Genomic DNA, 144,179 nt, shown 5'->3' on the forward strand with positions numbered 1-144,179 from the left:
GAATTTTCACCCAATTTACCTTCAGTATTTATCTCTATTTTCTGACCAAAAAATGTCTCCTCTCAAAAATGTTTCCAGAAGTCATGTTGCGCCAAGGAATAGTGCTAAATGTGTTGTTGGGGCAGAGTTTTCCCCTCAAGTTACTGCCTGAGTCTAACTCTATTCTCTTAGCTCAAAATGCACAGACAATCATGCATTTTGTGTTAACAAATAGCGCTAAATGCAGCAGCTCACACGTGGTAAGTGAGCTCAAGCGGACGCTTGTGGTCACTAAATGTGCTTTCGCATTAGGATTGTTTCCCCCCAAATTACTCGCAATTACGCAGCTGGTTAACATTGCGTTAGTTTGGGTAATTTTGCATCAAAGAGTAACTCAGAATTAATAAAAAACCTCTGATTACACCAGCATATTTAAATTTGCGCCTGGGCTTACTGAAGATATGGGTATGAGGGTCCACTATTTATACCTGGTCCCTTATCTGAAGCGGGATAAGTGTCTACAATCCTCCCCCTGCAGAGGTATCTCAAATTTCCTTCATCCTTGCCCTAGCCCCACTTCGTCTGGGGACTCAAAAGTCTACTGAGAAGTCCTTTGTGAGTGTCCTGGGCAGAGACTTTGTGATGTGCAAGTGAGGAAGGTGACAGCTCAGCCCCCTGTCAAGATAGCGATGGCTCATCCTGCCAACACCTAGTCTCCCTTTGTCTCACTCTCTGGGAACAATACACAAAAGATCAACTCCCAACTACACCTAGAGATGTGACCCAGGATACAGGCCACAGGCACCAAACAGTAGGGGCAAGAAAATGTACCCGTATTCCCCAGCTGCGTGAGTCATGTCACCTGCTTTGAATACGTCCCCGGCCCGCCTCACGTATGAGTGGCCCACGACCCATACCACTTTCTCCTCAGCTGGTGATCTCTGACCGCTGGTCCCCAGGAGCCGGGTCGACTGCAAATTCCGCCCCGCATAACATGCTCGCGGAACTGTAAATCAAACAGAAGACAAGAAGCGTGAGTGCATGTAACTTGACTTTACAACATGTGCAACCGCACATACCTTTTAAAACAATTCGAGGACCATCGTCCCAACAGTTTCACCTCTTCGGCACTCCGACCCCTGGCTGTAGCCTCAGTAGCAGCCCCTATCCTGAAGGAGTGGGTCCCAAAATCGCCCGGGTCTAAGCCCGCCGCTGCGATTGCCATTGTCAGCACCCTCTGAAACTGAAACCTCGTCAGTGGGGTGGCATCAAGGTGTCTCAGCAGACTCCCACCCCACGTATCAGCCCTCAGCGCCAGGTATTCCTCAATGCACTTTACCGGGCACATGGGTGACCCTTGTAGGCGCTGGACCACAAAACTGTCTCCCATAGCTGTTTGGTCAGTCTTTGATTTAGCTATTGTAACTACCACCGAATCACCCCTAATCAGGACGTGATTCCTACACAGACCTCCCTCCACATCGTTCTTATTCTTTGCTACCAGTTCACTGACCCGCATAGCCCCGTGGAATGCTAGTGCAAATGCGGCCCGGAACAGAACTGCCTCGAATTGGGAGGAACATGTCGAGGGTAGTATCGCCATGAGCAGGGACAACCTCTCTAACCCAATCGGGTGCCTCTCGTCTACTCTACGACCCTCTAGGCGCTGCCAGCCCCGAAGAGCTTTCTTTACCAAAACAGAAGATGTCGGGTCCCTGACACCATGCACTTGCGCCATGAATGAAATGGCCGCCCGGTGCCTATTGGCCGTTGCTACTGATCGGCCCTCCCTATGTAATGCTACCAGAAACCTCAGGAAGCAATCCTCCTGACCCCATGTCTGACCCCCTGCCGGACCCAAAAATGCACAATAGGAACGAAACGCTCCTTCGTACGCTTTCCTTGTCCTGGGGGCTAAGCTTGCTGCCACGAGGTCTTGTAATACGGGGCACCGAGTAGCCAGAGTACTTCGGGGAATGGTGCCGCCGCTAGGTCCGCAGTCGGTAGATAACCCCTGAACGCCTGCATATGTGAACGAGAGAGTGCATCAGCCACATGATTCAGTACCCCCAGAACATGCTTTGCCCTGAATTGTACATTTAGTCTCATGCAAATTAGTACAATTTCTTTCAGCAATCGCAATATCCACCTGCAGCGTGCTGCCTGATTATTTATACATTCAACAACAGTCATATTGTCTGACCAAAATACCACTGAGCGATCTCTGAACTCGTCCGGCCATGCCCTCAGAGCCACCAATATAGGGAATAGCTCGAGGAAACCAATGTTCCCTGTGAGACCGCTGGTGTGCCACCATGTCGGCCATGTTTGCGCCGACCATCGATTGCCGAAAATGGCGCCAAACCCCACGCTCCCCGCTGAGTCAGTCCACATACCTAGCTCGTCCGAAGACGCTGGCGGCTTGATCCACACTACTCGACCGTTAAAGTCCGCCAGAAATGCTAACCAAATACGCATGTCCTGGCGAACCTCTGCCGACAGTCTCGTGCGGTGGTGTCCTTCTTTGAGACTGACCATAGCCTGTGCAATAGAGCGTGAAAAGGGGCGGGCCATTGGTATCACCCTCAGGGCAAAGTTAAGCTGGCCCACTGCCTGCTGTAACTGATGCAGGGTCACTTTGTCCTTACTAAGGCACAGTTCCGAGGCAGCCCTAAATTTCTCTACCTTTTCCACCGGCAAACGGAAACATCCCTCCACAGAATCGAGCTCAATTCCCAGAAACTCGAGTGAAGTAGATGGTCCCACCATCTTACCTGGTGCCAATGGCACCCCAAATTGCCTCATAAGAATACAAAAGTCCTGTAGAGCCTGCGCACATGTTGTGTCGCCGGCCGCCCCCAAAAACAGAAAATCATCTAAGTAATGCATAACATGGCTATGCCCAGTGGCCTCAGTGAACGCCCATTCCAAAAAACAGCTGAATTTCTCGAAATAGGCGCAAGATATGGAGCAACCCATTGGCATGCACCTATCCATGTAGTAACGTCCCTGAAACACAAAGCCTAACAGACGGTGGTCCTGTGGGTGTACCGGGAGCAACCGGAACGCCGACTCGATATCTGATTTCGCCATCAGCCCTCCGGGCCCCAGGCGATTCAACATGGTGACGGCATCATCGAAGGATGCGTACCGCACCGAACAAACTCCCGGGTCAATCGCTTCGTTCACCGAGAGACCCTTCGGTGCCGATAAGTTATGGATCATCCTAAACTCCCCCGGGTCCTTCTTGGGGACTACTCACAACGGGGAACAGACAAAATTTGCCACTGGAGGGTGCTGGTATGGGCCCGCCACCCGGCCTAGTAAAACTTCTTTCCCAATTTTCCTCTCTACCACCGCCGGATTCTGCCGGGCCGATAATTGGTTTCTACAAAGTGATTCCCCTCGAAAATCCCCCGCCGGAATGCGGAAACCGTATAAGAATCCGTTCCTCAGCACTCCAGCGGAGACATGATCAGGGTATTCGTTTAGCCAGGGGGTTATTGCCATGATATCAACGGGGGTAGGTAATGGCACACAATGACCCTCCTCAGTCTTGTTTGGACCCCCCCTTTCCTCCCGATCCACCATTTTTGGCTCTGCACGAAATTTCCAGGTGCGAGGAATTCCCACAACCCGCACATGCATGTCTGAACTTACATGCCCCTTGTGGTCTGGAGCAGTTGCCTCTATTAAAGGTCCAACAGACCCCCCGCTTTCCCCCATTCCCCCCGGGCCTTGGTTGGTGATCGCCACCGGAGCCTGCTCGAAAGGGCACCACGGGCTGTTGGCGGGACACCCCCGACCCGTTCCCGCCAGACGAGGACGCCCTCGGCGCGCCCGGCAGGAGCTGCTTCTGCCAAGAGATCGAGTCGCGACAATCCCACGTCAGAGATGAATCGTACTCCTTGGCCTTACGAAACTTCATGTCGTAACCCATCCATTCATTACCCTCATACGTCTCGTAAAAATCCATTATTCGTGCCTGATAGCAAGATAATTCTGACAAAACTTCAGGCTTACGCTCCCCAATAATGGCAGTAAACATTGCAAAGGCCTTGGCCCAATTTGTAATCGTCTCATCCACTCTGAAACCGGCCATCTTGGCTCGCCACACACTCAGGTGCAAAAAATCCTTCTGCGTTTTCGCATACTCCATCTCTTGATGGTCAGTTAACAAAGAGAACATATTAACATACTTATCAGCCCAAATTAACTCTTTCGTGGCCAATGGGATATGTTGAACCACTTTCTCCCGCCTTGATGGCAATGAGCCCCCCCCGCCATTGGCAATGCCTGCTTACCCGGCAAGGTTGATGTTCCCGCCGTTTTTTCCACTCCAGTCACCGGTCCTTCCGAGGTTACCTGTGGGGGAGAAGAGGGAGATTCGCCTTTGCGGCATCTCGCGACTGCCGCAACTGCTGTATTAGTAACCTGGCCTCTTCGGCCGTGTCTCCAGGCGCCGTAGCACCCCCTATTTTCTTGCCGAGCCATGCAGCCAACTGGGCGGCCAATTCAGGCGGCATGTCCTCCTCGCTAGCGGGCGTAATCACAACCGGTATCGGTTGACCCGTGTCTGGGAGTATAGGGGCCTCGATCGGAACGGGGCTCGCCGGGGGCACCTCTGGAACCAGAACCTCCCCCCTTGGGGCTCTATTCCTGGCCCGCTTCCCCTACCCTCCGGAGCAACACCCGGCAATGCTGGGCCTATCACCTTTTTTGGTTTACCCGGTGTTGGACAGGCCACATGAAGGGCCACTCTCCCCCGGTCCAACCAGGCCCGAGCCCGGTCACACAAGCTCCACGCACCACCATTGCACGTCCTCCGTCCCCTCAGGGCCCCCTGCCCTCGAGCATGTCGACCTCGTGGGTCCGATCCACTGCCGGCCCACGCGCCCATCCTGGGGCGCCATCTTGGACACTCCACCACGAGGCGGCCTGGCCCCCGATCGACCTCAACCCTGGGCCTGGCCCGGCCTCAGACATCCCGGCACCACCATCCACCCAGGAGGTGAGCGGGCTACTTGGCAAGTCAATGGGAGAAAGAGGTGTCGATGGCTCTCCCCCGCCAAGTGCCGCTCGCCCATCGCCTCTCCGGGCGCTGGCTCCACCCCCCTGCTGGGTGTCTGGACTCCCTCATCCCGGACCTCCCGACCTCCCAGTGCGAGGGTCCGGACATCAAAGCACACCAGCCCTATAACTGGGGCAGCTCCAGAGCAGGAAGGCAGTTGTATCTTGGAGTCGAGAGACGCAAAGAGGAACTCATCCTTGACGGACTACTGGCGCTGCCGTAGCTCTGTCTTGTGCACCATCGTCCTGCCTGTTGGCGCTGCCGTAACCTTCGCAACCTTCCTATCATCATCGTCGTCGGGACCTGCTGGCGTGGCCGCGGACCGTTTGTAACCGTCATCTTCACCGGGACCTGCTGGCTCCGCCGCGGACCGTCGTTTCCTTCGTCCATCTCGGGACCTGCCTGGCTCCGCCGCGGCCCGATCATCTAGAACGCCGAGCTCGAGGATTGAGAGCTATTTCCACCTTTTGGTAACAAGACTGTCCCGCTACCCTTTTCCCAAACCAGAGACCAGAATCGAGGGGACCCCTGAGTCCAGACCTCCTTGTATCATTTCATCGTAACTTAAGAGAATTGCCTATAAAGTCTCGTTGAACTTTAACCTTGTGTGGTGTCCGTCTGTGGGGGGGGAAGTTACTTGTCTGTACGATCGCTGGAGACGGCTCTCCTCGGAGACCTCTCCCCTTATTCTCGGCCGACCCTCCCGGTCCGTCTAACATTGGTGGCCAGCGGCGCGATCCGAATCACCGCATAAACGTACAGAGAGTAGCTCACCCCACGACGAAATCACAATGACAACCAAAGAAAGCGGATCAACCGAGAAGTTCCAGATGGAGAAATTGGATGAGTACAGCCATCGTGAACTAAAACAATTCTGCATCGAACTAGGTATCGCTACCACCGGACTAAGTACAAAAGACGATTTTAAGCATGCCCTAGAATCTTGGGCAGAAACCGGGGCTGCCGGAACCCCCGATCAAAGCACCGCAGCAAAAACCACCACGGCCCCTGAAGAGCGAAGAACGGGTCTCTCGCAAGACGAGATCCAGGAAAGAGAAAAAACCCGACTACACGAGCTGGAAATGGCCCGACTCAAAATGGACGTTGAACTTAAGTTGGCCGAACAAAAAATCAACTTAGAGCACCTGCGTCTCCGAGAAGAAAGAGAGGAGAAACAGAGACAAAGGGAGCTCGAGGAAAAGAAACTGGCGTACGAACACGAGCGGAACCTAGCTGAAATCAACCTACGTAAGCAGAACAAAGGAGTAGGAGTGCCCGAGCAACCCCACACCCCAGGGGCAACAGAGAAAAAGGTACACATCCCCAAGGATGTCGTTCGAGAATACTTCCGAGAGGACGACATCCAGCAATGGTTTAAGGCCTATGAAATCGCTATGACTGCACACCGGATCGATAGAAGCGATTGGGGAGCCGGTCTATGGGGGAGATTCCTCAATGAGGGCCGCGATGCCCTGCTACAGCTCCCGGACCACCAGATGACCTCCTATGACCATATGAAAGCTGCACTCCTCACCCGCTATGGCCTCACACCCGAGATGTACCGTCAGAGGTTCCGAGACTGCACCCGCATCCCGGGTACAACTTGGGTGGACTATGTAAACTACTTTAGCCGAGCCTTCGAGGGCTGGATCAAAGGAAGCAACGTCACAACCTACGAACAACTGTTTAATCTTATGGTATGGGAGCATCTGTCGAACAATTGCTTCATTGAACTCCGCCAGCACCTCCTCGACAGCAAGTTAACGGATCCCCGGCAGCTCGCAGCCGAAGCTGACCGGTGGGAGATCACCAGAGTGGGCCGGAATGGGTCCTACGAACAGAACCGGAACAACAATGGTCAGCACCGTCCCCGAGGAGGAGGAGGGGGCCAAGGACGCGGAAGAGACAACGCCCCGGTCGCCCCCGCTACCAGCACCACCCCCCCGGCCAACCGGGGCAGCACCCCGGCGCGACCGGGTTACCGAGCCAATGTTACGTGCCATCGATGCCAACGAGTCGGCCACTATGCGAACGACCCAAGCTGCCCCCAGTACCAGAGCCCAAGACCCCGCCAAGTAGCCGCTGCTGCTCTAGGGGAGGAACAGATCACAGAGGAACAAGAGGAATATGAACAAGAGCATCAAGAATGGGAGCCAGCCGCCATGGCTCTAGCATGCTTAGGGGGGAAAGACATGGTCCCGCGGGTCCCCCTACCCGCTAACACCCAGAAATACAGCCAATGGGTGAGCATCAATGGACGCCGGGCCGAAGCCCTTCGTGACACCGGGGCCAGTGTAAGAGCCGTCCGCTGTCACCTGGTGACCCCAGAACAATATCTACCGAACATTCTCTGCCCTGTACGTTCAGCCGACAACTCAGAAAGTCTGTGTCGGATGGCCTGCGTCCCCTTCGAATGGGGAGGGGTCTCCGGCATGTTGAAAGTAACGGTCCGAGACGATGCCCCCGTGGACTGCCTCCTGGGGAATGACCTTGAAAGCTCTCCTTGGGCAGCCGTAGAACGAAGAGAACACCTGGGGATGTTAGGCGTCCCCGACTGGGCGTGCGTCACCACCCGGTCCATGGCCGCCCGTGCCAACCACCGCCCAGAAGAACCCGAATGGCCGGCGCCACCGCCTCCGGTCGCCCCAGCCGAAACCACCGACCGTGACGTCCCCCCCGAACCAGCTCAACCTTCCGACCTCGCTAACCTCGACCAGTGGCCTCAAGAGGGGGGGCCCACGCAAGAACAATTTCGCCAAGAACAGAAGACCTGTCCCTCCCTTGAGGGACTCCGCCAGCAAGCGCTCGCCCAAAGCGCAGGGGATACCTCTGGAACTCACTGGGTCTACTGGGACAATGATCTACTGTACAGTGAGCAAAGAATCGCAGAGCTGGGGGCCAGCCGAGTGCTAGTGGTGCCCCTCCGTTTTAGAGACTTTCTGCTAAACCTGGCCCACGATGTCCCCCTGGCAGGACACCTGGGACAAGATAAAACCTACAGTCGCCTAGTGACCCACTTCTTCTGGCCCAAAATGAGGAACGATGTACACCAGCATTGCCGATCTTGCCCCACGTGCCAAGCCAGTGGAAAGAGCGGCCGCAAACTAAAGGCCCCCCTTCAACCTTTTCCCGTGGTCACCACCCCGTTCGAGAGGGTCGGGATAGACATCGTGGGGCCCCTGGACCCGTGCACAAAACAAGGCCATCGATTCATCTTGGTGCTAGTGGACCACGCCACCCGCTACCCTGAGGCTGTTCCCCTGCGGACGGTGACAGCCCCGGTAGTCGGCCGGGCTCTGATGGGGATCTTCTCCCGTGTGGGCTTCCCCCGAGAAGTCGTCAGCGACAGAGGCACGAACTTTATTTCTAAGTATATGAAATCCCTCTGGCAACAGTGCGGGGTTACCTACCGATTCACGACCCCCTATCACCCTCAAGGGAACGGACTCGTTGAGCGGTTCAACCGCACGCTAAAAGGGATGATCGGGGGGTTGGAAGAGCCTCTCCGTCGCCAGTGGGATGTGCTGCTGCCGTGCCTCCTCTTCGCCTATCGGGAGGTCCCCCAGAAATCCCTGGGCTTCAGCCCGTTTGAACTGCTATATGGACACCCAGTGCGGGGGCCGCTCAGCCTAGTCAAAGGAGGCTGGGAGATGCCTCCGCTAAAGAACCCTCCAGATGTCTTCCGGTACCTCCTAACCCTCCGCAACCAGACCCGGCGGTTCAGGGAGCTGGCAAAAGCTAACCTAGAGGCCAGTCAAGAGGACATGAAAAAGTGGTATGACCGGAATGCTTCATCCATTGAATTTGAGCCTGGCCAACAGGTATGGGTGATGTCCCCCACCGAGCCATGCGCCCTGCAAGACAAATGGACGGGGCCCTTCAAAGTAGTCGAGCGCAAGGGCCCTGCCACCTATCTCATCGACATGGAATCTTCCCGGAACCCCCTCCGGGTCCTCCACGCTAACAGACTGAAGCCCCACTTTGTGCGTACAGAACTCAGCCTCCTGATGGCCACAGACAATGGGGCTGAAGAAGACTCCGAGCCCCTCCCTGACCTCCTACGGACTCGGGAGCAAGACGGCTCCGTGGATGGGGTCCGACTCTCGGAGGCCCTCACCAGAGAGCAACGCCAGGAGTGTCGAGCCCTCCTGTCACAGTTCGCCAGCCTGTTCTCCCTCACCCCAGGTGTCACTTCCTGGTGTGTGCACGATGTGGACACGGGGGACAGCCCCCCTATCCGCCACCGGGCCTACCGCGTGCCAGATCGGGTACGGGCCTGCATCCAGGAAGAAGTAGCCAAGATGCTCACGCTCGGGGTCATCGAGCCCTCAGACAGCCCCTGGGCCAGCCCTGTAGTACTGGTCCCCAAAGCAGCTGCCCCCGGCACCACACCAGAGCTCCGGTTCTGCGTCGACTACCGGGGCTTGAATGCGGTCACCAGAACAGACGCACATCCCATCCCCCGGGCAGATGAACTAATCGACCGCATGGGAGCTGCCCGCTATCTCAGTATCTTCGACCTGACGGCAGGCTACTGGCAAATCGGCCTCACACCCCGGGCACAAGAACGTTCTGCCTTTTCCACCCCCGTTGGCCATTACCAATTCACAGTCATGCCCTTCGGCATGAAAAATGCTCCAGCAACATTCCAACGGCTCGTCAATCAAGTCCTGGCGGGGCTCGAAGGATTCAGCGCCGCCTACCTAGACGACATAGCTGTATACAGCCACCATTGGTCCGAGCACCTCCACCACCTCCGAGCAGTGCTGCAAGCCCTTCAGCGAGCTGGCCTCACGATCAAGGCCAGCAAGTGTCAAATTGGGCAAGGGTCTGTAACCTACCTCGGACACCAGGTGGGAAGCGGCCTGGTGGCCCCTCTGCAGCTAAAGATTGCCGCCATCCAGTCCTGGCAGCCCCCCATCACCCAGACCGAGGTACGAGCCTTCCTGGGCCTCACGGGCTATTACCGAAGGTTCGTGAAAGACTATGGTACTATAGTGGGGCCCCTCACAGAACTCACGTCAAAGAATCAGCCCAAGAAAGTCAACTGGACCCCAGAGTGTCAAGCTGCATTTGAACAACTGAAAGCCGCCATGTGTTCAGCCCCTGTGCTCCAGGCCCCCGACTACAGCCGGGAATTCGTCGTCCAGACGGATGCCTCCGACCATGGCATTGGGGCGGTCCTGTCTCAAGTGAACACCGAAGGCCTTGATCAACCGGTGGTCTTCATCAGCCGGCGACTCCTACCACGGGAACAACGCTGGAGCACCATAGAGAGGGAGGCCTTCGCTGTGGTATGGGCCCTCAAGAAGCTCCGGCCCTACCTTTTTGGCACACACTTCCGGGTGCAGACCGACCACCGACCCCTGCAGTGGCTGATGCAGATGCGGGGGGAAAACCCAAAGTTACTACGCTGGTCCATCTCCCTACAAGGTATGGACTTCACAGTTGAACACCGGCCTGGGCCAGATCACGCCAACGCGGATGGCCTGTCCCGGTTCTTCCGCCTCGACGAGGAGAGTCCCCAAGAGGATGGGTAACTCTCCCCGCCTTCAGCTGGGGGGGACGCATGTTGGACAGGCCACATGAAGGGCCACTCTCCCCCGGTCCAACCAGGCCCGAGCCCGGTCACACAAGCTCCACGCACCACCATTGCACGTCCTCCGTCCCCTCAGGGCCCCCTGCCCTCGAGCATGTCGACCTCGTGGGTCCGATCCACTGCCGGCCCACGCGCCCATCCTGGGGCGCCATCTTGGACACTCCACCACGAGGCCGCCTGGCCCCCGATCGACCTCAACCCTGGGCCTGGCCCGGCCTCAGACACCCCGGCACCACCATCCACCCAGGAGGTGAGCGGGCTACTTGGCAAGTCAATGGGAGAAAGAGGTGTCGATGGCTCTCCCCCGCCAAGTGCCGCTCGCCCATCGCCTCCCCGGGCGCTGGCTCCACCCCCCTGCTGGGTGTCTGGACTCCCTCATCCCGGACCTCCCGACCTCCCAGTGCGAGGGTCCGGACATCAAAGCACACCAGCCCTATAACTGGGGCAGCTCCAGAGCAGGAAGGCAGTTGTATCTTGGAGTCGAGAGACGCAAAGAGGAACTCATCCTTGACGGACTATTGGCGCTGCCGTAGCTCTGTCTTGTGCACCATCGTCCTGCCTGTTGGCGCTGCCGTAACCTTCGCAACCTTCCTATCATCATCGTCGTCGGGACCTGCTGGCGTGGCCGCGGACCGTTTGTAACCGTCATCTTCACCGGGACCTGCTGGCTCCGCCGCGGACCGTCGTTTCCTTCGTCCATCTCGGGACCTGCCTGGCTCCGCCGCGGCCCGATCATCTAGAACGCCGAGCTCGAGGATTGAGAGCTATTTCCACCTTTTGGTAACAAGACTGTCCTGCTACCCTTTTCCCAAACCAGAGACCAGAATCGAGGGGACCCCTGAGTCCAGACCTCCTTGTATCATTTCATCGTAACTTAAGAGAATTGCCTATAAAGTCTCGTTGAACTTTAACCTTGTGTGGTGTCCGTCTGTGGGGGGGGAAGTTACTTGTCTGTACGATCGCTGGAGACGGCTCTCCCCGGAGACCTCTCCCCTTATTCTCGGCCGACCCTCCCAGTCCGTCTAACACCCGGATTGGTCATCGCAGCCATCTGCTTCTTCATGGTCGCCATATCGCGTCCAACGGTTCGTTCCATCTTTGTCAGTCTACCAACCAACATCCGGAGCATTTGTTCAGTCTCGGACTTCTTTCCTGCCTTTTTGCCTGGCATTCCTTCCAAGTAAAATAATAACAACAACGAGAGAGAGAGGGAGGGAAAGGACACTCTCGGTCCCCCATGAAGTAGTAATAACCAACAAAAGAGTGCCCACAGAAGGGTACAGGTGTCGAGCACAGAGACAGGGAAAGTTAGAATCTACCTTCGTAGGAATTTCCCAGGGATTCTTTTTAAGCCCTCACTCACCACCCTGGGTGGTGACATGCTTCATCATTGGGCCCACCGGGGCAAACCGAATGTCTCCCCGGTGTGCTGCAACGCCAGGTTACTGCGGAGCGGGGTTTATTTGTGACAAAATGTGAAAAAAGTGGAAGATGTTAAAAAATACCGGCAGCACGTACCAAACAAAAAACTTTATTCCGTGGTTGGCTGGGTATTAGTTAAAAGGTATGTGATGGGAAATCTACCAACTATTGTGTTGGGTGTTTTCCCCTTAAGGTTTACAATGGGGTCAACATGTTTCTGCCCTTTAAGTGTACATGTGTTACTGGGCATTCGTCAGGACCATGTAAGTGTGTACCTCGGCGGTATAGACACGCTAAGGCCTACCCTGACCAGAGGACGTGAAAGTAAAAACACTGACTATGTGTCAAAAAAGAGGGTGCAAAAAGAACAAACCAAAAAAGAGGGTTCGAGCTAAAGTGAGCGAACCTGTGGTCTGTGAAAGATTGACAAACACACATGAAAAGACAATACGTAAAGGTTACTAAGTGGACTGGAGCGTCTTTTTGCTACAACTGTAAATGCGGCTCTGTGCTTGGACTAAGGATGTTAAGCGTGCCCACAGTGAATTTTGTTAGTTGGTATGTTACCGTCTGGAATAGTGGAGGCCAGGTTTGTAACAGGGCATACAGCTAATCAGCACAAAGAACGGTCGCAACACATGCAGACGTACCATTCGTGCTAAGACGATCAATGCGCCCAGAAAATTGGGCTAGTGGTTATGTTGGACCCTAGTGGTTCAACCAGTGTCTACAGATTAAAAAAGATAAAAAATGGTAAAAAGGCAAATTTCTCACTTGTGTGTTAAAAGATCCACACCTCATGGGTCTCGGGAGGGGGGTGGTGGCGACGATGGCACACCCTACAGGAGTGAAAAGGACACGTTATTTTAAGCGATCTGTTCTAAGGATACTTAGCTTAATGTTAGGCAAAGCCTGGTGGTATAAGCAAGGATTCTTACGCCCGCAACGCCAAACACCCGCTTGGCACCTAGCGCTCTCCTCGAACCGGACCCCGTGGATGGGTGTTCGGTAAGTGAATGGCGTAGAAATACTCTCTCCTAGGTAAAGCGCGCGAAATTGGGCGTAGCTACTCGGGGAGGTGGGTGTGCCTAAGGGTGGGGGGTGCCCAATCAACAAGCCGTCCGAGAGCGAGTCTTGGAGTGCAAGCCCTCGTGTTGCTATGGTGACCATGTGGACGTGTGTCAGAAGGCCTGGTAGTTAGAACGTCAGACCACAGACATTAGTGTTGACATGGTTGGTTCGAATGTCTAACACGGGTCAGGTGTGGGTGAGCTCTGAGCACCAATTACCTTATGGAAAAGGTATATTGATGATATACTTTTAATCTGGAAAGGTGATGAAGATATCCTAAAAACTTTCCTGACCTGGATAAACACAAGAGACCCTTATCTGAAGTTTACAACAACTACAGCAAAGAGCTAGTGGTATTCCTTGATGTCAACATTTCTGTGAGTGGGACCACCTTGAAAACCACTACCCACTACAAACCAACGGCTAAAAACAATCTCCTCGACTTTTCCAGTTTTCATCCAAGACCGTTGAGAGAAAATCTGCCGTATGGACAATATCTCCGTATACGGAGAAACTGCACGGACATCAAAGACTACAAATCTCAGGCCTCCGACTTGACAAAAAAACTACAAAAACGGGGCTATCCAAAAAAGATCCTGGATAAAGGTAATAAACGTGCCAGGAACCAACCACGAGAGGCCCTGCTGGAGGATAACGCCAGAGCTCAGACTGAAATACCCTTAACGTGCGTAACAACATACAGCACCATCTCAGACGCGATGAAGAAATCGGTCAACAAACACTGGAGAATCATAAACAGCAACAAAAGAAACTGGGAAAAACCATTGTTCTCTTTTAAGAAAGGCACGAGCCTTAAAGACTCTCTGGTGCATACACGCCCCAAGGTCGATACCTCCACCTCCGGTCCAAGATCCATCACTGAGGCGTGGGGTCTGCCACCCGTGACAGGGCACTTCCCATGTGCCAATTGCAGTGTCTGCCATCTCACCACGCACACCAAGGAACTGTCCCTCGAACCGGGGAAAACATGGACTCAGAAGAACCATACAAATTGTAACTCGACTAACGTCGTTTATATGATAACATGTCCTTGTTCCAAAAAATACATCGGGATGACAACACGCAAAATCAGACAAAGAATCTGCGAGCATCGCAGTAACATCAGGTGTCATAAATCTGTGACCAAAATGAGCGAACATTTTTTGCGGCAACACCATACGCCCAATGACCTCAGATGGACAATAATTGAGCAAGTAACCACGGAGAGAAATACAACTAACATTCTCTTCGAGAAAGAACAACGATGGGTCTATAGGTTGGGCACCCACATTAATGGGTTAAACGATCAGATCCCATGGTCATCTGTTCTGAAAAAATAAGCTGTCTTGGTTCAAAACGTATGTACACATGGACCGTTCTGATGCTAGCAGCTCGGCCTCTCCATGTCCGTGAGTTTCTTCCCTTTCTCCCCCTTTTTTTCCCCCGTTTCCGTGTGCTCAGAGCTCACCCACACCTGACCCGTGTTAGACATTCGAACCAACCATGTCAACACTAATGTCTGTGGTCTGACGTTCTAACTACCAGGCCTTCTGACACACGTCCACATGGTCACCATAGCAACACGAGGGCTTGCACTCCAAGACTCGCTCTCGGACGGCTTGTTGATTGGGCACCCCCCACCCTTAGGCACACCCACCTCCCCGAGTAGCTACGCCCAATTTCGCGCGCTTTACCTAGGAGAGAGTATTTCTACGCCATTCACTTACCGAACACCCATCCACGGGGTCCGGTTCGAGGAGAGCGCTAGGTGCCAAGCGGGTGTTTGGCGTTGCGGGCGTAAGAATCCTTGCTTATACCACCAGGCTTTGCCTAACATTAAGCTAAGTATCCTTAGAACAGATCGCTTAAAATAACGTGTCCTTTTCACTCCTGTAGGGTGTGCCATCGTCGCCACCACCCCCCTCCCGAGACCCATGAGGTGTGGATCTTTTAACACACAAGTGAGAAATTTGCCTTTTTACCATTTTTTATCTTTTTTAATCTGTAGACACTGGTTGAACCACTAGGGTCCAACATAACCACTAGCCCAATTTTCTGGGCGCATTGATCGTCTTAGCACGAATGGTACGTCTGCATGTGTTGCGACCGTTCTTTGTGCTGATTAGCTGTATGCCCTGTTACAAACCTGGCCTCCACTATTCCAGACGGTAACATACCAACTAACAAAATTCACTGTGGGCACGCTTAACATCCTTAGTCCAAGCACAGAGCCGCATTTACAGTTGTAGCAAAAAGACGCTCCAGTCCACTTAGTAACCTTTACGTATTGTCTTTTCATGTGTGTTTGTCAATCTTTCACAGACCACAGGTTCGCTCACTTTAGCTCGAACCCTCTTTTTTGGTTTGTTCTTTTTGCACCCTCTTTTTTGACACATAGTCAGTGTTTTTACTTTCACGTCCTCTGGTCAGGGTAGGCCTTAGCGTGTCTATACCGCCGAGGTACACACTTTCATGGTCCTGACGAATGCCCAGTAACACATGTACACTTAAAGGGCAGAAACATGTTGACCCCATTGTAAACCTTAAGGGGAAAACACCCAACACAATAGTTGGTAGATTTCCCATCACATACCTTTTAACTAATACCCAGCCAACCACGGAATAAAGTTTTTTGTTTGGTACGTGCTGCCGGTATTTTTTAACATCTTCCACTTTTTTCACATTTTGTCACAAATAAACCCCGCTCCGCAGTAACCTGGCGTTGCAGCACACCGGGGAGACATTCGGTTTGCCCCGGTGGGCCCAATGATGAAGCATGTCACCACCCAGGGTGGTGAGTGAGGGCTTAAAAAGAATCCCTGGGAAATTCCTACGAAGGTAGATTCTAACTTTCCCTGTCTCTGTGCTCGACACCTGTACCCTTCTGTGGGCACTCTTTTGTTGGTTATTATTCCTTCCAAGTAGTCACTCAAGACAATCCGAAACGGTCCCCGGTCTCTGTAGCCTCGAAGACGCTGAAAGATAAACACAAGAATTATAAAATTCTCAAAATTGCTCCTTGTTCCGTCGAGGGCTCACGTGCAACGAGTGGGTGCAGCTTCCAAGCACAGGAACAAGAGGATGCTTCTTCGGATTCCCGCTCTCTTTATTCTTCTCCGGGAGGGCGTGTACCCTCCGCCGGTACGCCTACTGGGCGTGGCCATCGGTGTAGGTGTCTAGGACAACCCCTCTTGGGCGGGAAAAAGGCGCGCCCGACTACGCCGCTGTGGGCATACCAGTTGTGACACGCCCCCGCCCAAAATGGTTTCCCGGGAGGATCTGGGCCCCCAACCATACGTTCGGGGGGACCGAGTGGTCGCCCCTTTCCAAAAGATCAACTCCCAACTACACCTAGAGATGTGACCCAGGATACAGGCCACAGGCACCAAATAGTAGGGGCAAGAAAATGCCAACTTTCTAAAAGTGGCATTTTCAGACTAGTGACTTAAATTTGACTTTACTAATAAAGAAGCTTTTAAATTACAAATCTTTAGACACAAGACTCGTCCTGCTCTCAATATAAGAGTTTTTCATTACAAGAACATGTCAAAAAAAGTACATGGCCAATTTTAGGGCACGCAAGAGAGCCCTCTTGAACGGGTTTCGAAATAGGCTTGCAAATTCCACACGCTCGTACGTGTGATTTTCTTTTTGTGGCCGACTATTGGCCTTTCACTGCTTGCTGTTTTGTAAGGTAGACACCAATAGGGCAGAGGTGGGTGCATAGTTCCGCCCCTGGCCTATTGGTGTCTATTACTCGCATTTCCGCGCGGCACCACTCACGAGCTTCTTTCGCAATCAGGCTGGATTTTTTGCCTGAGAGCTCCGAGTCGACTTGTTTTTTTTTTGGTTGTGCCGCTCTGGCCATCTGTTGCCTCCTCGCTAGCACCCCCTCCCATCATTGCTGCCCTCACTCACTCTCCCCAGGGCCATCTCCATCTCCCATGTTTCACATGCATTGCGCCCGCCCCTTTTTTAGCCCGGTTCTGGTAGATCTCACCTACCGGCTCTGTCCTCATTAGATCAGTGCTGGATTCGGCATGCTCCCCCTCAGCCTTTTGCTGGATTGACTGTGCTGTTCAGCGCTGGTTAACAGAGAGCACGTGGAATTGGTAAATTGAGCAGGAGTTGTTTGCAAGTTTTTTTCATGTGGGCCTTTCACTCTTATTTCCTATTAAACCTCCCCTCCTTTTCCATGCCCTGTTCCATTCTTTAGCTCCCGCTCCTCCTTCAGCATGGCTTGCGCAATAAGCCTAGACTTCAACTTAAAATGTTCATCGTCGAACGTTTCCTGCTGTTGAGGCAATTACTATAAATAGAATGACCCCTGCGTATACTTTATTATTTTTCATTAAAACCTCAGTCTAGGCACTGGCGCATCTTCTTTTGGGAAAGTCGATCCTGTACTATTATGGCTGGTCGGGACACTCTGCTTGCATTTAATTTAAAGAGCCTGCCACCATTTTCCTACTTGGTTCAATGTGCTGTACTGTACTCTGCTGACCGGCATCGCTTCATCTTCTCAAACACGAGGCGCTATACAAGCACTTCCATCCTCCTTGTCCTCTCGAAGCCCGTGGACGGTGGACCCCACGCTCTCACTCACTAGTGCCAAATCTTTGCCCCTGTCCCCCAACCCCACCTTCTGTCCTTTCTGAGCTCTCCGATCACAAGTTTGGCAAACTCACCACCGCACGCCTTCGGCACCAGCACAAGAAAAGAGAAATGAAACTTCCAGATCTTCCAGAACACATACCACTGGCAGCGGAATACCACACTATTTACACACCAACATCTTCAGGCAGCACACTGGACCATCAGCAGCAGGCAAAGTGACTTTAATAGTGGAAAGACGGGAGGAGGAGCTACGCTAGCGACCAAGATGGCCGCATAAGCTCCCGGCTCCACCGACCTCCGCCAGCAGCTCGTATATCCTGCAGGTTATCCTGATTTCACACCGGACTCCCGTATATATGAGGAGTGACTGACTCTGAAGGTGCAATCCCGAACTTTTCATCATACCGGGTGACAGAGATACGCCGTGTTTCATTCTCGGCCTACCCTGGAGCTGAAGCCGGGGCCTCGATTTCCAACCCATCCGGGCTGGAATTGAACAACATCAGCTGTGAACCTTGGGCTTTGTCCGGTCTCCCGAACGGAGATATAATCTTCCTGTTTTTAACGGCGATTTCGTATCCTGCCTGCAACACACAAGCTACGGCGTGACACATCGTTTGCTGCGGCCCCGTATCCGACGCCCAGAGACACAGTAAGCTTGTCGGAGGGGTGCGGACGGGAGCCCTGATCAGCGGCGAAGGAGTAACAGCGTGAAGTGAGTGCGCCCGTTGTTGGTGTCCGCTCCAGATTTGCCTGCTACCCCGGAGAAGCCGGCCTCCAGAGTTTGCATCCTGATCTGTTGCCTGCGAGAGGAGATGGAGGGGACAAAAGACACGCCACCGCTGCATGCCGTAATGGCGGCCATTAGAGCGCTCCACTCACAGATCATCGTCAACTACCAGGCATTGTCGGTAACAATGGACGATCTTTGCCGGAGACCGGACAGCGGCTTTTTGCCATCATCGCAGCCAGCGGTGCCACCAACGGAACATCGTATATCCACCTTCAAGGTCCCTGTGCAGAAGCCGGATCCCTTTGGCGCTGCGGATTCCTATAAGACAGATCACGCGCCCGTGAACATTGTCAGCGTCCCCTGCTTGAGCCCTATCTCGCCGAATATCACTATGGACAACCTTGACTGCCTTAACAAGATCACCTGTGACTATTGGAGAGTTGTATCATCCTTCCACGCTTTTCCTCGCTTGCTTTGTGTAGATCGTGAACTCTTATCCTTTACTTGGCTTGTTCATACTGACTTGAACTTTCATGAAAGCTTTACCTCTCTCATTGTTGCTGTGGCCTGGGTTATAAGTGCTCCAGTGAACATTCGTACTGGCCAGGGTTAACTTGTGGGGCCTTTCAGGATGCGGGACAATAATTTAATCTGCTGCTGGGATTGTGAGCTGTGAACTGCGGGAATCGGGTGGTATGTTTGGTACTTCCCCGGATTGATTGTGTATTTCGCTGCATTTTATTTTGAACTTGTTTCCGGGGGGTCGCATCTGGTGGGGGATTGGGGAGTCCGGGAGTGTGTTTTTTGTTTCTCCTCCTCCGCTGCTTTCTTCTTTTAGGGACGTTTCTGGGCGACAGGCACGCTGCTAGTGGGATAGGCCGTAGCCATTGCAGGGGTGCAGGGTGGTGGGGGGGTTTGTTATTTTGCCTTTGTTTTGTTCTATGGCCCCTTTTTTCTTCTCTCTCTCTCTCTTTCGGGTATTCCTCTGGGCGACAGGCACGCTGCTAGTGGGGTAGGCCGTAGCCATTGCAGGGGTGCAGGGTGGGGGGTGTGTGGGGGGTTTGTTATTTTGCCTTTGTTGTGTTCTATGGCCCCTTTTCTTTTTCTCGCAGGGTCCGGTAGCGATAACTTTCGGTTTCATCCTGAAGTATATGAGTGGGCGGGGTCTGGGGTGGGTGGCTGTGATGATAGATAGGTAGCTTTGTTCTTTACCCTTAGTGAACTTACTTGCGCTTGCATTTTTACTGTTGGTCTATTTTGATCCACGACTACCTTTTAACACCTACCCGCATTTTTATACCTCCGAGTGTGTAGCTCCGGATATCCTGTATCTTCTTCTTTATCTCGTTTTTGGGGGGGGGGGGGGGTTAAATATAAAATGAAACCTTATGCATATCCTTGATTCAAAATGTTTTCAATACATCGTCTATCCTTTACCGCTGCCGGACCCATGGGTTGTCGGCTGAAGAGCTGTGTTAATGGCATTACTGATCCGTGTTGCATACATGTGGTACCGGCCCCTGTCGTTGAAGGGCTACTTTTGTATCTTGTGTTGAACGATATAATAAAGGTTTTCCAAAAAATAAATAAATAAATAAATAGTGGAAAGACGCTGGCTCCATGGAATAATGCATTCACATCTGAGCCCGATTACTACCAGTTTAATCTACACGAATCCCATCAGCTCTTCACACACCCCCTTCCGTCAAAAAATTATCATTGAACTATTATCCCCCCCAAGATACTCCGTGCCCAGACACCCATTGAGTGCATGCGTCACAAATACAGTTGCAAAAAGAACAATTGATGGACATAATGCAGAACAATGTCATACATTCATCCCAGTACAGAGATCTGGGCCTTTATTCCTCGTTTTTAGGCCTCGACTATTATATCCCGCAGGGATAAATAGGCAAGTATATAGTAGGCAAAACAAAATCTCTACCAACTGCAGATTACGTCCAGTTCATGTGATGCACTTGTGTGAGATACGCGCGTGCACGTGAAACCCATCAGCCGCGTATCAGACTTCAACGGAATGCGCTCCCAAGCTGCTCCCCAGCCCCCCCGCCATCAGACTTCAAAGGAAAGCCTCCCGCTCCCCCGCCCCCCCCACAGCAATGCCGACAATGTTTACAGTAGCCTTGCTCCTCAAATGCTGTTGCTGTGTTGCCATCTCTCTAGGGGAACTCGGCTTGAAAACCCTCGACTTGCTAGCTGCAATGCTACATCCGCTATGCTTTGCCTCTAGACACTCACTCACCCTCACTCACCCTCACACCCTCACCCCCTCTACCCTCTTAACCCTTTCACCTTTACTCACCCTCACCCCTCACACCCCATACACCCTTACCCTCACACACCCTCACCCTCACACCCCCTCAACCTCACCCCCTCACCCTCACACACCTCCTCACCCTCCACCCTCACACCCCCACAACTTCATACCCTCACCCTCACCCTCTCACCCCACTGACAACCCTCTCATCCTCACAACCCTCTCACCCTCACACACCCGCTCACCCTTACACACTCCCCCACCCTCGCACACCCCCTCACCCTCACCCACCCACTCACCCTCATCACACACCCTTTCACCTCAAACTCCCTCTCACTCTCACCCTCACACTCACCTCACCCATCCGCACCCACCCTCTCACCCTCACTCACCCTCACCCCCCTCACCCTCTTAACACTCTCAACCCTCTCACCCTCACTCACCCTCACCCCTCACACCCCCACATTCCCTCACCCTCACACCCCCTCACACACCTCCTCACCCTCCACCCTCACACCCCCACCCCCTCACAACCCTCACCCTCACCCCCTCACAACCCTCTCACCCGCACAACCCTCTCACCCCCTCTCTCTCACAAACCCCCTCACCCTCACACACACCCTCAGCCTCACACACTCCCCCACCCTCGCACACCCCTTCACCTTCACCCACCCTCTCACCCTCACACACCCTTTCACCCTCACACATCCTCTCACCCTCACCCTCACACACCCTCACCCTCTCACCCTCATACACCTTCACCCTCTCACCCTCACACACCCTCACTCACCTTCTCACCCTCACACACCCTCTCACCCACCCTTTCACCCTCACACACCCTCTCACCCCCACACTCTCAACCTTACACACCCTCACTCACCCTCACACACCCTCACTCACCCTCACACACCCTCTCACCCTCACACACCCTCTCACCCTCACACACCCTCTCACCCTCACACCCTCTCACCCTAACACCCTCTCACCCTCACACCCCCTCACGCTCACACCGCTGCATGCCTCACACTGCTGCATGCCTTACACTGCTGCATTACTCATACTACTGCATGCCTCACACTGCTGCACGCCTCACACTGCTGCACACTCCTGCATTACACACACTGCTGCATGCTGCACACTGCTGCACGCCACACACGTCTGCACGCCTCACACTGCACCACACCTCACACTGCTGCACCCTGCACACTGATGCATGCTGCACACTACCGCAAGACTCACACTGCTGCCCGCCTCACACTGCTGCACGCCTCACACTGCTGCACGCCTCACACTGCTGCACGCTGCACACTGCTGCATTACTCACACTGCTGCATGCCAGACACTGCTGCAAGCCAGACACTGATGCACGCCACACACTGCTGCACGCCTCACACTGCTGCATGCGTCACACTGCTGCATGCCACACACTGCAGTATGCCTCACACTGCTGCATGCCTAACACTGCTGCACGCTGCACACTGCTGCACACTGCACACTGCTGCATTACTCACGCTGCTGCACGCCTCACACTGCCGCACGCCACACACTGCCGCACACCGCACACTGCTGCATGTCTCACACCGCTGCACGCCTCACACTACTGCCCACCTCACACTGCTGCCCGCCTCACACTGCTGCTCGCCTCACACTGCTTCCCACCTCACACTGCTGCACACCTCACACTGCTGCACGCCTTACACTGCTGCACGCCTCACTCTGCTGCACACTCCTGCATTACTCACACTGCTGCATGCTGCACACTGCTGCACGCCACACACTGCTGCATGCCTCACAGTGCTGCACGCCGCACACTGCTGCATGTCGCACACTGCTGCATGCTGCACACTACCGCATGACTCACACTGCTGCACACCTGACACTGCTGCACGCCTCACACTGCTGCATGCCTCCCACTGCTGCACGCCTCCCACTGCTGCATTACTCACACTGCTGCACGCCTCACACTGCTTCACGCCTCACACTGCTGCACGCTGCACACTGCTGCATTACTCACACTGCTGCACGCCTCACACTGCTGCATGCCTCACACTGCTGCATGCCTCACACTGCTGCACACTGCATACTGCTGCATTACTCACACTGCTGCAGGCTACACACTGCCGCACGCCTCACACTGCTGCACGGCTCACACTGCTGCACGGCTCACACTGCTGCATGCCTCACACTGCTTCATACCTCACACTGCTGCACACTGCTGCATTACTCACACTGCTGCACGCAACACACTGCTGCATGACACACAATGCTGCACGCCACACACTGCTGCACGCCATACACTGTTGCAGGCCTCACACTGCTGCATGCCACACACTGGTGCAGCACCGCACACTGCTGCACACCTCACAATGCTGCACGCCTCACACTGCTGCACACCTCACACTGCTGCACGCTGTACACTGCTGCATGACACAATGCTGCACACCTCACACTGCTGCACACCACACACTGCTGCAAGCCTCACACTGCTGCATGCCTCACACTGCTGCACACTTTTGCATTACTCACAGTGCCTTTCTGCACACTGCTGCATGCCACATACTGCTGCACGCCACACACTGCTGCTTGCCACACACTGCTGTACGCCACACACTGCTGCACGCCTCACACTGCTGCACACCTCACACTGTTGCACGCCTCACATTGATGCATGCCTCACACTGCTGCAAGCTGCACACTGCTGCATGCCTCACAATGCTGCAGGCCTCACACTGCTGCATACCTCACACTGCTGCACACTGCTGCATTACTCACACTGCTGCACGCCACACACTGCTGCACGTCTCACACTGCTGCACGCCTCACACTGCTGCACACCTTACACTGCTGCACGCCACACACTGCTGCATGCCACACACTGCTGCACACCTCACACTGCTGCATGCCTCACACTGCTGCATGCCTCACACTGCTGCACGCCACACACTGAATGCCACACACTGCTGCACGCCACACACTGCTGCACGCCTCACACTGCTGCATTACTCACACTGCTGCATTACTCACACTGCTGCATTACTCACACTGCTGCATGCCTCACACTGCTGGACGCCTCGCACTTCTGCATGCCTCACACTGCTGCATGCCTCACACTGCTGCATGCTGCACACTGCTGCACGGCACACTGCTGCATGCCTCTCACTGCTGCACGCCACACACTGCTGCACGCTACACACTGCTGCACGCCTCACACTGCTTCATGAGTCACACTGCTGCACGCCGCACACTGCTGCACGCCGCACACTGCTGCATGCTGCACACTGCTGCACGCCTCACACTGTTGCACGCCTCACACTGCTGCACGCCTCACACTGCTTCACGCCTCACACTGCTGCACGCTGCACACTGCTGCATTACTCACACTGCTGCACGCAACACACTGCTGCACGCCACACACTGCTGCACGCCACACACTGCTGCACGCCACACACTGCTGCAGGCCTCACACTGCTGCACGCCTCATACTGCTGCACGCCTCACACTGCTGCACACCACACACTGCTGCAAGCCTCACACTGCTGCACGCCTCACACTGCTGCATGCCTCACATTGCTGCACGCCTCACACTGCTGCATGCCTCACACTGCTGCACGCCTCACACTGCTGCATGCCTCACACTGCTGCACACCTCACACTGATGCATTACTCATACTGCTGCATGCCACACACTGCTGCACGCCTCACACTGCTGCATGCCTCACACTGCTGCCCACCACACACTGCTGCACGCCACACACTGCTGCACGCCACACACTGCTGCATGCCTCACACTGCTGCACGCCTCAAACTGCTGCATTACTCATACTGCTGCACGCCACACACTGCTGCACGCCTCACACTGCTGCATGCCTTACACTGCTGCATGCCACACACTGCTGCACGCCACACACTGCTGCATGCCTCACACTGCTGCACACCTCACACTGCTTCATGCCTCACACTGCTACACACCACACAACACCACCACATCACTCACGGGCACCACCACATCACTCAGGGACACCACCACATCACTCTGGGACACCACCACATCACTCTGGGACACCACCACATCACTCTGGGACACCACCACATCACTCTGGGACACCACCACATCACTCTAATACACCACCACATCACTCATCCCAACCACATCATCACTAAGCACCACAACAGCATCACTCAGCACCACAACAGCACTATCCTTTCTTGCTACCAACAAGCATTGCCATAGCCAATAGGACTCGTTTTGTTCATGTTGTACAGCATGAACAGCAGAGGAAACACGCATTTGCAATGCAATAGGTCTCACATTTGCAAGAGATGGAGCTATTAGCATTGTAAATGGCAATGCCTTTTATTCATTTGTTTTTAAAACCTGCAATCGGTGCATAAACACGCACTTTGAACGTATAGTCCTTGCTTACGATGAGCAAGGCTGTCAGTAAAAGAGACTGCCAGCCTTGCTTCTTATAAGCATGGACTATAAGTACAAAGTGTTTGTTTACTCACCGATGCAAATGAATAAAAGGCATTGTCATAGACAATGCCAATAGCTCAAACTTTAATAATGCGAGACCTATTGCATTGTAGATGCTTGTTTAAATATACTGCATCCTAGCCTATGGGCTGTTTAGAGCCTGCCCTAGGGGTGATGTGTATGAGCTAGCATTGGAAATGCAATAGGTCTCTCATGTGTGAGAGTTAGAGCTATTGGCATTCTAAATGCTTTTTACTCATGTGTTATAGGGTATAGTGGATATATGTGGTATGTAGTGGGATTATGTGGTATTGTATTAGGTGGAATTATGTGGATAGTAATTATGTGAGATTTAGCGTATTGGAATTGTGTGCTGGTGAATTGAGTGTTGTGAAATTGTGTTGTGTTGGGTGTCAGTAAATACCAAGTTAAAATGAAGGAAGGGCACCCTCTGATAACAGATTATCTCGCTCTTTAAATATTCAGCAAACGTGACGAGATTAGATGATTTACAGCCCTGCTTACTGAAATGGGGCTTAGAGCCTAGGAGCCAGTGAAAACACAAGAGCTTCTGAGGACAGGCCTTACAGAAATTAAAAAGGAGTTTCTGAAATGGACATAAGATGGGAGGTGTTGAGGGGTACTAGAACTTGGTCACTGCTCTTGGGGACAGCTAAACCCAGTAAGAGGCTTGACAAATGCATGCCATGGACAAATGGTAGAAAGAATATGAGAGCAATGATGGAGCCAGCAAATGGGAAGCCTATGGGCTAGCTGAAGCCAACAAAGTAAATACAGAATGCTTTAAAGAGGTAGTGCAAGTGCTGTCTAGCCGAGACATAAAAAAAGGCAAATAACCCAAAAGCCTCTCTAATACTAAATTATGAGCGCTTATGGCATGGCACACCCTGTAATAGGGGTTATTTTTTTAGTTCAGAAGGCTATTGCGAAATGGCCTTAAAAACACTTCGGGCCACATGTATCAGCATTAGGAATAGCGATCACATAATTGTGAATTTCTGCAAATCATAATTAGATAATCACTATGAAACTTCAAGAGTTTCATTTAGCAATTCCTAGGGGGTCACAAATTGACTCATTTCATGAATATTAATGAGGTAGGTCGCAATTTGTGACCCCCTAGGAATTGCTCAAATCAAGGGGATGGTGGCCTGCTGGACCACCATGTCCATGATAGCTGTTAAATAAAACAATCTTTTTTTTCATTGTTTTATTGGAGCCCGTTTTCCTGAAAAGAAAACCGGTTGCATTTAAAAAAGAAAAATTTAAAGTTTTCTTTTCATTTTTTAGGAACAGACTGTGGTCCGTGAGACCACCGCCTGCTCTAAAAAAACATTTTCGCGACTATTCTCCAAGTGGAATGGGTCACTTGGGGACCCCTTTTTATTTGCGAATGGTTTACCACCAACTTGAAGTAGGTGGTAAAATGCACATGTTTTGTGACTGCATTCAATTGTGACGGGTCACAAAACATTCATACATATTGTAACAATTTGATATTTGGAAGAGACGCCCTAAACAGGCCCCTTCCAAATACTGAATCGCAAATCCCATTTTCCGATTTGGTAACCGTTAGCCGAATGACAAAATAGGGTTTCATGCATGGGAAAAGCCTTTTTTGTATTACGAATGCAAAATTGCTTAATACATGTGGCCCTTAATTACATAGTGTCTACAAAAACACTAATCTAACCTTGGATAAATTAACTGGTGCCCATGTAAAACGCTGCAATGCCCTTGTGGCGACTTAGCACTATATAAAACAAACAAAAAAAATGCCTCTAACCCCAAAACTAGTGAGTAACAGCTACTGAAGGGAACAGTAATTTCAGAGCGCAAACTGTTCTTCCAATTACAAGTTTCACTGTCAGCAATGGAGGTGCTGCGCTGGGGCTGTGCTGAATGATGCTGTGGTGGTGCTGAGGGATGTTGAGTCGGTGCTGAGTGATGCTAAGGTGGTGGTGGGTTGGCGCTCAGTTGCTGTGGAGGTGGTGGTGCGCTGGTGGTGTAGCACTGATTCTGAGGTGGTGCTGTGCTGATGCAGTGCTGTGGTGAATCTCAGCACTGCATCAGCATAGTCAATACAAAGATACTTTATTCGGTTTTACATATGTTAAAAACCATAAAAGCAACATTACAGCAAGGACATTAAAAAGTCTATAGAAGTTACGCCTGAAGTATTTTTAAGTATTACTTTGTCTTTAACAACTATTTTTGACATCTATTTATATCTCCACTCAGGCCAGTATCATCCGTGATTAGTTTCTATTGTTCTCTCGGCTCAGGAGGATCCTCAAGGCATTTCGCATTTCTAGCTTTTAAACACAGGTATGCAATGTTTGCAAACCTCTTTTCCTATGGGCTACCATCTGGAGGGGAGTAAGGGTAGGTTGTTGTAGTACTTTATTCGATAGCAAAGTATCATAAAAGTAAATACATCATAAATTGAATTAAAATACGATTACATGATAAAAAGAATAACAAATTGTTAAAAATGTTCAAATGTAAATTTTGTTTAAAAAGGGAATTTTTACTAAAAATTCCAGATTAATAAAAAAGGACAGGAGCCCAAATGAGTAAGTCACAGCAAGAAAAAAGTGCTAGGAGGTAAAGTGCTAATTCAAACAATATATTAGGATTTAAACATCTACCCAGTACTCAATCGCACCAGCTTGGATCGTATTTGCCATGCACTCCCCAGAAATTTTGCAACCCCTGCAATTATCAACATGGAGGAAGTGTCCGTTGTAAAAATGCGAAGGGCCACTAAGCACTGCTGTGTCCCCAGTTCTCTGCATACTGGACTTAACCATCTTTTCCTTTCCCCCTTGTATGCCCTACAGGCAAACAGGAAGTGCCCAAGCGTTTCAGTGGGATTAGGGCACCCCGGACATGCCATTTGGTGATGTTTGAAGTTTTTCCACCTGCTGGTAAAGATATTCAGGGGCAAGGTGCCATACCTCATTTTAAGGAACAGCGATCTGTCTCTTGGTGAGGTGATAAAGTCAAGGAATGCCTCCAGCCTCGGGCTAGGCTTATATAATAAAAATTGATCAGTTAGAGCACCCCACTTTGGGTTTGACAAGTCCCTTTCTTGGATCCTCTCCCAGTACAACTTTTTAACAATGTCTTTCGATGGGGGCTGCTGAGATAGCCATTGTTCTTTGAGTCCCATGTTAAACACCAAGTCCCTTAAATTTTTCAGCCACGGAATTACCCCCAAACCATTCAACTCAATAAGTTCATCAAGGACTGCAGCATAGTGGCTGAGATCCGGCGTCCTTCTTAGGCGGACCCAAAATAATAAAGGTCGGAGACCGACAATGTCTTTAATTGAGTGACGTCCTAAGTCATAGAGTAGCGGTTTAATGGGGGTGGAGACCGGGAGGCCCACTAGCTCTCTCATAAATGTATGCTCAGCTGTAGCTAAATTAAACTCTTTCAGACCCCCAGAGTTCGGAGCCATAAGTTGCCGCAGACAGCGCCTTGCCCTCATACACTGCTAGGACAGGGCTAATAGGTTTGCTGGATGTCAAACGGTGGTCTCTAGCAATTGCACCTGTCACCCTTTTAAAGTTAAGCAGCATCTTGGCAATATGTGCATCCCAGTTCATCTTACAATTTATTCTGACCCCAAGGTAATCAAATGCATTAACCTCCTCCAATAAGGTACCCTCCAATGCAATATGAATTTTCTTCAATTTTTTGTTTCTAGACAAGACCATCAATTTGGTTTTGGTGGTGTTAATTGAGAGGCCGCGATCTTTACAAAAGGCACTAAACCTGTCTAGAAGTTTCTGAAGACCAGAGGGGGTTTTAAACATGAGGAGAGTGTCATCAGCAAAGAGGAGGGTAGGTGTTTTTTCCCCAGCCAGGGTGGGGGCATCCGCTGGGTCCTCCCTCAAATGGTCTGCCACCCCATTTATAAAGAGGGAGAACAACGTCGGAGCCATCACACACCCTTGGCGGACCCCCCTCTGCACAGGTATTTTCGCTGTCAGCTGACCTTCGTTCCCCCATCTGATTCTTGCATATGTACCATCATGCAATCTTTTGATTAGTTCCAAGAGGTAACATGGGATGCCCATTTCGTGCAGTACCTGCCACAATTTGACCCGGGGGACCAAGTCAAATGCGGTCTTGAGGTCAATGAAGGCCAGGTATAAAGACCCTTTACCAATAGAAACAGTCTTCCAATAGGTCGCTATGAATCTAAATACTTGGCCCATTGTACCTATTTTTTGTCTAAAACCCGCTTGTAAATGTGTTAAAATGTCCCCCTCTTCAAGCCAAATCCCCAGGGTTTTTCAACCACATTCTCATTTCACTTGTTCTTTATTTGTGTTAGACTTGCAATCTTCATTTATTTTTCTGAGTATGTGTCCCACGTTATCTTTATCTGTGTGCACTTGTTCTCAATTTTAATTCTATTGTCATTACTTATTATCGCTATTTTGTACCCTCTGTGCTATTTGACCATTGTCTTCTTAAGTATATGCAATTGAATATGTTTATATTTTGTATATGTACTTATATGCTTATGGAACTGTCATTTAGATTTAAAAACACATTTTTGTTTACTTTTGTTAGGTCCATTTCAGACAGGTCCCATTCTCAATTTTTTTTTCTAAAGGTTCATATGCGCCCTGAAGAAGGTGATACCCAGAGAAGGGGTGGTCTTACCGAAACGCCAGTTGCGCTGCAATAAATTCTGGTCTTGGATTATTTTGTCCCCACTGTAGTAGAATTATTAATCTATACATGTTATATACATCTATCCATGTTGTTTTCTCCTTATCTCTGAATGCATACTGCAAAATAAGCCCCTAGAATTTTGTGAGCTCAGTGATTAAGATCTTTGTGGGGCGAACACGTTTTATATCCATGTCATTCTGGAACTTGAATTTTTAAGCATGTTTCTATATATGTGGTATAAGTGAGAATGATAGAGGATGAATTTGTATGTATGTTGTGAGTGTAGTATGTGAAATGGAATCTGTTTTTCGATATGATTTGTCTATGATATGATATTTAATTGTTATTTGTTAATTTGTTTATAATGGAAAAATATAAGAAAAAAATATATTAAAATAAAATGTTGTCTAGTGTTTGAAGACTTTGGTCGATTGAACCCAGCCAGAGTGGTAAATTAATTGTTGACGTACAGCCACTCTCACAAATCTCTCAAAATAAGTAGGTAGATTGTTTTGCTTGAATATTTAATGCACCATTTCACTACAGAATAATGGCACAAGTAGTGTGGCTGTAGATGTTTATTTATGAGTTAAGACTTACTTTTTTGTTTGATTAATTTTAAGCAAAATTAAAAAAAATGATATACATGCAAATGAGGAATATATAATATACACGTTGCAAGTATTTATGACAAACTAAAACAGGATCACTGTGGAGGCAGGAAGTTTGTAGATTTATATAGTGCGGCTTATCAACAGTGAGAGTGTCCAGGCGCTCTCCGTGGGCACAGGGAGATTAAGCAATTTGCCCAGAATCACAGGATGTTGCGCTGACGCCAAGACTCGAACCGAGATCCCCAGCTCCCGATTCAGCAGCTCTGGCCACTACACCACGTCCTCTCTTTTGAGATAACTAGATAAAATCATTTTACAGGGGGGGGTGGGAGGGTAGGTGGTCAAAGACGTGGATACTACATTGTATCCAGGGTATTCCCATTAATAACAGTAATAGGAAAATGTTTGATATGCAGAAGTACTTGCCATTTCTCACAGGAAAAAAAAGATAACTAATGAATCAATTTAATAACTAAACAGTAATGATAAAAGGCGCAGTACCGGATCGGGATCCTCCTGTAGAACGTAGGTGGTAGATAAAGTCCTGGAGGCCCATTTTTATATTATATGCTGTGCTTTGTAACATTACTTTCTAGTGTTCTGTGTGGATGACAAGGGCCAGCCACAGAGGCACCTCGTACCCAGGTATACACACTTTGTTGGTGTGAACTCATAGTCAAGTGCACCAAGATTAGGGTGATATTTAGAACCAAAAACCAGGACGATCATAGATTTAGTAACAAGACATAATTTTGGCACCTACCATGCCAGTTTGAAGTATCACAAAGTAACCACTCAGACAAAGGGTTGTGCAGCCCTAACCTTCAAATCTATTAAAAAAGGCCAAATAAAATAAAACAAAAAAAATAATTTATTAGGTGTCTTGTTCCAGTTCAAATGTTAAGACTAGCCAACATTCAGACTGGTTTTCTTTGCATTCTGGGACTCGAAGTCCAGTATTTAAATGTTACAAAAGACTACAAGTACAAGAAAGCCAATCAAAACAAGCATTTACAAGGGGATAAACAACTTATTTTCTTATTTTTTCACCTTTGTAACAATGGCGGCACGCCGTGCAGTGTGCTGCCATTACTACAAAAGTCAATAAATAAATAAAAAAGTAAAAAAACAAAAGTTGTTTGCCCGCTGTATTACTTTTCCATTTGCAAAGCCAATAGCTCTGCATTTAACTAATGCGAGACCTATTGCATTGCAAATGCTTGTTTTAAATGGGCCAAAGGCAATAACAACAAAAACAAACCACTTCAGAGGAGCAAGACCACACAAACATCATCAGATGTAAAATAACAACAGTCAAATGAGGATAATATCAGAAGAGTTCTCAAGCTCACAGAGAATGGTAATGTCCCTCAGAATACCTACCGGAGCCACCGAAAGCAGCTCACTGGAAACGAAAAGGGCAGAAACACCAAGGAGCCATGATTAATTTCAGCAGGCTAGAGGAGAGCAGGGATGAAGCTGCCACATATCTCATCCTGCCTATCAGTCACCACTCCTTCCATGGCCCCATGCGCGCAGGCCCTTGTGCCTTGTCTGCCTCTGACTGAAATAGCAGCTCTACCAAAACAAGGCAAGAAACAAAAAGAATGGAGGTGCTGTTAATTAAATAAATATAAGTGCGCGGCAAGCGCTGCTTGGTACTGTTTGTGAGGTGGGAGGGGTTTTCTTTGCAGGTAAGGTAAGAACAATCATAAGGGTATTGTTAATAAATAGATAAAGGCGCATGAGTAGCATTGCTGGATGCTCTGTTGGAAGTGGGAGGGGTGTGCTTTGAGGCAAGGCATAAAAAAAGCACACCTGCGCCATATTAAATAAATACATATAGGCCATGGCTGTATTAAATAAATAAATAAAGGCCACGGCGATTGCTGCTCATTGCTGTTTGTGAGGTGGGAGAGGTTCTTTGTAGGCAAGCCAAGAAAAAAGTAAATCATATGGCCATTGTTAATAAATTAAAAAAAGATAGATAAGAGCAAGATTTACAGCTCCGTTCACAACAGAGCTCTGTAAACCACAAGCACTGCTCCAAAGTGCTCCAGCTCAGAGAAGAAAATAGTGCTCACAAACTGAGTAACAATACATGTAACAAGGGCAGTCCTTGAAACAGCATGTTTTGCAAAGACAGCACAAGCACTGTCTAGACGAGACCTAAAAATACAGGACTAGATAAGCTTCAGTTGGTGGAGAGATGCATGTGGTAATGAGGAGTTCTACGAGCAGGCGGGTTATCCAATGAATGTTATTTACCCCTCATTGAAACTTGAAGTGACCTATGAGAGGAGGCAACAGAGAAGGTGCCTCTTTAAAGAAGAGAACTTCTATCTTTGGTGTGAGGAAAGGGTTGATGAAAATGCAAGCTACCAGCTTTAGGGCCAAGAGTGATTGGATGCCCAGATTAAGGGTTGGGGTAGTGCTCTCTGGGTATCTTGGTGCCCTGCTTACACTTTTCTGAAGAATACCTCTAATTGGATGCACGATGTGATAAAAAAAGGTGCGGACCACTCCAGAGTCGGGTATGCTTCCCTCATTTGGTTTTGTATCTACAGAGAACACGCCGCGTTTTGACCGGAACGTAAGCATGTAATACAGTCATGTAAGCACTTACCCACTCTCTCACTCTGTCGAAAACTGGGACATGTATTTACTGAGTCAAAAAGTGCCAGGATGCGGGGCGTGGCTTCGCTGGCGAAGATGGCAGTCGCGGCTTAATCGCACTCCGACCAGCCTGATAATATCCTGAACATTTCTCCTGCCTAGAGATACTGGTTTTGTTGAGCCCTGCGCAGGGGAACCCTAGAGCATCTCAGCCGCTCTCCGACGAGTGCGGGGGAGCTGCAGGAGGCGCGGAGGTGCCGGCCGGAGAGCTGCGTGCGGAAGCAGCCTAGCGGAGTGACGACCCGGGTGGAGCCGGGGGCTCCCGTGATCAGCACGTCCAGATAAGAGGCCTGGAGGACGGCGCGGCAGGTTGGAGTGCCGTGGGAGGATCGGAGCCCGGATTCCTGCTTTGGCATTGGACCCCCCCCCCCGGGATTGCAACGCTGAGAGAAGCTGGGGCAGGGCGGCCGGCGGGGGAAGGAGGTGAGCACCGGACAGTAGGAGGCGAAGGGGAGACGGCGGCCACATTGTGGAGCTCTGGGGCGGCTGTGGGCGGCCTACCAGACCCCGGGGCTTTGGCGGGGGCACCGTGGGCACCTGCATAACTTTCCTCACAGCATTCTTGCTTGCCCCTGTGGATATCCTGTGCCCGGCGGCCGGGCCGGGCCGTGGCGGTTGTGGTGGGGGAGGGGTGGTTCTCCGAGGCCCTTGTTTGCGCTGACGCCCGCTCTGGGATACCGGAAGTCCGGGGGCCGCATAGTGACAGTGGTGCATACTGCCCCGAACAAGTCGGCCAGAGGAGCCTTTGAAGCAGTTGAGGATGACGTGGCGCGGCCCCAGGTGGAGGTACTCTTGGGCATAACCTGGACAGCGACTTTGGCGGTTTGCCGCGGTCAGTGGTGGCTGTTGGTGGTCGGATCAGGCCATAGCTGGGAAGCCCTCTGTGGTGGGACAAGGGTGAACAGCCGGCCATCTTGTGTGGCCTTGTGGTGGTCACAACCTGCTGAGTGGCCTGGGGAGGCGACGATTGTCTTGGAGTCACGATTCCTGGATACCAGGCTGTTTTTCACGATCTGCCCCCGGAGTGGCCGCCCTTGACTGCTTAGGAGAAGCACCTGATCTGCCACCCTGAAACGTGATAAGGGCAGAGGGGGCCACACCAAGCAGGGCACCATTGACAAATTCACTGGGGCAGGTGCTGCGGCTGGGGCTGCGGGGACCCAGGGCCAGGTACCGGACAAGGCGCCATTCTTGGCGGCCATTGCCCGGTCCAGAGATATGCTTGACGCCAAGATCGGGGCAGTGGGCTCGGATGTCATGCTTCTGAGGCAGGACCAGTGGAACGCTGTGGAGCGTATCACGTCGACCGAGACCCGCATATCGGAGGTGGAGGACGACATCACAACCTTAAAGAAAAAAGTGGCGGCCATGGAGAAGGTCCAGAAAGGTCTGGCGATGCAGGCTGAGGATGCTGAAGGGCAGGCACGGCGAAACAACCTTCGCTTCGTGGGATTTCTGGAGGGCTGTGAGGGAGATAGCGTGGAGCGATATCTGACGCGGTGGCTGGAGGGCTGGCTCCCCCCAGATGTCCTCTTACGCTGCTTCGTGGTGGAGCGGGCCCATAGGGTCCTAATGCAGAAACCTCCGCAGAGGACCCCTCCGTGGCCAATCATTGCCAAGTTCCTAAATTATATGGACCGTGACACTACCCTGAAGCAGGCCAGAGTTAAGGACTCCCTCACCTGTGATAACGCACGCATCCTCATATTCCCGGACTACACGCTTCAGGTGCAGCAGCAGCGACAACCCTTCCTGGTGGCTAAAGCTCGCCTCCGGAGCCTTAAGCTCCAGTACGCACTGCTGTTTCCGGCCCGCCTGAGAGCAATTTACCAATCCTGCACACATTTTTTTGACTCTCCGGAGGAAGTCTTTAAATGAACTGACGAGACTGTGCGGGTGCCAGGCAGGGAATCGGACTCATCGTCGAGTGAAGCGGAGGGGTAATAGGAGATCAAGGTCCAGGCGTCGTTCGCTGTCCATCGCCTCCCTCTGACAGAGGGATTGGACACCTGAGAGACAGGCCTCAGCAGACTTATCCGGGGATCTGGCGGGGGCTGAGAATCTGGAGACTGTGGTTTGATTTCCAGTTAGGCACAATGTTTTGGGTTGGACACCTGGTCACGCAGTGTTGGGCAGGACGGGGTGAGGCCCGAGGGCTATGGGTGGCCAGTTGGGGCTCCATTAGAAGGTATGGCTCATGTCCCCCGGTTGGGGACTAGGTTCCTAGCCGACCGCGACAGACACATGTTCATGAGGTATGGTGTGGGGGGGTTGTTGGTGTTGTTGGAGGGGGGGGTTTGTTTTACTTGTTTGAGTGCGCGTCCAGGTTGGTAGCTTACAGCTCATCACACGCACTGGGGAACACATACACAGGACACAAAAGTATAAGTCAATTGGAATGTCTGGCACACAAAAGGGAAGGCAGTTAGTCCCTGGTTCCCTGCGCATAGTTAGCTGGAATGTTCGCGGGGCACTGGACAAGGTAAAGCGAGGGGCTGTTCTTCACTATGCCAAACGAGCTAGGGCCGACTTGCTCCTGTTACAAGAAACACACTTGCTGGGCACTAAAGCCCTGTGTCTACAGCAGTATGGATACCACCATGTATTTCATTCAGGCTTCACATGGGGCTCACGGGTGTGGCGATATCAATCCATTGCAGGGTCCCCTATGCACATGAGAGAATTTGGTCAGACACGCAGGGAAGGTATGTCTTTGTACAGGGTAAAATTGGGAATGATACTTTGACACTGGGCAGCAAGTATGCTCCACCTCCGCTACAGTGGTCCTTAGTGGAACGACTTCTAGGTATGTGGGTGGATATGCCAGATACACTTTCTGTTGTGGAGGGAGACTGGAATGATGTGATGGAGCTGGGTCGGGATAGATGGAGGAGTGGGAATGCCGCCGGGGTGGGTTGACCCCCCACCAAATTACACTCCCTGGTGACGGGGCTAGATTCCGAGGTTAGATTACATATTTGTCCCCAAGGGGCTTGTACACAGTGTGTTGTCAGCTGATATTATGACCAGAGGCCTGTCGGACCACTCGCTTGTTGCCCTTACATTCCAAATTGGCTCAGAAGGAGGACTACAGGGAACACTTGACCAAGGAAATAGATAATTATCTGGTGGCGAATGTGGGATTGGTCGAATCTCCATTGGTGCTTTGGGAGGCATTGAAACCTATGCTGCGGTGATTAGATATCTCATGGTGTGTGGCGGCGCGGCAAGAGCGACAGCGGGAACTGGTGCATCGAGAGGCGGAAGTGGAGGCACTGGAACTTAGGGGTAGAGAGGCAGACGGCGGCCCGGCCAGACGGCAACTTGTGTTGGCCCAGCAACAATATGCAGCCCTACTGATGGATGAGGCCTGTCAGGCTTGGCTGGCAACGCGTATTAGGGTTTATCAATGGGGGGGTAAATCAAGCAAGATGCTCCACCGCCTCTGTCAGGGCACCCTGCACGCCCAGCCCCTGACGCGTGTTTGTGATCCTCTGGGAGCGCCAATTCTCGAGCCTTCAGCTATTGTAGAAAGCTGTGCGGCATATTAAGAGGCTCTGTACGTGCCAAAAGAATGTCTTGCACCGGCGGTCATTACGAAATTTATAGATGACCTTCCCCCTGGACCAACTTGATAGGCCCCTGTCGGACAACGAGTTGGGCACGGCCTTGGGGGAGTTGAATCCTGGGAAGGCTCCAGGCCCTAACGGCTTTCCCAGTTAGTTTTTAAAAATGTTTTTTGTACAGCTGGCCCCAAATTTTAGGCTGGTGGTGGAGGAGGCGCTGGAGCGCGGCTTGCTTCTCCCAGGATGGAGATACGCAGAGGTGGTGGTATTCCTCAAGCCGGGTAGACCTCTGGAGCAGAACACGTTGTACCGCCCGATCTCACTCCTGAATGTAGAGGCAAAGGTTTTGGCCAAGACATTGGCAAATAGGGTCAAGCTGCACCTCACCGCGCTGGTTCACCCGGACCAGACCGGGTTTATGCCTCAGAGGGCGACTCGTCATAATATTTGGTGCGCACATGTCATGTCATGTCATGTCAAATGTTTTTATAGAGCACAGCTTATCACCGTGAGGTCTCAAGGCTCTTGCAGCAGAAAAACAGTTGACGACGTCGGGATCCTTCTCCTGAGACAGCGGAAGTTATTTGGGGAAATGCCACGTTTTGAGACATTTACGAAAGAGTTTGTGTTCAGTGATGGATAGAAGATGGGGAGGCAGTTTATCCCAAAGCAAAGGGGCAATATAGGAAAAAGAGCGATGGCCGTAACAGGAAGTACGGACACGTGGCTGGATCAAAAATTAATTGTTACTTGACCTTAACCGCATGTGTGCTAGCGGGTTTTGCCGCTGGGCGCTGAAAATTCAAAAAACCTGCGTTACGTGACAAAGCCAGCTCGTCATGCGCGCAGCGCAGGTAACGCCCATGACGAGCTGGCTTTGTCACCAGCATCGAAGGGGTTAAAGGTCTTTTAGGTACGTACCAATTGAGTTTCTTTAGGAGGTATTTAGGGCCGGTATTATGAAGGATATTGTGTGTCATACTCAAAATCTTAAAATGACTTCTCTGACGAACGGGAAAGCCAGTGGAGTTTTTTCAGACAGGAGGCAGAAGGTGCTCTGGGGGGAAGATTCAGGATCAGTCTGGCTGCCACATTCTGAAGGGTCTGCAGCTTAGAGAGCAGGTCCACGTTGAGTGCTGCAAAAAGGACATTGCCATAATCAAGATGGCTAATGACCAAGCCCTGCACCAGAGGTTTCCTGGCTTCAGTGGAGAGCCACTTAAAGATCTTCCGGAGATTGCGCATGATCCCATTACAGACGCCTATTACCTGGTTAACATAATTTTTCATGGACAAGGCACGATCTATTGTTATTCCCAGGTTACGTACTGCTAATTTTGGGGAGGGACATGTTTCCAATTCCAGAGGCCACCAATCATGTGACCAGAATTCCTCTCTATTGCCGAACAGGATTATATCAGTTTTACTACCATTCCATTGGAGTTTGTTATTACTCATCCAGTTGCTTATATCAGTCATGCAGTTTTTAAAACGGGAACAGGTACCAGAATAGTCAGTACCACATGTGATAAGCAATTGGGTGTCGTCAGCATATGATACGGTTTCAAAGCCATATTTTTTGATAATATTAGCCAACGGGGTTAGATACAAATTGAACAGCAAGGGACTTAGGACTGATGTTTGGGGTACCCCCACAGTGACTGGACGACTACTAGAAACCAGAGTGTCCACTTGAACAGTGGTAAAGCGGTCAGTGAGATAGTTTTCAAGTCAGTCGAGGGCCTTTCCTCTGATACCTATCTCCCACAATCGATGTTTCAAAATGTTGTGGGAAATGGTATCAAATGTTGCGGAACGGTCCAAAAGGATGAGAATTGCTGATTCACCTCTATCCAACGCAAGCCTGATACTATCTACAATCTCGATGACCGCTGTTTCTGTAGCATGAGCGGCACGGAATCCGGATTGTGAAGGATCCAGTATCCCGTGTGACTCTATAAAGGCTGTAAGCCGCTTATTAACTAAATATTCCAATACTTTCCCAAAATAGGGTAGTAAGGAAAAAAGCCAGTAATGGACCGGTCGGGTAGGGTCATTTGAGTTTTTTAAGATAAGCTTAACTTGCGCATGCTTCCATTTGGTCGGTACAATGGCTTACTCTAGTGAGGTGTTGAAAATGTTCATAAGAGAGTTAGCCAGTAGTGGCGTAAATTTGGTGCAGAGGCGGGGAGGGAAAGGGTCCATAGGGGAGCCTGATTTTATTTTGTTTAGGCCCTCGAGTACTTCAGTGACAGTTATAGGGTCAAATTCGATTAAGCAGGGAATATCCTTAAGATCAGCCGGAAGAGGTTTCACCAGTAAGTTATTATTTTGGTGGTGTTGACATGGGTCAGTGTTCGGGAAGGAGGAATAAATTGATTTAATTTTATTGTTAAAGAAATCAGACATAGATTCAACCCATTCTTGACTGGGGACGAAAAGAGACTGTTCGGCCCGGGTCGAAGTGAATTCTTTTAATATTTTATATAGTTCTTTACTTGAATTGTTATATATATTATATTCGCAAAGTTAGATGGGTCTTTTTGGCCGTTTTGATATTTTTTACATAAAGTGAATGCAGTAATTTATCATTCTTTTGGTCCTCCTCCTTTTTAGTTTTTCGCCATTGACGTTCGGCTGCTCGACTAGATTGCTAATCAATTTTTAGAGCAGAGGTGAACCATGGAGATGCAGTGGTTTTCACATTAACGTTCGTTTTAGGAATAACCTCATCCAGGGTTTGTAGGATAGAGGTTTCTAAGTTAATTACCATTTGTTCCACTGAAATCACCTGATCTGTTGGAGGTTTAAAATGGGTTAGAAAAACTTCTGAAGTCAGTTTGCGCCATGGTCGTATGAGTACTCTTTTTATTGCTTTCTAATTTGACCAAGGCCTGTCTAGGGAGACTGAACTTTAAAAGATAATGGTCTGTCCATATCATGGGGAGCGGAGTCTCATTGCTCACTTTAGATGAATTAGTGAAGATTAGATATAATGTATGACCAGCTCAATGCGTCGGGCCAATTACCCTTTGGGTCAAACCTAAGGTTTCCATTGTTCCAATTAAATCGCTTGTTTCGGGGTCAAACAGAAGTTTGGCATGATAGTTGAAATCCCTCAGCAAAATAAAATCTTCAGTTGCTAATACATGAGAAACTATTACTTCTAAAAGATGGTTGACAAATTTGGCTTTCGGACCAGGGGGTCTGTAAACTAAGGCACCTCGTCATGTTTCAGTACTGGAAGTTTTGATATTACCAATCATGATTTCAGCAATTGAGTTGCAGAAAGATTCCAGCAACTTAATCTCTATGGGGGCTTTGGCCACAATTGCTATGCCTCCGCCTCTGCTCACTTCTCTGTCCAGCCTAATTAAATAGTACTCTGGGGGGAAAGCGGTTGCTATGTCCAATGAGGTCTGACAATGGAACCAAGTCTCGGTGAAGAAACAATTGTCAGATTTTTCGGCATCTAAAAAACTCCATAACTCAGTCAAGAGCGTGTTTGGGTATGGATCGTGTATTAAGATTTACCGCACTGAATGGTTTGTCATTCTCCTTCCTTTCAACGGCCAGTGTATTGATAGTCTCCAGCTTAGAGGCAGTGATCAAGTTGTCATTAGAGGAGGTTACATGGGGGTGTTTTAAGGACTCATTCTGGGGAATCATAAGACGGTGGTCAGAGGACTGAATCATCTGAGCAGTCATCCCCATGTAAGGTGTCTTTGAGGTGTTCAAAGATTTTAGTTTATCACTGGTGTAACACAGCATTGTTATGAAGGACAACTTACCCTAATATTTTTAGAAAATTTGTGCAGGGGTCCGGGAGGTAGGAGGCGTCCAGGTGCGGACTGGCGCAGATGGGCTTGCCTTTGGCACGCCACTGGCGCGCCACTGCGCGCGTCCGCGCTGAGGGGAGATTTAAATGGGGAAGGAGGCGGCTCATATCTAATGACGCTGGCCAATCGGATGGTCGATTGATTTCAACTGGCTTCCGGTCCCTCCACTCAACCGGCACAGGCCGTGACGGACCGGGGACCAGCACCAGAACGATGAGCAATGTGCGAAATGCAAGTAAACACAGTCACAGTTAAAAACTAGAAAAGCGGGGGGCGTGGCCAAGCAGCATGGCCGACAGGACGTGAGCTCCTTCAGCTCGGGCCGGCCCAGCTTACTAATCCTGATTTAAAGCAGATCCTGGTGTGGTCGGACCGAAAATACTGTGGTTCCGGAGACTTGTTCGCCTGGGGTTCCCTCCGATATCGAGGGTTGGAGCAACGGACAGCAGCAGGCCGGGAGAGGTGGCCGGCCTGCGGATGGCCGGCGCTGAATCTACGTGAGGCAGGTGCTGCAGCCTATTCGCGGCCTGCCGCCCGAGGCTCTCTGCGGCCGCAACGTCAGACTGCGGGGGAGTGGAGGAAGAGCCCGCGACCATCCGGATCCTGGGGTGCCAGGCAATCGGACAGTGGGGCTGCAGCGGTGCCCTGCGAGGGTGCAGAGGGTCTCCCTGAAGCGCCGGGACCCATCGGAGTCCGCCGCTTGGAGAAGCCGCGGCGGGAGTGACGCCCACTGGGGGGACCCAGGGGGGCCCCGCCTTTGCAGGCGGCAGACGTGCGGACAGCCGCCGACCAGCGATCCCGGTACTGGGCCCTGGGTCTGGCCTGGACTGGCCGGCAGCTGTGGGGGTCCCTACTGCCATCGGGGGCCTCCCGCAACTTTAGGGCTCCTGTGTTCGCCGGAGGGGGCGGTCGGTGATCCCGACCGGTGATCACGACCCGGCCGCCTGAGGACTGAGGGTGAGCTGCGTGGGACCGGAGGGACACCATCTGCCATCGGGGACCCGCCAGCATAGCTGCATCGCGCCAGAGGCGGAGTGCGGAGGAGCGGAGGGGGGGAGTGATCCAGGACCGGGGCCTCCATCGGCCCGGTCCTTTTGGTGAGCCTGCTGCATTTGAGGGCTCTCCGTCATCGATGGGCCCTAGGAGTTTGTCTGGCCCTGTGGGGGGTGCCGGCTGAGCCTGGGGTGCTGGCCGGAGCAGGAGGGATGGAGCTGCTGAAATCCTGTGCCTCTGCATGTCGGGCCTGGTGAGCGGCGGCAGGGTAGCATTGGATATCACCTGAGCTCAGGAACCCAGGAAACATCGGATTGAGACGGCGGACCTGCCCATAACATCTTGTGGGCGCCTCCGCGACTGGGGATGAGGTGAAACTGTCGCGGCGACCCCTCGCTGTGGAACCGGTTAGTTGACGGGGTCCCGGGCTGTCCCCTGGCCGCACCATTGCTCCGATTGGATAGCGGGAGGTCCGTGGTACCTACCGGACTATGCCTGGACGCGTGCAATTGTCCTGGACGACTGACATCAGGGCGGAGCCTCTCCCTGGGACGGACACTATGCAGCTGGCATAGCAGTGAGTGGGGCCTAGAACTGTACGTGTCCCTGGCGGCGCACATCCTGGGAGACTGCTGGGGACCCTCTGCAACCCCGGGCATTGTCGTGAGGCACCTTGTTTGGTCGGACGTCTGGGGGGGATCCCCATAGACTCTGACAATGCGTAAGGACAAGATGGCCCGAGCCACACAGCCAAACACCATCACGCAGTACACCACTCAGCGGCTCCCTTCGCAACGCATCACGCGTCAATCCGGTCAGGATAAGGAGGGGAGCGTCCCCGGAGGGTCCGGCGAGCCCTCCCGGGCAGAGCTACTGAAGGTGATACAGGGGTCCCACACCGCCTTGGAAAGACAGATCAAGACGGTATCCATAGATGTGAATCTCCTGAGAGCAGATCTCCACAGAGTTCTTGGCATTCCAGAACGCGCGGAGATGGAGAATTCTGAGCGCTTCCTGGAACGCTGGATCTACTCCACGCTTTGTCCTACCGGACTGTCCGATATATTTGTGATCGAACGCGCCCATAGAGCGCTGGTCCCGCCGCTGAGGCCTGGCGCTCCACCACGGGCCCTCATCGCCAAGATCCTAAACTATCGCGACAGGGACTGTATCCTGAGGGCGGCGAGGGAAGCGGCGAATCTCACCTTCGAAAATTCCATGGTGTCCGTCTACCCGGACTACAACCGCCAAGTCCAGGAAAATCCTTCCTAGCGGTCAAGCAGAAGCTCCGAGAACTGCACCTCCAATATATGCTCCTCTACCCCGCAAAACTTAAGGTCATATCCCAGGGCAAGGCACACTTTTTTGATGGTCCTGAAGAGGTATGGGAGTGGCTAGAGATCAGGGGCAACGCCCTCCTGCCTGGGGAACGAGGTAGATCCAGTGCGTTGGGGACTCATCCTGCGAGGAACCGTAGACCCAGAAGCCGGCGGTCGACTGACGATGCTGAACACGAGGAGAGGCGAAGAGTCACGGTGGGGGATGATGGAGCCCTCCGCTTGAAATCCTCAGAGCCCGGGGATCTTCCGGGAGCACGAGCGGATCGGCCTCAGGACGAGGTGCTGGTTCCGGACACCTTGCCGCCCCCTGTGGATGCTCTCCTGCCTAACGTTGACACGATCCCTGAGACGGTGGGGGAATCATCGGCCACTGCTGAGACCCGGCCCTGAGGGACATACTGCTGTCCGTTAGCTGGATCCTTTGGGTCGCATCCTGTAGGGGACAATGAGGGGCCTTATTTGGACACGTTTGACCTTGTAAGGGGGTGGGCCCTTGGGAGGGGCGGATGCTCTGGCAGACGCATGTGTTGCACCCCTAAGAGTCTGAGTCTCACAAGACTGTTACATTTTCTGGTAGTGCTGGGAGCTGAATGGGGGGGGAGGGGTTTCCGTTCTTTAATTGTTGGGGTGGTTTGGTACATTTGTGTACATGGGGTTGCTGTGTACGTCCTGGCACCAGCAGGGGAAGGGCATATCAGCATGTTTGGTTGTTGCAGGAATATTGCTCATGGGAGGGGGGTGGTTGGGGTTTTGGGAGGAAATGTTGGGGGGAATTGTTGCAAGCACCAGATGTATCACAGTTCGAGCACGGGGTTGGCGGGTCATAGGAAGTAGAGCTGCAGCCCTGGGTGGGCCATGCCATCGGCCATGGGATATAAGTTCTTAAGTTGGATTTGAGGGGGCTGGGCACATGCGTCAAGAGGCATAGGGTCCTGTCCTTCCTCCGTAGGCACGGGGTTTCCATTGCATGCCTGCAGGAGACCCACCTTGATGATGAGGGTGCCCAAAAGTTAGGAAAATAGTGGAGGGGCCAGATGTTTCACTCTTCCTTTTCTACAAACGCCAAGGGGGTCTTGATATGGGTGGCACCCGGAGACCCATTTGCCATCCAGTACGTGGAGGCGGATATAAACGGCAGGTACCTGCTCCTGCGGTTGAAGCTAGATAGTGGAGAAGTGTGGCTCAATGCTTAGAGCAGCAGACCTCGATGCAGAACGCTGGCCAGGGACCAGGGTTCGATTCCCGCCTCGGCGGGTTTCGGGCTTAAATTCCTCTGACTGGATATTCTCGCCTCAGTGCCGATTCTAAGCATGGGTCCCACGCTGCAACTCTGGGCAATAGCTTGCTTAGTCTCCACAAAGGCCCCCTGTTACACAAGGGATGCCTGGTTTCACCATGGGATGCCCAGGAGTGGACACCCCACAAGGAAAAGCCAGGAGGGGTTCCCTTGTGGTAGGAGTACAAGCGCCGGGATGCCTCCGGGTCACTGTTCGCGCTATACAAATACGCCACATTTACATTTACATTTACATGGGAGAAATCTTTCAATATAGAACTCATATGCACCCAATGTAGACGACCCTGAGTTCTTTCTGACCCTGCAGGAGGTCCTTATTCCGGACTTGGAGGCCCCCCTGCTTTGGCTAGGGGACTTTAATTGTGTCCTGGACCCTGTGCTAGATAGGCTCCCGCCCGCGCAGACACAAAGCCTCGTATGACAGCGCGGCTCCGGGAGGTAATGGCGAATTTAGGAGCTAGTGATGTGTGGCGCCTAAGACACCCGACCCAGAAACTGTACACATGTTTTTCCCCCACTCATAACACACATAGCCGATTGGACAGGGTTTTGGCTGCGAACATGGATGCATCTATTTCTTTAGCGATTACACATCAGGCCCGTTTCCTGTCCGACCACTCCCCAGTGGCATGCGTTTTGAGTTGGGAGAGACAGCCCTGCCGCCCTCAGACTTGGAGGATGCCGGTAGATCTCTTACAGGACCAAGTGGGGAGGGAGCATGTGGAGACCGCCCTTATCAACTATCTAGATCTGAATTGGGAGGGGGGAGACCTCACCTACTCTACCAGGTGGGACGCCCTGAAGGCGGTGATACGGGGCAAGTGTATGGGCCTCACCTATGGGGTCCGGAAGCAGCTTCTCCGAGACCTACAGGAGGCAGAGGATAATCTGTTGCCCCAGCAAACGTTGCCGGACCCTGATGAACTGCATCAGGAGACGGAACAGGCAGCCCGGTCTTGTGTGCATGACATCTTAGACCGTCTAGACAAATATACCCTTGGCCAATACAGGCAACGTCTCCACAGAGAAGGTGACAAATCAGGCCGATTGTTGGCCTGGATCCTTAGGCGTGAATTCACCCCGGAGAGGATTGTGTCCCTACGGGGACCTACGGGAAGACTGGTACACTCAGAGGTGGCCATTATCTGAGTCCTCCAATCCCACCTGCAAGCAGTGTATGCTGCGGACCCCACGGTCATCGAGACCTCGTACCTCCCTTATCTGCAGGGGTTGTCCCTCCAGACCCTTCCGAGGGCAGCTTTGGAAGAATTGGATGAAACATTGACACTGAGCGAGGTGCGAGCAGCGATGGCCTGCCTCCTGAGGGCTAAATCCCCGGGGAGTGATGGCTTCCCCCCTGAATTCTATCAGGCATTTGGGGATACCCTTGCCTGTCTCCTCCTACAGGTGTATCTTTAGGCCTTCGAATTTGAAACCCTTCCGCCAATATGAACCAGGGCGAAATGTGTATGATCCTGAAGCCGGGGGGAGATAAGTGTGATCCTGCGGCGTACCGCCCCATAACCATGATAAACACGGACGCGAAAATTTTGACCAAACTTTTAGCGGCCCGGCTGGCGCCACATATGGCCCACCTGGTGCACCCGGACCAATGTGGTTTTATCCCGGAGCGCAACACTGCCATGAACTTACGGCGGTTGAATCACATTCTACATGAGGTACGCGATAGGGAGGAGCAGATGGTCATAGTGTCGATCGATCTAGCTAAAGCATTCGACACTGTTGACTGGGGGTACCAGCTGGAGGTCCTCCATGTGATGGGGATGGGCCCCAACTTCTGTTGTTGGGTCCGCATACTGTATAGGGCCCCCCGTGCCAGGGTGAGACTGGGTGCAGCACGATCGGAGAAATGGCAGTTGGGACGGGGTACGTGGCAGTGGTGCCCCCTCTTGTCGCTCCTCTTTGCCCTGGCAATAGAGCTATTCGAGTCCGAACGGAAATGGCGCAGTGGAGTATTCTAGTAGCTGACACTTGTAACGTGGTGTCCTTATATGCGGACGATGCCCTCTTTTATTTAATGGCCCGCGGGAATCGATGCCCATTCTGCTGCAGCACCTGGACTGCTTCGGGTCTGAAAATCAATTGTGGTAAGTCCCTGATCTTCCCTCTGGCGGGTTACGTCTCTGGGCCGCTAATGAACCTGCCGAGCCTTGGGCTGCGCTGGGAACGGGAGGCATTCCGGTATCTCGGAATTCAGGTGGCCCCGACAGATGCACAGTTGTTAGCCCGGAACGTCGATAGGATTCTTATGTCCCTACAACAGTCGGTGTCCTTTTGGAACACCCTGCCGCTCTCCTTATGGGATGGCTAGCCGGTGCGAAGATGGTAATGCTACCCCGGACGCTTTACGTCCTCCAGAACTCGTTATGACCTCTCCCCCGCGAGTATTTCGCACACTTAATACGCTGCTCACGTCTCTACTTTGGGCGGGACGGCGTAGCAGGGTTGCCCTTCACACCATTGTCCGAAGCTGGGAGGAGGGTGGTCTGGAGGCGCTGAGGTTTGATTTGTTCTACTACGCGGCACAATAGTTGGGAGATGCAACTTCTGGCCGGTAGAGCAGACGGGCAGACGTTACAGGTCGCATTAATGCAGGGACGGGGAGCAGATGTGGCCCTGCCGTATGTGGTATGTCACACGGCAGGTATCTGGCAGCGGTTCGTGGAGAAGATACTGCGACGAGTCCCCTTCCATAGGCCTCTATAGTCGCCATGGAGGAGCACATGTCCTTTCAGGACTGGTGGGCGGGAGGCTGTGAGACCTTGGCTGACCTTTACCCCAGTGACTCCTTCGTGTCCTTTGAAGAGGCGGAGGAGGCCTTTGGACTGGGAGGGGGGCAATATCTACACTACCGGGGCCTCCAAGAGGTGGTGAAAGCGGCCTGGTCCCAGAAGCGCCCCCGATCTCCCATACCCTGAACATCATTCTTTCCTGTGGTAGAGGGCGTAGATTGAATTCTTTGCTGTATTCAGCCATGCGACAGGATTCAACTCCGCCGGTCCAGCCTTCATGGGGGGCCTGGGAGACAGATCTTGGAGCCGTTTTAGACCAGGGGCAGTGCAAGCGTATAGGGAGCCTCACACGTAAGCTATCATGCAATGCACGGTTCAAGCTCACACACTTTAATTTTATGCACCACACCTATCTGACTCCGCTTTCTTTGAAGTGTATTTCAGGGGATAGGGGGGACACCTGCCCCAGATGTGGTGTGAAGGGGGCGGGGTTCCTACACCTGGCTTGGGACTGCACATTAGTCAGGAACTTCTGGACGGCGGTGGTGGTACATATATACGTAATAAGCTTTGGTCCCTAAGCCTAAGAAAATGAACCTTTCTTATAAACTACTTCAGCTAATGTTGGTCCTGGCGAGACGTAGGGTAGCGATTACCTGGATGGGGCGGAGGGCTCCTGAGGTGCCGGTATGGCTTAGAGACGTCAAGGAGTGGTCCCTGGCAGAGGAGACCCATATGCAGCGTATGCGCAGGGACGAGAGGCTGCAGGACGACCTACTTGCCTTGTGGGTCATGTGTACTACGGGACTGTCCCTCAGTGATTCGGATTGGACAAGTGATGAATTATTCACGCCGGAGAGATCGGGGTCTGATGGAGAGGGAGAGGGGGAGAGGGACTGCTAGGTCTGGGTATTGTGTAGTGCTCGGCTGCTTCCTCATATTGACATGTTGAACTGTAATACCCGTACCCTTTTGTGCCATAATGAGGTCATCAAACTGTGTGCAAGTCTAATATATTGATGCCAAATACAGGGGGGAATGTTTCTATACACGTTGTATAACCAAAAAATAAAGTTAAAAAAAAGCCGAGAAAACCAATAGTTTAAAAAAACACACTGACTCTAAAAATTCTTAAGTCAGTTCAGTACAATTCTATTCGGTACCCCAAGCACTAGCGCTGCAGTTTTAAAAGACAATTGTGTTGCCGAGATTTGCTGCGCTTGTCCGCGCTGAGGGGGGATTTAAATGTGGAAGGAGGCGGGTCAGCTCTAATAACGCTGGCCAATCGGATGGTCGATTGACTTCAACTGGCTTCCTGGCACATGTTGCTGTATCGGCCAGTGGGTTGCTTGGGGTGCCAGCAGCGTTACTGCTAGCCAACATGGATAGAGCCTTCGATTCCCTGAGCTGGGTGTACTTGTTTGCTCTGTTGAAGAAACTTAATCTCACCCCATGCTTTCTGGCCTATTTGGAGCTGCTCTACACTGATCTAACGGCTTCGGTGCGGGTGGAAGGGGCGATTTCTCGCTCGTTCTCCATCCGGCAGGGCACGCGCCAGGGCTGCCCTCTCTCCCCTTCTCTTTTTGCATTAGCCATGGAGCCGCTGGCAGCCTCGGTGCGCATTGATGCCCAACTTCGGGGGTTTGAGTGGGCGCCGGGCATCACGGACAAAATAGTTCTTTACGCAGATGATGTCTTGTTCTTTCTTACTGAGCTGGGCAGGTCGAGGCCGCAGCTGTTGCGTATCCTACAGATCTTCGAAGAGACCTCTGGAATGTACATGAATCTATGCAAGCCCACGCTGTGGGTTCTGAGGGGTGCATTGAGGGTGGCAGAATTGGCCTCATACCTTCAACTGGCGAGGGGGGCAGAAGTATTTGGGGGTTTTTTTGTCAGACGTACCGGCAGTGTCCAGGGAACGCAATCTGGTCCCAGTGTGGGATCGAACGCGGGAAGACCTTAAGGTGTGGTCCCGCATGCCCTTGACTATATACGGTAGGTCGGCCATCTTCAAGATGGTGGCGCTTCTCTGTCTCCTATATCAGACACAGAATCATCCCTTTCAGATTTCACCTTGATGGTTCCGGCAGGTGAACTCAACACTGGGAGGGTTCTTGTGGGAAGGGGCGCGGTAAGTGTGGCCCTACATAGCTGTTTTTTATCTACCTGCACCGGTGGTCTTGCTACCTCGGATGTTCTCTCCTATTACCAAGCTGCACATTTGTTGGTCCTCAATGAGTGGTGGTACGGGGATGGGGGGACCCAGCCTACGTGGTTGAACGGCAGCTTATGGGCACCAACTCTCTGCACATGCTATTATATTTGGCACTGCTTCGGAAGCTTCTGCCCCCGGCCACACGAGTGGTGTTCAATATCTGGAGGCAGGTTCAGGGCAGGATGGGGTGGTGGAATGTCTTGACCCAGGAGACTCCTCTTTGGGGCAACGGGCGTTAGCCCCAGTTGGCGGCCCTACAGGGCTTCCGGGGATGGGACTCTATAGATATTTCGGTCCTGGGGGACGTTATGACAGACCTGACACTTAAATCGTTCCAGGAGTTGCAGGACGAATATGGGATGCCACGTTCCCAGTTCTTCCGCTACTTGCAGTTCCAACATGCTCTGGCACCCAGTCTGGTGGGTCTGGAGTCTTTCCCCGATTTTAGCTCCATAGAAGCGAAGGTCTTTATGGGGGAACTACTGGACCGCAAGTTATCTCGCATATACCAGACATTGGTAATTCACTGCTACACGAATCTGCAGAGGCTAAAGACAGCATGGGAGGAGGATGTAGGTGAACTGGAGGAGGAGGACTGGTGCAGAGGCTTTAGCAAGCCCGCAGGGGCGGCAATAGCCATGCGCCTGCGGTTGATACAATTCAAATATCTGCACATAGTGTATTTCACCAGAGTACGGTTGTGGAGGGCAGGAATGATCGGATCACCCGAGTGTTTCCGCTGTCGGCGGGAGGAGGGTGCACTTTTGCATACAGTCTGGAGTTGCCCTTCACTGTCGCGCTTCTGGAGGGGGGTGTTCTCCCGCTTGTCTGAGGTATTGGGCTGGGAGCTTCCCTACACGCCGCACCTGGCCCTGCTACATGTTCTAGAGGGAGTTGGGGGCAAAAGGTATAAGCGTCACCTCCTGTTACTAGGTCTCATGATGGCAAAGAGGGATATTGCCAGGGTTTGGAAGGCGCCCAGGGCCCCGTCACTGGCTGCCTGGAGAAACAGGATTGATTTTTGTATGGGGCTCGAGCAGCCGGTCTTCATTTCTAGGGTGCCCCCGCAAGCACTATAGAATTTGGAAAAGGTGGGCAGACTACCGGGGACTATATTTAGATCCGTTGTCGGAGGGGGATGTTCACTTGCCGGATTGATGGGTGTGTGGACTCCGGACTGTGTTGGGTGGCTGATGGGCTTGTTGTATTGCTCCTGAGGTATTCTACTTTTCTCTGGTGACGTGAGCGCAATCGGGCGGGGGGGTTAGGGAGGGGGGTTTGTTCTAATGTGGTTCATTCATTTTCAGAAATGTCAATGTCACTCTTTTTTGCATAATTGATGTGTGCAGTAGTCTCCGGGATGCGGAGCTATGCAGTTTATGTGAACCATGACAAATAAAACCTGTTTAAAAAAAAAAAAAATCTCAGGATGCCATTACAAAAAAAAGTGAGTCAGTGCCTACTAACGCAACCCTTCTATACAACTGGGCATCACATTATCGTCCACCCAGTCAAAACAGGAGCATTCAGGGCTGTTAGGGAGCAATGACAATAACAGCCTAGAAGAGCAAAAGGAGGAGTGCCAGGGCCCAAGGAAGGAGCAGGATGGAACAGAGCGAGTCAGGAGCTTCCAAGAAAGGCATAATGGCAGCCTCCATGGGTGGCGAGGATGCTATATTCAGAATGCACAGCGGTCTGAGAGGCCACCCCCGCGACTAGGGGAGGGGGGCCTTTAGTGGGCATTCCGTGCCCGCCTCTGTAGGTAAGTTTCGGTTCTGGGGTTGGACGTCATGGGGAGGGTCTCGGTAATGCGAGACGCTTGGTGGGCGTCCGAGGACCCTCCTCCCAAGGCGATAAGGAGAGCAGCACCCCGGGAAGTAGCCCTCTTTCGTCTCTCGCCTGGGTAACAAGAAGGCCAGCCGAAGCGGTCTAGTGGACTGACATTATCTGACATACAGTCAACCTGTCCCAATTTTAAGACAATCGCAAACTGCAGTTCCCGACATGCATTTTCGCTTTTATACTTGTAAGCCGGGACTCAAAACATCCCATCATGCAAAGTGCTGGAGACTAAAATGTGAGGGATGGCATTAGGTGTTTGTGAGGTTCAACTTGGAGGGCGTGTGCCAGCGAGAGGGGAGACATGTGCTTAAAGTGTCATTTAGCTTGAGGACGATGTTTTTACGTAGACCTCCATCTAAAGGAAACAACACAAGCATAACATGACTCAACTAAGGTAAAGATTAGGTAAAACATAAGCCGTAATCAAAACAAACTTATCAGAGCAACTACAGAACACAGTCGACGACTTGTGACACCCAAAAAAACAAGTGAAGCGAAACGTACATACATACCAACTAAACCATGCACAGAAACACATGCATTGAACAAGCACAGAAAGGCACACGCACAGAACCATAGCTTTGCTAGAAGAGATAATCACCACACACAGGCACACTAACAAGCAAACAGATAAGCATGTGCACACAACAAATACACACATGCTTGCATACACTACTCAGAGAGAGCCACACATAACAATCAGCACATGTATGTAGACACAGACATGCTTGCTTAGGTATACACGCCCACTGATAGAAAGAACAGATACACACATCAAAAATACCCCACACGGGGGGCGTGGCTAATCGCCTACGGGAATGGCCGCTCGGTAGCTCTGCTCCGAAGCACCACTCCCAAACTATCAGCATAAGTCAGTGTCTCCCGGCCGGATCCTCCCCTGAGGGACTCCCAGTGGTGGCCCCATGCTGTATTGAGCATTAATGACCTCTGGCAGTTCGGATCATCTCTGTCCACCATACCACACGCCTTGTAGTTGTTCCCAAACCAGGAGTCACAATTCATTCCTTTTTCTATGGATATTCTCAACCCCGCTTTATACCTGAAGCTAAAATAGAGGGATTTTATAAAATAATAATAATCACTTGCATTGTTTGTAAAGGCTAGAAGGACCTTTGAAATTAACCTTCAATTCTAAATAGCATGTGGGAAAGGAAGCCTTCAGAGAGCAATGAAGGGAGGGTAAGTAGGGTTCACACACAGCTCTTAAAGTGATCAAGGTTGAAAGGGTGATTTAAATTATTTTTTTACAATGATGCCCACAGCAACTCACTGATGCCCTGCTACACTGGGGCATTTGTCAACTGACCTGGCCCTACTACACACACACATTTCTTTGAAGTTCATAATAGAGTAGAAAATATGTTACATTTGAGCAGTAATTAATATGCAAAACAATGAGTGAGGGTACCTCCGGTTCAGAGGGTCAGGCTAGGGACCGATTCATAGAATTCCCTCCCAGTGCACCTGAGAGTCAAACCAGTGGAAAATACTTTTCATAGAGGACGTAAAACATGTCTGTTTAAGTCAGCTGAAACAGTCTAGTAGTGTGATTCCCCTTTTTTCCCTCCTTTTCTGGTCAGGATAGGTCTCAGATGGGGATACCGTTTGGTTTTAACAATGAGCTTTATAAAATGCTTTATTATTGCACTGTGGAATAATAGGAAATATCTATCAACCTAACCCTTACACAGCGTGTTGGAGGTAGACCATTTACACATTTCTTGTAAGCACTGTGAGTAATTAAAGAGAAGTCAGATTGGGAAGACGCTCATCTTGGAAGAAGGGGGATATTTCCACCACAGGAATCATGCTCTATGAGGTGGAAGGAGGATCAATAGATATGTTTCAGCCTTTGGTAAACAAGACATTAGTGCTAAGAGAATAGGTGGGTGAATTAGTATATACTAGCTTTTTTGAAATTGCATTGCCAGTCTTAGACTTTGAACGAGTCAGTGAGATGTCTGATATGGTGTCATAGTAGCCTGTACACAAATTGTTATAGTTGCATCAATAATTTCCTACTTTCATTTTAATGTCTGACGCAGCATTCAGAAGGATCAACTTGGAGGAAAGCAAGGAGTTACTATACTATGCCACCAAAAGAAATTCCACCCCAGCCAGTTTCCTGATTGACAAACACAGTGAGGAGGCATTAATGGCGACCTACAATCAGAAAAAGAATAGTTTCATTCAAAGTGAAAGAACGCAAGTGGCAGAATGGCAGAAATTCATTGTGCAGCTGAAGGGGAAACCCTGGAGGGAAATCATTGATAGACAGACAGACTTTTTATGCGTTTATGGTCGAGGTAGACCATCCAGGGAGGAGGCTCTCTAGGTATTCTTTCCTTGGGCTAGCATCCAAGACACAGATGTATAACATATGTAGTGGGGCAATGTCCAGTGTGACTCATGAGATGCTGATGACTTAGTCCACCTCTAGTTACAATGATGTGGGTAAAAAAGGATAGAAAAAGTTAAATGTGCTTCTTATCGTTCAAGTAGCCAAGAAGAAATAAAGAATATTCTCCTTGCCTTCCAATTAATTGCAGTGACATATCAGGTAGCTTCTTAATGGTCTTTTGCAGGCTTACTGATGGAGGAGGTGCATACACTCCAAGGTGATCATCGATAGTTGGACGCACTATGGAGTTGTTGTGAAGGCGCACTGGCAACTTCCATGACAAACCAGGTGGGGGTATAATAAATAAAACTCAATCAAAACATAATCTCTTAGCGTGCATGTTCCGTTCTTTGTACATGAGTTAGAGTTCCTTTTGGCAAAGTTGTCCCACAAATTATTTAACTTCTTTTGACACAATTGTTATACAGTTAAACAATCAGTTGAACCGTGTTTAACCTGTTCTCGGAATGCTTTGCAAAAGTTCTTTTTGGGGTTTTCAAATCCATTCCATCTAAAATTGAAATTGATATCTTCAGTTGGCTTTTCAGGTAAGCCAATAAATAAATAGTTTATTTGTGATTTCCATGAAACATACATTCTAAAACCATTTCTAAACAAACATTTAGCATATGTATAAAAAAAATCAGTACATTTTTTTATTTTGGTCCAGACCTCAACTGAGATCAACAAATACAATACAGAATTAAAATTATTATTAATAATCTTAAAATGATTAAGATGAAAAACTTGCCTTTAAAATACACTATAAGATGGTACAGTAGCAATATTCTATCACCTACCCATACAACATTCAATAACGATAAGATAAGATAAAATCTTCTGATTTTTACATAGAACAGCTTCAGAAAGCTTTTTAAAATCTTAAACAAGTTATGGCAAACAAATTCATTAACATGAGAGTTGCACAATGTAATTAGACATTAGGTTTTAAATTCTATTTGTTCTGAAAACACTTTAGAATGCTTCAATTGAATGCAATGTTCTTTATTGGATTCATAACTGATTCTAGGGGCCAGGGGCCAGATGTAGGTGGCCATTTACCGACCGGTAAACGGATGATGTAGGTGCCTTATTTTACCGATTCGGTAAATTTACCAAATCGGTAAATTTACAGAATCAGTAAAATCTTTGAGATGTAGGTGGGACTCTTCTGAGTCCCACAGGCCTTACCGAATCGGTATTTTACCACCCAATCCTATTGGGTGGTAAAATACCGAATACAGGTGTGCATGCACATCTGTGCATGCACACCTGTGCAATGTGACACACTGACATGCCCTTAGGGCAAGTCTGTGTGCCACATGGCACACAAGTCTGGAATTGGGGTGCCAGTCAAAGTGACACCCCCTGCACCCTTGCAACAATCGGAATTTACTGAATCGGAAAATACCGATTCAGTATTCCACATTGATTCCTATGGGCTTCAAGGCCTATAGGAATCAATGGGGGATACCGATTCGGTATTTACAGAATCAGTAAATACCGAATCTTAACTTATTTTTATTTATTTATTTATTTATTTAGAGAATTTGTAAAGCGGGAACTGACACCTTGCAGGCTTCCTGGCGCTGGAAAAATACTCTGTTAACGGTAGACCGGAAGAACAGTCAGGCTGGCAGTTTATTCTGAATTACCTACATTTCCCCCTCTCTAATTTACCACTTCTTAAATACCGAATCGGTATGATTCGGTATTTAAGAAGTGGTAAATTAGAATTACCTACATCGGGCCCCAGATGTTTTAAAAACAATTTCAAGTGTGCTGGGGACCACTCCTGTAAAAGTGCAACCGTGCATTGAGAAACCTCAAAGGCTTTTACCATATTCCTATTAAAAGTATACCCAGACGCTTCCTCTCTAAAAGGCTCCAATTTTAACAGATGTCTTAAGGTGTCTGGCGCTGCATGTAATAAATTGTACGCCCACATATTAATATTTGGAATTACTCTGGCTGAGATTCCCGTTACCAATAGCTCAAGACGTAGGGCTTGAACTGGTACCGACTGTGACACTTTAACAATTTTTGGAGTATAGGCCCTTCCTTTGCCTTTCTAGATTGCCATGTTTTAATTTGTGTGTATTTCATGGCATATGATAAAATCAGAGGGATTTTCACGCCATAAACCTCAAACATTGCTGTAAAGTGTCTATTTCCCGTGGAGAGGTACAGTCTCTGGAAAGCCCCAACGTGAGATTCTGCCTTCCGACTCAGGTGTTGGAGGTGGACTGTAGCTTGTAGATTAGAAGTAAAAATACAACCCAAATAAACATACTCTCTTACTGTCTCTATCAGTTTGCCTCCTAAAGACCAAATATAAGGTAAAAGGGGAGTGCTTTAGTTTTAGTAATATTTGGCACCAGAAAATTTTCACTTGCATAAAGATTTAATTAATTCAGGGTTCTTTGCAGGCCTATCGGGTCTGATCGAGTATAACAATATCATCGGCATACGTCAAATATATCAACTTGAGCTAATTTAGGAGAGTAATATTTAATTTGAGAAAGACACGCCGAGAGATCGCTAATGTAGATGGATAATAATAGGGAAGCTAATAAGCATCCTTGTTTCAGCCATTTCCGCGAAGGGATAGGTTTGGTTAGGCCTTTTTCTCCCCCCATTTGGACTGTGCACCATGTTGATGTGTTAATAGGAGATTCATATTGTTAGGAGATCTTTGGGAATCCCCATATTAGCCAATTTTCTCCATAGTGTCAATCTATCTACACTATCGAACGCCGTTGAAAAATCAATAAAAGCACAATATAAAATTTGAGCATTTAACTTAACAAACTTATCAAGCACTGTTTGGAACACAGCATTATTGTCCAATGTAGAATGCTTTGGGTGAAACCCAGCCAGATGCATGGGGATCACTTTTTTGAAAAAGCCCCGTCTTTTAAGTGTTCCAAAACGCAAGCAGCAAAGACCCTAACAGTGGCGTCGACAAGAGCTATTTGTCTATAATTTGCAGGATTCATTCTTGGGCCTTTTTTTAAGAGGGGATCCACCACACTCCCTCGCCAAGATTCTGGAATTTCCCCGCTTTTCAGGCAATGTTGGAAGAGTGGAAAATGAAAATGGAAAATGAAAAATATACTGAGTTGAAATATTCTGGAGCAAGGTGTTGTTCTGCGATTTATATTTTCTAACTTTGTGTCCCTGATTACGGACATACCTGGAATCCAGTGAAGATAATGTCCTTTATATGAATTCTGATATGTGTATCCGAAAATGCACACATTTATTTGTGTGTCAGATTCTGTTGCCAAATAGAGGGGTCCTCCTGACACTGCAATCGCCACGTGAGTATATTTTTAGCTCTGAACATCAGGCAAGAAGTGCCTTACAGCCATCACCATCAAAAAGGATCTCATTAATCGCCAAATTATTAGATACAAGAAACCAACCTTGATCTACTGTGGCCCATTATCCTGACGGAGGCACAGCTCAGTGCCGAAACGCACGTCAAATGCAAGAGATTATTACAAGTGTGCCACGCTGCCTTTTCTTCATTAAAATTTTAAATTATTATCATTGCAATTATTTGAAATGTAGAAAAGTTGCAAATTTTCATGTACGCTAGTTTCTTTGTCGTATGAATACGATGAATGATTGAGTTTGTATTGGACCCTGTCTTTTTAATGAAATGATTTTTCTCATATTATCATCAATAAAAATTATATCTATTTTGTAAAATATATCCAGTTACAGTTGATTCTCCTTTCATCTATGTTGGAATGTTATCAATTGTTGAAATCATAGTTGTTTATAATTTTGTTGCCTTAAGTCTGTACACAAGATTGATTAGTCCCTGTCTTAAGGAACAATACCTTTCTAGCAGGCGTGCTTCTTTCTTTACAATATACAATGTTAGAAAGGTTAAATGGAATTAGATGTGAAAAGTATTTGACCATGAAGTCATTTGCAATGCGTAACCATCTCTGTGCAATGCATTGCCTAATATGCATCAAATATACACAAATAATCTCTTCAATAGTATCCAGATTCTGACAATATGATTTGCAAACCTAAACAAACTTAGAAAATGTCAGTAAACTGACAATAGTTTAATGTCTTGTCCTCAGTCTAACCTTGCTCTTTTTTAGGAAATTTTGAGCCAGTATTCACTTGAGCCAATCAGCTTACTCCAGTGTCCTTGCATATTTTTTTTCTCGCAAAGTAATAATGGCAGCCAGTATTTTCTTGAGCCAAACAACCTACTCCCCTATACCCCTCATAAAATAATTTTTGTTCCTTTCCACTAGGGGTGAGCGAGGTTGCGTATTTTTTCCTCACTAAGGGGCTGATTATGATGGCGGACGGACCTGAGTCCGTCCGCCACCATAGAGAAGGAGGGACCGTCCGCAGGGGCAGCGGCGGTCCCTCCATGCAGATTAGGATGTGACCGCCAGGGTGGCGGTCACATCCTCTATTTTTAACATTGCGGCGGGTGCAGCTTCAAGCTGCACCCGCCGCAATGTTAAAAATGCCGTCACCAAATAGCCCTCCCCTCCCCGCGGATCAGTGGCGGACGGACCTGCAGTCCGCCGCTGGTCCATCCGCAATCCCACCGCCATCCTAATCTGGCGGTGGGTGTTCTATGTGGCTGCAGCGGTGAATCCGCATACTCCGGGACGGCGGTGGCTTCCGCCGGCCCGGAGTATGCGGATTCACCGCAATCATAATGAGGCCCTATATGTGCCAAATAACACTTGTGAGAGAAAACTAAGGGCAAAGGTGGAGGAAAAGCAGGAGAATGTTGCAGCTTTATTATACATAGAATAAAATGTAGGCATGTCATCTGTAAAATATTTAGATGGCCAGTTGCCTTTATTATAATTTGTGCTTCCTTAAACACCCACATTTTATTTGTCCTTCAACTGAAATGGATTGACTCGTCTACACATAGATGGAAGTTTGAAGTACCATACAATAGTAAATACTCTGATCCTCTAGTGAATTACTGAAAGAGGGTAACCGATACCCAGAAGAATATACGATTTTAGGTTTTGTAAAAACATAAGATTAATGGAACAATAGTGAGGAATTGCATGGACCCTGAATATATATTTTTTAAATAAGGGTAGTGTAACACCATATAAGAAAGCTGGTGTCAAGTTGTAGATAGGTTTACTTAATTTGAGGTATTTCCATTAAACACCGTTTTTTAATAATAAATTCAAAGTCCGGTACAACCATTGGAGTAAATATATAGTATCTAGGATAATATTAAATACATATGTAATTATATGAACACATGTGAGCTATATGAGATTAATTGTATGTATTTATTTTTAGATTTATTTTATGAAGATTCGATGTTTTGATTGTTCTGTCCTGAGGAAGGTGTTTGCAAATAAGAAAAAGACACTAGAAGCGCGTCGACATAAGGACCAAGATTTTATATTGCTGTGATTGTATTTCATTTATTTGAACTGTAATAATTATGTTATCTAAGAGTTTGTGAAACGAACATTATTTGATGTATTTTGGAAAAGAAGATACTAGCTGTGTTTCACTTAAATGAAATATTTTCATGTAAAAAAAATTACTTTTGGAATAGTATATACTTGTTGATGTTTTTAATTGCACCAAGTAAAATGTTTTGGACTATATCAAATTCAAATCATGTTTTTTAAAATAAAATAATGGAAGGATATGATTCCAAGTGTTTAGACATATGTATTTCTATAACTAGATTTCCAATGGTTTATTGTATATTGTTGTGATCAATCACACCATAATTGAACAACACAGAAAGGAAAAAGTTTGTTTATTACTTTGTATTACCCGGTCCTTTCTGGTTCACCTGGGAAACTCTCTTTTTTTGGAGGCCCTTTACAGATAGAACACACCACACGCATAACTACCCGTATAAATGAGGATAGTCTGAAACTGGTCAATAACCTGATAATTGACTATAATTTGGAGCAAAGAGATAAAATACTAACATGGTACAACCAGGTTATTGAGCAGGTGATAAACTGTTTAAGGATACAGTTAAAATCAGGGCCCGGACCCAAGCAAAATGAGAGAATAAATGGTTGGTTTAATAATGAGTTTAGGAATTTAAAATTGATGGTACGAAAATGGGAAAGACAGTTAAGAAAAAGACAGGATAAGGTTACAATGGATAAACACAAATAATGTAAAATTATGCTGGTGATTGATAAAAGAGGAAAATGTACAAGGGGAAATGAAGTGCTTCGTGGGAGAAGACAATTGGGTTAATCAGCTGAGTAACTTATATAATGGGAAAAAGATGAAGAAGACCCCAGTCATAAGGTCAAAGGAGGTAGAACAATAAATACTGTACTTCTCTTTTCAATATATAAAAGAAAACATCAGATCTTTAAAAAGCCGCAGGGCCAGATAACCTACCAGTAATTATATATTAAAAAAGAATACTGACTGATGGGCAAGCTTTCTAAATGTGACCTTCCAAAATATTTTATCCTCTGGGATTTTCCCAGAAAGTTGCATAGGGCCATTGTCTGACCAATATATAAAACGGAGTATGCCAAATTGCCCAGAACTATCGCCTTATAAGCCTGCTGGATGTGGGCGACAAAGTATTCTGTAAGATATTGTTCGTCGTATTGAAGACCTGGGCAGAACAGCACAATATGATACCAATAGAGCAAGGTGGGTACAAAGAGGGCCACTCAACTATAGACCATTGCCTTAGTTTATAAGCAACAACAAAAAAGGCTCTGGAAATGCGAGGAAATTTGTTCTGCTGTTTTGTTGATTTGCGAGCCGCCTTCGACTCAGTAGACCGTAGTCTACTGTGGATTATACTGGCAAAGCTCGGAATCAGCACAACAATACTTTCATTAATTCAGGAAATGCACTCTTGAATTGGGCCAGCGTAATCTTAGATACCCTTGGAACTTCATCTATGAAAATTCAGATAATGAATGGATTGCTTCAGGGCTGTGTTTTTGCTCCACTGTTATTTTCTTTGTTCCTTTCTGACTTACCAAATATACTGAGTAAAGAAGGCGGATTAAGCCCTAGGATGGGTTGGAGCCATGTCTGGTATACACTGATGATCTGGTGATAGCAGACATGATAGAGCAGGGTTTGCAAAAAACTAAAATAATGGTGCAGGGTAAAAGAAATAACTCTTTTTACTCGAAGCTGGGTGAGGTTAAAGTTGAATAAGTGGACAAATATAAATATTTGGGTATGTGGTTCGATAGCAAGTTAAATTGGAGGGACCACTACAGTCTTTAAAATCAAAGGCTCTCTCTTCAGTATGGGGCCTTAAACAATTTAAGCAGAAGTATGGTGGCCCCTCCAAGCGGCCAATTTTATCAGCTTTTAATGGAATGGTTCGCCCATAATTCCAATACAGTGTTGAGGTTTGATTCTTAGATGGCAAATTGGATTGGAATTTAGAGGAGGGTAAATGTGTGAAACAGCTCCTTGCTCTTCCTCTGTCAACCATGATACAGGCTTTGAGAGTGGAATGTCATCTCACAGCCTGGAATTTGGGGGGAATGTAAACATCATTGAATTTCTGGCAGAGATTGAATAGAGAAGGCCCCCCCCAAATAGCAAATCTTTGTAAAAAGGAAATAGAGGAAAGTGAACTTAACTGGGCGTCCCAAGTTAGACATAAGTTAGATAAGTTATGCGTTAAACTTTCCTTAGAACCAGATCAATGGAAAGCAGGGAAGCACACCCCCAAGCAGGAACTACGTGATATGACCAACATTAAGGCCTGTGAAGAAGATTTACGTTACTTAGGGAGCAAATCGTCCACCCAATTCTTGGTAAGCGGGTGGGCTAATGATCAGATGTTCCCCTGTATCGAGGCCATGCCAAATTTGAAGCTTAGAAATGCAGTATTAAAATTTAGAGTCTGCCTGAATCCTTGTAATGCTGATTGGAAGATAAAATCAGCAATGACAAATGAACAGGGTCTGTGCACACGTGGATTACAAATAAATTGCAGTGTCCCACATATTTTTCAGGATTGTCTGTAGTTCCGGAAAGAACGTTTAAAACCTCTTTTTATTGCCTATAAAACTGATAGTGGGGATCAATCACTTAGCCTATTGACAAATATGAGATTTCTAAATGTGACATGTGCAATAGGAAGATTTTTAATTGCAATACAGGAATCGCTGAATGGATTGGTAATATAATCTGAATTTCACTCTGGCTTGTAATATGATTTTACCAATGACTTTCTGATCGTTGGGAGCCCATATGTGTGTAGGAATGTATACTTAACTTACAGGTGACCCTTTTTCGGCGATGAATTAAGAGATTTTTATAGAGTGGCACAGATTCCTTTGCATATTTTATTAGGATTTTATTGAGTTTTATACAGCTTTTATGGAAGTACTGTTTGTACAATTCGTATTTTAACGGTATGTTGGAGTGTGACATCTTTCTTTTTATAGCTATATGCCAAATAAAAAATATTATTAACAAAAAATGTGTAAGGGGGTCATTAAATTATAGCTGATGCAGATGAACCAAATATCACACTTGCAGTGTACCCACCTTATTTAGAGCTGGTGAGATTGCAGGGTTTTCAATAGTGCAGTCTCCCGCTGTCTCTGCCAAGAGAAACTACAGGGCCATCACGTTATAGTGCCTCTCTCGCTACCTCATAAAATATCCTTGCCAGAGATATGGGATCTAGAGCATGACCTGTTTTTCTTCACCAAAACATGACTGAACCCAACCTCTGCCTTACGCATTGTTTCATCCATTCATGCCCGGTGCAAATTCGCCAGACAAGATCATCAGCCCTAGCCCAAAGGCAGAGTTGCCATTTATTCAAGGATACCTATGCCGCTCCATCTTCACGGACACCACCACTAGTTACATGGAACACCTCACCTTCAAGGTACATATCACAGCCAATTTAACCCTGTGCCGAACCCTGGGCATAGATTTCATTGCACCTCTTGTTATCTACTCCAGCACCTTTATTTTTCTTGGAGACCCCAATTTCCACCCAGAAGAACATGCTAACACAACCTTTCCAGACCTCATAGAGAACATAGGAAACCTAGGCATTACCCAGCACAATATTGGACCCAATCATGCTGTAAAACTCTCTTTGGGCTCAAATGTTAAAATACTTCAATAATGTCAAAGTCGTTACCAAATAAATTGACACAATAGGAACCCCCTCAATGCGAGAACCACCAAGCAATTTACCAAAAGACTACAAACCATCCAGAACTTAGCAGCTAGACTCACAGTCAACCTTCACTACAGGACTCATATCACACCACACCACACCTCAGGGAGCTCCACTGTCTCCCTATACATTATCATACCCAGTTCAAACTCATCATGCACATATTGAAGGCAGTACACAACCTAGGCCCCCCCATACCTGAACCTGTAAATCACATTCCTCCAACCATGCTGCCAACTCTGTTCTGCCAGACTACTACTCGCACCCCTCCTACGCATACACAGAAACAGATATGAAGGTCAAGCCTTTTCGTACACCTCTCTTAAATCATGGAATTAACTCTATCTTAATTTTCCTCTGCCTAACTTATTAAATTCGGAAAGAAGCTGAAGACCTGGCACTTTGATTAACCACCTACACCTGGCACCCTAGGTAGACTAAGGACTTGCACCTGCTCAAAGCCAAGATACCCAATGGCAGTACTGGAAATGGAAATCTATTAAGAGCCCTAGAGAGAGAGAAAAAAAGAAAAAAAGAAAACATGCCTTGTGAAATTGTTTTTTGGAAAAAAAACATTTTACCAAGATGGCAATTAAGAATGGCAGGCACATTGGGGTGTCTGAATTGGGTGGCGGGGTCATCCGCTAGGGCAGTGGAGACACTTTACCAAGCAGGCAAAGTTAGGAATGGCAGGCACATTGAGGTGACTAAATTAGGTGGGGGTCATCCGCTAGGAGAGTGGAGTTTTTTTATTGTCCGGTTGGCGGTACAGCTGCCTGACTTTAACTGGCCCCCTGATCTCTAATTCTAAACCCTGTCACCATGTATAGATTTCTTACCTAGTCTCAACCAGTCTCCATTATTGCTTAAGTTAAATCATTAATTTTAACTTTGGCAAGTGCTATTGCTCTGCATCAGTGGGTGCGTGGTGAGAATTAAAATATTGTTATTGGTCATTATTCCTATTGTCTTTAGGTTTTTTGGGGAGGGTTGCCTAACTGTTTTCGAGTTATGTTCGGGCAGGAAACTACCCTCGTACGAGCCTTCAGTTGCTTTTTATTGGATGAGCTTGTTTGTGAATTTCTAAAATTCCAAGCCTACTATTTTATGGTGATGGCTGCCCATGTTCACTGATTTGCAAATGCTTCTGATACATATTATTTTGACAGTTTAATCATATATTGAAATATATATACCTGATCTTCAATACTTTGTAAGTATGGCATGTACAGCCAAATCAGCATGATTTAAGACTTTGATTTAGTGAAACCAGTAAAAGTAATTTTCTTAATTTTTGGGTAACTTTTATTCATGCTGACATGACCGTGGACAATTGTATACCCTATTTACTTTTCTTGATGGAAACCAATTCAGTTCAAGAAGATTGGAGAATTTTTTTTTGACATCTTAAATTATTTGGATCCATCCAGCTGTAGAGACCGGTGGAGGTAAATGTGTATACATTTTAATATTACCGGATTTGTAGTTCATTGAAAATCTCCTTGTTAAAATATAATTCCAACTGATCCATTACTGTCTGTATTGTTTTTGGGAGGACAAAAGTATGAAACATGGCTACAAGCCATTACCCAGGACAACCCAATTTCTCTCCTATGTAAATGGGAGACTCTGGGTGCAAAATAAATCATTTCGACCAGGCTTAGTTTTATTTAATCAGTCTCAGGCAAGTGCCCTAGGTGTATTTTGGCTGTGTTAGAACAGTCAGCCTTAGGGTGGTCTTCCCCCAAACCTGTGCTAAACTTCTTGTTTGTTTTCACTCCCCCAAACGTGGTTTGATTGTCATATACATATTTGTCATATTTAATTTACTTATAAAACCCATGTAGAATGGTATACAATACACGCCAAGACTTGTAAATTAAATGCTAACAGTAGGCCTGTAGCACCTATTGTACCACCCTCTAAAGTAGCAATTTAAACATGTCGTGTCCCAGGTCTGCCATGGCAGCCTGAATGTAGCATTAAACTGCTATTTCGATTGGCATTAAACCTCCCTTGCCAAGCCTTGAACTCCCCTTTTGTCACATATACGTTGCCCCAAAGGTAGGCACTAGGTAGCCCATAGGGCTGAGTGCTGTATAATTAAAAGGTTGAAAAAGTGCTTTGGAGTTATATAAGTCCTGGTAATGATAAAACCCTACATTTGTTTTTCACTACTGTGAGGCCTACCCCTCTTATAGGAGAGCATTGGGGATTCCTTATTACATTTAATAAGCTGCAAATCCAAATTTGCAGCAGGTAGAAATGTTATGTTTGGTATCTATGAAATTGTAATATTAAACCCTGTTTAAAGGTCCGATTTTGGAAATGCCATTTTCAGAAAGTGGGTATTTTTCTTCCTTTATGCTATTTTATGCCTGCAGCCTGGCTTGGGTCACATGACTGGGTGTTGCTGACAGATGTTATGAATTCCCCTCAGACAGTCACATAGAACTGTCTTCGGCAACAGCCCTCTGCCTCGTCCTGCTGGAGGCTATCGTCGGAACATAAAAATCTCCACCACGGCTCTGACCCAAGGCTATCTTAGGACGGTACTCCCTCCTCGGACACCAGCTACCAACTTGCTACACTGAACTTTACCTTCTCAGAACATCTTTCTCAGAAGGTAAAAGCTGACTGGTCTCAAGACACTTCTCATATCTGAATGGCACCCTATCAAGGCCGGCGTTATGTTTTTTACTTTGCCTGGTTTCGCCTGACTTGATGTCCATGGTTGGAACTTTGATCTTTTAGGTGCTAGTTTTCCCTAAAATCTGTAAAATAAACCATCCAGTTCTACTAATTGGATATTTTTTGTTTTGGTGTCAAATCCTTTATCAAACTGAACACATTGCCTCTAAGTTAAGTCTGTCTGATTTTGTGTCGAACTATCCAGGGGTAAGCATAGGTTGATTTAGTTACTTTTTGTGGTTAACCCTGCAAGGGATTATGGTTGTTGTTTGATCAGAGTTCACCTCCTAGTCAACCAACAACACAGTTTCTCACAGTCACCATTTGCAGACTTCGTGCAATCTTTGTGCTGCTCTGCAATAGTTGTCAGCAAACAATCCCATTAAATATAAAACCCTAAATATTATCTCCATATTTTCTGCCTATGTATCACCCACTGCATTTCATACATTCATGTATTTGAGTGTACATTTCTTAATTATAAATGCCTGCTGTATTTAGAATTCTTTGGCTAAGTATAACATATCCTTTTTTTCTAGCTTTATAATGCATCAGTTATTTATATATATATTTACATGATTTATAATGTTTTATGTTAATGAGTGAAGGTATAATAAGATTAATATGTTAATTTTGGCTTTTTACATTACTCAATGCGAACCCGACTATTTCTAAAATAATTAGAAAAGTGAATTTAAGCTGGGTAGAGACCAGTGTAATGCAGTGAGGAAATCTACAACTACCTGGGGGACTCAGTTTAAGCAAGCAAAGAATGCAAACATCCTTCATGAAGCCCAGAGACCGGCAACACAGAGCAATACCATTCTGAACACAGCTACACAGTTCGACCATATCAATACAAAACAAAGATACCTGTTGTTCTGTTAAGGTGTGCAGGTGGGAGACCACCTCAGAAGCCGGTACAGGCTCTTTTGTTGCTAAGACAAATTAGCAAGAGGCAAGAATGGGGGAGTTCGAAACTAGGGACTTGTTCAATATTCCCATGCAAAGAAATCCAGAAGTAATGTTAAAATATTACAACTTGTTTACTATTCTGTTTATTAACCCCTCAGTTATACTGATATACGTTATATGCACTAGGATAAGACATCGATCTTTAAAAAAGTAAAACAATATGTATCTAGAGTTTATTCTTGACTGTGCCTAATCATATTGAAAAGAGATTTGGAACTCAATAATAGCAAACAGATCTATGAGTCTCACAGGATTGGTCATTACCCAGAACGCACCATTCTCATGTAATATGCAAGTGGTTTGTGGGAGGCAGTTTACAAGGTTAACTGACTCAAATAGGTAACCTGGTATTGAGCTTACATTTTTGCCAGAGGGTCTAGAAAAATGTATCTCGGGCCACATTGTGTATGAAAATTTGCAAAAATATTTATCACTGGCTTGATGACTTTGGTATTCCATTGTTATGTTTGCATTAAATGGCAGAGTCCTAAAGCTATTTATTATAGCTCTGTTAGTTACCCACCCACAAATTATGACTACCTGGATGTCAGCAAGCTGGGTGTTGAAGATGAAATAGAATATTGGACATTAGAATACCACTACCTAAAACACTGATTTTTGCTTAGGTATAGCGAAACCAAGATTTTGAAGATCATTTGGTAGTCGACACATAGGAAATCATCTGTAAAACGATTAATTGAATTGAATCATAGGTAATCATTGATAGATAAATTGTGTTTATATTTAGATTCCTTAAGAAACGCATTTCAAATTTGGCTAAATTATTGACATATGTTGTACTTTTTTATGTTTATATCCTTACATCATTTTGTTTCTCCAGTTCTGATTGAAGATTATGAAAATCAAACATTTGCCATGTTAATGCTTAGAAAACAGTTCAGAAAAACTGAACTACATGCCCTTCCTTGTTCAAATGAACATTGCAATATAGATAAAACAATTATATTGACAAGAAGCTGGCCGTCTACACCCACGATGCATTGCCTTCCATTCTCTGGAAACAGGCAACGAAGCAGTCAGAACTATTTTCAATGTTGCTAACCACGTATCCAGAAAGTGCTTCCACTCAGGATCAGACTGTTACCAAAGAAAGCTTTCTAATTCATAGTTGGAAATGCTTGAACATACCATCTATATTAGGTGGCTTGGAAAATCTGACAATTTACAAAAACTAATTTACAGACAATTAACAAAGTCTTGACAGCAATTGTCTTCTTGGCAGAAGCAGTTCCTCAAAATAAACCATTTCACAATAAAAACATATCTTTGTTGCTTTCTTCTATGAAACATAAGCCCACTCCCACATCTCTTAATACTAACCCTCTCGCCACTCTTGACATGGTGGAGTCTGACACCATAACTGTGCTTTGTGGCTGATCCAGAGCCACCACGTGTATCTAATGAAACATTGACAATTTTACCTGCACCAGATGACAATTCCCCTTCTCCATATTGATCATCCAGTAGAGCAATAAAGCACAACCACCCTCTCAGTCATAAATCGTTCTGAGGGGTCCCATTACGGGTGGAGCACAACAGTTAAAAGTAGTCTAACTTGGGTTACAAATGCTTACCCCTGATAATGGGGAAGGATGATCGGTCAATATAACCTACTACATATACCATAAAAGCTTAACTAGACCAAAGACCTTTAATCAACCACCTCCTTTTTGGTGTCGTCACAAAAGAGAATCAGATGAATTTCAGGGATCAGAGTGTGGAAAACATTTAGGTTTACTGAAATAAAGGCACATCAAATTTGTGGTGTTGATTCAACCATACAGTGATTGTGGGTGCAACTGGATGCATAACCTGAAATCACTGTACATCTGAGGATCATTTTTATCAGGGTATACAGTCAAAATATCGAGTTTTTAATATCGAGTTACAAAAATATAGAGTTTAAAATATAGAATGGACACAATATCGAATGGACATAATATAGACTACAAAAATATCGAATAGAATAGCATAAATATCGAATCAAAAAATATAGAATGGGCAAAATATCGAATGCCAGAGTATAGACAACAAAAATATAGAATGACAGAATATAGAAAACAAAAATATAGTATGACAGAATATAGACAACAAAAATATCGAATTTGAGGTAAGTAAGTTCATAATATTTTTTTAAGGTATTTTTTATGTTAGTATATGTGTGAAAAGTGTATATTTATTTTATAATTTATTTTAATTAATTAATTTTATGGTATTTTATTTTTTGCGTAATATAATTCTGTAGCGGGTTGTGGGTTTATAGGGGAATAGGGTGGGAAGTAATTTAATTATAATTAATTAAATATGTTAATTTATTTATTGGTATTTATTTAGAATTAATTGTTAATTGATAATTAATTGATAATTAATTAAAATTTAATTGTTAATTATATTTAATAATTGATTAATTGATAATTATGTTAATTGTATTAATGTATTTTCTGTAGCGGGTTGTGGGTTTATAGGGGAATAGGGTGGTAAGTAATTTAATTATAATTATTAAATATTTTAATTTATTTATTGGTATTTATTTAGAATTAATTGTTAATTGATAATTAATTGGTAATTAATTAAGATGTAATTGTTAATTATTTTAATTAATTGATTAATTGATAATTATGTTAATTTTATTAATGTATTTTCTGTAGCGGGTTGTGAGTATATAGGGGAATAGGGTGGGAAGTAATTTAATTGTGAATAAATACATATTGTTATTTATTTATTCGTTTTGTTTTGTTGTAATTTTTAATACATATTTAATTGTTAATAATTAATTGTTAATTGGTAAATAATTTGTATTGATAGGTAATATTTGTAATAAATATCTTTAAAGTAATTTTGGGGATTAAATATTATATTATATAAAAGTGTTAATTACTTTTAATTAATTTGTATTTGTTATTAATATTTATTTTATTTTGATTCATATATGAAGTATTTACTTTCTCTACTGTTGCACTCTCTGGAGTGGGAATAGTAATTTTTACCCCTACACCATCCAACGCTTTCCCTACTGTTGCACTCTCTGGAGTGGGAATAGTAATTTTAACCCTCCCGCTATCCAATGCTTTCCATACTGTTGCACTCTTTGGAGTGGGAATAGTAATTTTTACCCCTACGCTATCCAAAGCTTTTCCTACTGTTGCACTCACTGGAGTGGGAATAGTAATTTTTACCCCTACTCTATCCAACGCTTTCCCTACTGTTGCATTCTCTGGAGTGGGAATAGTAATTTTAACCCTCCTGCTATCCAACGTTTTCCCTACTGTTGCACTTTCTGGAGTGGGAATAGTAATTTTTACCCCTACGCTATCCAATGCTTTCCCTACTGTTGCACTCTTTGGAGTGGGAATAGAAATTTTTACCCCGACACTATCCAATGCTTTCCCTACTGTTGCACTCAATGGAGTGGGAATAGTAATTTTTACCCCTACGCTATCCAACCCTTTCCCTACTGTTGCACACTCTGGAGTGGGAATAGTAATTTTTACCTCTACGCTATCCAACCCTTTCCCTACTGTTGCACTCTTTGGAGTGGGAATAGTAATTTTTACACCTACGCTATCCAACGCTTTCCCTACTGTTGCACTCTCTGGAGTGGGAATATTAATTTTTACCCCTACGCTATCCAACGCTTTCTATACTGTTGCACTCGCTGGAGTGGGAATAGTAATTTTTACCTCTACGCTATCCAATGCTTTCCCTACTGTTGCACTCTCTGGAGTGGAAAAAGTAATTTTAACCCTCCCGCTATCCAACGCTTTCCCTACTGTTGCACTTTCTGGAGTGGGAAAAATAATTTTTACCCCTATGCTATCCAACGCTTTCCCTACTGTTGCACTCCTTGGAGTTGGAATAGTAATTTTTACCCTTACGCTATCCAATGCTTTCTCTACTGTTGCACTTAATGGAGTGATTACATTAAATTTTACACTTTGCGCTATCCTACGGTATAAATATTGTACATATTTTATTGATATTACGTTTATATATATATATATTAACAAATTAATTTGTAAAAAAATGTTTTTAAATTACATTAATTATTTATTAATTTTCAGGGTATTTAAGTAGTGTAAGTATGTTTAAGTTAATTATATTTATTATTTCATTAATTTTTAATGAATTTAAAGCATTTTAAAAAATTCGATATTTTGACTAACTATATTTTTAACTTCGATATTTTTGATTCGATATTTTTGCACTTACCTGATTGGAGATAGGAGGTCGATATTTTGGTATTCTATATTTTTACCTCGATATTTTTGTAACTCGATATTCTTCACTTCGATATTGTTTCAGTGATCCTTTTATCAGATAAATGTGATCCCATTAACCTAATACGTTTCTTATTATGGATGTGTAAATCATACTACATACATACATTAAGTGAACTTGTTGTGTTCGATTTTAGATTCCAGTTGAATTTCCGATTCATGCCCTTATATAGGTACAATTCGCGTTGCCCTTATATAGGCATAGAAATCCAGTCCTTATTTAGGCATAGCCCATGCAGCCCAAATACAGGCATGGCTACTTCCATCTGTTCATCTATGTCACAGCGATTTCTTGGAAAACCAGACTCTTAAGCCGTTAGGGACTTTCCCTTGCTTGAATATTGATTTCTCCAAGAACTCAGTTATTTTACAATGAACATCTATTCCTTAGGGGTTCATTCATGACGTTCATATGCCCGACTTTACGCCAAAGCTGGCATTCCTAAAACAACTTCAAGGTATAAATATACCTTCACTTGCTATGGCAAAGCACGGTGTGGTTAGGTGCAATTCGACTATCTACTTGCCCGACGCAGCTCGCTACAGCAAGTGCCGAAGGAAGCCAACTCTCCAGATGATGAACTGATCAGAAGCTGTCCTCCTCTGTCGAGATTCCAGCTCCAGTGTTTCTGACTCCCCTTGTGGGGTGTTAGGAAATCGAGTCCGTGATCCGTGAAAGAGATACCAACCTCCCTCATTCTAAGGTATGGTGCTGTTAGAACCTAGAGAAACCTTTGGCAATTCTTGGCAAAACTAAACCTATGCTAGAGACCTCACTTACTTCTTCCCTCGTACTATACCTAGGTTAGGTACATTGCGGTAGGCGTATTTTAGAAGCACCAGTTGAGTATTTTAACTTGTGTTATTTATGTATGTATTTTTATATGTCATAGCACCAGACAATGCTATTACAGTATTATTTTATATTACTGTTTACGCTGTACGCATTATACTTTGCATTCTGTCTAACGATTGTAGCAAATCACCTCTCTTGCATGAGAAAGAAGACTGTTCAATAAACCCCTTTTTTATTGAAACGCCCGTCTCTCTCTTTTCCCTGCAACTCTGTAGAAACAAAGCATGCACGATTTAGTGAGTAAAATAGTTATCCATTGTTTCCACGACTCTTAACATAAGTTTTTATTCTTGGGGAAACAAAGTTGTCATGTTTATGCGGTTGTCAGAAACGAATCCCTTCTTGTGTATTCAAGAAAGTTTCTAGTGACCTCTGAGCTAGCTGGCACTCACAATTAAGTTTAGTATACTCGATAGAGACACACTGACCTCAGTCCTATGTCAGATCTATAGTGTATGTTATTACAATGTGCTGAGTCTATTGGGAATATAGGACCTACACTACAAACTGGTGTACTGGGTATTATAGTATTTATAAAATTAACATTTGCAGGAGGAGCCAAGATCATCTCCTATGTGGATGCATCCTCCCGTTGCTATGATCACACAGTTATTAAAGACCCCCATCACATTATCTCGCCCTACCGGCAACATGGTGGAGCAGGGAGGTGTCTGTAGTGGAACTGATGCTGACCTGCCATTCCTGGCAGTGATGCACACTAACCAATTCCGAGCAAACCTGGGGAACTGGACAACTGCAGCCATGAAAAGATCTGGACTGCTCTTGGCCACAGTGGTGAAGGAGTGGACTGTAAGGGCCTCCTGAGATTTGTGGACAGTGGACCCCACAGTGATGAGCAGTCCAGTGAGTGCATCTTGAAGGAGCCCAGCTGAGGGTGAACCTGGAAACCTGCAGTGAACCAGGAAAGCTGCTGCATTCTTGGTTCTGCCGGATGGGGAGCCCCTTCCGCTACCTGCACAGTGATGTGCTACTGAATAAAACTCATATTGATGTAATCTACAATTCCTATCTCAGGGGCAGAGATAAGCAATGGCACCATAAGCATACCCAGAGGCCTGAGGGGTTCTGGAGACTATTCCAAATGCCACTGAAGTCCAAGAGTGGTTTAGGGGCGAACTCAAAACACAATTGAGGAGGAACTTGCAAAGATGGCACAGAGTGTGGCACCAAATGAAACTTCCCAACACAGAGACACCGAGCCGCCCTGCACACTGGAATTGAAACAGCAAATCTTAGTAGGCAATAGGGAAATTATGGACAAAATGAATGGTGCATCAATTACTGTAAATATACAAAACAGTGATGGATAGAATGCTGGAATTAATCTCAACCACTGGTAATAACTTGCGCCGCATTACAATCCATTGGTATGTTGCACACCATGCCAGCTCAGTTTAGACCCAGCTATATATGCAAATCAGTCTTGACCATGCTCCAATAGGAATAGATCAGCCCTAACTAACAATCCAGGACCTCCCCGTTTCAGAAAACAAGCAACCTAGGGCCAATTTCTCTCTAATTATGAGCTCATCAGCCGTGGACAGGTTGGTCTCAGTAACACAGTGTGTACAGGCCCACATATGATAATACCCAGCTCCCTTAGTGCAATGCATCAAAGTATACAAAAAGTGATAGTTGGAATGCTTAAATTAATCTCAGCCACTAATAATGAATCAGGCCACATCCAAATTCACTGTTATTTTGCACACCATACAAACGTATTGACTTATTGACCATTAGGAATTGGTCTATTGTGTGGCGCAAAATAGATGGCATGATTCAGGAGATTGGGCGTCACTTCGCTTCAGACGGAAAGCAAATTAATCAGTCCTATACCCTATAAATGCAGAATATAAACATGAGGAGGAACCTCTCAATATACAACTTCTGCTGACCCCACTCTAATACTTGGGTATTTATCTGAGCACTAAACCAGCGTAAGTCTATGAATGCAATGTGGGGACATTATTGACTGACCTGGAACATAGTATACTCATATGATTGAGATTCCGGATGTCCCTAATGGGGCGCATAGCTCTGAGTAAGATGATTGTACTCCCTAGTACCCTATACATTCTCTAACATATGCTATGCATATACGTGACAATTGCTTTTGTAGATTAGACAACCTGATGTAACTATTATAATGGGGCACAGGAAAATCTAAGATAAGTCTTCATGTATTAAAAGTCCTGTGGGAAGGGGGAATACAGGACACAAATTTTAAAATTCACCATGAAACAGCTACAATATTTAGTCCCCTGGTTTGAGGAAGAAGGAATGGACCCAGTAGATCAAACCATTAAGCAACTGATATGGCTGGTGGGACTGTTAGCACTCCCCTCAATCTCACATAAGAAACGAGTTTGACTACCAATTTCAATCTGAACAACCATAGAGATATGGGACAAAGCCTCCAGGGAGGAAGGGGACGAGTATATAAATGCGCAACAATTCAACCCTGGTGCACAGGATTATGTACCCTTCTCCCAGCCTTCCCGCGAAACATAAACAAGGAAGCTATGCATAACTGCATGGGAGATTGACATGTGGATGGCAGGTTGTTCAGTTATGCATCCTTCTACGATTGATGGGGCATCAATAGTAAACATTTTCTAATGTTTGCTGGGTTGACAGTGGCAATCCGGAAAGCCTGGCACACAGGCCTAACACACATCTCCTAAATCAGACGCTACTTGACATGCATGGGGGCAGCAAACTAATCACACTACAATATGGGCTACTGATCCCAGGAACTGACAGAAGAATGCTTCTACTAAAATACCTAAAGGAAAGAGATATAGGAGAGGATTAGGGGACGAAAGAAGGGGAGGTATCCCCAGTAATTGCAGGAAAGTCACTTGCAATGCCAGATTGAAACATATCTGCACAATATGTACATGCGGTGGGATGGCCAGGGGGTACGGAACTTTGGGGGAGATGTGATAACCGCACTGAGTGCTTTAACAATGGATCCCGCTGCAGCCAACTATACAGTTATGCTTGCTGGGCTGCATACTCTGCAGTAAACACACAAGAGTGATGAGCAAAGTAGTGGACTGGGATTAATAGATGCATGTGTTGCACTAAAGATGGATTATCAGCCATCTACTAACTAAAGGGCGGTGGACTAAGAAGTTTACCCGATGGGGCCAGGCAGAATGTGGAGTGAGGCAGAAGTTAAGATACACCGGGAGCAGAGTGGGGAGCTATGGAATGGAATATGCTAGAAATGGAAATGCAACAAGACGATGTAGATACAGCCCAAGAGGAAGCTCTGTAAAATGATACAGAGCTGACCAAGTGGGTGATGCAGGGGAATATATGTTTGATGGTACTTGTGATACTGCAATGTTGTGCCACGTAAAACCAGTCATCCCATGTCATGTATGTGTCCAGTGATAAAAGTTGTTTCATGGGAAAAGAGAGGGTTGGCCATTAAGGAAATGTTGCTGTTATTGGAAATAAATGAAAAAATTAAAGAATAAAAGAATTTGCTTTGACATAGCTGCCAAGTTTTCCATGATGAGCTTCTCTTGTTCAGGTTTTTTCTTTACATTTTGGAACTTGTACTCCTGTTTTGTAATGGAATAGATTACAAGTCCCACAATTCCAAAAAACCACCTGCACTAAAGCAGGTAGTCAAACATGGATCTGGGAAACCTAGCAGAGCTGAGTTCAGAGTGAAACTTAGGAAGAAAAATGGAACATTTCACATGTTCAGCAATGTTTCTCTCTGTCTGTCCACCAGTCAATACATTGTATCTATCTGAGATGTTTTGTTTGGTGCCTTAATTTATAGCCACAGCTTTGGAGCACCACTATTTTTTGTAATCATACACAGACAACCAGATTTGATTTTAATGCATTTAATGTGAATACAGAGCAGATTATCACCTCAGGAAGTCAGAGATATACTAAAATAAAGCATACATAGTGAAAGTTATCACAACAGGTAAAGCAAGCCAGGTTTTTTTCGAAAGGGCCTTTTGTGGCCACCAGACCACTCTTTTCAGCTCTCAAAGGAGGTCTTGGCTCGTGTATATCCCCTGCAAGAGAAATACATTGATGTTAGCAGGGTCAAGAGTGCTGAGCACCTCTTCTCATTATATTCGTGTCACTCTGCTAGAGAAATTCCTGTAGACTGGTTTGAACTGGTTTCTAGTGAATCTAATTGCAGCATGCTGGTTGTTAGATCTCGCTTGACGGTGCTGCTGTCTGCTGACCTATTGTTCCCAATTCTTGAACATAGACCCAGCGAAGGCTTAGACTGCCCCCAGAGGAGTATTTCTGTCTCATGTTTATACTAGTGGCTGCTTGGTGTATCATTGCACTTTTTTCCGTAAAAAAAACATACTGAATTGTCACACATTAAATTCATTTTATAATGTATGAATTATACATGGAAAGCAATATTTGTTTGTGTTGTTTTACACTGTAGAAGTGTATTTTAACCCCTTCGATGCGGATGACAAAGCCAGCTCGTCATAGGCATTACCTGCGCTGTGCGCATGACGAGCTGGCTTTGTCACGTTACCCGCGATTTTTAAATTTCAGCGCGCAGCGGGAAAACCCGCTAGCGCGCATGCGGGTAATGATTCCATCTGGACTCAAAATGCAAGCCAGAACAATTGGCTTTACCAATGCTTGTTTGGCATTATCTTACAAATGACAAAAGTCGAAAAGGGCCTTCTACTGTTTAAACATACTAAAAGAGTCCACAGCCCCCAACATCCAGTTATGAGAAGAGAATTGAACTATTCTCCACAACATTCCATCAGGAGTCTACTCTAAAATCCAGTGCACAGGCAAACGGACCCAGCTTGGAGCAGCCACAAGGTAGCCCCTCTTGGCTGGTGCATCCGGATCTCATAGTAGCAATGGAGGGGATGGGGTAGCTGCAGGCTAGGACTGAGGTGCATGAGAGGTGCTGTGGGGCTGCAGATCTAAGCGTGCACTATTCAACCTACATGGATCCATTGCACTTCCCTTGTATTTCTGTTTTGCAGGGGGTCATGAATGCTTATGCTCATGACTAGGTTCAATCCATAACAGAAATGTCTGCATTTATTCAGAGGAAAAGCTGCATGGCCCAATGTTATGTTAGTACTGAGTCCTACAAATGGAAAGTCTTTCATCTATGCCACAGATGTGCGTGTCCTTCTTGCCAATTGTGCCTGCCTGGGGGAATGCCCCTGCCAGCTCTTCATACCCATGCCGGGCTTTTTACTGATTCCAGGTCTGCATATGGATGCCAGTTCTACCAGTGACAGTTCTGCCCACCTGTACGATTTCTACCTGATCATAGCAGCTGTGCCCACCCATACTGGATCTGTGTATTCTGGCTTGTAGTTCATATCCATAAGTTTTCTTACCCAGCTGTTACTGGTAGACAGATCGGGCATTGCTTGTGCCAGCTGCGTCTACCAGTGCCAGATATGCCTAATCCTGTCAGATCTGTGTTCAGATGCCAGTTCTTTCTTTTCAATGCCTATTTTAGTTTTTAATGTCAGTTACATGCATCACTCATAGTTTGTTAAGAAGCAGAGCATATGTATGAGCTTTTCACGCTGCTTCTCATCCACTTGTGCTTCATGGGGCAGTCGAGTCTAGTGCCATCTGCCATATGACATGAACTTACCTAAAACTCTCCAGGGACACAGTCCACTGAAAGAAAAAAGACAAGTAGTGTTAGGGGTGTTCTGTCTCGATCACCATCGTCACAGTTCAAACAAACATTGAATACATTAGGGGCCTCATTTATGAGGCTGTGCGTCACTTTTACGCCGCCGGTGCGTCACTTTTTGTGAAGCGCCAGTGGCGTAAAAAATGCGCCTTGTTGCGCCATATTTACAAAGTGGCGCATCTAGGTAGATGTGTCACTTTGTAAACCCCTGCGCCACATTATACCTGCACCTGGTATAATGTATGCAAGGGGGGCGTATTGACGCAAGAAAGTGTCATGGAAGTGACGCAGTGAAATCTATGAGATTTCACTGCACCACTTCTAGGTCTCAAATGCATCAAAATCTTAGGCCTACCTCACAGCAGCGTAAGACTGACGCAGGCCCTTTCACATGGGGCTTGCCCCATGTGAAAGGACACATTGCTGGAGTTGCGTCACTTTTGTGGCACACTCCACCAATGTGTCCCTTTTGCGCCTACATATACGTCAGAAATACTGATGTATCTGTAACTCCCTGCAACATGATGCGTCATACTGTAAATATCCGCTCTGTCCGTCGGTACCCCGGACGTCCTTCTGAGCTGTCTGTGGGGAGAGCCCTGAAGGACGTCCGGGGTACCGACGGACAGAGCGGTGCTCCGTTTTACCAGCACTGTGGCCAGGTGAGGTGGGGCTACATTCTCCTACCATATAGGAGAATTTCAGGTGATATAAAAAAATGTTTTCACTTGTTTCACAATAGTTTAGCAGTAGCACTCATGGTCCTGATGAAGCAGTAGGAGACCTGTGGGCCCCGGTTAACTGCAGAAACATGTCGACCTAACACCTATCTTAGTAGTTATTTATTGATACTACTACTTGCACTGTTTTTAAAAATTTACGAGTAAGGAGGTGCCTATTAAAAACATTTTTACCCCCTCACTACCCAATTTTACTCATTTCACTTCAATCACTTATGATTTTCCCTAGCTTGCACTGCTATTCAGTTACCACTTGATGCCCAGAAATATTATACTGACACTGGGACAGACTGGTGAGATTAGGCTAAGTCTGGCCAAATCTTCTGAGGGTACGACTATCTACCTTCATGGTGAACGTTCCCAGATGATGTAGGGCGGGACAGGTTGGTAATCTGATGGGAATTTTCTTCGCATAGAGATAGTACCCTAGGCTTGATTTCGCTGTTCACTTAACAGTTGATGTCACGTATTGACAGTTACATACAATATAGTTCTCTTCTTGACCCATTGCTACACTGTTGTTGGTAGTTGTATATGTATAGGGGCAGTAGCAATGATTGGTCGATAAACATCCCCTAGGACCCCCCCTCTTTTCTTGTAGTTATGTATTGATTTTTAACCACATTGAATAGTTGAGTTGTGTGTTTTATCTATGTGTTGTACTATGTTTTAGAGACCTATGGTCTAAATAAACTATTTTCTGAATATTAATCTGTAAAGCCTGATTGGTATCACAGAGGCCAACTTTGGCTATGAAAGTCCTTTTTTATTTCAGAGACTTTGAATGAGTAAACTCAGTATCTATCCTCTGCAGAAAACAACTCTGGGCTATGGGTTTCTACAGTTCTCAAACCAATTTGATCGATTGGCCCAGTTAATGTAAGGAAATGGTCTGCAGAGTTATGTTCATGAAATCAATTCCAAACTCTTGGGTCAAACTTTATTCATGGCACTGTCCATGAGCACGGCACAAGTACCACTGAGCTCTGCCTGAAAGACAGGTACCTGTCCTTTATGGCTACCTGGAGAACGGGATCTATGCCTTAAGGTTGCATGGCGGTCACCTAACTGTGGTTTAAGGAAGACTGGCAGTAAGCTGGCTGTACCTTGGGGCTGCATGGAGGACAGCTAGCTGTGCTATAAGGCAGCCTAGAGGTCAGCTTGCTGTGCCTTAGGGCTGAGGGTGCTTGGAGTAAAGCTAGCTGCCCCTTAAGGATGAAGGTGCTTGCAGGACAGCTAACTGTGCCTTAAGCCTGGTAGAACTGACGTTCCCTTTCTTGTTCTATTCTTTCCATTGGCTGGTCCATTCTACATATTGCCTGCAAAGGGCCATAACCCACCCTTTTTTCCATTGCAGAATCTGGGGACAATCTTTGATACAAAGTTCTTACTTCTTTATACTATGCACAGATAACACATGGGGTAAAACTAATTTGTGGTGAATGGAAGCTTTCTAATTGTTTGCTGAGGATGCTTTGTGATCTATGATCTCCCTCCACAGCAGAAATCTGCTCACCTGGCATCTATTGGTTTTAAATACATGTATAAGATAACGTGCATTTGTGTTCACTTTAGCTGCATTATCTCTATCATAGGTGATTTTGTTTTATTTAAAACTGCTGCCCGGTCTTCTTGCTATGTTCGCCTACCCCAAGATCTTTTTGTCGTATAACACAGTAGTTTCAGTGCCTTAAACCTGTATCTTAATACAATGTTTTGTAGCGTTGCTATGTCTAAACATATGAAATAGTAAGTTACTAATAATCAATTTAATAGTACTCAATTCACAGCCTTCAAATGAATGATGGGTGCTTCTGGCCCTCAAAGAGCCATCTTTCCTGATTGTACGGCATTTTGTTACCTAACTAGTAAATGTGGTTGCATCTGCATAGTGAGGCTGCCATTGGCTTCCTATGTATCATGCAATGGCTGTATAAAACGAGTTGTTTTCAGTTGCGGGGTGGACACTGTGGAGTCATGGGTCGACACATTTCAGTTGACATCTATGGTTTTTGTCACTTATTTGTCAATGTCACGTTATTTTACTTCTGTTTACTTTAATGTATCGGTTAGCTAAGATGATTTTTCCATCTTGTTACAGAAACCCCTGATGAAGAGCCGTGAAGGCTCAAAATGCATTGGGTTTGTTTACTCCATTATTGATGCATCTATAAGAGACGGACCGGTGTACAAAGCCTGATAAAGCATACATTTGGTGAAGAAAAGTTTAATAAAAAATACAGATGTAATTTTACTGTCTCCCAGTCGGAAAAGGAAAAGTTAAAAATTATGAACAGAATTTAGGTTTCAAAGGATTACTTAAGGAGTACTTAGATCAATTGGATACACTCGGGTGATGATTCCCATTTCTGGCAGTGCATCAGCGAGGAGAGCGAGACACGTGCCCAGGCTTTGTTCTATATATAGAAATGACCAGCATGCATTATGCTTACTGTCTCTTGGCAGGTGTGTGATGTCATCAGTTGAGAGCCCAATTATCGGTACCAGCATCTTGAAGTGTGCTATGGCTAAAGCAGGGATTTCATCGATTTCTGGCTTTCTACCTGCAAACAGAAATCAGGAAGACAAACAAAACAAACTTTTTAATGGGTTCAGTCACGATTTCTCATGTCACGTGTCATGTTAGTGTAACTTACCTGCACAAAGAAAGTCATGAAGTTTTAGATTTCACATTCTTATTACCAGTTAGAATTAGAATGTTTGTATCTAAAAGTGTAGAAAATGTTGAAATATTTAGGGGTTTTCTATACTCTTATATTTAGGGTTTTGGACAGTAATGGGACAGCATTCTGGGGAGGAGAGTGAATGATGGATAAAACTAATTGTGTGTAGTTTCCCATGTTATTAAGCGCACAAAACTACTACTGTAAAATGCAGCACTAAGTTCATTTTCAGGTCGAGAGAAGATATTGTAAACCCTATTTTACATTTCGGATATGCATAGTCAAAGTGGATTCCTTCCAAATGGAAAATCCACTTGAATATACCTAGGAGTGGAGGTTACAGGATTACGTTTCATTAGATTTCACGAATGCCTGATAATTCTGAAACTATGAAAGAAGCAGCTGTGAGAAGACAATATGCAAGAACCAAAAAAAGTAATTTGGTAAAAAAAATAAGGCATGATAAACATGCCTGTCGAGTGCAGTTGATTTTTTTCATATATTTGGAGAGCTTACACCTTTACAAGGAATTTAAATATGAAACCTAGAATTAATTTAGCTGGGCCTTAATATTGTTAAAGAGAGGACATTGTTTAAACCTCTTCGGTAATAAGAGCTACTGTTAATCAAGGACAATCATTCTCAGCTACTAACAAATATAGTATCGCTCTCTCTCTCTTGCTCTGAGACTGACAGTGCCAGGGCCTGCTTGAGCAGGTGGTTTTACAGGAAGGCAATTGGTTATATTGCAGGCTTCATGCTGTCAGTCTTACTGTGTGTTATTGGATAGAGGGCGTTGCCATTGGTTGGGCTGGCTGCCACTTGAAGAGTCTGCCACTCTCCAGTACTACTGCCTGTGCCGTACAGGAGGCTGCACTGCTAAGTACCAGATCGTGGTATCATTTACTAGGTTTTGCCTCATTTACAAGAGATACTTACTAGCAGATGGCAAGCTTCTGAGAGCTCCTGTGTACCTGGTGGAAATCACTTAAAGCCTTGTGCAGTAAAAAATATTCCTTTGTATGCTTTTAGAAGTCACAAGACATCATTAGGATTGCCTCTTTCTTTACTTTGTTTCAAGCGAAATTAAGAAATGCTGCAATTTTATATAAAGTATTTATTTGAAATGTTTGTAATATTAGGGTGATGAATTATAGGGTGGTAGTAAATATGTGATCATAGCAGTGAAAGCATATGGGGTAAGATGAAAGGTAGTTCTGAGTAGGAGTGGTGTGTATTTTATGCCTCTGAAATGAATATCTAAAATGCTTTCACCAAAGTGATGACAAAGGCTGAATTCTGGATCACTCCACAAAGAAGTAGGGATAGAACAGAATTAGCAATGTGATTATGGAAAATGGTGACAACCAGATTAGCGAGAGGTCCTTAAAAACATAGCGGCCAGAATAAAGGATCTGTATGAAGAAATGTGGAGAGAAAGCGCATTCCTAAACTAAGGATTTAGGAATAGTGTAAAAGAACAGAAAAAGGATGAGGTCATGGAATGACTAAGCTGAGATATGATTCCTAGATGGTGTGCAAATTTGAACAAGAAAGGAGAAGTACCAACGAGCAAGTTGCAAAGTGTTCTCCTTGTGACCATCTCATATTAATCACAAAAACTGCAAAAAAACTCAAAGGCCATGAAATTCAGCATGATTTAACTTATGCTTGAAAATGACTACTATGTTTATGATGCTGTTAAGATTTCCAGCATCACATTTTCCCCATTGTGTATGCAAATGTAATTTGACAGATCGGCCCCTGGTTAACTGTGAGGAGAATCTATTGGTGCTCTTATTATGCTTGAAAGTATCAGCACAAAGTTCTATGCTTTGGTACTGATGAAAGTAAAGTGGGAAACTCCATGAACTGTGTGAAGGATAATAATCAGGAACTGCACCCTACTTTACTGAGGCAAAGTATGGATGCATGTACTCCAGCAGAGACAAAAATAGAATTTGAGTTCTGTTTAAGTAAGATATGGGCAGAATTTCTTGATATGAAAACTTTTGAAGCAAGATGTGCATAAGGACAACCTTCAATGATCCAAAGTGATCTCTAGACACTAGTGGGTTAGGAAAAAGAAAGCCAACACGGATGAAAAAAGAAAGTGGGTTGGATTGAAGCAACAGGTCTTTTGAGCAAAATAAGAGGAAAGTAAAGTGGGGAATGAGCATTCCAGGTAAGGGACATGGTAATAGGAAAGAATACAGATTGGGTTGAGTCTAGAGGATAAAAGGAAGATTCCGTGAAAAGAGAGGAGAATAGGAGCCAATGTAATGATCAGGCTTATTGTGAGCTTCTTATTTGGAGATACAGCAAAACCATGTTAAGAAGAGACAAAGAATGACAGTTAGGAGAAGAAGCGTCTAGAGAAAATCAGTACAGTAGGAAGATGGCACACTTGAAATATTCATGAAAGGTACCAGACAAGAGTAATAGGTGCTGTGTAACAGGCAATTAGCAAGAGAGAGACTGAGAGATTAGGATGGGAGTGAAGAAGACAGTTGAAGCTGCTGCAGGGTTTTCATGACATATGAAGAGGAGATTGAGCTTAAGAGTAATATATTTGGCAAATAAAGAAAAGTGGACCTGCCTCTTGACTACATAGACATACCATGACCCATGCAGTGTTTTCTCTTTCCCCAGGAAACATATTTTCCTAATTTCTAGGTATTTCTAGAATTACAAGACATCCTTGGCCTGACATATTCTTCTGACTGGCCTAGATGTGCGAGTTGAAATAGGACTGTTGATTGTAATGGACCCTCAGTGTGGGAGGGGACAGAGAGGCTATCAGTTGGTGTAGATGTATGCTGGACAGAAAACTGAGGGGCAGATTTACTGACACTTTACACCAAGTTCACTTAACAAATGTTACTCAAACCAATGCAAAGTGGTGTACTGGAATTTACTTTCCAATACAAATTCTGATTCGTGTTGGAAAGTATCCCTTAAGAAATGCAAAACAGTTCTTTGTGCTACTTTGCACCAATGAGTAATTCTGTGGAAGGTATATTGGCTTGCCCATGCAACCCCCCATGGATTTTGACTTAAAGCCCTATCTACAAAACAGGACTTTGTGGCAAAAACGACTTCTTCTTGGAGGCAGGCGTATTATTAGAGAAAAATCAACTTTTCTCAATCGTTATCCAATTGTGCACCTGTGATGCACAGTAGAGCACAAATGCAAGATTTTAAAAGTATTCATCTATGACTAACTAAGCATGGTATTTATTACTGGAAGGAGATCAGTCTAGTACAAAATCTAGGCTTGACATCAAGCACACGCCCTTGCACCATGGTGCATGGGTGTGTGCATTGGTACAAGGCAGCCAACAGTGTGCCACCACTAGGAGACTAGCCACGGGGTTGTCCTGATCTTTCATTTTAATGCAACACAGTGCCACAATTTAGCAAATCTCCCCCTGAATTTCACAACAAACTGTAGGAAGGCAAAAGCATATCCTGCACCATGAACATGCCTGAGGGTGCATGGACTTAGACATTTGTTTGAATATCATTGCTGGTCATCATCATGTGTGCATTTAGAGCTGTCTGATTGCTCTGTGAATGTCAAGGATGCTCTCCTGAGATGTTTAAAATATATATATACCTAACAGTTTCACCATCTTGCAGGCATCGCCGCTTTCTGAGACATTTTGGGTGTACTCCAGGACACTAAATTCAGGGTCCCCATCGACAAATCGGATGTCACTGTTATCGAGAGCTGGAAAAAAAACAACAGCAGCTGCTTACTCACACTGTAGGAAATGTGGAGGAAAGGGGTACATATTACATGAAATTGACTAAGCAAAATGTAAATGTGCTGTAAAAAACATGAAAATAGGTTAGCAAAAAAGAATCACTATATCTAAATTAAAATTGCTAATTTGCTAAACTTCGTCTTCCACTAAATAAAGATAATTAAGACACTTGATAGCGCATTTGAGTAGTCTAAAAATTATGTTCCTCATGGAAACCGCTGCGGTTTAACAATATCATCAAATAAGTCTTTACTCATAACTTATTTTACTGTTTTATTAATCTGCATACATCTTAATTAAAAATTGGAAAATATATTACCTATGGCACCATAATAGGATCTTCCAATTTCTTATAATTGTATCAAAGTTTGTGTTGAAAGGACACGGCTAGGGTTTATTATAGAAACGTATTAGCCTTTTGGCTCTGACTAACAATGACTAAGCATGAACAAGGCAGTGCTGGCTGAATGCTTGGTTGCCAATTGCTTTTGATGTTGGCATGGAGTATGTTCAAATGTGGTAGTAATGGGCAGCAAAGTGTACATCAAACTTCATTTTTGAACTGTTCTTAGTGCAGTCTACAAATGTTTCCAATGTAATGGAGGGAACAAATTGAAAAACATGTTTAAGATCAATTTATAGAGTTCAAAATTGGGAGGAAAAACATTAAACCATGCAATTTTTACAATATATTAGGTAAAATAATGTGTTTCGACTCATTAGTTCTTGTATATCACTTGTTAAGATGGAATCTGCAGCTCTTTTCCCACCATAGTGCTTTTTGCTCACCATATACACAGGCAAAGTTGCAGGGGTACTGGGCGAGGCAGGATGCAGTGACCCCTAAATGATGTCCACAACACAATTGTGGAAAGATAGTGGTATTGTTATTATCCACTTTATGAATCCAGCAGAGCCTGTCATAGGTTTCTTCACTTTACTTCATGTTTCAGGTCAGGGCTGACACAACCATTGAGTAGCTGAATGTGCCGGCTCCTCAATTAAGGCAGAGGAGCATCGCCCCACTGCTGGCAGCAGAGAAAACATGAAAAATAAAATGATAATATAGCAATGTTATTATCATTTTATTCAGCGGGCGGTGACATTCCTGGTGATGGACAGCAGCGGGGAGCAGCAGTGGTGGGCACTGCACGTGTCCATGCCGGTTTGGCTGACTGTCTTGCGACGTGTTGCACATCCAGGAGGGGAACAGGCACAGGGTCCATGGCACGAGGGTGTGCCAAGGAAGCCCTCTGCAACCAATCCAGGCACTTCTCTCATGCTGATTGATGGTATTACCAGCATGAGAGCAGCGTCTGGACTGGTTAGGGGAGTTCATTAGACCCTGGGAACTTGTGCTGGAGCCATGGACTGCAGGAACCAGAGCAGTGGACCAACGCAGCTGGTAGGTACACTTTTAATTGTGTTTGTTTTCATTAAATGTTTCTTTTGACTCACTGACAGGCACTGTGGAAACTTGCAACTCCAGAACTCTCAGTCGTGACCCTTTATAAACACTGGTTGGAATGAACTAGGATTGAAAGGATTGGTGTTGAGCCCAAGAGTATTGCCGGTTTTTGGCAGTGCCTTCTACTGGGTCAAAATATTCTGCCTGTGCTGCTCCTCCACTTTAATTTGACAGCAGCTGGCTCTGGCATCTAAGGCAGTTTTACCTTCACCTGCTCTTTTCAGGGCTCTCCATGGTCATTGCTCAAGATATGTACCACATAAGCACCCAGCCTGCTTTTATGATATATGCTTGATGAAGCAGGCAAAGTTAGCTGCCATTAGATGACACTATTTCATCAGTGATATGCTACCAGTAAACCAGGGCCCTGAATGTTTATGACTCAGGCTGCACAAAACTTTTGTCAAGCCTGTGTGAGGTTATGGGCAAACGAACCACAAAAGCTAGGCTCGTTGCTCAGTCTCTAGTTTAAAATGCTTTAACGAAGGGCCTCAATTAGACCTCGTGGGCAGGTTACCCAGTCACAACGGTGACGAATATCACGTCTGCAAAAATATAAATCCCATTATATTTCCGAGGAGATTTATATTTCATCAGATGGGTTATCTGGCACAAAGAACCCTTCTGCGGAGATCTAAATCAGGCCCTTCAGGCACTAGCTCACTCATGCAGGGAATAGGGAAGCACAGGATCCCACAGTTATGTTTGAGTGTCCCTTGATATTTGTCCCGTTGCTGTTTGACCTTCACATGATACCAGGTCATTCAGGTGGGTGAAAAAGTGTAAGTGTATGGAGTAGGCCTGGGAGAAATTTAAATCAAGTTGAGAAAAATCCTAATTTTAAGACTTTCGGTATTCACAGAAGGCATTTAGGAGTCCGAAAGTTAGAAGTCCCAACTTTACTACCACTAAATTGAGAAAAATCCAAATTTTAAGATTTCCGGTATTCACAGAAGGCATTTAGGAGTTCAAAAGTTAGGAGTCCTAACTTTACTTCTGCTAAACTGAGAAAAATCCTATTTTTAAGACTTTTGGTATTCACAGAAGGCATTTAGAAGTCCGAAAGTTAGGAGTCCTAACTTTACTACTACTAAATTGTGTAAAATTCTAATTTAAAGACTTTCGGTATTCACAGAAGGCATTTAGGAGTTCTAAAGTTAGGAGTCCTACCTTTACTACTACTAAACTGAGAAAAATCCTAATTTTAAGACTTTCGGTATTTACAGAAGGCATTTAGGAGTTCTAAAGTTAGGAGTCCTAACTTTACTACTACTAAACTGAGAAAAATCCTAATTTTAAGACTTTCGGTATTCACAGAAGGCATTTAGGAGTCCGAAAGTTAGGAGTCCTAACTTTACTACTACAAAATTGAGAAAAATCCTAATTTTAAGACTTTCGGCATTCACAGAAGGCATTTTGGAGTCCTAAAGTTAGGACTCCTAACTTCTGTGAATACCGAAATGAGTAAGTGCCTTCTGTGAATACCAAAATGAGTAAGTGCCTTCTGTGAATACCAAAATGGTAGTAAGTTTAGGATTTTATCTTAAGTTAGTTCTGTGAATCATGCCCTCACTATGGTTGATACTCACCACTTTGAGTGAATTGACCGTTTTTGACGAAATGGTATACCATATCCATCTTCATGCATCCTGAAGGTCTGGAAAAGAACACAAATAAGCTTGCATATTATTTAGTATTCCATTGCGCAGTAGACAAAGAACAAATATGTACCTTGGTATTTGTTTTAGCAGATAAGTGTTCATCAGCTCACTAGACTTAACAAATATGATACTGTAGCTACCAGTCAATGTTTTCAATAGTCATGGTGGACATGCATCAACCTACCAATTAGGCCTGGTGGTTAAATGTGTACCAGATATACCAGTTCACGGGTCATGAAGTACTTATTCAGTTCTCCTGAAAGGTATTAGTGTACTTGTTAGGGGTGGACAGAGCTTGTGGAGTTTTACTATGTGGAATTTTGCAGTATTACATTAAAACTGTTGAATTCTGCGGAGTTCTGCTCTGCCCTACTCAACCTCAGAATAAAGACTGGAGGCCCTCCGTTGCCCCTCAATTATGAGCCAGCGGCCTGTCATACCCTCATAGACCTCAGCGAGATACATAAGTCATTACAATATCATCTTAGCCCCCCCCCCAAAAATGAGGCTGTGAAGTCTTGCCCCCCCCCACACATCTCTGGTGATAGTGCCCAGAACACGCTAAAACATAGCCTTGAAAATCCAGCCCCTTCCCTCTGTTCTTGTTGTTGTTGCTGCCGCTGCTCACAACTCCTGCGAACCCACCACGAGTACATAGACGATGATCAGCCAGACTACTCTACTGAGAAACACAATCCAAGAGGATGTGCGGTTGTTTTTAGAGGAGATCAGGCAGCAGTCAATCAATCAATCAATCAATCACTGCATTTATAAAGCGGGCTACATACCCGTGAGGGTCTCAAGGCGCTGGGGGGAGGGGGGGCGCTACTGATCGGAAAGCCAGGTCTTGAGGAGTTTCTGAAGGCCAGCAGGTCCTGAGTCTGTCGTAGGCTGGTGGGGAGAGCGTTCCAGGTCTTGGCGGCGAGGTAGGAGAAAGATCTGCCGTCGGCGGTGGTTTTCCGGATACGAGGAACTGGGATATATGACGGTACCACGCGTACTTTTACAACGCGTACCGTTACAACGCTACTTTTACCACGCAAGTCGTTACAACAACTTGCGTGGAGGGGCGCTGGATAGTAAATTTTTTAATTTACTATTCCAACTCCAGTCCCCCTGGACTCTAGGGAAGGAGTTGGATAGTAAATTAAACTATTTACTATCCTGGAGCGCCCTCCAGCGCAAGTCGTTGTAATGACTTGCGTGGTAAAAGTAGCGTGGTAACAGCACCGCGTTGTAAAAAATGAATGCTAACCGCTGTATACCGAGGAACTGTGGGGAGGGCGAGTTTGGCTGAGCGGAGGTTTCGGGTGGGGGTGTGGAAGCTGAGAGGGTTGTTGAGGTATGTGGGTCCGGTGTTGAGGAGTTTGAAGGTGATCCTCTTGTTGACAGGGAGCCAGTGCAGGCCTCTCAGGTGGGGTGTGATGTGGCTGCGTTGGGGGACGTCGAGGATCAGTCGTGCCGAGGCGTTCTGGATTCGTTGGAGTCGTCTCAGGAGCTTGGTTGTTGTTCCTGAGTAGAGGGCGTTCCCGTAGTCGAGCCTGCTGGTGATGAGGGCCTGGGTGACGGGTTTTCTCGTGTCGGGAGGGATCCATTTGAAGATCCTGCGGAGCATGCGGAGGGTGTTGAAGCAGGACGCGGGCAGACGGCGGAGACTTGCCTCGTCATGGAGAGGGTGGAGTCGAGGATGACCCCCACGTTGCGTTCGTGGTCTGTGGGTTCTGGGGCTGTGCCTAGCGATGTGGGCCACCAAGAGTCGTCCCAGGCTGATGGGGTGGGTCAGAGAATGAGGACCTCTGCCTTGTCTGAGTTCAGCTTCAGTCTGTTGTCCTTCATCCAGTCGACTACGGCCTTCATTCCTCTGTGGAGGTTGGCTTTGGCGGTGTGGGGGTCTTCGGTGAGGGATATGATCAGCTGGGTGTCGTCGGCGTAGGAGATGATGTTGAACAGCGTCGGGCTGAGGGAGGATCCCTGTGGGACACCGCAGATGATCTCGGTGGATTTCGAGCGGAAGGGTGGGAGGCTGACGCTCTGCATTCTGCCGGAGAGGAAGGATGTGGTCTAGGCCAGGGCCTTCTCTTGAATTCCAGCGTCATGGAGGCGTGCTGATAGGGTGCGATGGCAGACTGTGTCAAAGGCTGCTGACAGGTCCAGGAGGATGAGGACGGCTGTTTCTCCTTTGTCCAACAGGATCCTGAGGTCGTCAGTGGCGGCGATGAGGGCGGTCTCGGTGCTGTGGTTGCTGCGAAAACCAGATTGGAGGGATCCAGGATGTTGTTGTCTTTGAGGTAGCAGGTTAGCTGTTTGTTGACAATTTTCTCTGTCACTTTTGCCGGTAACGGGAGCAGGGAGATGGGAAGGAAGTTCTTGACGTCCTTGGGGTCCGCTTTGGGCTTCTTCAGAAGGGCATTGATCTAGGCATGCTTCCAGCTTTCCGGGAAATTTGCTGTCTTGAAGGAACTGTTGATTGTTTTTCGGAGGTGGGGCGCGATGGTTGTGCTGGCTTTGTTGAAGAAGTGGTGAGGGCAGGGGTCAGATGGGGATCCAGAGTGGATGGAGTTCATGATTTTGATGGTGTCTTCATCGCTGGCGTTGGACCGGGCGGTCAGGTGGCTGGTGTGGGTGGTGGTCCCAGGGGTGGTGGACTCGGTGGTGGGTGCGGGGGTGTCAGAGTTGAAGTTGTTGTGGATGTCGGTGATTTTGCGGTGAAAGAAGGCAGCCAGGTAGTCGCACAGGTCTTGTGATGGTGGGATGTCGTTGGTATTGGAGCTGGGGTTGGAGAGTTCTTTCACGATGCTGAAGAGCTCTTTGGTGTTGTGTGCGTTGTTGTCTAAGCGGTCCCTGAAGGCGGTCCTCTTGGCGGTCCTGATGATTTGGTGGTGTCTGCGGGTGGTGCTCTTGTGGGCTGTGTGGCTGTCTGGTGTTTGGTCATGGAGCCATTTCTTCTCCAGCTTCCGACAGGTGCGCTTGGAGATCCGGAGGTCTTCGGTGAACCAGGCGACTTTCTTGTTGGTGTGGTTGGTTGTGGAGGTCTTGAGAGGGGCGAGGGTGTCAGCACAGTCGTTGATCCACTGTTTGAGGTTGGTCGCGGTGGTGTCTGGGTCGTGGGGTCGATCGGGTGGTCTCAGGGCGAGGGTGGTAGTCAGTTGGTCCTTGGTGATCTTGCCCCAGCAGCGGCGTGGCAGCTGTTGGGTGCGGTGGAGCAGTTGGGAGCGGTGGAGTGTGGTGGGTTTCCTGAAGGTGAAGTGGACGCATCTGTGGTCGGTCCAGTGGGGTTCGGTGGTGTGGTTGAAGGAGACGTGGGGGCTGGTGGAGAAGATGGGGTCCAGAGTGTGTCCGGCGGCGTGGGTTGGTGCCGTCACGAGCTGTTTGAGTCTGAGATTGGCGGGGTTGTCGATCAGGGCGGTGGAGTTGGCGTTGTTGTTGTTCTCGAGGTGGAGGTTCAGGTCCCCGAGGAAGATGTAGTCCGTGGAGGCGAGGGCGTGGGTACTGACGAGGTCGGCAATGGTGTCGCTGAACTGTGGTCGAGGTCCGGGAGGTCTGTAGACGAGTGTTCCTCTGAGGGTGGTGTTGGGGTCGGTGTGGCTCTGGAAGTGCATGTGCTCGGCGGAGGTGAGGGTCTCGTCCGTGTTGGTCGAGATTCTGATGGTGTCTTTGTGGATGACGGCGATTCCCCCTCCTACCCCGTTGGTGCGGTCTCTGCGGGAGATCTTGTAGCCCTGTCGGATGGCTATGGCGATGTCCGGTGCTGAGGTGGTGGTCAGCCAGGTCTCCGTCAGGAAGGCGACGTCTGGGGCGGTAGAGTCAAGGAGGTCCCAGAGTTCGATGGCGTGTATGCGAGCGGAGCGAGTGTTGAGGAGGATGCAGTGGAGGTGTTGGGTTCTCTGGTTGGTGGTTTGGTGGGCTGGATGCTGGTGAATCCGCAGTTCCGGCAGGCGAAGGGCCCTAGGGTGCGCTTTGGGGTGGCCCGGTAGCAGGTCTGGTCTCGTTCGGTGTTGAGTGCGTGGAGGGTGCTGGAGTCATAGTGCAGTCTGGCGATGCAGAGGGTGGGGGGTCCAGGGGTTCTGGCGCTGGGCGCAGTCCAGGCGTGGACGGGCGCAGACGGGCTTGTCGCTGCACGGCCTCCATAAGAGGCGAAGTGGGAGGAAGGGGCAGCTGGGAGGCGGGAGTGTGGCGGCCAATGGGCGGGCAGGGGAACAAAAAGGAAAAAGGTGGCGGGCCGCGGGGGAGCAGCAGTGAGAAGCGGGGAGCGGGGGGCACAGAGGGCAGGGGCACACAAGGAGCGCCTAAGAATCCACAATAGTAATAATAAAATACAGGAAAGCAAACAACAATTGCACAGTAAGGAAAAGGAATGCAGAGCCCAGGGCACACCAGCGGCGAACCCTCGGCAGCACTCGGGTCCCAGAGGAGTCGAGCGGCGCGGGGAGTGACCTGGGGTCAGGTCACACTCACCTGCGCCGCGCGACCTCCATAAGAGGCCAAGTGGGAGGGAGGGGCAGCTGGGAGGTGGGAGAGGGGTGGCCAGTGGGCGGGCAGGGGAACAGAAAGGAAAAAGGTGGCGGGCCACGGGGGAGCAGCAGCCGGAAGTGGGGAGCGGGGGGGGCACAGAGGGCAGGGGCGCAAAAGGAGCGCCTAAGAATACACAATATCAATAGTAATAATAAGATACAGGAAAGCAAACAACAATTGCACAGTAAGGAAAAGGAATGCAGAACCCGGGGCACACCAGCGGCGAACCCTCTGCAGCACTCGGGTCCCAGAGGAGTTGAGCGGCGTGGGGAGTGACCTATCTCACGCATTGAAATGAAAGGTGAGATATGTTAGAATAACAGGGATGTCAAAGCAGTTTTTTAGGCACAGACCATTTTGGGCACTTGGAATATGGGGATCATATGGTATAATTTAGGAGTAGTGAGGATGAAATATATATGTGGAACACTCTATCTTTCGATGTATGTGGGACTTCAGAGCACAGTGCAATGCCTGACTGGGTCCCAGAACACTATACAAGACACAAACACTTATTGCATAACACCATCAGAAATCGCATTAGTTGGCAATCAGCCCCTTTGCTTTTTCTTTCTTCTTTGCATCAACGGTGGGTTGCTTGATTAGCACTGAGATGTTTTAAAGGTTTGGGCAAAGTGGGCAATAGGGCAGGGCTCCCACCTGCCAAGAGGTCCTTTGGGAAATGAACTTTCTCTCTAGCTCACTTCTGTGTAGTTCTGTATCGCAGCCTTCAACATATTATTCAATATTGCTAGGCAATATAGTGCTTGAATTAGCAGAAATGGTATAAAAAACTCTGAGTTGTTCCAAACAGGGGTCCTGAAAATATTTCTTGCCCAGGGCCACAAAATCCTTAGGATTAAACTTGATTAGCACTAAAACTGAGAAGGGCCTTCTGAATGTTACTGCCAGCACAAAACTCTTCCAGATAATCAACCTGAGACCATTTAAAATTACCTTTAATCCAATCTCATGTTGTCTTATATGTTGAGAAAAGTTCCAATTTGCCTCTTACATTGTTTTTGATTCTTATTTTGGTTAGCTCACGCTTTGCACATTATTCTTTTAGTTTGTATTATTCATGTTAGATTATATTTTTTGCTGTTCATTTAATTTGTTTTTCTCACCTCGTATTTTTCACAGAATTGGATGGTTCACCTGGTTAGCCATCTTGTCCCCACACCTCACTCACATTTCTTTGTCTTTCTTACTTACACCGGAGACAGATCAACTGACTTGTGCCATTACTTACAGTCTGCTTACTATTCCTACCAGATGCGAACCGTGGCTGAACTGGCAATGTGCTAAAGGCCAGCCCGTCCGCACTTATCCACACCAGGATAACGTGTTCCATGGGCCATGCTGCCAGTTCTTGTGGTCCTAACCATTGCCTAAGGCAAGCGGACTATTCTAAGTTAATCCCTCTGCATTCTCACAAACAGGTGGTAAGTCCATGTATAGACATTCCTGCATCTTGTCTTTCTGTGAAGGGAACCTAAGTTAACATATCAGATGGATTTCATTGACTTTACAGAAACCTAACATACTCACCCACTGACAAAGCATTAGCCACTCTGATTGGTTTTGAATTAAGACATAGCAACCATTCTTCAGCCTTGGGAGGTGGCATTTCTCTTCTTGTGCATGACTCATTTAAAGTATCTAGTACAACACTGTCTGCTTTTACTATGATTAGTTTGTCAGCTTTTTTTATGCAACCCTCATCTCACTGCAGTATCCTGTGAGTCTTGCTTCATCAGTCCTAAAATTAAACTTTGGAGAAATTGTGTCCAATGTATTGGTTCCTTATAAGCTGTTTCATCCCACATGATTTTATTAAGAGTGGGAGATTGTAATATTTGAGTGTTTGTCAATGGCTTCAGATGAATACATTGTAAGGGTTTAAAAAATCGCTCAATGTGAGCAATTGGGCTGTTGATTGAGTGGGGTGTTATCCCTGCTCAAGCAAAAGCCACAGTTCCTTTCAGGGTGAACCACAAAACTCACTAATGCAATCATGCTTAGCTTAGAGGCAATGAGTAAAGTATTTTTGCAGCACACAAACAGTACGAACATGAAAACTCAGAACAAGAAAAATCTCATCACAATTTAGAAACATAGAGGAGGTTTTAATAAATTAATCAAGACAACAAAGATCCAATCAGTAGAACAGGAGTTATGCATTTTTTAAGTTTAAGGTAAGAAGTAGCACGCCAAAGATTAAAGGGATAACCACTGACAGCAAGTTGCGCAAACAAGACAGGATCAAAGTAAAAAAATATTGACCACGATGGAGCGCAAGTCACATAAAGTCAGCGCTCACCTTTGGACTTAGAAGAAATTTAAAGAAATGTTCTGAGAAGGTAAAGTTAAGGCGGCAAGGCTGCAGGCTGTGTCCAAGATGGAGGAGTCTTCATCGGGGAGACGCTGGGCAAAGTTGAGGTGATGATTTCTGTTTTGGAAGTCAAAAATCGCCAGCGGGATGCGGCAGGAAGCACCAGCCGATGAGAGTTCCAGGAGACTGGATACTCCTTTGGCCAAAAACCGTTGAACAGAAGTTGCTGCTGCTGAGAAGAAGGTAGCAGGACCTACTGCGAAGTCAGGCCGACCAGCTATGCACAGAGGCAGATAGACATGCAGGTTGGCCCTTCCTTCCCTCAGTTGTCAGAGCAGTTTTTAGCTAAATATTTTCCACATCCCAAGCTTTAGATGTTAGCAATCTGGGCACCTTTAGCACCGTAACCGTGGGGCAAGGATTGGAAGGGCCTGGGGGTGGGGCACCACTTGGGGGCTTAGGACTCACTCAGGCTGGGTCCAGGTACAGGTTCCATATGGTTGGAGCCTTTGCTGTCCCTGAGGCTCTGATTAGGATGCTAGCACCCGAGGCCTTGGAGTGACTCTGGTAGTCCTTGCTTCAAGTGATGAGGCAGGGCTCAAGCAGTGGAGCTGGACTATGACGGTTGAAGGCAGGCTCCAGGCAGCCAAACAGTCCATTCAGGTGCAGAGAAACAGCCTTCTGTAGTACATAGCAGCAGACAGTACTCTGAGAGCCCTTCCGCAGGTCCATAAGGTGAACTAAAGAGTGGTTCTGAGGGTCCCATCTTCATACTTGGTGTCTTTGTTGAAATAGAACAAGTTTCTAGAGACATTCTTCTGCACCTCAGTTTTGTTCGAACAATCATTTGTGTGTTATCCGGGAAGGAGAGAACCTGGCAACCGAACGATCTCACCAACTCCACAAGAGGGGTCGCAAAGATGTTAAAAAAGAGTGGGGCTAAGGGAAGATCATGGGTGACCCAATAGGGAAGGCGGAAAGCCTTTGCTCTAAAGCCACCATAGCTAACAATGTGAGTTCTGCCGGTCATGAAAGAGTGGAGACGCTGCAGGGCCCTACCAGTAACTCCTACTTCCAGCAGTCACTGAATCATGCGCACTGGGGAGATGCTATCGAATGCCACTGAAAGGTCAAGCAAAATCAGCACTGCAGATCTGCCTTGGTCAAACTGCATGCAGATACAGTTGGTGGCTGCTACCAGGCAGTTTCGGTGCTGTGACAGGCACGAAAACCGTTGTGGGAGTTGTCAAGGATTTCCGGGGATTCATGTGTTTTATCAGCTCAACTTGATGAATGAAAGTAACAAGGCATTTGTCTGTAAACACCAGCTAGGCTATTGATTTTGTCTAAGAACACTTTCTAATGGCCCTTCATCATTTCCCATGAGGCAAATAAGATTCCAGGTCAGATGTCTACAACAGACTACTTCGCTTTTGTGTCACAAGAATCATGCATAGTCCAATAAAGTGGTAAAGTTACTTACCATTAGGGTAGAGGGGAGTAGCAATATATTGCTAAGAGTAAACAGAGATTGGATATGGCCTGATGGAATAAGTTCAAAAACGAACAATTTCTGAAGCTGTGCTCAGGGCAAAAGGTTGACTCATTTTTCAAGGGATGGGGTAAAAAGGGTTTAAAAAATGACCCTAAAGTGAGAAATATTCACCAAATTATGTAGCGTGAAAGAATTTTTCAATTGTATGCACATACGTTAAACAAAAAAAATAAGCTCTAATAGAAATCATTGCTGTATCCTCTGTATATTTCATGCTCATCGAATACTGCCTAGCCAATAGACTACTAGCTCTGTTGAGTGCTTTGTCTAACACTTACCCTGCGACGCCTGTGGCAGCAAACAGGTCTCCGTTGTCAAGTAAGTTGAATATGGTGATGGGCATCTTCATCACTGACTTCATCTGAAGAAATTCTGGACAGTTTGATGCCACTGCCACAGCATACCACTTTCCTTCAATCTGGAAGAGAAAGGACAAATTGCTTCTAAATCAGGATTCTGAAGTGGCAGTACTCAAAACAGTGGGCCAATAGTTTAGTACAAGAAGAACGTGCATTGTTTTCAGAGTTCCTGTAAATGCTCCCCCATTGATGAGCATTTCTTTTCTAGAGTTTAATGCAGATTTGTCAAGCCGCCATCAAAGGTGTTGAAAGTTAGACTTAACAATAACTACAGAGGGGCAATCGCTGTCACTGTATTGTCCATACAGAGGAAGAGAGAGAAAGAGGGAGCGGGTGAGAAATAGAGAAAGGATACATATTGGGCAAATATTTAATATGGTCCAATTTTCCCATTGTGGGGTTCTGGTGACATCATATGAGTTACTCTTACACTTTGGTTAACTTTAATACTTTTGACTATTCACCGAATCCGACTGTAAAGTTACTCAAATGTGTAAGAGTAAATAACAAATGTAAATTACTCTAAACCCTGCAGTTCCTGAATAGCCCCCAGGCCCTTCAGTTAGGTGGAGACATGTATGTTACACTTTTGAAGTAAATATAGACTCAGATGTTGTGAATACCCAAAAAAGTATTAAACCTACACAAAGGTGTAAATTACTCAAACGTGTAAGGAACCTTTTTGAATCTGGCCCTAGGTTTGTAACTGAAACTGATGAAAGTAATGCTGGCAGAGATTGTGTCACATAAACTGCATTTTTGACACATTTTAAATAACTTTGTCACATAATATGATTATTCATGATGCACATCATACTAGCCATGACAATGATAACGCTTTGCAGAGTGGCTCGTGACTGGCATTATGATGATGAGATCAATTTTTCTCTGCGAATGGTAGCATTTGTCCCATATTTCATGGTTCTTTGTCAAATATGGTTGTTGATACCACAGCATTTTGTGAAATAAAAACACTCAAACACGCAGTGCATAGTATTTATGGAGATGCAATGAATGTATTATTGTATTTATTAACACATCTGAGTATGGGAAGGAGGAGAACTCATGAGAGGCAGCTTTGTACAAACCATGATTCCTGATCTTACCTAAATAATGGCAATAAACAGCATGTTACGCTCTGTGCATCTGCATGTACAGTTAATTCTAAGCTATTTTTAATTTATATGCAAAACTAACAGATGTAATTGCTTTCCCAACCAAAAATATTTATTAGTACTCCTAGGTGAGAGTGATATCCTGCCGCCGCAAATTGGGCATTTCAGCAATGCCATGGATCCCCATTATCTTATTAAATACTCACTTTTACAGCCATGCTGCGTCAAAACCCTGCGCCTGCTTGAAGCAGGCGTAAGGAGTGACGCAGCATGTTAGGCATAGGGCACCCCGAGCCTTGCTGGAGCTACGTCGCGCTTGCGACGCAACTCCAGCAATGCGCCGCATTTTCGCCGGGGGATGCGACACGCATCTGCCCATCGTTGCACCCCCCCACCCCCCGTTTATAAATGCGGCACATCATTGGTGGTGCACGGGTGGTTTTGCGTGTCGCAAGTGTTCTGGAGCATCCCTGCTGATTTGCAGAGATGCGCCAGACCTTGTAAATCTGCCCCTTTAGTTTAGATGTTAAAACCTCTCTTATTCTCAGAAACTGAAAGTCGTTAGGCAGTTGGGTGGAATAATCTTTTGATATAAGGTGATTTTTATACTTCAAAACAAATCACCTGAGTGTTAGGAGTTCATATGATTCTGCATCCACATAGAGGATGATACCTGCCTAGCTGCTGTGGTCGCAGTGTAAGGAGCTCTCCTAGGCTGAGCTGTCAGAAAAAATGCAGCAGTATAAACATCCTGTTTTGTTTCAAGAACTGTCTTTCGTTTTTTTTTTTACCTTGCTGCCTTGGAGAAGTGAAATGAACTCTTCATTAGGCTCTGAACTGTCTTCGGTTTAGCTTTTTCTTTCAAATTTATTTCCACTTCTTCATCATGACACTGGTATCCACTTCAGATAATTCTAGCAAGGTTTGCACTTCCTTAAAATTGTCTGAAATCTGATGTGAATTTATATTCAGTGTACATATGACAGTTGACAATTAAGTATGGACTGAAGGATATTACATGATTTTAATCCTGCGTTGTATGAAGTACATTCATTGATCTGTAATGTGATTACAGTGTCTGAATTAGGTAATCAAATTGAATATGACACATAAGCTGCGTATGTAAATATCATGATGTGCTATGTATATTTTTCTTGTAAATACTGACCTAGTCTCTCCCAATATTAGTGTAAATATTCTTTGTAATTCATTAATGTGTATGTAATGAAATGCGACTATTGTATATAATATGTAATATATATATTCATATATTCTTCTTTTTTCTGTATTTTCTTTTTTAGTGTATATTGTTTTTCATGTATGTGCGAAAGACGGTCACCTGATGAAGGCAGATTGCCGAAACGCGCATAGTCAAAAACCACTGCTTTGCCTACTTTAAAAGAATATTGACCGGTTTTATTGTGATCTGTTTGGTTTATGTGTTGGGTATATATATGTGTTTTACTATATATGAATTTTTGAATTATTAATATTTGGATGATGAACTAAAAAACTGAAAAAATCTAAAAATTTTCATTAAAGTAATTTGAAACAAAATATCAAGATGAAATAAAAATGTTTTTATATACAACTAAATTCTGCTCATATATATGTAGTTGTAGTCACAACTTTTTGGGGTAAAAGGAGAGTTTTGGCAGTAATCAATTGAGTGTTTTGCTATAGTTTTCATTTTTTTCCAACGTCTGAAGTCTGCCCTTGCCAGAGCTATTGGAAGATTAGTATGTGTATTTTTATTAATGCCTATTTTGCTTGGGATTAAGCACAGCAGGGTAGATCTCACGTTATTTAGGCCTGATTTAGAGTTTGGTGGACAATATACTCTCTCAATAATGCAACTGAGTTCCATGCCCGCCAATCCTGTGGTCCATCTGCCTCATTTAGAGACAAGAGGAATAAAAACCTTCTGTTGACATAGTCGGTAATGGAAGTCAATTAGGGATCACCAAACGTCGCAGCTGCCACCCCTGGCTTGTCCCTTGGGACCCCTGGCATTGCCTTTGCGATCTCTGGCCTTAGAGGTGGCAAGAACAGTGCCTGGAACACAGGAGTGGCTTGGCCCAATGGATGTTGGTTGAGGCTCCAGTTTCCTTCTCAATTCTTTTTTTGCACAAATAGTGAATAATTCCATTTACTATTTGTTTCATGAAAATGAAATTGCAATTAACTGGTGTGAAGTCTTTTTGTTGTGTTCAAGGAGCAACCTGGCACAGAGGGACGGAAAAAAGTAAAGCCCCACCAATGCTGGGAGAAAATTTCCTAGTTGAGGGTTTTTTTTCATTTGTTTTTGTAAAACAAACTCCTGCTTTGGGAAATGAAAGACAGGAGGGTGAGGGTGTATTCTTTTTTTCTTTTTCTGAAACAATCTCTTGCTTTGGAAGATTGGTTCTGACAATAAAATGTAAAAACCTTGTTGAATGACTGTCAAAACCACCGGCGGCCAACCACTATACTTTTTGGACATTGAAAGGCATCACCAGTGTCTTTCAGTAAACAAAAGTGACCAAAAGTGACCACTGGGCCAGCAGCAATCATCTCAAAATTTGGCATACTGTGTCCGTCAGGATGGGAAGGCAATATTCTTTGCCACCAGTTTAGAGGGTGTACCATTCGTCAAATTGTAAATCAGCCCTCCTGCCTTTTTTTTTTCAACCTGTGGATTCAAAATGGGATATGTAGATCCAGGGTAAGCTTACCTGCCCTGTTGCCTTTCACCTCTGAAAGCTTCCCTGGATCATGTCAGATCTGAGGATTCTCTAGAGATCCTCGATTGATCCTCAAATCTGAAGAGCGTCCTTAAATCCACACAGGAGTGCCTTGCTCTGATTCGAGAATCCATAGATCCCACAAGAAAATATATATTTTATTTGTATTTTAAACGCTTGGGTGGTACCCTCTGGAATTAACACAAATCGGTTTGGTGGTCAAGGTGTGTTCACACTGCCCCCTTATGAGTCTTTCAAATGTTCAAGAGTCCTGTATTGGCTGCCACAATGCCTTCACGCCCAACCTGAGCCCCTCTCAAAAATCACTAACCAGATTTATACCAGATTTATATCACAACAAAAGAGGCACTTCCTTGAGTACATTTCTAACTCCGTGCAAAGATTTGCAACATTCTCTCAACTGCTTTTTCTGTGTTATAAAGCAAAACTTCCAATGGGAAATAAAATGGTGAATTACTGATTACCCGTGGGCCTAAATTTACGGATCTGCATGAAACATCCTAAGACAAATTTTGTTTTTAAAGTTTCATGCAGATTTGTCTGACGGTGCCAACCTTACAAGGAAACCAAAAATGACTGACTCACCAAAACTACCCTGGTGCTATCACTATTAGCAGAATCTGAATCTCAGAAGTGGTGCAGGCAGAAGGGAAGTATTGCCAACTATTACTGCAATGAAATACAGTATTTGAAACAGTGAAAAGTGTTGTGTCAGATCCCTTTGTGAAAAGAACTGAAATGGTCAGGTGAAGATTGAGGTGTACTTGAAGGGGGTGTGTTACACTCATACCCCAATATCCAAGGTCAATATTTATTCAATATAGGTCCATTGGGAGGAGTGTGTTACAATCCCATATCAGAATACCTGGTTTGATTAAGGATTCAATTGAGTTGCATTGGATGGAATGTGTATGTGTATGTAATGCTGGGGAAACATTTGAGATGCATTAAAAGGAATGGGTATTTAATAGCAGACTATTTAGGATATAGCGTGATGGAGGAATGAAATTAGATGTATTTGGAAGGAGTGTGTTATAATGCAATAGGGTAATATCTGAAGTAATTCAGGACTGGATTGAGGTGCATTGAAGAGGTGTGTTTCCTGTCATACTAGTTTGTCTGGAACAACTGAAGAGTGAACTGAAAACATTAGGAAATATGTCTTAGGCCCCAAAGTAGAATATTAATGGTGACTAAAAGCAGGGTTGTAGTGCATGGCAAATAAAGATCTAATTTGCTGCACTGGAAGATCAAAGTTATTCAGTTTAAAATGTGCACCTCTTGTATTCCTCACAGACCTGCTAATTTTCCAAGTTTGAGATATGTGCAGCAGATTAACACAATTATGATAGTTACCTTCTGAGGGTCAAAGTTGCTCATGACTGGAATCTCCATAGCCTGCATGTGAAGCAGGCCTGAGAAGAGCAGACCAAGGCTTATCCACATTGCAGACATGATGGTCTTCAAGGTTTCAAGCTGTCTGTGACTCTGGGTCTCTTATGGCTAGTGGACTCTTCTCCGGAAGCTCCGAATGATGACTGCCGCAACCGCACGCTGGACATTTATACATCTCACTACAGGAAGTAAAGCAGGAAGATTATTTGCTGCCAAGACTTTGTTATGCAACACATTGCACCACTGGAGATACAGGCGATATCCTGATAATCTAATGTCACTTTTATGCTGTCAAATTTCTTGATAAAACTGGCTTCGTTTCTGGTTGCATGCACTGATTAAAAAATGATCTTAAATTACGGTTAAGGAATTTCCTATATTGGTTTCCCGACATAGCCATTCTAGCTTGCTTGCTCCAAATGTGAGAAGCAGATAAAGTGCAAGCCAACTGTAGGTCATTAGGTGATCCCTAAATCTTACTCGTAGGACATCCATGTGAAAAACCGAAACACAGGAGAGCAACGCGTGATGGTTTTCACATAATGAGATGTTGAATGACTATAAAGTGATCACTGGGCATGACAAGACAGTAGGAAAAATTATCATAATATTGAGGTGAAAAGGTGAACTTTACTGAGTAGAAGGAAGCAACTGGAGAGTATGCCATTCATGTTATGGCTAAAACTCATGCGTATTCATATGGGATGAGATGATATACAGTCAAAATGATTTATTGCTCTCTAAATGGGCAGACTCAATCTAAGAAAGCTTCTGAAAACAGTTTCCTGATCCATAGTGGACAAAGCAAGTCATACTGTCTTTCTCCTTTGTCTTGAAATTGAACAGATGCAAGTTTGGGTCTTCACCCCTTCTAATTCTGAGAACCGCAAGAAATTAGGGAATTTATTGGTAATGTTGCTGTCTGTTCCTTTAGTGTGTATTCCAGACCACTGCTACACCCATCTTAAAAATAAGAGCCAAAGCATTAAGATTACTTCCTACTTTGCCTGTAATTGCCATTTCATGACTGCAAGCAAAGTATGCCACAATATCCATAATATAATCTACTAGCAGCCCGCCCCGACGTTGTACGGGGGAATCAGGCTTGCTGGTATTCCACCAGCCGACATGTAATTGCACTGGTCCCGTACTTTTAAGCAGAGTTTTGGGCGCTGGTACTTATTGTTAACTCTGCTTAACCCCAGGCTCACTTCCATTCCCACGTTGTCCGGGGGCAATCAGGCTTGCTACCAGTCGCCGAAACCCAGGCCCCCAAACACCTCCTCAGCCCAAGTTCACCGACACCTTCAGTGCCCCCAATCATCCTCACACACCCTGCTCCCTAACACTGTGGCCATGCATCCAACGCTGCAAACAAACAAAGCCAGTATACACGCCCCGCTGCAGCGCTAAAGTTTACCTGTCATCCCGCTCCAGACCGCCTTACTTCACCGCTCCTCCCCGCGGTTCACTTACCTCAGGCCACTCCAGTGTGGCTAAGTTCTCCGCTCCTCCCCGCGCTGTTGTCTGCCGCCGCTGCAGTCCAGTCCTCCTTACTTCAACGCTCCTCCCCGCGGTTCATGTACCTCAGGCCGCTCCAGTGTGGCTAAGTTCTCCACTCCTTCCCGCGCTATTGTCCGCCGCTCCTCCTCACGCTCCCGTCCTCCGATGATGATGTCAGCACATACGTGGTTAGCGCACACGGCCGGCGCTACTTCGAAGGGACTACTTTTTTTTATTGTAAATTTTCTAAATAACGTATATATTTTTTTTATATAGCCTATGTCCATCTACTGGACCTCCCCTTTGCAATGTATTGGGTGTTGCGATTGGTGGTGTACTTTTCGAGTTTACCTGGCTCAAAGGACACAGTTCTCTCTTTATAATAGTAGTATAGATTAGCATGTTCCTCACATTCAATGTGTGGTTCAATTGTCTTTCTCTGTGTATTAGATATTCTTCTTCCACTGAGTGTCTTTAGGCGTAAATCCACCAGCAAGTCCAGAATTGCCCAACCTCTATTATTATGTCTTCTGTCATTTTTTACAGTGGTGCGATACCAGAATATCACTGTTAGATTATTCTTTAACAAAATACTGCTAATCGCAGTTCATAATGGAAAATCTACACCCATTTTGATGATTTGTTTGAAAATACTATTTAGAACACAATGTATATGTACATATAAATTGCTGAAAAACAAATGGTTAAACTGGCGTTATAGTTAGATTTGGTAATAAGTTCTTACTTGGCTTTAAAAATAACCAAAGAAATTCACTGAAAAAAATAATTTAAAGGGACTCTATAGTTAGCTGAAAATGTTACAGTTTTAAACTTACAAAACAACTGAAATTCGGCAGTTATAGTTATCTCAAGTAATTATAACTCGTGCCCTTAAGTCACTATGACCTGCACCCCCACCGTGCACAATTTTGTCATCATTTATGTCATTTCAAATGTTTCAGTGATGTTATCTACGATATCATGGACCATGTCATGACGGATGTAATATTGGGGGTAGTTAGTAGTTCATGGTGAGGGCATGAGTTATAGTTACTTTCGGGCATGAATTCAATACATTTAAAAATATATATGTTTTTAGACCTGTGAGGTTTCCTCTGGGACCACCCCCACCAGGCTAGTGCCCAAAAAGTGAGCTCACTTAATGACCAAAGATAAACATATTTCTAACATCATAGCACATATTGAGCCCCATTAGGCATATTTCGAAACAGTATGAAAATTCAAATGAAACAAAACAAAATTATAGCTAGCTTAGCTTTTCCTCGTTCCTTACAGCTCCCCAACTGATCAGTGTAAATTATTTTAAATTCCAACCTATAAAAGAGAAAATATAACATAAAACAACAGTCAGTGCCTTAATGTACGTGTATGCTCAAAACATGTAGCAATTAACCCCTTCAGTGCGGGTCTGTTTCTACCCGCTGTGCTGGGGAGGGGGCGGGGGGCGCGCACGGCGCCCCAGTGCTCATGACGAGTTCAGCTTGTCAAGAGCCACGGCGCTCCGTTGCTCAGACCACGCCCGTTCCAATGGAACGCTCAGCACAGCAGGGGAATTAGACCAGCGTGTGAGCGTTCCATCTAACGGGCACGGTCATGACGAGCTGAGCTCGTCATGAGCACCGGAGCGCCGTGGCTTATGACGAACTGACCTCGTCATGAGCAGTCAAGAGGTTAAATATTCAAAATCTCAATAAAAATATGTAGGCACAAAATGTATTTTTACACATATAAAAATGTACAAATTTCCTCATCAATGTTCAACCCAAGGAGTACTTTAGTTCCTATCCTTAAGATGTATTAACAAAGAAAGGTGTCACAGCTTTCAATGTCCAGCACCAAACTTCACTACGTGTAAGGCTTATTAAATCTCCACTGTACCTCGGTGTATTGGGTCTAGGATGTGACCCGAAAAAGTGGTTGCAAACCACCACTATCCAAGACTAAAGATTGACCCTGCACCCGAGAAAGACACATACTCTTATATATAGATATCCTAGTGCATCATATTTAAACAATAGAACAGTATATTGATAAATAGCTTCCCAGATTAAAATAACAGATGGTCATGTTTCTTGATTGTAGTCAGTATGAATCTTTTATTGAAAAACACTTTATTCTTTTAAAAGCACCGTACAATTGCTTGCTAACACGTTTCATCCCTCATGGGACTTCTTCAGGCTGAAAGCAATTAAAAAACACCATTTACAATATGAACACAATAAAAACATACAATACACAAAAGCTTTACAGTTCATTATAATTCATTATTAAACTAGCACCATACTGCTATTAGTCGCCATCATGGTTGGACATAACTCTCAGCCCATTACTTGTAGATTAACTGGAAGCTACTCAGAATATCTCAAGATATTTAAAACACAATCATTTTAGCAAAGGGAGGAAATAAAACAAACAAGTACACAGTCTATTGTTGTGAATCTTGCATCAAGTCTATGATCTGTTTGAAGGTACAATATTACCCTGTCTTTTGTAACAAAGAAACAGAGGCAAAGGTGACATCATCTTCGAAATGAACATACTGTTCTATTGTTTAAATATGATGCACTAGGATATCTATATATGAGTATATGTCTTTCTCGGGTGCAGGGTCAATCTTTAGTCTATCCTCAAGATGTACCTGCTTTCTAGGTGTCTCAATTTGGCTTCTCTAATTCCTCCCCTCATGGATTGTTGTATTTGGTCTAGCACGCTATATGTCACAAGATCAGAGTTGATCTCTAAAGTGCTTAGCAACTGGATAAGTATCATCAATGTTTTTTGCCGCCTGTATGTGCTGCAAAATATGTATGTTAACCTGGATCCACGTCTTCCACACGCAGCAGCTACCGGATTGTTTTTGTTGACGTACCTCCCCCCATCCCTTATCAGGAATACCAGTATTCACAGATAAGCACGCTGCAAGGGGAACTGGAGGGCTTTCGAGCAACGTGTCTTACCAGTATTTTCTGGGATTACCGGTTTAGCTGGAGCCAGTGTGTAGGAAAATTCGTCTTTTGAGTCCAAACAGCATCTCTTTCCATGACAAAATGCTATAAATAATTGCTTATTGAACGTCACAGTGCTCTAAATTGTCATGGAGAGAATATTTATTTGTATTCATTGAGTGGATTCATAGTCTCAATATAACTTTATTGAGCACTTGCGCAGATTGCTTTACACAATAGGGCCATAATGACCAAAAACTGTCTCATTGTTTGAATATAACTTTATTTAGTACTTGACGTATATAGGTTTAACCAATGGAGCTGAAATGTACAAATTATTGTGAGCCCAGCGTCCGTTTAATTGTTTCTGATTGAGTGTTTTGAAACATTGCTTAGCCAGGAGCATAAGTTGAAAAAAGTATTTAATCAATACACTAATATATTCTACATGTATGTTCCAAAATGGCTGCCATTGCTGCTACAGTGGGTTGTCTGCCTTCAGTGTCGGATTTCTGTGTAAATAGGAAGCTCAAATGTGCGCAGGCATCAAGAAAAAGGCCTTTGTAGCTGTTACAAAATCTGTTATTTATCTATTTATATATTCACTGAAAAAAACAAAGGTTACAGAGATGTTATACTTTGGCTCCAGTTTCACCCTTACAAAACAGGAGAAATTCAGCAGTTAGCTAACTAAAGCGCCTGCAATGCACTGCTTATGACCTCACATATTACATGGTCAGTGATACCACTGATTACATCATCCACAGAATCTCTCACACACCCACTCACACCCCAATATAACCTTTCATACACCCACTTTCAAACTACCCTTCTCAAAACCATTGAAACACCCACACCAGTACTTACACACCCACTAACTGATTCATAGGTCTGCACACACATTCAATCAGTCACCCATACAGCCACTCATACACTATCGCAGTCCATACAACCACTGATATATTCACTCATATACTCATACAGGCACTTACACACTGTCAGTCACCCATAGACCTACTCAAAGCAGAGCGCACTGTTTGGTCCAACCATGTCATAGCAAACTTCAATTTCCTAGGGGTGGGCACCCTGGGACATTACTGGAGCCAGCCCCGGGGGCTCCCCAGGTCCTTGAAGGGCTCCTGGAGGGGGGTGGGGGGGGCACACAGCCCCCATCCTTTGTTCACATTTGTTCCGGGAAGGTGGTGGCCCCGGGGGTCCACAATGGACCACCTTAGTTATTGGGTTTGTGACCCATGCAGGTGGCGGTATCTGGGGCTGCAGGGAAGGGCATAGGTCCTCTCCCACTTTTTTAAATTAAAGTATGTGGCTCAGCGAGGTGGCAGTCCCCGGGGCAGTGGGAGAGGCCCTACCCCCCATTACATCAAAGAGAAAACTGTGCAAGGCCCTACAGTATTATTAAAAGTAGCCCCAGGGAAGTGGCGATCCCCGGGGCAGAGTGGGCTCGCGAGGGCCCCTGTTAATATTGAAAGTAGCTCTGGGGAGGTGCCGGTCCCCAGGGCAAGGGGGTCTATGAGGCTCCCCCTATTTTTTGAAAGTAGCTTCAGGAAGGGGGCGGTCCCAATGGCAAGGATGTTCTGCTAGGCCCCCCTCATAATTTAAAATAGCCCTGGGGAGGTGGTGGTTCCTGGGGCTGCAGGCGGGTCCAGTGGGTACGCCCGTGTTCATAATCAAAAGTGCACCAGGGAGGTGGCGGTCCCCTGGGGCTTTGATATACCTTAGGAGGAGGGCCTCATATGCTCCTGGGACCTGGCCTGGGGATTATTTTAAAGCAAGCGTGGGAACCCGGGCGTGCTTCTTTTTTTATTTTGCTGCAGATTCGTGGATACATGGCAAAATGTACAAAAAATAATTACCCCTGCAGGATTCCTTAGGGACCCCCAACATATCTGGGGAGCCAGGGTATTCCTACCCTGCCCCGTTTCTTTTTAAACTTTTTTTCAGGGACTCTGCTTCAACTCGAGACCCAAGATGGCTGCCAACACTTCCTAGTTGAAGCTTTGACTGCCAATCAAATTTTACAGGATTCGAGTCCCAGACATCTAGATTCTTTAAAGATAGATATCTCAAAAACTGCCGAACAGATTTACACCAAATCATTAAAGGCACGCTTTCTGGACCACCATCTAGCATTTCGCCAAATTTGGTGTAAATCCAATCAGCAGTTCGGCTGTAGTCGTGTTCAAAAAGTGAAAATCCACACAGACTTAAAATGGGTAAAACACGTTTTTCTCGCCCCCCCTCCCCACATGATGGATCACCCCGAAATGCAGGCGAGGGGACATAGAGTCACAGTAACTACAGGTGTCATTTGATTTCAGTGATGGGTGCGCCATGAACATTGCAATTGGCAACAAACAACAGAAATGGAGACGCCCCATTGCTGGCCTCTCATTGGCCAATGATTCACCTATCGAATGGCAGGACTGTTTAAAAGACTGTGCTTTTACATCGACGGCTTTTCCGCACTGATGAAGGCAGAGGCCAGAAACGCGTCTGTGGATACTACAAAGCCTACATATGCCCCGAGTGTGCACCAAACCTCGGTGTTTTGCTGTTTTACAAAGCGGTTCCATCTCCGCTTCTCGGCTGCACCCGCCGTGAGTTTGGCTGGTCCTAGGTGGAATGGTGTCTTTGAATTAAATTTGGGCTGCCTGAAACGCCGCTAACAGATTCTGTCAACCAAGTCAGGTTGTTTCTTATATAGAGCAAGAGTTTTTTCCCAATGTGGGACACTCACAGGTGTACAGCGGCAGGCGAGGGGACATAGAGTCACAGTAACTACAGGTGTCATTTGATTTCAGCGATGGGTGTGCCATGAACATTGCAATTGCGGTACAAAAGGGGGTGGTGATGGACGAAGCATCTGAATCAATCAAATACTCACACCCAGTCAAAAGATCTGGGTTTAATCCATCACCGTTCTTTAGCCCACTCTGCCGCCCCAGTTCAGACATGGCCATATGCAAATCAGTCTGACCTTGTACCTCATGGGATCAGTCCAGCCCGAACTGCCAAGCCATGTCTTCCCTGGACCGGAAACAAGCTTCCGAGGACCGGTTTCTGGCATTCCAGCCGTCTTCAGCCCGGCTTGCTTGAATCTAGTGGCAAAGTGAGCAAGGGACTCACGTCTGAGCATACCCTGCCACACTTATGGCGGCCAAAAGCGGTACAAAAGGGGGTGGTGATGGATGGAGCATCTGAATCAATCTAACACTCACACACAGTCAAAAGATCTGGGTTTAATCCATCACCGTTCTTTAGCCCACTCTGCCACCCCAGTTCAGACATGGCCATATGCAAATCAGTCTGACCCTGTGCCTCATGGGAACAGTCCAGCCCGAACTGCCAAGCCATGTCTTCCCTGGACCGGAAACAAGCTTCCGAGGACCGGTTTCTGGCATTCCAACTGTCTTCAGCCCGGCTTGCAATTGGCAACAAACAACAGAAATGGAGACGCCCCATTGCTGGCCTCTCATTGGCCAAGGATTCACCTATCGAATGGCAGGATGTTTAAAAGCCTATGCTTTTACATCGACGGCTTTTCTGTACTGATGAAGGCAGAAGCCAGAAACGCGTCTGCGTATACTACAAAGCCTACATATGCACTGAACCTCCGTGTTTTGCTGTTTTACAAAGCGGTTCCACCTCCGCTTCTCGGTTGCACCCACCATGAGTTTGGCTGGCCCTAGGTGGAATGGTGCCTTTGAATTAAATTTGGGCTGCCTGAAACAACGCTAACAGATTCTGTCAACCAAGTCAGGTTGTTGCTTATATAGAGCGAGAGTGTTTTACCAATGTGGGACACCACAGGTGTACAGCGGCAGGCGAGGGGACATAGAGTAACAGTAACTACAGGTGTCATTTGATTTCAGCGATGGGTGCGCCATGAACATTGCAATTGGCAACAAACAACAGAAATCGAGACGCCCCATTGCTGGCCTCTCATTGGCCAAGGATTCACCTATTGAATGGCAGGACTGTTTTAAAGACTGTGCTTTTACATCGACGGCTTTTCCGCACTGCTGAAGGCAGAAGCCAGAAACGCGTCTGCGGATACTACAAAGCCTACATTTGCCCCGAGTGTGCACCGAACCTCTGAAGAAACCCAGCGGCGCCAGGGGCATGCCCAAAGTCTTCGGATTCACCTGTCTTGGTATACAGAGACACAGAATACTTCTGGGTGGCGTCAAAGACCAATTTTATCAGCTGCAGCTAGTAACAGAAGTCCTAGAAATAGAACACGGTGTACATCTCAGGAGACTGTTCAATTTTGTACGGCAAGACATCCCTTTTTATGCCCAAATTCACATTACAAATGCACACCCACTGCGCAAAATTCTAGCCAATAAGTTACATTTTCAAACAAAGTATCACATAGCAAAAACCTCAATTTACATTGTCCCAACCCACAAGTTAATTATTAGGAATGTCCCAAATCCAATCTCCACAAGCCGGACAAACCCGTAATTGAAAGCACAATGCATGTAATGAAAGAGCATAGAAAAGAAACAATGACAGATAACGAGCAAGATAAAGCATGTGTAAAGAACCTAAAAGTTAACGATGTCCTGAACATTGATTGGCAATCTCAGACAACGATCAACCAAGGAAATTGGCTTAGCAAGGTCGGTTTCTTACAGTTCACTCACTAGTCAAGAAGAGGCCTAGTAAATAAGTGCATGAACAACGAAGCCCATGGAACTTCATTCGTTCGGTTACCTCCACGGGCCCACGGGCCTACGTGATGGCATTACAAAATGGAGGCACGGACAAAATGGAACCCATATTCGAGACAAAGTCTCTGAATACGTAATGAACTCGCTAGTTAACGCGACAAATTCACTCCATATTAGCCGCACTTACTGAATACGGTACAACATCACCAAAATCGTGACGGAAACATAACCTCACGAGACAAGACTGAATTTTACAGAACCTCAGACCCTCCTTTTGCCATTACGTAGGCAATAACCCACACTCACGTTAATCTGAATCTAGGTCTATATCAATATTCATCAGATCATCAAGGTGTTGCTGGAGCATCATCCTACTACTCTCTACTTCTCTCGAGACAGGTCTCCACACACACAAGGTAGCACAAAGACTACATACGGCGGGACCACACTGGATGCAAAGACAACAAGAGAAGAGAATAGCTGAAGCCATACCAAGGAAAATCAGAATCTTCCATCCCCATTTGGACAGTAGTCCCCAAAACCATCCAGTCAACGACCAGCCTCCTTCGTCCACATGAATAGACTCGGAACCCTTATGCAGTCTAGAGATGGCTTGGTATACTGTAGGGGCATTGTCTGGTATGAAAACACAGCAACTGGATTGGATCAATTTGCATACCCCTCCTCTATCTGCAAGTATAATGTCTAAAACCATACTGTTTTGTAACGTCATAAGACGATCCGCTTGAAGCTCAGCAGTAACATTACTAAGGGCACCTGCAGCCTCATTGATAGTGGCCTCAACCACTCTCGTAAGTTGTCGTATGTTCCTGCTATTGGCCATAGGACCCCAAAATGGTAGGAAACCATTGAAAAAGTCTCCTACTTCCTGTGCTGCAGTATCTTCCTGATCGAAGACACCTCTACCATAGTAGCAGTGTATGTAGGGGGAAGCAAAAATGCCACATAACAAGTTCCCGAAAAATCAGGTGGCAGCCATGTATAGGCTCTGTCGTGACAAACAAAATACGTTCCTTTAGCTGGCACGAACGGAGGAGAAGTCTAAGATGATTAAACATAGGTTTGGGCACACACACTCTTACCTAGCTGAGCTCTCGGATTTCGACCACTACCTTGCAAACAAAAGTGGCCTCGATGTGGTACAATCCAAATCGGGGGAGACCTTTTTCGTCTCTCCTTCTCTGTCAAGCTAATACTGTATCCAGTCACGTTCCAATCAACGTAAGCCTGCACCTCATCCTTAGGGATAGCATTATATGCATCAATATCTCGGATCATATCTACTATTCCCTTTATCAAGGCACTATTTCTCGGATTGTCTTTCTCGGAACGTAAGGGATATACCTCATTCGCATAGATGAACATAGTCTGAAAATCCCATACAGACCCATTGAAAGAAAAAGGCAAAACCAAATAAGGCATACCTCTATCTGTCGTATGAGTCATAAGACCACAAACCCAGCAATTAGTGATATTTACTACCAACTGATACTGATGCAACAGCTGTATAAACAAATTGTTAACAAATTCTGACCTCCTTGTCTGTTCCTGTTCAGGCAACGTGTAAAATTATTGGTGCAAAGAAACAGTAGAAAAAGAAAGCATAGGTTGGGAGGTGGGTGCAGATTTCAATGGTGTAGCATAAACAATCCAACCCACACAAGCTAATGTGATACTTAAAAACATAAAAGAACACAATATGATAAAACATTTTCTACGTATTAATGTATAGAATCTCATCTTAGAATCCATTTTATCAACAACTCTCTCAGTTACAAAAAACTCCATCCTCTAACGTGCTGCTCACGGCAATTTTCCCTCTTCACTTAAGTGTGCGTCCAGGCGTCCTAGACGTCCTTAGAACCGCAGACCTTTTGTCAATATGCGGGTCACCCCTTAAGAACTTATACCGTGACCCTGCAACTGAGCTCGGATGGTAGCTCAAAAAAGAAAAAAAAATAGAACAAAAAAGTTTCTTGTCTGAAAGAGTATAGTTCTCAAAAACAGTCGAATTTTATTTGTCCATGTTAGACCTCAGATTATAGCATTCTTTACCAGGCACCGTCTGATCCTTGAAAAGCGTTTCTGGTTGGGTAGTATCACGACTCAAATGCAATGGCACAGCTTCTTGCAGAACTTCGTCATCCGCACGTTCCGACTGAGTCCATTTCAAACATGCATCACTAAAAGGCACAAATCTCGGGACCCTTTCAGTCTCGGAATCAGCAACACCATTCCTGACCCATTGGTTATACGGTAAGGGCAAGGGTATCCTTTTACAATGGGTGGCGTGCACCCAATTTTTCTTGCCGCACACCTTGACAGCAGTCCGAGTCGTCAATAACACCTGATACGGACCCTTCCACCTCGGTTCCAGATTCTTTGTCCTCTGGAAATTCCTCGCGAGAGTCCAGTCTCCAGGTTGAATCGAGTGACCTGCATCCACAGAAGCTGAAGGTAAAGTATCGTGCACCTGTTGGTGAAGAACGCGCAATTTAGCAGTCAAGTCATGTAAGTAATCAACCAACATAGGATACTCAATGTCGCTATATTCATTCGGCCTCGGCACACCCCAAACATTCGCCAGGCGACCAAAAACAATTTTGTATGGGCTAAATCCCACACAAGAATGTACTGTCGTCCTCATTGACAAAAGTGCCAACGGCAAAGCACCGGGCCATGTAAGGCCAGTGTTCGCTTGTATCTTGGCCAATTTAAGCTTAAGAGTGCCATTGTAGCATTCAACCAAACCAGCTGACTGGGGATGATTCGCAGCATGAAATTTCTGTCTGATTCCCGAACCCGCACACACTTTCTTCATAATCTGACCCACAAATTCACTTCCGTTGTCACTCCATACCATTCTCGGCAAACCATACCTAGGGAAATATTCTTTGAGCAAAACCTTGGCTGTAGATAAAGCAGTATTATCCGTGAGGGGGTAGGCCTCTATCCATCGGGAAAAGGCACAAACAACCACAAGGACATACTTTAGGTTGTTTCATCTTTCCATGTGAATAAAATCCAGCTGTAACACCTCAAACGGATTCGTTGAAGGAGCAAAATGACCCGCTGGAGTTGGGGGTTCCCTTGTCAGGATTATGCATCAAGCAAATTATGCAGTTTTTAACCAAATTCTCAGCACATTTAGGAATTCCAGCATTCTGCCATACCGGAGCCAACAACTTACATATCCCTTTTGAACTGATGTGAGCCAATCCATGAGCCATCGTAACCACTGGGAGCACATACGCATCAGGCAACAACCATCGCTGGTGCTCCGACAACTCAACCCAACAGCCAGTCGAATCCAACATTCCCGTAGTCTCTCTCCACACATTCAATTCTTTCTCAGTAGCTTCTGCCTGAATCGGTTTTACACTTTCTATTTTGTCTTCACACATTCCTCCTGCCATAACCCATCTAGCAGGACCTGCAACATACATACGACTCGTCACATCTTTCGCCGTTTCTCTCGCTTCATCCGCAAACGCATTACCACGACCAATATCATCCGTAGCCTTCCTATGTGCACTGCATTTCACAATCACAACTTGTGTTGGCAAAGTAAGTGACTCAAGAAGGTCATTCACTAATTGTCCATGCTGTATTTTCGTACCATGAGAAGTAAGAAATCCTCTCTCTCTCCACAAACGTCCAAAACTATGAGCTACGCCAAATGCATATTGGCTATCAGTATACACATTCACTCTCTTTCCTTTTGACAACACACACGCTCTTGTCAGTGCAATCAACTCTGCTGCTTGAGCTGAATTCTGTGGAATACGTGCAGTTTCAACAATCGTGTGCAAAGTCGTATCGCCATTCGGAAGCTTAAAGCATGAACCATCTACCCATAGGGTACCATCTGGCTTCGCAAGAGGAGTATCTTTCAGATCAACTCTACCCTTCATTTCCTCCTCTGTCCGGAGAAAAAAATCATGCTGTTCCTGAGCATCTGTCTTTACAGAAATCGGCAACAATGTAGCTGGATTCAACGTGTTGCACCGCTTAATGTGTACATGACTAGCCAAAGAGTCAACTCATAACCTGACAAACGCTCATTAGTAAGATGCTGAGTCCTTGTTTTATTCAATAAGGTATCCACTGCATGTGGTACCATCACAATCAATGTATTATTCAATACCAAACCAGCAGACTGTCGGATAGAAACAGCCGCTGCCGCTGTAGCTCTCAAACAACTAGGCAACGACCTAGCTACCGGAACTAAAGTAGCTGAAAAATACGCACATGGGCGCTGCTTGTCTCCAAATTGTTGCGTCAACACTAACAGCGCACAACCTTCTCTCTTGTGTACATAGAGTGTAAAAGGCGTACTATAGTCGGAAGTACCCAACACCGGAGCAGAACACAATGCATCACGCAATTCAGAAAAACTCTTCTGACATTCGTCAGACCAAGGAAGAGGATTTGGTGTATCCTTAAGAGTAAGTGCCAACAAAGGTTTCGCCAATAGAGAGAAATTCGGAATCCACTGCCTACAATATGAGGTGATACCCAAAAACGCACGCACCTCTCTCTGTGTGGATGGCACAGTCATTTGAGCAATCGCTTGAATACGCTCTGAGGGTCAATCGTCTTCCCTCCTTCGACAAGAGATGACCTAAGTAGGTCACTTCTTGGCGGCAATATTGCAACTTTGAAGGTGACACTTTATGGTAAAGGTCAGACAAATTTCGCAACAAAGAAAGCGTAACTGCCTTACAAATCTCTTCATCATCAGCAGCAACCAACAAATCATCCACGTACTGGATAAAAGTCACACCAGGAGGCAAGACAAAAGCATCAAGCTGAGTTTTCAAAGCTTGACTATAGTTGGAGGGACTCTCACAATAACCTTGAAGAGCGCGCTTAAACTGGAAGCTTCGGCCTCCTAAAGAGAAGCCAAAAATATCCCTACTTTCTTCGGCAATCGGAATACTAAAGAAAGCATTCTTCAGATCGATAACAGAAAAACAGTACGCTTAAGGACAGGTAGGACAGGACTGTTACACACATTACCTCTCGTTTCTTCAATCACATCTTTCTCAACCAAATCATAGATAATCTCTAAAAGAGCTCTCTCACCATCACTAGAGATCTTGTATTGAGGAATGCGAGGTAGCTTAGCATTCGACTTGAGTGTAACAACATAGGGTCCTGTCATCATTGGGACCTGTAGCCTAGAGAGTATCAGGGAGCGAACGCATTTCCAGTGGAAGCCGATCTTTAGACAAGTACATTGGAGAAATCGCTCTCTTACCCAATGTAAGATGTACTCCCGAAGGAGAACAATGTAATGTTGCATGCAATCTTTTTAACAAATCCAAACCCAACCGATTCTCACCACAACCTGTCGTTAGAATAAGGGGTGCTTCCAATTCACAAGGACCAATAGAAAGAGGCAAAGGACTAGAAACCGGATTATGAACTGGGGCGCCAGAAAATCCTACCGAGACATTCATCAAGCCAGACAAAGGTGCGCCAGGGAGTTTAGAGTGCGTGATAGAACTCTTAGCCGCACCAGTATCCAAAAGAAAAGGTTCTGACACACCTGATGTAATTACTTCAACATAAGGTCAACTCTGGTCTACTGGAACTGACACTACTCCCTGTCTTTGTCCATGGCTGTCCTAGCTATCATTAAAACCAGCACTCTCGCTTTCAACATAAGTCATCCGTGTAGTACTGAGCAGACTGAACGGACGAAACATTTTGTTGATCAAAATAATGCACAGAATTCTGAGGGGGAAAGGAACGTTCGTTCTGAGGAAACGTACCACGTCCTCTACCCCTAGGCGCTTGTTGAAAACCACCACGACCTCTCTGACCAGACACACCATTCGTACGTTGTAGGAAAACCTGACAACTATTCTTGAAATTACCTTCTTCCCTACAGTATGCACACTGATTAGGGCCTAGTGGAAGTCGCAGAGGAAAAGACTCAGGCTTCTGCGACAATCTCTGAAACTGTGGGGGCTGCTGAAACTGGGAAGGTTGCTGACGCTGATTAGAGCGAGGTGGATACGCCTGCTGTAAAAGAACCTTCGTCTTCAATTCTTTAGTCTTCTTTTCTGCTTTATCCTTCTCATCTTTATCTCTATACTCGTAATATTGTGCAGTAGCCAATATCTGGGCCGAAGAAGAAACAGCCCATGAACTCTCAGAGTCCTTCAACTTATTACAAAGTTCAGGAAGCAAATTAAAAACAAACTTATCTACCAACAATCTTTGACCACCTTCTGTACTCATGTCCTGACCACTGTGATCAATGAATGTTTCTTCAAACCTACTGAAGAAATCAGACACACTCTTTTCTTTCTTTTGTTTGCATGCTGCTAACTTGTCCCAATTCACTCGCATAGGAGGCATCAAGGTTTTCATTAAATTAATAATCCTACCAGGTAATTCTGCAACTAAAGGTTCAAGTTTGGCACCTCCTACCTGTCGTACATCTGCAGCAACAATATTAATCCACGTATGTCCTAATTCTACCGCATGATCCTCGTGACGGATCTTCGCCCACAAAGGTTGAGGGACTACATTACCCAACAACATATCCACGTCAGCTAAATTCATAACACACGCATCAACTGTCTGAGACAACTCCTTGTAGTAACCAGCAGGATTTTTGCGGGGGTCAGGCAAAGTCTGCTTAAGAGCCAGGACCTCAGCTCTCTTCCAAGGAACATGCACCCACACTCGCTGAAAATGAGCCGGTACTGGCTGAATACCATTAACGGCATCAGCAGCAACTGCCTCTCTCCATACAGGGGGATCCTCTCTCATCGGGTACTGCTTCACTTTCCTCCTAACAGAAGGATCAGGTTCAAACAATGACTGAGAAGGAAGTCTATACCTAAACGCAAGAAGCATCTCTACCGCTTCCTCAACATCGGGACCCACTATCTTCCCTTTAGCAAATTCAGACTGAACATCAGGCACTTCCTGCGGAATTAGACCCAACTCATTATTTTCCCATTCTTCATGAAGAAAAGTACACATTACATCAAAAACATACCTTTGCTTAGGGGGATCCCACTGTAAGAAAACATCCATAACCGCTTGTAAATTATACCTAGAAACATTTAAAACCCATCTTCGAGCCAAAAGATCCAACACTGCCCGCTCTTCGGGACCAGGAAGCTGACTACGACTCTGCTTACGTTCCGAAACCCGGGTCATACTCAGTGACCCAAAGAGTGGAGACAAAAGACTAGCAACAGTCTCAGTCATTCGTTTTTGAGCAGTAGGAGAAGAGGTTGACATAAGGACAGGAGTCAAAGTGTTTTGAGGCGACAAAGACGTAGGGTCAGTAGAAAAGGAAGTTGAAGGCAAAGAAGAGGAAGGCAAAGGAGTTTGAGGCAGAACTGGTAGCAAAGTTGGCGGCCCTAAAGGAGGCTGCACCAATGGAGGAAGAACCACCTGTGGAGGAACAGCTGGCGGGACAACAACAGGGGCTTGAACAACTGGGGGTCGCGGAGGTGCCGTAGCACTCTGCACATAAGGGGGTGGTAATCTCAACAAATGAGACATCAAAGGATCCTTTTCAGGGTCATTTGTCGCATTTGGAAGAAGAGGTGGCAAAGCTGCATAACAATTGTCAATGGCCATGCAATGTTGTCTATCTGACACCTCAATCGTACGATCTTCTTCATCTTCCTTAAACTGCCTAGCAGCTTGCATTATCGATATATTCTTTTCTTTCCTATCTCTCTTAGCTTGCTTAATTTCACGCTGTTTGGCTTCCTTACGCCAGAGGCGGAAAGAGTCAAACATCGCCGGTCGGGCTTTCTTCCTAAATAGCGCAACTTCTAGATTTTCTAAAACCTCAGATTCGAAACTACTATGTTGGGGCCATCGTAAGACACCATCTTTCTTCGTATAGCGGGTCCATACTTCATTAAAAGTAATTGGACCCACGCCATGCTTTGAATAGAGCTTATAAGTTGGAGTTCCAAACGGAGGTATCGGGCACGAGTCCTCCAATCGGGAATCCCTGTTACAACTACAACAAAACCATTTCCTAAATTTGCTCAGATCAGGCATCTTATAGCTCACTAATCTAGTTTCAAACTTCAAGGGGTTATCAAAAACGATATACTCGCAAATATACGAACCCCTGGGCTTTGGTAATTGCAACAACCAAATCAAAGAAACCCAAGAAAGCAAACAAAGTCATGGGAGCGACACACTTGTACTTAACCAAAATGTCTGTCACGCCACCAGAAGACCGGCTATCGTCTCGCCTTACAAATCATCACAAGAGGGTCCAAGACAGGGCGACAGTCAGGGCAGCAGTCCTTCGTAGCCATCGGAAAGGGGAAGCCTCGCAGTAAAGACCTTCGGTCCACAGTCGACATGCAGGGATCGATAAAGTGGGGGCCCTCCTCCAGAATTTCCTCACAAAGCTCCTCACAATCTTCGGGCTTGGACCGGTACCTCTGAAGTCGCCCCACGTTCGGCACCAGTTGAAGAACCGGGTATTAAGCCCAACAGCGCCAGGGGCACGCCCAAAGTCTTCGGATTCACCTGTTTTGGAATACAGAGACACGGAATACTTCTGGGTGGCGTCAAAGACCAAATTTATTAGCTGCAGCTAGTAACAGAAGTCCTAGAAATACAACACGGTGTACAACTCAGGAGACTGTTCAATTTTGTAAGGCAAGACATCCCTTTTTATGCCCAAATTCACATTACAAATGCACACACACTGCGCAAAATTCCAGCCAATAAGGTACATTTTCAAACAAAGTATTACATAGCAAAAACCTAAATTTACATTCTCCCAACCCACAAGTTAACTATTAGGAATGTCCCACATCCAATCTCCACAAGCCGGACAAACCCATAATTGAAAGCATAATGCATGTAATGAAAGAGCATAGAAAAGAAACAATGACGGATAACGAGCAAAATAAAGCATGTGTAATGAACCTAAAAGTTAACGATGTCCTGAACATTGATTGGCAATCTCAGACAACGATCAACCAAGGAAATTGGCTTAGCGAGGTCGGTTTCTTGCAGCTCACTCACAAGTCAAGAAGAGGCCTAGTTAATAAGTGCATGAACAACGAAGCCCATGCAACTTCGTTCGTTCGATTACCTCCACGGGCCCACAAGCTTACGTGATGGCAACACAAAATGGAGGCACAGACAAAATTGAACCCATATTCGAGACAAAGTCTCTGAATACGTAATGAACTCGCTAGTTAAGGTGATGAATTCACTCCATATTAGCAAAACTTACTGAATACGGTACAACATCACCGAAATCGTGACGGAACCATAACCTCACGAGACAACACAGAATTTTACAGAACCTCACCTCCGTGTTTTGCTGTTTTACAAAGCGGTTCCACATCCGTTTCTCAGTTGCACCCGCCGTGAGTTCGGCTGGCCCTAGGTGGAATGGTGTCTTTGAATTAAATTTGGACTGCCTGAAACGACGCTAACAGATTCTGTCAACCAAGTCAGGTTGTTGCTTATACAGAGCGAGAGTGTTTAACCAATGTGGGACACTCACAGGTTTACAGCGGCAGGCGAGGGGACATAGAGTCACACTAACTGCAGGTGTCATTTGATTTCAGCGATGGGTGCGCCATGAACATTGCAATTGGCAATAAACAGCAGAAATGGAGACGCCCCATTGCTGGCCTCTCATTGGCCAAGGATTCACCTATCGAATGACAGGACTGTTTAAAAGACTGTGCTTTTACATCAATGATTTTTCCGCACTGATGAAGGCAGAAGCCAGAAACGCGTCTGCGGATACTACAAAGCCTACATATGCCCCGAGTGTGCACCGAACCTCCGTGTTTTGCAGTTTTACAAAGCAGTTCCACCTCCGCTTCTCGGTTGCACCCACCGTAAGTTCGGCTGGCCCTAGGTGGAATGGTGTCTTTGAATTAAATTTGGGCTGCCTGAAACGCCGCTAACAGATTCTGTCAACCAAGTCAGGTTGTTGCTTATACAGAGCGAGAGTGTTTTACCAATACGGGACACTCACAGGTGTACAGCGGCAGGCGAGGGGACATAGAGTCAAAGTAACTACAGGTGTCATTTGATTTCAGGGATGGTTGCGCCATGAACATTGCTATTGGCAACAAACAACAGAAATGGAGATGCCCCATTGCTGGCCTCTCATTGGCCAAGGATTCACCTATGGAATGGCAAGACTGTTTAAAAGACTGTGCTTTTAATTCGACGGCTCTTCCGCACTGATGAAGGCAGAAGCCAGAAACGCGTCTGCGGATACTACAAAGCCTACATCTGCCCCGAGTGTGCACCGAACCTCCGTGTTTTCCTGTTTTACAAAGCGGTTCCACCTCCGCTTCTCGGTTGCACCCGCCGTGAGTTCGGCTGGCCCTAGGTGGAATGGTGTCTTTAAATTAAATTTGGGCTGCCTGAAACGCCGCTAACAGATTTTGTCAACCAAGTCAGGTTGTTGCTTATACAGAGCGAGAGTGTTTTACCAATGTGGGACACTCACAGGTGTACAGCGGCAGGCGAGGGGACATAGAGTCACAGTAACTACAGGTGTCATTTGATTTCAGAGATGAGTGCGCCATGAACATTGCAATTGGCAACAAACAACAGAAATGGAGACGCCCCATTGCTGGCCTCTCATTGGCCAAGGATTCACCTATCGAATGGCAGGACTGTTTAAAAGACTGTGCTTTTACATCGAAGGCTTTTCAGCACTGATGAAGGCAGAAGCCAGAAACGTGTCTGCGGATACTACAAAGCCTACATATGCCCCGAGTGTGCACTGAACCTCCGTCTTTTGCTGTTTTACAAAGCGGTTCCACCTCCGCTTCTCGGTTGTACCCGCCGTGAGTTTGGCTGGCCCTTATGTGGAATGGTGTCTTTGAATTAAATTTGGGCTGCCTGAAACGCCGCTAACAGATTCTGTCAACCAAGTCAGGTTTTTGCTTATACAGAGTGAGTGTTTTACCAATGTGGGACACTGACAGATATACAGCAGAAGGCGAGGGGACATAGAGTCACAGTAACTACAGGTGTCATTTGATTTCAGCGATGGGTGCGCCATGAACATTGCAATTGGCAACAGACAACAGAAATGGAGACGCCCCATGCTGGCCTCTCATTGGCCAAGGGTTCACCTATCGAATGGCAGGACTGTTTAAAAGTCTGTGCTTTTACATCGACGGCTTTTCCGAACTGATGAAGGCAGAAGCCAGAAACGCGTCTGCGGATACTACAAAGCCTACATATGCCCCGAGTGTGCACCGAACCTCCATGTTTTGATATATATATATATGGCCCATGCTCAACCGACTAGCCTTTCCTTCATAAAAACCATCAATGTATGACCTCTGCAGAGTTGTCACTTAAGAGATTTTCTTCTGAAATAACCCTGTCTGTCTCAGAGGAGAATTATATACACAAGATTGATTTATCTCTTATTGTAGAAAAATTCTGGCTGAATGTGACTACAAATAGATACATACCGCCTAATAACAAGAACGGCTCTGACAGACTAGATTCCTCCACTGAGAACTGCCTGTTAAACAGGGTAGGTCATAGGTTTCATTCGTAACCATCCAGTGATATTGGAAGCTTCCTAGTGGCTTATAATGCTCCTATCATTAGTTGGCTGTCACTAGACCACATTAATATCTTTCCATTAATTACTTCTAGATGCCCCATTCAGCATATTAGAACGTCACGGACATACCTACGTACCCAATAATCACGGTAGAAGATCTAAGAACACTATCTTGAGATTGATTTCGGTATGTCTCCATTTTTATCACTAAACCTCGCTTTACAACTATTGATTACCCATCTATTTTGTTAATTTTGATGCTGGGGCCCCCATACCCTATATACATAGGTTGTCCCATATATCCCGGAGGTGAGGTGGACAGACCAAAGAGGGGCAGACCTATATGGAGAACAATATGCAATAACCTAAAATATGCTTTTCTTGGTTGAGGGTAATTTTTAAAATGTCTTCTGCAATTCAATTAAGGCATTTTCTTCATAAAGATTTTTTGGCAGTGGAGAACAATGGGCAATGACCTAGAATATGCTGTTCCTAGTTGAGAGGACTTTCAAAATGTTATTTTGTAACTCAATTAAGGAACTTACTTCCTATTGTTGTTGGCAATGTGTATATAATCCATGCTTTAATCTCTAATTTAATTTCTGTAAAGTTTTGTTTATGAAGCCTGGCAATCTTTGTATGAGCGTAATAGCATCATTTTTAATGTACATTTTAACCGTATGTCTTTTGTATATTGTCATTCTTTGTAAACAGCCCTGAAGAAGTCCCAAGAGGACGAAACGCGTCGGCTGTAGCTCCTGTGCGTGTTTTTCACTTTCGACTGAATTGAATAAAAGAACTTTTAAAGAATACAAGTAACAACTAATGTGTTTTTTTCTGTTGACCGTATCAAAGCCAACAGCGTCTAGAAACATTGAAGTGGTGCACCTTGACCTTGTTTAAAGTACTTTATAGTTCATGTTTTGGACCAACATTGTAACGGTGGGTGTTCTTTGAAGTGTGCACACATATTGTCTCATGTACTACAGTGTGGGTCTGAATTATTCTTGGGAGAATATTTGACTAGGTGCTGCTCTGTGGGGAATCCTCCACCGTTGCTTTCTTTTTAAAGATATATATATATATATATATATATATATATATATATATATATATATATATATATATATATATATATATTATATATATATATATTTAGAAGCACTTTGTCGCTGAAGGGTTGCAGTAGTCCCGTGGGAGGTGGCGTGAACGCCGGCAGAGCACGCCGGTAATCCAATTAGTTCAAATAATCCAATAAAGTATACCACGCTCTCAGAGTCCCGAAAACACCACACAGATCAACAGAGTCCAAGGGTGTTTATTAACGTGGTATACTTTATTGGATTCTTTGAACTATATATATATATATATGTACATTTGCATAGCTATACATATACATATATGTCAGAAAATATTAAAATCTATAATTACCTTTATATATGTTTGCCTTCACGATATTGTGATAGGCAGTATTTTTACCACAATATTTTGGCAAGATAAATTAAAAAATTCTAATTTCTAGTACCGTACCTACCTTGATATAGCTTTTTTCCCGGGGATTTCTCTTTTACTCTGTCCAACTTAAGATCACTTTTAGGTAAGGTCTTTAATTTCATCTTAAAATTGCTGATCACCTTGATGATGGTGAACAGTGTCACCCATTCTACTCTTTTGTCCAGTGTGCTCAGATGTGGAACGTGCAGCAAGCCTTAAAATGCCTTGGTTCTGTGTTATCTTGCAAAACTCAGACAATTTTTCAGAATCTGTGGACACCTCCTAGAATTGCACAATTACACAGAGATCTTCTCTTAGTCTGACAATATTTAGGCATCCTTGAGATGTCTGTTCAGCTTTGACATTGTATTTAAAAAACATCCACATTCAGATCATGCTTTCCATTACAGATAAACCTGATAGCACCCAACCTAAATTTTGTTCCTCCATGAAAGGAGTGGTTTCCTGGATGAAAACTATTTGCCTAAAACTTAAAGTTGCAAAGATGAGTGTAGGAATTGACCATCATTTGAGTGGTGTGCTCCCAGATTTGACAGTTTTTGCTGGCTGTAGAACTCTGTGCATGTTACACCTGCTAACCTATGGTAAAGGGCCTCTGCTCCTCCTTTAAAGTTAATGAAATCTGTATACACTTGATTGGCATATTTATCTTACTTTTTTTAAACCATCTTTATTGTTTTCATCATGACATACAATATTAAGACAATTGGCAATGGAAAGCACTGTCATGTACAGAGCAGTTCGTCTGAATACAATATTACGGTTAGGAGATAATGGTTCGGCATATGGTAGTGATAACAATCAAACTGACGACCACAACAAAGAGGTAATTCCTCATGTCCAAGAATGTTCATATTCACAAATATTTATGGCTCCTTGTAGTTTCTGCTGAATGAAAAATCGAATCCACATCATTTTGCTTGTCCGACGGTAGGAGAGGAATAGTACAGGGAAAGAAACCAAAGGCTCTAGTCATCCACCCATGAGAGCGGACCTGTTTGTAAAAGGTCTAAGCAGCGGGGGCGGGTGTCAGGGATGCAACAAGGATGGTATATTTATTTTAATTGGGTACAAAGGGCATCCAGGGCCTGTAAAATAAATGTCACTGATGGACTGTAGCTCCCATGTTGCCGTTCTCTACAGTGGCAGTGCAAACATGATTGTAGGCCTAACATTTGTAGCCTGGCCCATCAAAATAACTTCTGTTGACAGATCAAAACCTTCCTTTAAAATATGTATGTCATCCATAAGACAGAGTGCATGGTATGTAAAAGTAGGACATGGAGGAAATGTAATGTTCAACATATCGTTACAGGGGAAAAGCCCTAAATACTATATTTACTGCAGTAAGACTGGCTGTTCCATAGGAAAACAATGTGTCACATTCTAACATTTATTCATGTTAATTTCAGTTAGGGAACAGCTAGATCAATACATATTAAAAGTCTTATTAAAATGTGAAGTAAAATTGATTATAAATATCAAGAAATAGGTAATATTAGAAAGTTACCTTTTCCTTGTGTAAATCCTCTGTAACTACATTTGTATTTGTTATGTCATTTGTCTGTCATTAGCATTTAAATAGGTGAGAATGGGTGTGTAATCGCTCACAGGAGCAAACAATTGCCTAACCTGAATGGGCAAAGATGGCACAACTGAACCTGGCAGAATATGCAGAGTGGGACTGGGAGTGCTGCTTGAATGTAAAATTCTACTGGACAGGTCTGCTCAGGTTTTACATATAACAATTGAAGCAAATTTCAACCAGGCCTCTCTTATCACAGGCAAATGTTTCCCGACACCTGTGCATGACCCTTCCTTTCCCCCCTCCCCTTCGTTCTCCTAGGCTTCAATCACAGTGGACTCTTTTTGACATTAAAGCGTCAAATGCTGCTTGAGTGACATTTTTAAATATGACACTTGGAGTGTATTTTAAGGTGTGAGAACAAGATGTCAAAACAATTCTTGTGTATCCATTGTCTGGTTGCTGGAAAACCTGCTTTGTCTACCAGACTCTATCACTGGGTTTACGGAGGGTACATTGACTGATTCAAACAGGATTTTAGTGTTAGATGTGGGAGTATTCACAGATTACCATAGTACACTCCCCACACACACCACCAGCCCTTGAAGCCCACGTTTACAGTGGTGGAGACTTTTTCCATCCTGAAAATGCGCAAAGTGGGTAAAGTTCTCCCAAGGAAGATTTACCCCTTTGGTTAGGGTGTGCCCAAGAGTCATTCCTACCTACAAATTTGTGCCAGGCATAATCATGGCATCTCCATGCACCCACTCGAGAACAAACCTGGACCAATAAAAGATCAGAAGAAGACTGAATGGGCTACCTTAGACCAATGTAGAGCCGAGAATACTGGACCTGATCTCCCTCTTGTACCCAGGACATAAAAGTGCACTTCACTGGTCATAAGGCTGACCTCCTGTTGAAACTACAGGGAGAGAAGCAGCTAAAAGAGGCAGTTTCCTGCCACTGCACCGCTGACCAATGGCAACTTGAACTGAACTGGACCCTACTATTGGCTTCTGTCTGGCAACCTGTGAGTATCTAAGTGCCTTCCCTGGTGTTCTGGAAAGCTTTAGAAGTGCACTACTGTGGTGGATTGCTACATGAAGGACAAAAGTCAGAAGGTAAAATCTTTGAAAATGAGGAACCTGGTTTATGTACCCAATCCACGTTACATCGTAGCCAGATTAAAAGTTTGCCTTAAAAAAAAAAAAAAAAAAAGTTTGCCTAGGTTTCAGTCTATGTGACCAATGGCAATCATTGGTACTTTGTTCTTATTGATGCTTTATTTACTTAAAGCTTTAAAAATTCATATTTTTTGGATTTTTGTATTTTGGTGTCATTTGATTACATTTTAATCTATTTTTCTAATTTGTTCTGAGATTTTTATTAATTTGCAATTTAATTTTGTTACTGTTTTGGTGCTACATATTGAGCCTGACTACGATGTCGGGCGGACCGTCTTGATCCTGGGACCTATCGACCTCAGGTCGGCGGTCCTGTCCTGCTTATAACAATGCGATCGAACACTGTTCGGTCACATGCTCCCTTTTCTCAATGGGAACTCGTGGTAAGGCTGTAAACCGGCTGTAACACAAGCTCCTGTTGAGAAAAGGGAGGTCCATTTCATACCTCAACCCCATGGCAGGCACCCCAATGTGCCTGCCACAGGATGCAGGGATCAACAGTGGGGCACCATAGATGCCCCCTTGGCCCCAACCGGAGACCACAAGCACAAGGGGGCCCTACAGGGGGCCCTACTGATGCCCCCCAAACACTCTTTCAGACATGGTTTTCATGTCAAACCATTCCGGAAAACATGCATCCTAATCTCAAGGGCGAAAAGGCACTCCCTTGCGATTAAGGACCATTTTCCAACTGGCAATGGACTCCTAGAGCCCATTGGAAGCCAGCCAGAATGACCTGACAGTTTACTTTCCAACCGCCTAAATCATAATTAGGCAGTTGGAAAGTAAACCGTGGGCAGCATCGTAATCAAAGCAGACACAAGGAGATGATGGACGGCATGCTGGAAATTTTCAAACACTCACCCCCAGTCACAGATCTGGGTTCAATGCATCGTCATTCTTTAGCTCACTTTGCCACCCCAGTTCAGACACAGCTCAATGCAAATCAGTCTTAACCCTGTGCCTCATGGGAACAGCCCAGTCCGAACTGCCAAGCCATGTCTTCCCCGGACCGGACCAGCATCGTAATCAGCCACATTTTTTTTCTAGTTAAGCCTGTTTTCTCTATGCCATAGCTAGTGAGGGGTTGAGTTCAGGTTTATTTAGTGACTTTAAGGGTTCATCCTGACAAGGGTTTTGATTATTCCTTGAGGTGGTTAGTCACCCACTCTAATTAATAATCCAGTTTCCTACCCCTGGGACTCACATTTTTATGTTCCACCTAGACCAGACGTTTCTGCCAAAAACCTAGGTTTGTCATACAGCGGAAACTTCTCTTTGCTAACCAAGTCTATCAGATAGTTGAGCATTGTTTTTCTTTTCTAATGATGCCTACAAAAAATCATCCATTCTCTACCCAAAGCCTCAAGGAAAATTACTGTTCATGCTCTTAGTATGTAGCATTGGTGACTATGGCAGTTCTCTGTATATGTGAATCCAGGCATATCTTATCTCTCATCTCCAGACAGACCAAAATGCAGCTGGCAGGTTAGTTCTCAGTTTACTCACTAAACCCTCTGTGACTACTTGTGTGAGTTATCTTTACTACCTCTCAATCAGAAAGGGATTTGCTATTTACATGGTCCACCGAGCCCTCAGTCACTCAGGTCCTGCTAACCTGAGGTAGAAATTCAGAGATATTGCCACTACCAGACTCTCCACTCTTCTTCCTCTTTTCTAGTCTGCATCCACCCAAATCAAGAGGAGTCAAATGTGAGGATGCTCCTTTTATTATCTTGCAGCTAAACAATGGAACGTCTTGCTCTTTTACTCTGGAGTATGCTTTACTATATTACTTTCAAAAGAAAACAATAAACGTGGATGTTTCAGTGGTTTGTTTGACCAGCAGTTGTCTCCTTTTTATCACTAGGACACCCTTCTGGCATTTGCCATGCAAAACATATTGGGGCCGATTCCAATGAGTGTCGAAAAGTCTCCAACCTCAGGTCGGAGGTTGTCCGACACTCTTCGTTCGTTTCAATTTTAACTGGGCTAATAATACAGCTGGTCAGAACTGAAACCGGCCAGTCATTCCGGATGACTTACGACGGGTTCGAGCCTGTCAGCCAGTCGGAACCTGCCCGTAATCCAAATGGACGGCAGTTTACACCGTCAGAATTATGATGCATGGTTTCTGGCAGGGTTTCAATGTTGGCCTTTCCAAAATGAATACCCTGTTGGAAAGTGTGTTTGTGGGCCCATTGCTGGGTCCACTTTACCTTGCGGTCTCTGGTGGGGGGCCGAGGGGGCACCTATGACTCATAATAAGGCGTCAGGACCGCCAACCAAAGGTCCGTCGGTCCACTTTCTGTGATGGTGTCGGGCAGATGTAAGTCCGCCTGACATCGTCATAGGCCCAAATTGTAACATAATATAACAACAACCCATGCTTACCTACTTTGACCTTTCATGCCACTTTACTCTAATCACCACTCAGACTGTCTTATCTCATATGCTGGACATCCACTCTAAATTATTTTCAACACCAAGATCTCAGAGCTCACCAAATTTAACCTCTCACTTTGCATGCTATCCTCGACCTACCTCCAAGGAATGACACCACTCGTGCACCCAACCCCTGTCAAAGAGGACCCATGGACAGTGTCTGCACACCTGTGACCTGCCATCTTCTTCTGCACTACAAACCTGGAATCAATCACACTGCCATCAACCTATCATAACCTCATCCGCTCATTGGGGCCAACAAAATATGACCAAAACAATGTGCATGTCCTTCAATTAATTTCCTCAAGTTACCCCTCTACAAACCTAACTCATCAACCCCATCACAGATGTCCAGACCCACCGACAGGACCTCAACACCATCCTCCAGTGAACAGCTAACTGCAATGTCCCATTAAAACTCCTTGGTGTTGCCAGAAGCTCAACAACAGCAGACAAGCCACCAGATACCAGGAAAAGAACTGTAAATGGTCACAACGGGTACAGTCCCTTGCACCCTGAAACAACTCTAACCTCCTACAATTTCCATACTTGCACACCTTCCCTAAAGTCAGCCCTTTTGTCCTTTTATTCACATCAACCTTTCTCAGTAGAATTCGTACTTCATTCCCTCCAGTCATCAATCTGACACTTTATCCAACAATCATCCTGCATCTTAGCAATTCTCCCTCCAGAAGTTGGCAGGTCGAGGCACCTTTCCTCACTGTCAGCAGTCACACCTTCCCTAAGAGAACTCTTGCATTCACCTCACAGGTAGTGCATTTACACCATGCTTCATCAGTCAGTTTTATTAAACTGTATCTAACAAACTATATTTCAATAGTGCTCCTCTACAAAAACTGCAATGAAATCATCCCTTCAGAATCAACACAATTAAACCCAACAGTCAGCAATCCCATGAACGTATGGTGCCCATCCTTATTCGGCAGAATAGGGGGCCCCATGGACAGTCTGACATGTCCTCATCAGCCTACTCATCACAGATCCACAACATGATGTGGTCCTACATAACCTTACCCTCATTAGGTGATCCTACATAGCCTTCTACTCTGCAGTTGTTCATTCACTCAGCAGGTATGCCGCTTGAGTAGAGCAGGGATGTTCATCACAGGGTTACAATGACCTGAACAGAGCTCGATTTTCAAACACACCACAAACTATTTAAAGAATTGCTCTTTAAATACACTGTCAGGAAATTGATATTTTTTTGGATTTCCTACAACTCTGCCTTGGCTTCAGACTTTGTGGACCAACATTACATTTCCCTGGTCTAACTATCATTGCCTTTTGGACTTATTGCAAAACTGTAAGGGTTGTAAGCAAGAGTCCTAAAAGGCAGGGCAGAGTTTTTATGATAGTTTAAACTAGGGGCAGATGTTCGCAGCCATTTTCTCCATAACAAAAAGGCTTTTTGATATGTTTCAGTAAAAACTTTCAAGCTGAAAAAGCATTTCAGCTCGCAAAATGATTTTACCAACTAATTTTGAAACACAATTAGGACAGGACATGAAAGGATTCCTCCCTTCTAATTGGGATTTTGGGATGCAATACACAATGGCGTGCAACTTGAGGTCGCAAACTATTTAACAGTTATTGACACCTCAAAGGAGGGTCTAGCATATTTGCAGACGGAACCTGTTGCCGTTGGACTGCTTCATTTTTGTTTTTATGTTGGGCGATTTGTTCCCAAACAGAACCTTATCCTTTTTTCAAAAAGCAGCACTAGTTCCTTTAAGGAACAGCAGTTGCTTTGAAAAAAAGGATTTCCCATTTGCGAATGCAAATACAGAGATGGTGTCAGCTATTCCTTGCAGGCCACTATCTCAGTGTTTATAGCCAATCACAGAGTTGCAAATAGTGACCTTCGCAAACTTAAAGATTCTTCACAAAATGTTGGCTTATAATTTGCTACCACATTTTGCAACCAGTCTTTTATTACATCTGGCCCTAAGTGGTTAGAGGTTGGGCCAAAATGTTTCCTAAACATATGTTCTGCCCTTGAGGGAGCACTGCCTTTATTTTCCTACTTTTAGGAGGGTCATGCATAGTTCAGTAGAAGTGAAACACAAAATGCTGCAAAGTCGCAAAAGAATTTGGTGGATTGGGGTATGTCTTTAGGGACTTTAGTAGGTATCTTTGTACAGCTGAGCATCAAAAAAGTCGGGGCCGCATTTTGTTTTATGAATGTCATAAAAATGTACTTAAAACATTATTGAGTGGAAGTGTCCTACTCAAATCTACTGGAAGCAACCTGACCCTTGTTATAAGATACCTTTAAAAGCACTAATGGATGGGCCAGAAACAAGGAAGAAGTGGCTATCTCCTGTCTTGGTGTCTCCTTTGTAATCCAGCTCTTCTTAGCAATATCTGATAACTGCCAGCTGCTGGCAGGGGAACAGACCTTCCCTTGTTCAATGTCTGGTTCAGGGCATGGCTCTTGGCCTTTAAAGATTTAATTTCAGGTATTGCCACACAAACCTTACTGTGGTGCTCTGGTAGACATATGATGTTCAAGGGGGGTTGGCCAGCTATTCTATACTGATAATCCATTTCTAATATAATACATATAATTTGTGTGGCTATCTGTTCCTGGATATCTGTACCTGGCTCATCTACCAGATAGCACAACTGCCAGATGAGATGAGGTGGTAGCAGAGCATACATTTCAAAACAACAAAACAAAAGTACAGAAGACTTCATTGCTGGTTGTAGGTTACTTCTTGGTTCTGGCGCAGGAGGCTCCTCCTGATGCATTTTGTGTTCAGACCTAATGAGCTGAAGCGTGAACTCCACCTGAGCTCAAGATTGTATTTGAGCTTCAGTATGCCTTACCTGTCCTGCATCTAGTATTAACAAGTACTTCTCCATAGGTTGAGCGGGGAGTTCCTGTATGTACTGAAAGCTAGTGCTATTAGCAGAGTGCCTTTGGTCCTAATTGAAACAGGGAAAATGAGATCACAGCTGTCTGTTTACTAGTAAAGAAGGGCCTTAGGGTGCTGTGACCCCATTAGACTTCTTGCCACCATGCTACTGCGCTTGCTGCATATTGTTAGCTACACACCTGCAAGAAGAACATGAGACAAAGAAGCCAGATGATTTTTTAACCTTGACTTTGCCCACTTTTCGTGTGCTGTTGAATGGTGGTGCTATTATGTTACTTTTTGTAAGCCTATCAGTGATTAAATGTTCTTCTTCTGTTTTAGCCACTGATCTGCTTTTACAAACCAAACCCTGCCATATAAAGTACCTCCAATATTATTACATCATTAAACTATGATGACTAATCTACACAAATCAGACATGAATAGAATGTCGAACACCCGCATGCAATACCCAGAATACATACATACCAACATGTCTGAAGAGCAACTAAAATCAAAGGATTCGTTTTTATGAGAATAGCAACATGGATCACCTTGTGTTTATGAAATATCTTAGTAAAAAAACATCTGTAACCTACATGGAATTGCCAAGTTTCCAATTTGATTAGTTTGTGACTCCACCAACTTCATGAATCAATCACTGAAAGTGTTACACACAGAGCAACACACTCGGCAGTTCTCATGCCCCACTAAACATGTGGTTTCCCTGCTCCATTTAGAGCATGGGAACCACTGATTGACTACTGACAGTGCCACTGCCAGTCAAAGTTCAAAAGGTCACCGTTTTTAAGGTATCAGGGTATCGGCTCCATTGAAAGCAGTCCCTCAAATGCACTAAAGGTGGTGAGTAGTCTTCCAAAAGGGGACAAAGGCCACATTCCAAAACTTAAATTACCCCTCAGATTCTTACTGCTTCATTCTTGACACCTGTCAGTTATATGCAATGTAATGACAGTGCTATCTTCGTTTTGAAGCTTTGTCTTCTAAACATCAATTAACTCCTGTCAAGCATACTTAAACTTAATTTTTTTCCAGTCAATGTTGTAGGTTTTTTTGCAACTGAAAAAACAGAATCCCATACTATCAATTAACCGTGGCCTTTGCAAGAATGAACATGCCAATAGGAATGAGTCATAATATCTGCATGCATAAATAAGCATTAATGACTATGAATGTGACCTGTCAGCTTTAGAATACAAAGCAGGTTGGTAAGCAGCTGCCTGAAACCTGGTGGTTGTTCATCAAACTTTTTTCCTCTGAAAATATAGATGGGCATAATTACAAGGATTGTTCGCCAAATCCTAACGGCATGTTGACAACATATTTACAATACGGCACTACGTGGCGTTAGGATCAGCTAGCAACCTTGAAAAATGTTGCGAACACTAGTGTCAGGGAGTAAGAAAATGACATGTTAACATGAAAAAAGTGATGGCGGGCCAGTTAGCAGCAGGAACGATCAGGCTAGATGGCCTAATGTCACTTTTCAGCATCTAGCGGGTAAAAAACATACAAATATGCCAATAATGGGAGAAAAAAACCCACAAACCTGAATGCAGAATTGAGCAGCCTGGACCAAGTGCAGTACAGGATAATAACACCCCCTAACCACACCAACAGCCAGGATGACCAGCCAGAGTCCAAGGGGAAGAGGAAATGAAAATTCAGTCAGGAAGAAAATGAGAAAATGCTGATTGCGGAGGTGACGTAGAATCAACACCAGCTCTTCCTCATCTCCAAGGGGTCATTTGGGACCAAAAATGCCATATGGCAGTCCATAGTCAACAAGGTGAACTCTGTCACAGAAGTCAAGAGGGCAGTGACTGACTGCAAGAAGCACTGGCATGATGCCAAATGTAAAACTAAGCAGAAACTTGCAAGCAATCTACAGGCAGCACTGCCGATGGGAGGTGGGAGTCCAGCGCCCCAGGAGGAACTCGAACCCTTGGAGTAGCAGGTGTCGGCAGTCATTTGTGAGGAATCAGTGGATGGATTAGAGGGACAGGACAGTACTGACTATGACCAACTACATCAACAACAGGGCAAGTACCAACAAGTGACAAGGGGGAAATATGTCATGTTGTATAGTCTAGGCATCTATGCCTCAGCACTCCCCCACACTGTGGGGCTTATTTACAAGCCCCTTGAGCTGCATGTGCCTCACTTTTAAAATGAAAAAAAGTGATGTGCCGGCAGCATAAGGGACTTCTAAATAAGCCCCTGTGTTGAAGTCAAACAGTAACCACCCAGGTATACATGGGCTTATTCACAAGCCCTTTGCACTGTCGGTACCTCACTTTTTCCCTTGTTAAAAGTGACAAACCGGCGGCACAAGGAGCTTGTAATGAAGCCCTTCATGCATAGAAACAATGACAAGCGAACAGTCATTTGTCTTTAGCACAAATGCTTGCATTAGACAGTGTTGCAAGTTTCCCAGTCAGCCTATGTTAACAGACATTGTAATAGCAGCCATGTGCATAGTTGCCAAGATATGGTGCTGTCCTGCACTAACTACTGGGCATATAACCATAATCCAGCGGAGTACAGTGTTACAACAATATTGGTAACGCGTTGCTCCGACAATAAAGAAATCCGGGGATGAGCTCTATGCACAAAAATATGATGCACCCCTGCATGTCCCTTAGTGCTGTTGCTTAAACAATTGACTTGCACCAGCTCAGACACCCTTGTGCCATGTTTTTAGGGTGTCTGCTCTACAGTGGCAAATGTTGATTTGCAGGAAGGGACACCTTCCTGCACATAAACAATCCTTACATGTGCTTTGCTGTTTCCATGACTGCAGCAGAATGCAGCACACATAGAAAGAGCAATAATTGAGGAGAAATGTTGTTGTTCACATTTTACTATCCTAAAAACAGGGCCCTAATTTACACGTCCTTTGCGCTGCAGGTGTGTTATTTTTACCACGGTAAAAAGTGACATACTGGCTGCAGAAGGGTGTTTGGAAATATGGCCCCAGTGTTGACCTGTCCTTAGTTATTGGTGCTGGCCCAGTCTTGTAGATATGGGATATTTAAAAAATAAATCAATGGCTCTTGTGGTAGAATGCCCACTGAAACACCCATTGCATGTCCCTTTCATTTGAAGGGAAGGGCTTCATTTACAAAGTGGCGTTAATCAACGTTCAGTGGCTTGACACAGCATTGCAAATAAGAAGAAGTGGATTTAGCCACCAGAACGTTGCTAAAAGGGATATCGGGTGGCAATATCACCTTGTATTTATGCTCCTGGGTTTAGGGGTGAATGCTACCTAAGTACATATGTGGAACGTAGGCAATAGGTAAAGTAAAACGTGGCACAATGCAAAGATTGTTTCGGGTCCAAATGCATACTGTCACAAATGTTTGGAAGGGACATATACAATGGAGTATGTTAAATCCCTGTGCACACCCCTGTGCTGCTGTACACAGGTCAGCTGTGCTGCAATGCAGGCATTCCTTAACCCTGCCTCAAAGTTGTCTGTGTTGCTGCTTGCCTGTTGTCATCATTGCCTGTGCAGGGGAAACCACAAGGTGAGGGCACGCTTATTCTTAGGTTGGAGTTGTCCTGTGTATGTGAAAATATGCTGAGTTGCATAGATACAGTACCTGCAGCAACATGTCTAGTCAAAATCTTGTCAAAAGGACCCTCTGTAGTTACATCTCACCATCCCAATAAAAACCATCACCTGGGGTGCTGTATGACATATGTCACCTCGTAACGGCTTGCAGTATCAGTCTGTTGGGGATATCCACACATGAAGCAAGTGTAATAGGTACAGGATAAACCACTCTTGGTCTTGGTTACATAACTGTGTGATAGTAAGTTTGTTGTTTGGATCTTTGTCTTGAACACACAGAGGGATAAATGCACACATAAAAGTATGTGGAATAAATAGATAAGATGTCTCACACCCTGCAGATGATCCTCTCTGCACATGATGAAATAGAATGGGTGTCAATGATTCCAATATGAGGACTGAAATAGGCCTTATCTACTTAGTGCTGGCGGACAGCGGTAATCTCATAAACATTCACAGCTAAGTGTAACAGGTGTACCATGTATCACAGGAGAATGGAAAGTTTCATGCACTTTGAATGTCAAATGCTTAACAACATGTCCACATGTAACAGAAATCAACAATAGTATTTGCCCCCATTACAAAGGTTCAGACCTTACCTTCTAGTCAGCACCCTATCCCAGACATCACCAAGGATGGTGATGAAGATGTAAACCTTCCAACCATCGACCACAACATCCTCCAAGAGCTATTGGGCTCAATCGCCGAACCTGGGGAGGGTCAGCAGTGTTGTGACATCTCCACATTCCCTGCCAAATAACCAGGCACCACCTATCACCACAGCCATACCCCTGGTCTCTGAGGACCCACAGGTCACTTTCCAACGGCTTGCGGTAGGAGCGCAGTGCGATTTGGCATATCAGGTGCGGGTGGGGTTGGATACCCTGGCAGACACAGCAGAGGGGGTCAGTGGGTGCCTCAGTCCAATTAGGGACACCTTGGGTGCTCCAGAAGTCCCTGGATGCCATCACTGGTGTCCTGAGGAAGAGGCACCATCAACGGCCCTGCCAAATTGAAACCAGCGAGGCGGTCAATGAGCTGCGGGCCATCCAAAACATCTTGGAGACCATGGAGCGGAAGCAGGACTCTCACATGGCTGCCATGGTTGTTTCCCACTGCCACGTTGCTGCTGTGTAGCAAAATCAGCAGATCCTCTTCGCTGCAGTGATGCCTCATGTGCTGGTACAGATGAATGCGGCTGCAGCCACGGCATCCTTATCTTTCATCCCCTGATGTGCTCTTGTCTCTCTCACCTGCAGCATGTACAACAGCACCCTCAAGGGAGACACTGCACACATCAGAAGAGGAAGTACATTTTTCCAGGGGAAAATTCTGCCAATGCATCTAACTGTGCCAAATGTCCAGTTTCTGCTTCGCCCTGTGGTCAACAACATGCCAGGAAATATCATCTGTCACTGTCTTCACCATGACTTTGCCATGTTCATCTAGGACATTTGTGGACTGCCAATGTGCCCCATTGTCACTGCGATCATCCTCCTGACTGATCATTTCCTATTTCTTAACATGTCCGACATCATATTAACCACAAGGACTCTGTCTGGAAATCCACTGGCTTGAAATATCCTTTGGGGTTGTTATCCTGTTAACTGTTCCTGTGTGAACCAATTTAATTTGCTCTTGTACATAAATGCACATTTCATTTTCAGATGTGTGTTGTCTGTTGTCATAAAACAGCGCAAGAGTCAACAATGGCTAATCTGTGTAGCCACTACCTCAAATACAAAGTATATTTTAAACTTTGGTGTCTGCAGACTTTGGAACCTTGATAGGCAGTGAGAATACAGAACATGTGTGTTAGATTTGGGGGTCTCTAGTTGACATAGGTAGGTACCTGTGACAAATAGGGACCCTTGCGTCTAGTCAGGGTAAGGGGGTAAACTCCTAAAATAACCCCTGCTCACCCCTTGGTAGCTTGACACGAGCAGACAGGCTTATCTCAGAGGCAGCGTGTAAAGCATTTGTGAGCACATGCAGTAATAAAGTGACAACACTACAGATGGACACCACACAAGATGTATATTAAAAATAAGTATGCTTTATATAGATTTAACACAAGACCAAAAACCACAAATCCACAAGTCTGTACTTAAAATGGTAGGATTAGCTTAGCTCTCTTTAGATCTTAAAATGCGACACTTTGAGTCAATGTACCTTAAGACGCGTAACGCTTCCACAAAAAAAGTGTTGCAGGGATGGTGATGCGGTAGTTCCTTACACGCAAAGACGGGGATGTGTTGAAGATCCAGGGCAAAGAAAGAAAGATGTTGTCTTCTTCTTGGTGCGATACAATGCGGACTACGACAGGCCCTGCGATACGCTTCCTGGTGATGCGGCATCTTCTGCTGCAACATCGATCCTCTTCTCCAATGATGCGCGATGCTTCATGCTTCCCAGTGATGCCGCAGCACATGCTGCAACGTCGATCCTCTTCTCCGTCCATGAGAGGTGCTTCGGGGGCCATCCGGCAGTTCGCGTCACAATTCTTACTCGTGAGTCGCGCTTTCAGCTCCTTGCGATGCGCAGTTCTTCAAAAAGCCCGGTACAACTGCAGGCACTGCCAAAGAACTCTTGGGGAGCTGATGGGTGAAGTCTGTTGTCCCTGAGACTTCAGCAGGAGGCAAGCTCTTTTCTCAAGCCCTTGGAGATCCTTACAAGTTGATGAAAGTACACACAAAGTTCCTCTCTCCTTTCTTTGTCAGTCAGGCAACCACTGCAGGTCAATCCCCCAAGCAGCACTTCAGCTTAGGGATAGTCTCTCCACAGTCTCACTGGTTCCACTCCTCAGCAAAGGTTTCTTCTTGTTGTCCAAAGTGATCTAAAGTTCTGGGGTTTGGGTCCCCTCTTTTATACACAGTTTATCTTTGTTCTCTGAAGGCAGAGGGGCCTTTGCCTAGTCCAAACCAGTTCTGGTCAGTCCTGGAGCACCCAGTTTACATGACTCCTTCTTTCCTTTGACAGTGTGGGCCAAGGACATCAGACGCACCACAGGGGTGGAACCGGCATTGTGGAAGGGAGGCACGCCCTATTGAGGTCCCAGGTACAACTCCTCCCACCCATCTACATGCAGATCTCTCTATGCAGCCCTGTGCTGACTCACCCTGTCTCCTGGAACTCTCCGGCCCTGTCACTCAAGCTCCAGACAAAGAATACACAACCTAGCAGAGGGAGGCTTGGATAGCCAGACAAGACAATATCTACTTTATAAAAGTGGTATTTTCAAACACAGAATGTTAAAACCAACTTCACTAAAAGATGTATTTTATCATTCTGAGTTCAGGCATACTAAACTCGAATTTCTACCTAGTTCCCTGAGTCAGTTAGGATTATAAAATGTAATAATCAAACTGCCCATTCTGGCCTATGGGAAAAAGTATAGCCTTGAAATAGTGAAAAACGAAAATGGCTGTAATTCACTATTAGGACATGCCAGCACATCAGGGCTTGTCCTACCTTATACTTACAATGCACCCTGCCTTTGGGCCTATCATACGGGTGTCTGATATGAAGAAAAGGGAATGTTTAGAGACTGGCAAGTGGGTGAACTTGCCCAGTCAACATGGCAGTGCCAGACTACATAGACATGCTCTGCAATGGCAGACCTGTGACATACTTTTCTAGGCTGCCTCTGTAGGTGGCACAACCTGTGCTGCAAGCCCACCAGCAGCATTTGGATTTACAAGCCCTGGGCACACTCAGTGCACTGTACTAGGGTCTCACAAGTAAACCATATCAGCCAAAAATGGAGTCACTAAACCATATATCAATTTACAATAGGGAGAGCATATGCACTTTAGCACTGATCAGCAGTGGTAACGTGCCCAGAGTCATAAAACCAACAAAAACAGGTCAGACAAAACACAGGAGGAAGGCAAAAAGTTCAGGAATGACCCTGTAAAAAGGGCCAACTCCAACAATGTGTGAAGTACAAAATGTCAGCTATAAATTGAGGGCTTTATGAGTTGGCCACAATAATGTTTAGCTCATAACGTGCCCTCAAAGTGCATGGAAAAAATAGTCTATCTACAAGTGTCATGTCCAAATATGGTAATCAGTGAAAATACCTTATTGGGGTGACAAGCAAATTTAGTAATTACCCAAGGTCTCAAGGCAGCAAACAGAGACCACCCAACATAACAACATTACATACAGAAGTCAGAGGGCTCACCATTCCTCCATGACCTAATGCTTTTGTAACACAGTTTATTCTTGTATAGGACAACTTATTTAGCATCCTATCCCCATGCAATGAGAAAAGGCACACGTGCATTGTATGCATGTCTGAGTATGTCAATCAATCGGCTGTCCATTAGCACTCTGTCCCTAGATAATGAAGCCACTCACACATGTTGTGCATTATTCAAGCTAGGATAACAGCTTAAAAGTAGATAAATCCTAGCTCAGTACATCTCTGATACACATTAAACATTACTGACACTACAAATTAGAAAAAGGTAAACATTTATTTAAAAAAGAAACTAACTAAATCTAAGCCCAACTACCCTATGCTAAAGTCCTATCCTATACTATACTATACTATACTACCCTATCCTAATTAAACTTAGCACTATTCTAACAAACCTTCTTTTAGCCGCAACATATATTAAACATCAACCTCCCCAAACCCCTTAAGGCACGTGTGAAGGCAGAACAAAGACAACTATACAATCACCTCAGTAATCAGGCTTCGCCTATCGTTACGGCATTATCCCGGGGTCTTTTCTCCTTATGATACCCACACGGCACTTCCAAACAAACCCCCCGGGTGTTGAGACTGCTTCCCTAGCCTAATGTATCTCTTTGTTTCTACCCCACAATTTATCCGGATATTATGATTGTTTGTTCTACCATATGTGGTATCTACCTGTCCCTATCCCTTTGATTCTCTTCCCCCCTATGTCCTTGTATCCCACCTGTTACTACTGTAAAGAACTCTAATACCCTCACGGGTCTGGTTCGCGCTCTATAAAACACTAAATAAATAAATATACCTAAACAAAGACTACCTACACATGTATCCTAAACAAATATATCTTTTTTGTTTGATTTCTTTAAAGTTTTTTCATTTTTAATTTTTATCCTTAATGAGTACCAAAACATCAACCCCTCCACACACAAACGAAAAAGGAAACTTAACTCATATCACTAACAAAAATGTAGCCTACATTAAAACACTATCTACACCTGACACTAATCTAAGCCTACTCTAACCTTACATGAAAAACAATGAAAAACATGAAAAACAATGTCCCAATATATAGTTTTTAAAAACAGGATTTGGGGGACTGCTTAGGGGCTCATTTCAATTGAAACCTTTAGAATGGGAGGTACAGTGCTCCCTTTATGTCCTCCAAATTTCAGAGAACCTGTTCCATCTGCTGCTCCAATGTTGCCATCCTCTGAACATGGTGATATCTGTTCGTATGGAGTTTGAAGTGTTGTGCAGCATCAGGTGTCATGTCTGTAAAAAAAACACTTGACAAGATGTTATAAACTGGAGAATTTAAAGAAACAACAGTTGGTAACTAGTTGTTCAAATCTTAAGTTTATACCAACAGGAAAGTAAGAGTCTATTACAACTTTCTATAACTTGAAGCTAGGTGGGCCACTCATATGTGTAGTCTATGGAAACTCACAAACTTTTAGGGTAATGAAAGGAGTAACATAGAGCAACAGCAGAGCTCTACAGGATCAGTGTATGGCCTCATAAATAAAACACTGAAATTGTCATGAGTCTGCCAGGGGAATGTACACAAGGAGACTGGTTTACAGGCTCATTACACCCTCAGTGCATAGCATTTAACCATACTTATAGGACACACTGGGTGTTGTAGGGGCATACAACCAAGCACCAAATTGTTTAAACTGTACAAACGTCACTCAACGTCCAACTAATTTGCACTGGATAGTCTGATATGTCTCCACAGCTAGATATCCAAGGTTCATCCTGTATTCAACTTCTTGAAGCATATGAGTACTTGTATGTCACAAGGCAGCTTGCCGTGCCACATTGTTAAAAAAAAAGAGCACATGGGCACAGTGGTGGAAAGGGTGGTTAGACACATCACATTGTTCAACTATACAAATCTAAATTCCAGCCTGTTTTAGGTCTGGGGTGGACCAGTCACCCAACCTTCAGATATACAACAGGTCCCAACATGTATATGAGACATGATCTTTGTATGAATCACTGTCATTGACAAGTGTAGCAGTAATGCTCAGATCCTCAGTGATCGCCATTTCATGCCAGTGTGTACATGGCACAACAGTCCCATCATAGACTTCACAAACATCACTTTTTTATATTGGTGCCTGTACCACTACCTACACAGTGAAACACAAATGCAGAGGCAGATGTGAGATAGATGTGTGGCACATATGTACAAGGTGGTAGTGCTACAGGAACTTCACAAGGTTACCATACGCCCTGAGTCATAATCAATGTTCCCTCTAATTTCTTTCTTCTGTGTGCAGCAGTGTAAGCTCTCTGTGCGCTGGAGACACGTCTATGTACACCAAGGAACTGCGAGCCCTGTGCTAAGTTAAATAAATCTGTGGCAAACACCACTACAAACATTTGTTTACAAAAATAGAGAAAACAGGTGCATTTCACACATACAGCTACATTTAATGGGGACCTACGTCAGTTTTGCCCCCCATCCACACTATATAAATCGCGCCTTCTCCCCCAGCGCGTATTAGTAACAGATTGTGCTCCTGAGGCGGAAAGCCGGGAGCGGGTGATTTTTAGCTGGTTTTAAAACTTGTGTGTGATAACTTGTGCTTTTAAAACTCTAACCTTGGCATTCTTGGGACATTGAACCGCGCAGCCTGTTAAGGCGCTGCTGGGGTGATTGCCGCCATTCCAGGGAAGCCTCACGATCCTGGACACACCCACTGACGCTCGGCCACGCCCCCCACCCACACTATATAAATCGCGCCTTCTCCCCCAGCGCGTATTAGTAACAGATTGTGCTCCTGAGGCAGAAAGCCGGGAGGGGTGATTTTTAGCTAGTTTTAAAACTTGTGTGTGATAACTTGTGCTTTTAAAACTCTAACCTCGGCATTCTTGGGACATTGAACCGCGCAGCCGATTAAGGCGCTGCTGCGCTGATTGCCGCCATTCCAGGGAAGCCTCACGATCCTGGACACGCCCACTGACGCTCGGCCACGCCCCCCACCCACACTATATAAATCGCGCCTTCTCCCCCGGAGCGTATTAGTAACAGATTGTGCTCCTGAGGCGGAAAGCCGGGAGCGGGTGATTTTTAGCTGGTTTTAAAACTTGTGTGTGATAACTTGTGCTTTTAAAACTCTAACCTCGGCATTCTTGGGACATTGAAGCGCGCAGCCGATTAAGCCGCTGCTGCGGTGATTGCCGCCATTCCAGGGAAGCCTCTCGCTCCTGGACACGCCCACTGACGCTCGGCCACGCCCCCCACCCACACTTCCTTAACGATGTGCTTCCCCCGGCCACGCAGCGGACGCACCGCCTGCACGCCAAAGGCAAGTCCGTCTGCGCCCGTCCGCGAACGGCCGGGGACAGGGGGTACACCCCCTGGTCCCACACCAACATCGAGGAAGACGTATAACTCTGGGCTCCTCCACAACTTAAGACCCCTCATAAAACCAGCTGCGGGCACCTTTACCATCCCCTAGACCTTCCCTCCCGCTGCCCAAACTGCAATACCAGGTTTAACACTTTCCAACAGGAAAATGACTTACAGACCTATACTATGCTTCTCTTAAATTGCAGATCCCTCCCAAAACATAGTACCGAATTTACAGCTTCAACCTCGGAACCCCCCATGACTGAACTCCAGCTCCCTACAAGAGCAGAGTACGATACACAGACAACCCTGGATCATTTCCCCCTAGTAGACATTAGAGTCACTTCAACCTCTAACACTACAGGTTAAGTCAGGCTCCCCAAACGACCCAGTTCCACCCAGCGCTATGACCGCCGCCAGCCACATCATTTTCCAGACCCTCATGGAGCTGCTTAACAACTCCCTGACAAAAGGTAGCATGCCCCCAACCTGGAACCAGGCAATGGTGAGGGCTCTCCTTAAAAAATCTAATCTGGACCCCAATGATCACAACAATTACCGCCCCATCTCCCTTCTGCCGTGGGTGAGTAAGATCCTGGAGAAGCACATCAATCTCCATCTCACAAGGTTCCTCGAGTCCAACCTCCTACTCGACACCTCGCAGACAGGGTTCCAGCCCAGACATGGAACGGAAACGGCGTTGCTAGCCGTAACAGAAGAAACCAGGCGGATCCTGGATCGAGGGGGATCAGTGGCAGTCATCCTCCTCGATCTAAGCGCCGCGTTTGATACGGTATGCCACAAAACCCTACTACATCGACTTTTCGACCTAGGAGTGTCAGGAAACGCTCTAGCATGGCTAGGATCATTCCTGAGCGAAAGGACTTTTCAAGTCTTTGACTGAGACGCTATCTCTGCAAGCAAAGCACTGGACTGTGGGGTACCGCAGGGCTCATCACTGAGCCCCACACTGTTCAATGTGTACATGAGGCCGCTAGCTGAGATTGTGCGTCCATATGGCATTAAGATCGTTACATATGCCGACGACACCAGCTGGTGGTCTCTCTTGCACAGAAGAACAGTGAACCGGCGCAGGCCAACCTAACGACCTGTATGGAAGAGATCAGG

The 144,179-nt window shown here is 45.8% G+C and overlaps 1 protein-coding gene across 1 annotated transcript; it reads right to left on the reverse strand.

The window, feature by feature from the left end:
• Window positions 1-75,448: 75,448 nt before the first annotated feature.
• On the reverse strand, window positions 75,449-96,430 carry LOC147672008 (uncharacterized). The gene is made up of 6 exons (XM_086948055.1): window positions 96,241-96,430; window positions 87,489-87,556; window positions 84,281-84,394; window positions 80,431-80,541; window positions 77,193-77,218; window positions 75,449-75,600 (listed from the first exon to the last, which is right to left on the reverse strand). The coding sequence occupies exons 1-5, from the start codon at window positions 96,321-96,323 to the stop codon at window positions 77,193-77,195; spliced, it is 402 nt and encodes a 133-aa protein (XP_086804181.1). The 5' UTR covers window positions 96,324-96,430; the 3' UTR covers window positions 75,449-75,600.
• Between the last annotated feature and the right edge of the window lie 47,749 nt (window positions 96,431-144,179).

The sequence above is a fragment of the Lissotriton vulgaris genome, unplaced genomic scaffold (genome assembly GCF_964263255.1).
Source record: "Lissotriton vulgaris unplaced genomic scaffold, aLisVul1.2 SCAFFOLD_1139, whole genome shotgun sequence".
Taxonomy (NCBI): Eukaryota; Metazoa; Chordata; class Amphibia; order Caudata; family Salamandridae; genus Lissotriton; species Lissotriton vulgaris.

Coding starts and splice junctions, on each gene's coding strand:
- LOC147672008 (XM_086948055.1), bottom strand. CDS start 96,323: ATGAAGTCAGTGATGAAGATGCCCATCACCATATTCAACTTACTTGAC. Junction 87,557..96,240: donor GCTGCCACAGGCGTCGCAGG/GTAAGTGTTAGA, acceptor GTTCTTTTCCAG/ACCTTCAGGATGCATGAAGA. Junction 77,219..80,430: donor CACACACCTGCCAAGAGACA/GTAAGCATAATG, acceptor TTTTTCTTTCAG/TGGACTGTGTCCCTGGAGAG.